Below are 137,597 nucleotides of genomic sequence, written 5' to 3'. Positions count from 1 at the left end.
CACGAAGAACGCCAGTTTCTCTAATTTTCCCACGAAGTAACGAACGAAAACGGCCTTCCGTTTTGTCCTACATAGTGAGATACATCGATTCGCGAAAGTAACAGAGGGAACGTATTATAATATATTAACGCCAGTTGTAAAGATTCCTAACGTGTCCGTAATTTGTCAGGTGTATAAATAATACACACGTTGCGGATCTGTATATTTGTAGCGAAACTGTACAATGGATCACGACCTTACGATTTTGCGATTATTATTGCTATTTTTTATTATTATAATTATTTTATTATTATTATCAACGTGTACATAGGATGAATTGTCAATATCAATGATGTCACGCGAACGACTGTGAACGATTAATAATGATACAATTAAAAGAATCAATCTGTGTCTTGCATTTCGTCACCCCAATACGAGGATCGATTTTCGAGAGGCATCTGAGAAAAAGAAAAAAATGATTTGGAAGCTGGGGACTCTCTTTGCCCTCTCAAAAGGACCCCAAATGAACAACACGAAATAAGTGATAATTTTAATTTTTTTAAACTTCATACTTAGACTACTTTCCAGCAAGCTTAGGTCTCTAAATAAACTCCACTTAATTTGCTACATTGCTTTAACCCCTTAAGGTGTCCGCCTGTGATATCATAGACACTTTTTATAATTGTTTGTCGACGACCACGCGCCAGTGTGTGGTGAAGACTGTCTGTAAGCTGCCAGCCACGCGTCATCGCGTGAAGCTTCTGTGTTCAGTTTAGAAAGCAGTTTAGAAAAATCTATCGTTTCTGATTAGCAGCGAGCGTGAATTGCTACAAAAAAAATTGGGCGTTAAGTGGTTAAATATCGTTACTATACTATAGTATTCTTAAAGCCACCCCTTAAATTTTCTCCCTCTCGAGGCCAAGCACCCTGTGAAACTCAGCCGTGTTCCAAGAGTTACGCAATGCACAGAGAATCCTTAAAGGACGATCGCGAGCTGTTTCCGCGGGGGAGCCTGGTTACGAACGCAGGACACGGATGCATCGCGACAAAGTAGCCGCGAACGTGGACGTTTGCTTAAGGAGAGAGATCTGCGGGGCAAAGAGTCCAGCTCCCGATCGAGGAAGTCGCATCTTCTCGGAACGACATCAGATAGCGCTGATAACGGGGCCCGACGACGATTTTATATAATCGCGATCGGCGTGCGTTTGCATTAGAATTCAGGGAATCGTCGTGCTCCGTGCTCCCCAGAATAAAATGGATTCGACGACGGCTGCGTCAACCTTGTTGCGCGTATTCTATGGGAAAGTGATAACCACGGGCGTGATACGAATCTCTGATAGCGGATTAGCCTCACGATCCATTGGAACGTTTATTGACACTGTTCTGTCCTCGGCGAGGCAACTTGGATCGGAGGGGACAGCTATTAGGGACTTTCATAGGGAATTTTTTGGAAAACGATCGAGCATGCAAATGGGAGAATTGTAATCCGAATATAAAATAGTGAAATTCCTGATCGGTTTGATAATGGATCAAGTTTCATTGAGTTTAATAAGGATTTTCTCATATCGTAATTATCCACACGGATTTATATTATATTTTAATATTCAGTGATATCATTAAGTATTGATTACGCTTCGTTATTGATTCCCTCTTGGCGCCTATGATGAGATTGAAAATGCGTTCATATTCATCAAACGCTAATCAATATTTATGATTACGTTATTAGATTTTACCTTCCAGCTATTATTATCGCTCATTAAATATTGATTCAACAGAGGGGGGTAACCCAGTAGATGTATTGCAATTTGCAACAACCGTTATTATCGCATTGGAACATAGAACAATTTCAAAGGTGATTAAAATTCCTGTCATTCCGTTTATTGTTTCCAAAAAAAAACGTTTCTTCTTATTAGAAATTCTCACTGTTCATCTCCCATAAATATAAAAGTCAAGCCTTTCTAGGCCTCAAGCTCTCATTCCTCAAAAAGGATTTTCATTTATTATATAAACTAATTTACGACCCCAAATATTTCCCACTTCCTTCCCCTGGAAAGTCAAATTTAGGACCACTGAGGGTTTCGACCCCAGAAATGATTCCACCACATTCAGTCCCTCGCGACGTGTCGTCGAGAACAGAGGCTAGGCTCGCGGTGCACGGTTCCAGAAAATATTATACACGTATAACAGATATATAAGCAGAAGCACAGGAACCTCGTGAAAGTCGAAGGTAACATCGGCCGAGCAACCCACGACTCATCGTGTCGTTATATACGCGCCGGTTATTACCTGCTTCTTCGCTGCAAACCCATTAGGATTGCCGTGTGGCATTCTTCGTGTCTATCCGCGTCCCTCCCCCTGCCCCATCAGCCAGCCCCATCTCATTCTTCTCCACCTTCCCCCTCTAGTTAATTAACATTTTTGCTCGACCATTTTTCGCGGTTTCTCTCGACAGACTTTTTGCTCAAGTATTTTCCTTCTCTATTAATTATCGTTTAATGCAGGCTGGGTATAAAAATATCTCGTATTCTAATATAAATACGCGGAAGGGGGCTTATCACTTCCAAGGCTCTAGTGGGGGATCGAAACTGTGACGTAAAACGGAGGAGAACGTGAAGATAGTGTTTATTTGGTATGCAAATAAGATTCCGTCATTTTTACCGAAATTCAAGTTCTATTTGGGGAGTATTTTTGGGTTGGTTCGTGAGCAGAGTTTCCTAAATACATTTAAAAATTCTTGAAGAGTCGAATATTTCCAATTTTTACATACAAAGTAATCACATTCTCAAATTTTCAAATATACAAGTTTCTAAATACTAGAATACTGTAATTTTAAAGTTTTCAAGTATTCTAATCTTAAAATACCTAAATATTCAATATCACGAAATATCCAAAGCTTCCCAGAAAAAAACCTGCAAAAGAAATTCAAATTCCCTCAGAATCGTCCCGCGTAGACACCTGACCGCACTGCGCGTGCGTTGAGTTGCGCCGCGCGCCAATGAGCATCCGCAGTGTAGCCTCGCGTTTCTGGACCGCGGGTCGCTTTATTGTCGCGTCACGTTTTCGAGGTTAAGTCCCGGCTGATCGATCGCGGCGTTTCGTCGAATCGACCGAGATTTATGGATGATCCTGTGTTCGCGATATTCTCTGTAAAGTGTTCTATAAATCAGTCCTTAGAGAAAATGTATCGACGCGCGGCCACTTCCTGCGATTCTAACCTGTTTCGATTCAATTCAAATCGGTGTATTATCGCGACCAGCGGCGATGCTTCGCGAACGTGCGTCGCCAGCGAATTTGTTGCGACCAATTATCGGTCAGATTCGGTGCCACGGAAGAAATCTAGTCGCGAAACGATACGCGTGCAGGTTGGGAAGCTTCCACGGTTTACGCGGGAATATCTGTTTGGATCTAGGAAGACGGCGGGGCGAGTGTTGAGCGATCGGAAGGGGATCGCGGGCAGACGAAATCTGTCGCAATCGATCGGAGATAGGCTCGTCGCACTCCAACGATCCTGAAGTTCCCTCGTCGACGACGGAGTTTCACTCGAGGAAATTTCGACGCTCACGTTACGGTGACGATGATCGAAGGCGACGAGATGAGAAATTGGTGGAGGGAAGATGGCGTCCCCCTCGCGAAAACGTCGAGTCGAATGAGAACAGGTATGTTGCATGAAATATCTTTTGGTGTTATGAAAGTGCTGGAAGTGATTTATTTTTTGTTTGTACCTGGGTATATTAAATAGTATTTTTCCATAGTAAATTAAGATATTTCTAAAAATATACGTATAGTCCTCTAATATGAAAGCTTGCTTCGTATTTTATAAATGCATGAATGATTGCTTTGAAGCAAAAAATATATCACAACACATGATTTTGAAATCTCTTTTTCTGTTACGAGAAAGGGTACTTGTAGTATTTGTCAGTTTCTCTGGTTGATCGTTTCTAAATATGCAGAGGGCGATACATAAAAGTGGCCCAGTTAATAGCTCGAAAATTGAGCGTCATTGCCATGAGGCCACCTTTCGTAAATTGTATTCCATATTCACGATATTCCTCGAACTTTCTCATTTCGCAAGACAACACATCGATCGGACGAATAATAATAATAAAGGCACTATTAGAGCGTTGAAATTTGTCGATACTCCAAGCGATCGTGTACCTAGAATTTCCGCGAAGAGACGCGTGAAGGTGCATCCATCTGAAAGGATCACGGTTACGTGCACACCTACGTGCACGTGAACACACGCGTATGCTGTGACGTAGATCGTTTCGAAGAGACTTTCACTTGCCCTCCGGTTCGGTATATCGGCGGGCAGAGTTTACCAGCCACGTGAGACGGTGTTAAGGATCTTCTTCCTCCTCCTCCTCCATTTTCTGAGCTTGATCCGATCCTTCCTCTCGGTCGTGTTGCTCCGACGGGTCGAACTCGTAACGCTAACCATGCTGCACGCAGAGAAACTTTTCGTAATGGGCACAATGTTTCGTGATGGGACAGAAGTTCTTGCACGATCTTATGCATTCGAAACTTTTAGGTACTCAAGACTTTCGCTGTTCGAAATTCAAAGTTTTGGATATTTCAGTTTTCTGGTGCTGGAATTTTGCGGTCAGCTGAATTCATTCAGTTATTCGATTTTTCAGGTACTTGTTCCTTTCAGGTACCTGTCAGAATTTTCGGGTACCTACTTGGATTTTGTCAGGCACTTGTTTGAACTTTATCAGGTACCTACTTGACCACGATCAGGTACCTGTTTGAAATTTGTCAGGTACCCACGCGAACTTAATCGGGTACCTGTTTGAACTTTGCCAGGTATTCACTATAACTTATTCGGGTACCTCTTTGAACTTTCCCAGGTACCCACTCAAACTTTATTAGGTATCAACTCGAATTTTGCCTGATATTCCATATTTTAGGTATTCAAATTCCTTCAGGTACTTCCCAGAATTCTTTCATGTACATTGCTAGAATTTGATCAGGTACCACCTCGATCTTTATCAGTAACCCAAATTGTCCAGTTATCTACTTGAATATTTCTGTTACTCGAATACCTCAGATATCAACATACCTAAATATTTAAATACTCAAACTTCCAAAACCTCGACCTACACTGAAAACCCTAGACCCGTACAGACAATGCAATGTGCCCGCGCTCCATGAAACCCCACATTCGCCCACAAACAGTCAATCAAACCACTGTCGAGCAAACACGCCGAATAACCGTGCCTGCCCAGACCATTCTCGAATTTCCCCAAGAGCACGTATCTCAAACAAACAAACGCATCATAAATTCCCCTTAATTTAGCCCCTAATTACCGGTGCCAAATCCGGCTTCAATTAAACCCGCCATAAAGTGCCGTTAACTCCATCTTATCGCTCGCGAGGAAAAAGCGGTGGATGTAGGGCTCGCAGGGGCTGGGGGGTCCAGGTAAATCGAGTAGCGCCGCGAGTGAATCGCGATTAAACGCGCCAAAAACATCGACGACCGCTTCCGGTGGACTCTCTGCCCCCCTCACCTCTTTCCAGGTGCATCGCCGCGACGTTGCACCTCGATGCGCGCCGGGTCAAAGCAGAGCGCGTTCGGCGGGAGCGAAAGAGGACAGCTCTCCCGCGGGAGGGGGACGCGCGGCGAGGCGGTTCCGGCGAAAAAAAATTAATTGGGCGGATGTAATCCGATCGATTCCCACGAATCGACTATGCACACCGCGCCGCGTATAAAAGCTCGGCGTGCACGCCGCGTACGTAGCCCACGAATCGATCCGGTCCATTATCGTCGATAACCGTTGCGGACTGTGTACACGGGCCACGTCGGCTCCTCTTTTCAGAAACGACCGACGATCCGATCCTTTCTCGTCGGACATCCGCGACAGAGAGCTCTGGTGCCCGTGCTGCAATCAGGGAGCGGTCTGTCGCATTTTTTCTACGTTTTGTATCGGTCCTTTTGGACCTCGCAGATTAACCGCTTTATTGTTGCAGCGTGTGCGTACACTCGGGTCAACGAGACGTGTCGGCAGAGAGAAGCAAGATTTTTGCGTGGGTTTTAAGCGATATTCTAGTCTATCTAGGTGTCTGAACACCCCTCATCCTTGAGGATGAACTTGGAAAAATAGTGAAACGAATAGACTGATTTTCGTGAGCCAACGAGGTCCACGTTCGTTTCTTTGCGTTCACTGCAACTTCCTCAGGTTCTGATTGTGAAGGGGAAAGTATTAGGACGTTGTTTTTTTATCTCTTTGGAGTTAGGAGTTAGCCACATATGGGTTTAATGGCAACTAATATATTAAAAGACGCATTAAATATTCATTTCCTGATACTCATGCAGGGATCTGGAAAGTGTAAATTTAATTATAAATTGCGTATGGAATTTGAATATTTTATGAAATAGGTATAGGAAAATAGGAAGTATATACTATCACTATAAACTTAGAAATTCTTTTGAGATTCTATATTCTATGTACATATACCTATTTGGTTCATGGTACCATATTAATATAAATGCTAGAGGTGAAGGGTTAACTGCAAAATCTTCTCGTTCGATTTTCGGTAAATTCCAGTCCACAGACAAGCAGGAAATCCGCTCGAGTTACCCAATAGGAGCTTAATGTCCCACGATATTACAAGCAACACGCCTATCCACCTAAATCGTCGATCACTTTCCCATTTCTAGACCGGCGATGCGCAGCGAGCATCGATTCGACCCTAATAGCCGGAATAATTCCAGCCACCTCGTGAAAGCGATCGCCTAATGCTCCTATTTATCGGTTCAATTCCTTTTATTCCCTTCCCCTGGTACAGGACCCCTTTTACCAGAAAATATCGAGAGCCTAAAGATGATCATGGAACATGTGCGTCCTACATCGATGTAAAGCAATACAGACGTAATTTTTGTAGGTATACACAGGGTGTCTCAGAAATGAGGGGTCAGACGTTCGATACTACAATTGTGAAAGACATTCGGTAATAATAAAAATGACCCAAGGTAGACCTTATATCTGGAGGCATATTTTTATGGTTTTGTGTATATGTACAGGGTGCTCCTAAAATGAGAACTACAATTGTTTGTGACCTCGTAAACGTGTCCCTCGATATAATCTCGCCTGTACTAAAAGCTGCAAGTGCATAATGTTAAAACACTGTACCTAATAAAACTTGCTTCCTGAACAGAACGAGTTTTGAACGTACGACCCCTCATTTACAGGACGTTCCACATTACTATGCATAAGGGACAGAGAGGCGCACGTTTTGCGTATTTCTCGTCGTTCACGCGGGTAAATACTGATCCCATGGCGGCACGTCCCGCCGCGGATCCTCACGTGGCGCCGATACGAGGTTCGCGGGCTTAATTATACTCGGTCGATTAGAATGCGCTGGCAGGAGAACTGCCGCGGTCGCTCGAGGTACAAGTGCAACGGTGCACCTTTCCTTTTGCGTTCTCCTGCCCTTCGCCCCTCTACTCTTCTGATGCAGCCACTCTTGCCTTTTGCAAGCGACGTCTCTCTCCCCCCTCCTATCGAGTTCGAATGTAGATCATCGTGGCATCGGAGATTTTTTATCAAACGGGGTCCGTTCGTTTGAAGCATTGGGATCAGATAGCCTGGGGGACAGTTGGAGTAGCGGCTTGACCTCTTCGTCGCTCAATTAGAAATCGAGCAGTGTGTATTTAAATGTGGCGAAGAGGAGTCGAGGACTGCAGTAGGTTAGCGTTTACTGTGGAGAATTAACTTATAAGATTTAGGATCAGAAAATTGAAGTTCATTAGTATTTGAAAATCGATGTATTTTAATATCTAGGGATTTGAAAATTTCAGTATTTCAGTATTCGAAAATTTGAGTAGCTTCGAATTGAAAGAGTTTTAATATTTTAACATTTAGAATGTACAATATTTTTACATGTGGAAATTTAAAAGTATGTAAAAGTATTTAAAAGTTTGAAAACTATTCATCAGAAACAAGCCCAAGCGCAGAGTGCAATAGCCTCGGCAGGACCGAAAGGAGATATCAGTGTATACATAAAGAGGAAGGCAACATAGAAACAAAATAACAGTACTTTCAAGAAATGGTGGAAACAGTGACGAGCTCATAACGAGTAACAACCATAATTCACGCGGCTTGGTAAAGAATACAAATCACACTCACCATGTCTACAATCAAGAGGATGTTACCCTCACGATCAGTTACGCTGTTATTATCATAACACAATCCGAAGAGGTCACTATGACTCTGGTACGAAAACTCATCGCTAGCAATGCACACAGCATTCACAATTTTTCAATTTAGGTATTACTTTTCAACAAATTATGGGTTTACATAGCGGGTGTCTTACGAAAAACCAAACACTAATTTTTACAGTATATTTAAATATCATTCTGTGCAGAAAATGTTATATATGCAGTCAGACAATATAGCCAGGAAAAAATGTCAGGCATACATGATCCACCATACAAATCAGGCACACATAGTCAAAAAAAAATAGCCAGACATACATGGTCAGGCAATGTAGTTCCCCAACTCGACAATCGGATGCTCCAGTAATAGACTTCATATTGCAATAACGAAGCAGAATATTGACCCCTTATTCACACAATACTTTTTACTCGACGTGACCTCCGAACTATGCCAGCAGCGTTTATCGATTTCCCCATAAAACACCCTGTAGATTCCTATGGAATCATAAAAACCTGAGTTAACGTGTATCCCCTGACCCCCAGCGCGCAAGCTATCGACTAACATCGATGGAACAAGTGTCTGGCGGGGGGGGGATCGTCGATTAATATCGAGCATGTGGCTCAGGCCTAGCAGGCCCAATTCTTCGGCGATTCCATTTCGATCGGGACGATCGTATCCTCTCTCCGCTCACTCGCTCCGTACCGCTCGATTCTTTCTGACATTTGGAGGTATCCGCTTTATACACACCTTCGCACGCAGGTATGCAACGGAGCCCCCTCAGCCTCCTACACCTTCTCCGCGAGCTCATGCCCTCCCCTTTCGTGTCGTACGTTTAAGTGATCGAACCTTAACGGTCTACCGGCGCCGCAGTCAGCTTTACCTAGATTCTAAGCGTACGTACGAGTACGCTTCCACCGTGCTGGCCAGGGGAGAGCAGCGGGGTGAAGGGGGAAGGGTAGAGGATACTACCGGCAAGGGTCAACTCACCGAGATCCCTCGTCGAGCGTTCTTTTCGTCGACAGGATGTGCGCGCACGCGGTTGATATCCTTTGACCCTACCGGTACCTGGAAACGAGGATTTCGTGGCGATTTTCGTTCCACGCGCTACGCGACTACGAACGCCATTTTCTGATGTTCGGTGTTTAAGCTGAACCTGGTTTTACTTTGTACGCGTTCAGGACCATTTATGCGAGGAGAGGAGAATGAGTCGAGCAGATATATGTGCTAGAGAAAAATCAGAAATACGCGATTACAAGTTAGTCAGTTGCATAAGTGGATTTTACGGGTACGTTTAAGGTCCATTTGTGTACCTTTGTGATGTACCTTTAAGGTCTTTAATGTGTTTTATCACTTGTAATCCTGTATTCGGCTCAGTAGTATAAATTGGGCATTGGAGTCCAAAACTCAGAACCTCGATTATGAATATTATGAACTTGTATTTTGCCATACAGATTCTCATTTTCCAAAGAACAGTCTCTTCAGTCCATTCTCTTTTTACTAAAAAAAAAAGAGCGCATAGAAATAAAAATTCCATTGAAGAAACTCAACCCTTTCGAAAGTCTGACTCATACCGTTTCCCCAGCAGTCATAACCAATATTGCATGGGAATATCAATCACCGCAGAATCCTCCGATAATCCGATCCTAATCTCGTTGGAAATTGTTTACGTGCGAGTGAGCGAAATTTATAGCCGACGGGTCTCTGCGTTTGCGTGCAACGGCTGTAATGTATCTCGGTGTATAATTTAAATTGTCTTTAGCATTCCGTTTTTGTGTGCCGCGGAACACTGTCACGGGGATTACTGTAAGAGGTCAAGTATAGCGGATGCTCGAGGATTTTTCGCGGAGGGGATGCGTGTACGCGGGGCATGCAGGTGATATCCTTTGACCTTACCGGTACCAAGCAGGTTCTAATGCGGGCTCGAGTTTCGGTTCGAACTTGTAACGTCGAGGAGGCTCGGTGCACTCTGCCTACACGCTTCAAACTGTTGTTTTTAAACGTGAATCACATTCGCTGGCTCTTCTTTTTGGATGAGATTGGTTTGATTATTTTGCTGTAAAGCAAAATCAACTGAGTCGTATGTTCCTGTTTTCGAGATAGTGGCGTTTAGAGTTTTCAATTTCTGTACTGTTTTATGGACCTGTGGACTTTATTATAAAGTGTGAGAATTCTTTTAATGACCTCCCCTTTTTCTGAAAATATAAATTGTATATTCTGGATATCAGGTAAGGCTTTAACTTGAGCTTTTCGAAAATGTGACATAGATTGTTTTGCCTTATAGCCACAGATTTGTACACATGTAGTGAACAAAAGTGGTCCACGTGGTAAAAGAGTCAAAAAAGAGAAAATTGAAATTATAAAATAGAGTCGAGTTGAATTATTTTGTTTATCAAATTGCTTCACAAAATACGAATTCTTTAGCCTGACTGACACAACTATCATAAGCAAGTAAACTGATAAAACATCAAATTACTCATAAGAATCACAGAAAAGCTGCGATTATCGAAACCTTCTCCATTTTATTCTCAGCAGCCTGATGGCATAAAAAGCAGCCTCGAATTCTCAGAGAAGATCTCGTGGCGTCTAAAGGCCCAAGTTCTCAAGTAGCTCCCGCAGGACGCCAGAACCGTGAGTCCTCTTTAACCAATTCGAAGTTAGACGTTCACCCCGATCAAGCTTTCCAATGTCAACGACGATTTATCGAGCAGGCAGCGTGCTCGTTGGAATAGAGGATCGAAGAAGAGAGGAGAGGATCGTCGTCGACTAGATGCAACGATGCAAAGGGATACGATGCAACAAGGTACGGCACGGTACGGCACGGTACGTTCACCAATGACCGAGTGGCACGGATCTTCTTCCATCCTTTCCTCTCTTCTCTCATCTCCGCGTCGTGCAAACACTCTGTGTGCACACGCGAGCGTACGCGAGAACGTGTGCGCGACCATGTGTACTTAGAACCACCGCGAGCCCATCTCCCTTCGAATGCGAGGCTTGAATATTTCCAGCGGGGCTCTCTTTACTGGTATTAATAGTCCTCACTTTGAGGATGATATCAGACTGCTTACCGGTGAATGATTTTCACAGGCGAGCCAGGAGTCATCGACGTTTTTAATTCCGCTCCGTTGACTGACCTATCGATTGGGGCTAAAAATAGTATGGTTTTGTCTCGTTTTGTCGAGTCTTCTATTATTAACCCTTTAACAGTATGATAGAATTTTGGTAAAAAAATATGTATTTATTTTTTGTTCTTTAAAATACTTTTATGCATTGTAATAAAATAGACAAATATGGTCTAGTTTTTATTTTCTATTTATCGATATCATGACATGCACAAGTCTCACTCGGGATAAACTGTTAAAGGGTTAATCACTGTGTTAGCAGATTATCGTAATTTTCTGTTATTTCTAGTGGCTTTCTGTTTTGACTTAGGAAGGGCTGATATTTATTGTGGAAATAGGTGAATTTTTAGCTAGCTTTAGTTGTGCCTGTGGCCCTTAGAAATTCTGTTTTGAAGACTGTCTTTACGACATTTTAGTGGGTTATGATAAAAGTTAGAAAATTTTAATTTCATCGTTACCATGTTCCATTTCATTTGCCTAATTATTAATCACAGTTGTATTCTCAGTTTTCACCTCAAACTTGTGTGCCTCTACCTTCGACTAGTCCCAGTACTGTCACTTCTATAAATTTCCAAGCGAGACCTTCAGAGCCTCTAATCCTCAGTAGGCGAACTTTCTCAAACAACTCATAAACAGTTCTCAAGTGCTCATAATAATTATTCCATCAGAGGTCGCACAGATCCTGGAAGTATCCTGACTCACAATCAATCAAGCCGCTGCTAATGCATCACCAGTTAATGCGACTGATTCGGTGATTCATGATTCTCGGTAACAGAGCCAGATCATGGGAGCGAAAATGCACGAGGAGAAATTCCCTCCTGCCCGAAACGATCTTTTGTTACGAAAAAATCATCGAGCCGTGTTATCGCGGCCGTTACGAGGCACCATCGCGACGAATGGAAAAGCAACGCGTAATTAGAAAGTACAAGGAGCCTCCGATCACCGAGAATGCAGCGTAACGCAATGCAAGTGGAATTCCGTTTGATTTCCGCGGCTAGGCTCCCGCAAAGCCAACGCCACTCGACTTTGTCCCTTTCCTCGGTATTCATTTTTTATTCACTTCTTCCTCGCAATCTCTGCTTCAGTTTGACACTTTTTCCTCCCTATTTAGTCGCGCCGAGCGTCGTGCTAATCCCTCCTTGGCGAATCTCGAGACATGTGGATGGGATTCTTTTTGGATTCCGAAGTAAAATCGTTAGGGCACCTTATGGGACGACTGTGCTCACTTTGAACATGCGTTTAGAGCGCCTGTGGATGTTAGTATATACAGGATGTACATATTGAAGCAAGCCATCTATGTATTTCCTCTGCTTTCAAAGAAGGAATATCATGGAAGAACAATCTTTTGTGTAAGTTCATTTTTTTAGTTTTTTAGAGCTTTGTCTTGTTTTATATTTATAGAAATAGAGGTGATGTTTAGATGGCCAGCTTCAACTTGGACACCCTGTATAGTCAGTGATAGGGATATAACATTTCCGCATACCTATAACGTATGCAAAATGATCATTTTGTTGAGTGTTGCTTTGACTTTCTATTATAGTGGGTGTTGAACTAAAGGTTCAAATAGGAAATGAATATATTGGAACTAGATGGGAAATATTGGGTACAGGTAGTAGATAGAGTCCCAATTGACAGTAATTAGCTGTTGAAAAATGGGACTAGAAAGTTAATAGACAGACTATAGAAACTACTCTGGAAACTACAGATATTTACTCTTTATTCTCTATAATCTCAACCATATCTTCATCTCCATTCTCTTTCTACAATTATCATTTTCATCAGTTTCACTTCTCATCCATATGGATGATATGATACTCAAAGTGTTAAATATGATACAGATTACAACCACATCTGTAACACAAATTGCCCCATATAAACAATATTTACAAATAACAGTCCAAAGATTCTAGAACTTGAAGAAATTAGAAAAAATTAGATTTGGAATTCGAAGGAAATTGTCTGCAAAAATTGCATACATAATACGCAAAAATTCCCCAATTCTACCACCGTTGAAGCACCATTTTGGGACGCCATGCCTCTTCATCATCGATTGTTGTAAGCCATGGGCAACAGGCGTGCAGGGAAATTGCGGAGGACAAGAGGAGCCGTGTGCCTCGGCATATAAAATTGCAGCCGATGGAGCGGAATTACGACTCCGTTGTGTTGCTGCATACGTTCGCCCACCTTGAAAACGAGAAGAAAGACACACCGACGCAGCGTGCAAGCATTCATCGGCTCCTACGAATTAATCCTATTATAGCGGAAAGCCTCACCTTCTTCGTCCGGCCACATCATCATCGGCGTCATCTGACGTTCGTCATTCGCCGCGTTCACCCGTCGTCGATCCCACACCGCGAGGCTGCGAAGGCGATCCTTTACGTAATGGGCCTGGCGGTTCCGTTTGTTTATGTAATCAGATCCCCCAGAAACTCGCGGCGAGCTGTCCGACAATTTGCAGCGAGTGGATCGTGCATCGCGGTTCCTGTGTCCCTCGATGCACAGGGTGCAATGGGAGAACGAGAATTGTGGAGAAATTGGAAGGGTTTTTATATCGTTTCGAGAGCAAATTCTTTTTTTGAATATTGAGAAGGAAAAATAGTAGTGATTTTTTAGGATTTGTCTGTGTTAAGTTGGATATATGGAGTCTATGAATTCTTTTTTTTTTTCTTTTTGGTAAATTTTGGAGTAGGAAATCTGGCATCTGTTTCACTTGAAATTCGACTGCAACGTTGACTCTAATTTATTGCCTTTAATTTTCTCAGTGAGATCTGTTTTATAGGGGAAAAGGTCGATAATAATAAAGTAATATTTTATTCTGATGGTACTTACGACCTCGTAGCTAGCAGTCGAGGATCGCGAGACTATTAAACACGCGGACCATAAAGAGAACGCATCCAGTCGATCGTTGAACGAGTGTACAATCACCGTGCGACATAAAAATCCTCGGTGCGCATGTAACTGCGTGCGATTACGCTCCATGGGATTTCTTCGAGATTCGATCTTCTCGGCTGATCATTCAGGGACAATCGATAGGTTTTCTTAACGCGTCGCATGTCGAATCTATTCTATCGCCGACCCTCCTTGTTAGAGTGGCCGTCGATGCGTAAAGACATGTCCTTCGACGTTAATAACGACCATTATTGGAATCGATTAGGGAAAATAGCGAGAGATCAACGTGGCCATGTTTTCTGCAATTCTGTTATTAGTGGGTAAGCATTTTTCGCGGTGATTTCATAGTAAGTTCAAACTATCGCTTTATGGTAACGAGGTTTGCTCGTGGCTTTTGAGGTGTGTTGTTAAGGTCTTTACATTTATGGTTGTGGCGACAAACTAAGGTAAATGTTTCAGTAGTTAATCATGTCCTGATACCTGGACACTAATGCCAATTTTAAGCTCGAATTCTGATAAAAAGCCAGCTCTTCTGATAGTGTTCACTTACTGAGACTCGGTTCGAGTGCAGGGATACATATGTATTTTCAGTTGCACACTTACTGGGACATTTAACGTCATAAGCTTTCAGATATTGGGACATTTAGGTTAATAGTGTTATTTGGTGAGTGTTGATTGCTACTAGACTCTCCATATCTTAAGAATATCTGAATATCTTAAGAAATGAGAGACTCAGCATTCGAATATTTCAGTATTTGAAAATTTGAATATTGCCATTTCTACGAATTTGAATTCTGTCCTCCAAAAAGGGCCAGCTACGATGTCCAGTATAAAAGATGTACAGTCTAACATCCTAACATCTCCATCAAAAAGAATAACCGTGCTTCTCTGCCCTGAAACGGTCTGGTGGCGCCGATTCGCTTCGACCGCCTCGACTGCGAAGAAGACCAAAGGTATAATCCGTGGAAAGCGTTCCCTCGACGTGTGTGTTCCACGGCCCCGTCCGTTTTGCGTTTCTCGTCACGAGCGGCGGTAGGGGAGACAAAAGGAAAATGAAAATGAGGGAAATAAAGGAAATAAGTGGAACAAGAAGATTCACGACGGACAAAAGAGCTGATATATGTAGGCACGGAGATAAGGCGGAGGAATAATAAAAAGAAAATGAATCGGGGGAGGGTGGATCTAATGCCGCTGGTTGTGCACAGCGGACAGGAAGACAAAGAGGAAAAAGGAAACTGGTGGCGCGGACACAAAGAACGACGGATACAAATTATCCACGGAGAAAAACGACGTCCCCGTTTTTAAGGAAGCGACGTGAAACAACATGGCGCCGGTTTTAATTAAGGAAAATCGATGAACAGGGTTCGAGGCTTCGGGAAAATAAGATCTTGATTATTAACATAGTGTTAATATAGTGTAGTGTTTAAAATCCTCAAATTTTTAATTTTCAAGTATTCCAATTTTTTGTAGTAGAAAGACAGACGTTGACAATCTCGAAAATTAATCTATTTTAATCATTTTCTTTGATAAATGCAGTTGAGACTCATTATTGAATAGCATACGATTGATTTCGTCATACTGTAGAATTTCACTTGAGAATCTCTCACAAAAAGGTACACGATCTCTCGAGAATGTCCCCACTACATATTATAATCAAATAGGAATATTAATTATACCAAAAATCAGTGTATTTTAAATTCCATTCTTACTCAGGTTTCAAATCAGTGACAATTCAAAGAAACAATAATTTCATCAGGTACTCTCTAGCTACTCTCCACTGTCTGTACAATTTCTAATAGGTTAATAATATCTCAGATACAAGCTCTCAGAACAAGACCTACAGTTCTATAATATCTCAAAGAAGTCCTGAAGATAATGACGAACCTACATCGTGTACTGTACCACTTCTCAAATTTGTCGTCCCTCTCTCATACTCCCCAAGCTCGTCTCCAATAACGAGTCGCGAAATCACGTCGAGCAAAGACTGTGCCGTGACCAGAGGCAGAACTCCCCTGAAACCTGTTCGCAACGCAAGAGTCGCAGGGATCAGCTTTCCACGATCAAGATCCAAGCTGCTCCGAGAGATTAATGCCAGTATCAGCGGGTTAATGTATCCCGAGCGTCACAATGGCACATAAACGTCACATCGAACGGCTGGCGGAGGCTGGAGCTGAGTCGCCTGGAACAAAGTAATCCGGAGGTTGTCCGCCAGCGAAACAGAAGAATTCACCTGACTGACTTCGTGACCCTAGGTCCATGGAGAGAGCAGACCCGGATTTCCCATTAACCTAATCATTGGGCCGCGGGCACACGATCCTGGAAGCATATACCTAATACCTAATCTTCGTGAATGCACCGATTAAGGCGAAATTGTGAGCCCTTCTTTTCCTGAAACTGGCTCGCTGCTGTTTTGCATCCGATCATTGCTCGGGCTCCTAGACTCACAGATCTCTTGTTCTTCGAACTTCCCTGTGATTTGTCACGATGTAAGTGAAGACTGTTTATTAGAGGAGATACGCTTATTGTTTACTGATTCAATATTCCTCTATAGGGCCCTGTGGATTCTTTTCTATTTAATTTAATTTGAATTTTGAGACCTGCAAGGCATTTCTCTGCTGAGGATTCTAGATTTTCAATCTTCTTAAACTTCTTGTCAGCCGAGACACTGTCTCTACTAGGAGCCCTACCAGTCTTGAACTTTCATAAATATTCCAAGTTTCATCGATTCAACGCTCCTCTATAAAGCCCTCCAGGTACCCATTACCCTAATTCCACTTAAATGAATCAGTAATTCGATGTGTCGACTTCAACTCACCAAAATGGATCAATTTCCTCATACAACATGCAAATACCCCGTGAATCCTCGAAGGCCAAGGTCCCGACGCGTTCGATATTCTCAGGATCAGTCCTATCGTGATGCAAAACTGTCGAACAGCAATTGGATCAGGAACAGAGACCGCCAGCCGCTTCTAATATAATAATCGCCGATGCGTGCGTCGACCAGCGACTGTTTTTTACCTTTTGCAACACGTTCGGTCCATCCTCGGACTGAATTTAAACGCCGGAAGCGGGAGCAACGCGCTGGAACCGTAATAGCTCGTCGGAAGGGCCGCCCAAGGCTTCGTCGGATCCTACACGTCCTAGGTCAAGGTCCTAATAAATCGTCGGACGTTTCTTCAATGGTTCCTTCACTGCTCTGCCAACGACTTTGGGACTACAGTCGCTACCAGGTTAGTCCTGTTAGTGGTAGCGAGTCTATAGAGTGGAGGACTTATATTTTGAAGATCAGGTGATATAAATGTGGAGACGTGAGTAGAAGTAGAGACTCAGAGTTTCCAATTTTGTGCTGTGAAGACTTTAATGCTTTGGAGATCCTTGACATGGATTGCTTTGGTACATGTACCTACTGATCAATTGTAGTGAGCTTCTTATATATGAGTATAAGACACGTGGGATTAGTGACAAAGAATTTTCTATTGTCTCTGACACCAACTTCAAAGCTTCGAAAGACTACTGATTACTTTACTATCTGACGTGGCTGTACTACTTGTTATTCCTAGGGAGCTTGTACAGGGTGATCAGTTTAACTGGAAACCCTCCGCGTGTTGGCAGCATTTATTGCAAGTACTGTTAGTATTGTAAGTACTGCTGGCACTCACTAGAGGGCTTCCAGTTAAACTGATTACCCTCTGTAGCATAGAAAACAAGTGGAGACAATAACTGAAAGTTTCCAATTGCCTCTTAGGTACACCAACTCCAAACCTTCGAAAAGCTCTTAACCCAGGTGACTACTTATTTTACTATTCAACATAGCTTCACTACTCATCTTCTATGTCCTAGGACACAAGTAGAGATAACAACCGAGAATTTCCAACTGCCTCTTACACCAATTCCAAAGCTTCGAAAGACCCCTGACCCAGCTGACTACCTATCTCCACTACTCGCTATCCCTAACAAGCTTATATAGCATAGCACACAGTCCTCCTCATCAATTAATACGTTCCAAATACATAATTCTGTGACACCAGTATAGATAGCGCCTAAAAAATCGCCAATTCTCTCTTACATCTCCCAACGTATAGATAAGCTCGCGACACAGCTGCATGGCTAGGTTTAATACCGAGTATCGCAAAAACGCCGCATAGCTCAGAATCCCGGCGCGTTTCCGCGTGTCTCGGCCGCCATGGGATAAGGTACAGCTCACGTGACTGGGTTAGGACAAGGATGACGTGGTCACGGGTTAGCCAGAGGTCAGCCGAAGCTCTTGGCCGAGTCGGGTCCCTGGTAGTCGGCTGACTATTGGCGAATCGCGACTCCTCGGAGCCAGCGGTGCTTTCATCCGTTCGGTCCGCTGAAAAGAAAGGGTAGACGTGTCGGGATCTGGAGGAAGGAGGAGAGGTGAACAACTTTCACGCGACGCCGAGCCTCTTCCTATCGGAATGCATCGAATGGCGGACCCCTTCCTTCCTCCTCCTCGTCGAAAGTGGGGAGAACGAGTCCCCCTCGGTTGTTTTAATTGCAAATTTCTCCTACCCCCGTCGTCCCGAGCCCTTTTGCAAATTGTTCAACGGAACTAGCCGAACGTTACCATTAGCTCCCGTGATCCGGCGTGACTTCCAGGAAACTTCAGTCCACGGACCTTCGGGATCGTTCACGTGTCGCTGATTTACCGCGAAACGCTTTTACGACGGAGGTTCCACGATTCTAGAGGAGCACGGTATTTAAATACTGCGGAAACTACCGTGCCCGAATTAATAAGAAAGCATAAATATTCGGATCAGAGGTAATGGATAATTATACAGGGTGGGCCAGAACCGCTGGTACCAGCGCAAAGCTGCTGATCCTGTGTGAAAAAAAATAAGTCGGAAATATGGGATACAATCTTTTAATACCTTCTTCGCGTAGAATCACCCTCTCCTCGGTTATCCCACAAGTTATCAAATACTCTGTATATGTGTAGGTTCGAATATTCATGGGAATACGTAAAAAGGGGTGTTTTTCATGATAAGGCGAACGTTTAATGAAGATCAAAGTTTTTTACTTTCAAGGCATATAGTTTCCTGAGGTATAATAAGGTAAATGTCCCAGTAGTTCACTAAGCACTAACGTTTATTTTATTGATTTTTAGGCATGTATTCTAATGTATTAGGTAATCTAGTTAGAAATAAAAACTAGTGTCATAAAACAGTATCAGTTTTGGGTTGCTTAAAAAGGTTGCTGGTAAAATTATATACTATAGTTTTGGCTACGAGCCTCATCTCAGTCGATTATATAATATTTCCAAATATAGTTGAGAATAACACTTGGTAGCAGTTAATGTAACCAAAAAAGTGTAGATATTTCTTGAATTTTCATTAATGTGAAAGTATCCAAATACTTATGCACGGTAGTGTAGGTGTGCAGAATGTCAGACCTCCTTTACCCTTTTCTCTCAAACACCCTCTGAACCAATCCTTTCCCCCAAAAGGCTCTAGTCTTTTCTCTTTATTTCCCCAACTCCTCCGCGGAAAGCATCAAAGTCCAGCTATCCCATCGACGTTTCCGCGATCCTAGTAACAGGCAATGAAAGTACACCGCGTGATTCAGTCACCGAAGGACTGCACACCGTGACGCGAGTCGAATGGTACGCCTGGAATTTTACAGCGTTCAGTAGCAATAGGGAATTTTCGAAGGGTACACCTATAACGAGCCCGTGAATGGACAAACGCTGAAGAGTCCCTCGATCGGCTTCGGTTACGCGGCAAAGCGGATCCACACCTCGCGTTCGTCGAGTAATCCAATTAGCCGCGGGCCACAAAAACAGGGAGGGGAATAATCGGGAGCTAAATACCGATGGATCGTTCATTTCGAGTGGACAAGTTCACGGTCACGGAGGTTCAGGAGCGCCACGAGCCCCAGAAAGGAGAGGGACAGGTACCGAAAACGGTACCAGACGCACCGTGCGCGCGGCAGGTGGATGACGCAAACGGGATGACTCTACTCGTGGTTATCCCCTCCCGAAACCGTGGCTTCTTTCTCCCCTGAGGGAGCTTACAGCTGACACCTCGCAGTCTTCGTAGCCTCCTGAACCCTTAGACCATGTATACTACTAGACACGGCGTGTATATGATAGGTAGGAACCTATTGTTTTAAAGACTGCAAGGAGGAGCAAAAGAGTGGTGCAAATATATGCATATTTTATATTTAATTAATTCAATATGTCTTCTGAAAGTTAAACATTTTCATATTCTTATTAATGTCGAACAGTAAAGCAGTTTAACACGTATGGAACATCGATGTGTCACTCTTTTAAAATTGCAGATATGTCATACTAGCATAGCTTAAGGTGGATCTACGCTACGTGTTATATAACAGAGTTATATAACTTTTGAGAAAACAGAAATAAGACGTATGTATCACATCTCTCTTTAGTATCCTTCTCTGTGAACTCGTCACTACCTCCACTGTTCTTTCGAATCAATTTTCTGCCTTTTCTCACTGTGACCAGTCACGAGACCGCATCGCGAAGATGATCGAAGTGTTCCACAGAGCATAAAGACGATTCTTGGAAACGTGGGGCCAATAAATTGCCATTAAAATACGCCAGGTCCTCTTAAGTATTCCGTACCGATCGCGCGTCAGGTCCCCTAGAATTTATTGTTTCTTTATCGAGCCGGTCGCGATCTACTCTGATAATTGCGTACGGTGTAAAACGATATTAAAGGGATAGCGTTTCACGAGCGTAGCAGGTGATAAGTAGGTTGCTACCCTGTGAATTTATGTGAACCTCGTGAGGCACGTTCTTCCTCGTCATTAACCGGCGCATACGCGACCGAGTGCGCGCCGTGAATGATCGATCTATCGATCCGGTCCGAGGATTCGCTGGCTCGTTCGAAATCGGGTCTCGCTCCCGTTTCTTTCGACCGACGCTTCTTATCGACTCCCTTCGTCCAATTATATCGATACGGTTTCTCGATAAGCGAAACACGTGGGATTTTTTATGGGACTCCTTGTCTCATACCGACTGGAGAGTTTCCCTTCTTTGCATTAGAAGACGTGAGATTCTGGTACCAGGAGGAAGGACTCGTGATGGTGTTTTATAGTTCGATATATTTATAGAGTATAGGCATCTAATGTTATAGTCAGCTCATAGTCAGCTGATGACCAACTGATAGTCAGCTTATGGTCAGTTTTTAACCACTTCATAGTTAGGTTATAGTCACGTTATAGTCATCTTGTAGTCACTTAATAGTCATTTTATAGTCACGTTATAGTCATCTTGTAGTCACTTAATAGTCACGTTATAGTCATCTTGTAGTCATTTTATAGTCACGTTATAGTCATCTTGTAATCACTTAATAGTCACTTTATAGTCACGTTATAGTCATCTTGTAGTCACTTAATAGTCACGTTATAGTCATCTTGTAGTCGCTTAATAGTTATCTTGTAGTTACTTGATAGTCACATTATAGTCAGAGTATAGTCACCTAATAGTCACTTTATAGTCGCGGTATAGTCACGTAGTAATTATGTTACAGTCATCTTATAGTCACCCCAGAGTCAGTACTACTGTGTACAGAAGTACTCTGTCCATTTTATACCTCATCATGATCCTATATTCACTTCATGACCATGCAATAAGAATAGCTTTAGTCACCTTACGATTATCTGAGTTTGTGGGAACTAAAACGTTTAGCATCACATAAAAGATCTATGTTTGTATCGTTTCTGATACAAACACCAATCTCCAAGGGAAATTATTCTCGAAACCAGCCAATCATCATAATGTGAACATCAAATTTCAGTCGTCCCTCAGTCACGCTCTCTATAAAATTATTCAATCTCTTACTGTACTTATAGTCGACTATATAGTTACTCCCCCCACTACTATAAAACGAATTCCCCTCTCCATTTAAGCATTGGTCTTAAGCTCCCAATAGTTCAATGCATTTAGAAATATCCTGTCCCTGTTTTCGTCGCCTCGTTCGCATTTTCGAGGCCACACGTTAGTCGCGTACGACGAGACCTTCTCCGCAGCAGTGGCCGGCACAGGCAGCGTGTTCGATCAATGGTGCCACCGAGTGCAGCACACGAATCGCACGGAACGGACATGGAAAAATCACGTCGATTATTCCGAGGATTACGGCGGTCGTTGACTCCGAAGTCTTCCGGTAAATATCCTTCGGCTCGGAGCGCGGTTCATCCAATAAAATAATTCGACTGCGAGCCTGGCGCACCAGCGAGACATTCGTTACGCTGCAGGGGCAATAAAATGCACGCGCCATAATCACGAATACTAATTTAGGAGACACGTTTTATTAAAGGGCCGCCGACAAGGACTGGTTCCGCGCGAACGTGGCATCGTTCGAGGTAGCTGGGGAATCCTAGGGACTTTTCGTGGCTCCATAATCGAGCTGGCCACCCGATCGTCCCGCGGCGACCGATCTCAAGCGAACACGGTGAAGGATCCCAGCCGTCGTTAATCGTATTTTATCCCCAACGCTCTGACGCGCACCTCGACGGAAGCGGAAATGTGAAACGGATTTACGACGCGACGGGGGGAAAGGTTTTCCGTATTTAATGCCACTGTTTGCCGATCTAGATTAATACAATGCCGCGGGCGGATCGAAACAGCCGAGTTTACGATTGTTCCTACCGTAGTTCATTATTTGCCTGTGTAATCGCTGTTAAAGTAGATTACATGGGTGCTTCTTTTATTTAGACTTCGAGTTACTGTTGCTTCAATGTTTTAATAACCGGAATATACCTGACGTATGATTTTGATTGCTCTGCAAATATTATCTTAGATGCAATTCTATTGAAAACTGATAGATGTACCGAGGTAAAAAGACCTGGTAAATGGTACAATTTATACGGATTTCATTGTTTAGCTGCCTGAAACACTCTTTGTGTTACGTTCTTCTATTACTACGAAAAAATTCAAATTCGGGTAGTTTTCAGTAGCTTTCGATTACTCTAGTCTTCAGATACAGTTGTCCTGAGATAAAATAGACACTCAGGTTCCCTTGGAACTATTCTCCTAATTTACTGTATTAAGTAAATTAAATTTCGTTGAACTGTCCCTGAGCAGGGTTACTGAAACCTAACAACTTTATTGAAAGTTGACTATGCAGTCTCTACTGTACCAGATAAGAGAGGCGTCTCCAGCCTGGACCACCCTGTATAAACCTTTGCCGTGTACCGCCGTTAAACGCACAATGGAATCGTTATCCACGAGCCTATCGCTGGCTAAAACAAGATAAATCGTACAATTTATTTACTCCGCGAGCGAGCGTTGCAGTCGAAACCCGTGGCCCCGCGTAGGTGCACCAGGCGAAGCGCCTGTAAACGCGGATATTTCAATAGCCGCGGCCAACACACGACGACTACACGCGGGGTCGTGTTGCCCACAGGCTCCGTTTGCCCCGGCACAGAAACCTTTCTCTCTCTCATCATCCGCGCGCATCTACCCGTCGCTAGACCCTGCCGTGCATTATATGCAACCCGCTGCAGTTAATTGATGCACCGCCGCGTAATGGCGCGGCTAAATGATCGACGAGGTGCACGGTCCCCTGCGATAACAACGCTGACGCCGTGTATTCGAATGAATTATCCCTCTGCCTGGCTTGCTCTCTTTAGAGTTCACCATTCCCCGCTGGGATGTTCACACATTCTGCGCTGGTCTCGTACAGCTGCGTACTTTCCACCTTATGAATACGATGAGCAGGTACTGTTCGAGTTTCGTGAGAAGTCCTCTGGGAAGTATTGCTCTTAATGCTTTGCAGGGGACTTCTCACGGGACGTAATTAGTACTCATACAGATACTTCTGAGAAATACGCTTATCTGGCAACCGTCTAATGAGTATTGCCAACACTCGGAGGGTTTTCAAATAAACTGATCACCCTGTACATAAACTTATGAAAAATTCTTAAAATATTTTATATAAATATAAAAAGTTCTCTTAGTATAAGTGCCTATCTATAATATATTCTGCTGAAACAATTTATTGTTTGCTCACATGTTTTCCACTAAGCAAATTTATATAATCAGTTATCTAAAACTGCACATGTCTCTCGTTCTGAACACTAGAGACCATAACGAGCCCAAGTACCCAACAATCCAGCTCTTCCTCAGATCAAACTAGAAAGCGATCAGCATTCGCCGTCCCGCCCACGCAATTATCTTATCAACCACCTTCTTCCTTGAGAAGAGTCTCCTCCTCTTTAAGGAATAAAAACGTCACGCGGTTTCAGCAAGACGAAATTTCTCCCGGAGGTGTAACGCCTAATTTACGAATAATAGCCTGGCAGATGGGGATCGGACGAAGCCACTGTCTTTTGCCGCCACGTCGCCCCTCAGAAAAGAAAAACTTTCACCCGCGAACGTTCCTCGTTTCCTGCGTGTCGCGTGTCCCTCGCTGACACTTCTGCAGGATGATTATCATCCAGCGACGTAGGAAACTGATGGATGAGCGAAACTGAAAGTGCAGAGCGGTCTGCTGCTACGTTGGTCACTGAATCAATTTTTGATGCATCGATAACTGTGTCACTTGTTATCAGAGACGAGAAGGAAATAGAAACTAAAAGAGTAGTTTCGACAGAGTAAATTATAGCAACGAGTTTACGTCAAAGAAACACTATATCAGCGACTACCGGCTCCCACGGCTGAATAAAAACTCAGGTTAGCCGATAATACGATGAATAATTGATTTCCAGTCTCGCTTTTTCGCCCATTGCGTAACCAACAGGGGAGCATAATTTAATTGCTTATGGATAATCGACGTGTAGCATGATCCGCGATGCAGGACCTCTCCAGAGACTCACTTTCACCAGTCGGGCTTTTATTCGAACCAGTGGCTTCCTTTCATTTCGATTTTTAATGGATTACGTGCGCCCCCTTCCTTCGATGCAACCGAGCTCTCCTCTTCAGTTGAAGTCGAGAAGAATCGTGAAAACCTACTGTGTTTGTTCATCAGATGGAATTTTTATTCCTGATAGAATCTTTGTATATTGTTGGGATTGATTAGACGAACGAGTCATCTAACGATTTCTTTTCTGTTCGAAGTACTTGACACAGTAACGTGACGGAAATCGCAGCACGGTAGTAAAACATGTCGCGCTCCACGCCCGTTAAATCGGCCCACGGTCTCGCTGTTTTTTGCCGCTCACTTTCCAGAAAAACGCGGGAAAACGTGCCACCGCGAGACACTGTTGGTTTTATCGTTCAGGAAATCCACTGGCCATGAAGGAAACATCGATATCTCGCGACCGAATGGAGATATCGATAAGTGGCCTTGGGAATATCTTAAGATCTTACTTCCTTCAGGGTTTTGACATTTTTAACAACTCGCAATCTTTGTCAAGACTAGTCCTTCAGCAAGTGAAACAATGTACTGTGCATTAATTAGTGAAAAAAGCGTAGCTCTGAATGTGAAACTGGAACTGAATGCAGTTTAAGGTAAAAAATTCAACTGTGCCACGTGCTGCTTTGAGATTCGAAGAATTTGGGGTAAAATAGTCGGTGTGTCTATGGGAAATAATGACACAAATTAATGCGCGCTTCTAATATCTGTCGTGCACGTGATGGAGGAAAAGAAAGACAGCAAGAAGGAGAAGGAATACGCGTTTAATAACCGTGACGAGTACTATAACCGTATACGACTTTTCCGCACGAAAGCGAGCCCGTGGAAACCACCTCCACCAGCGGAAATATATTTTCTACGCTTACGCAATCCTGGCCGTGGAAATTTCGACGTTTCCACTACGAGGACGCTGAAAATATACATTGTACGGTATTTGTTCGATTAAGCACGCACTCGGCGCGGACGAATTTAGAGACTACCTATTCGATAGTTTTATAACTTGTTACCACTGCAGCTAATATGAAGTCGACACTTTGGGATAAATAAAAACTTCATTTAATAATCATGTATTTGTGAATGACTAGTAAATAGTAATTATTAGTAAGTAGTGACCATTAGTATCTTGTAACTACTAATAATTTGTGATTAGGAATAAATAATGGCTACTAGTAACCTGTAGTCACTAGTAGGTGTTTGGTAGTTACTAGTAGGTACCTAGTTGCTACTAGTAGGCACCTAGTAGTCACTAGTATGCGCCTAGTACTCACTAGCACCTAGTAGTAGGTACCTAGTAGCCTTTAGTACGTGACCACTAGTATCTAGGACCTTCTAGTGCCTACTAACCGCTAGTATTTAAGATCCTCTAGCACCTAGTAACTACTAGTAAACATTGCACGTCAAATACTCACACTAAATACAAACAAAAATGACTCTTCCCTTTTCCCAACGAACTCGTTATGCAACGCTAAACACGCGACCCCCTCGAGCCCGATATCTAGGGTCAAATCTGGGGTCGAATTTTCAGGGGCCCTCTCGGAGATTTTGTATTCACGCGAAGAAAGACTTGCAGAATTTTTTTCGAACGTCCTGTCCGCGAGGTGCATTAATGGAATTACAGGACAACACGCGCGCATAGCACACACGCTTACGTGTACGCACACGGGTGCACACGCAGCCAGGAGTAACGTTATCCCCGAGATACCTGGCTGACTTTATCGCCGCGATGCGTGACGAACGTTCGTTTACGTACGTTCCGTAAGGAGCCTTCTCCAAGTCCTCTTCCTCTCCCTGTGCTCTCCGTGTCGTGTCATCCATCGGCCAGGGAACCGAACGAAACGTAAAAATATCGGTGTTACGTATCGCGTACAAGCCCCTCTCGCTGGCCATGAACTCGGTGAAACTGTAGAAGTCGCGCAAATTGAGGGGCTCGTAGCAGGAACGACCCTTGCAATTTTTGGTGGCTAATAAAATTGAGAATATCCACCTTCAGACAGAGATGCAAAATATGTGCTTAATATTTCTGATGCGGTATTGGTGGAAAATATTGAAGAATGATATATCGCTTTCGTTGTTCGTGAAATAGTAGTTGTAGAAAAGGGGAGACGAATTCTGCGTGTAATATATTGACCAGAATCCGCAAGAAGTTAACAACTCGCACAAGGAGCCAACTCAAGCGTGCACCAGTACACGCTTCGTTTCGCTGAAATAATAACGAAGATCTTCGAGTACCGCCGTCACGGCTTAACCAGGAATTCCGTGATCCCTTTTTCCTCGTATCTGTACCGAAAATTATGAAAATCCTGCGCTGAGTGCGTGCAATTGTTTTCTTTCCGATATGTTCATCTAATCACTTGCTAATTGTGAGTAGTCAGTCATGTACATATAATCGCTGCTGTAAAAACATGGATAAATAGAAATAATATTATTATCTGGATGTCATTTTGTTAATACAATTTTTGACATCTTTCCTCGAACGAGAGAGTGAATACTTATAGACCTTTATATTATTATATTCATCCCCCTTTTTTTGACACTTGATTTTGATCATATGAGTTTCTACCAGAGACTGTTCTCATTATGGACAGTCGATAAGAGAGAGAGAAATGTTATTTAGAGTACTGACTTACCAACTGTCGTCTGTGCCTCTTGTACCTTCACATGATATCTAGTTTTCCATTTTACCTACAGACTTATCTTCCGCGAATAAGTGTCACATCCTACAATACCGACATTATGAAGAAAAGGAAGGAATTGATACTGGTGGTAGTATTTCCATAAAACATAGTAACACAGAAATAAGAGAACTCGCTTATTTGCTTCCTTACTTCCTCGAATAAAGACACTTTATATCTCTCAAGTGGAAGGAAATTTCCAATCCACAGATTTATTAATCTTCACTGGTAGAAAATACAAGAAACGATTCTTGGTATAAAACTGAAATACTTTTAATGCCATTACCTGCAGTAACGCATTCGAATAACTTAATAAATATTAATAATAACGACAAGTTTGTACATAGATACCATTCACTCTTCGACATATAAAACCTCTTCATATTGTCCATGTTACTTACAATCTAGGGAATCATAGGAACAAGCGTTTGTGCTATTACTTTCCGCGGATTGATATTAAGGCACGATCCTGTTTCTTTATACATATACTACTCATTCGCTGCAACAATGACATAATTAAAAAGTGTTCTCTTTTTGCGTTACTGACACAGAAATAACGATTTCTGTATTAAATAGCAATATCATTATCATTCTCCAAACTCATGGTTCTTGAGTCACTTCATTATTGCAGCAAATACGTAATATGCCCATCGTAAACAGTGTCCAGCACATCGATACAATAAAAGCGCCACGTTCATACATACACTTAATTCAGTCAACGATAAACTGCCGAAACGTCGCATAACGATACTTAAAATACAATCTGTACAGCAGCCAAAAACGCTCGAGAGCGAGTGTTTTTTCTTCGCGACTTGACACTGTCCTCGTAGGAACAGTTCAACAGAAGACATAAATAATTACGAAGGTTTGTCGCAAAATATCCTCCGTACTCTCTTTCCACGCACTATATACAACCTTTGTTTCTTTTATAACTCTCACTCGGTTCATCTGTATCACATTTTAAAATAGTGAGCGCAACACTGAGATTCTAAACGTCGGCTAGATTTTCAGGCAACGCTGTCCCTTATTAGGTATTTCTAAAATAAACTGAAACACGTTCTCCCTGAGATTGTTGTTAGCAACGTCATCGTCAGCCAACTCATCCTCCTCGTCGTTGAGGTCGATCGCGAAATCTCGGTCGCCCATCAGCGTCCTCAAACACATGTTCATCTCTTTGATCCTCGAACGCACCAGCAGCTCCAGAGTGAACAAATGCTCGTCGGGGGCCTCTGGCAGGTAGCGACGCATGAAATCTGCTAATCTGTGGTCCAAACACAATTTATTAATTATTGATACTATGACGGGGACTGATTAGAATTATAATCAAATAGCACAGAAAAATGACTAAAAATTAAATCACTTCACGAATTAAGAGTAGAGATAATTAAGAAATAAATAAAAAAAAGTTTCATCCGTACCTGAAGAGGTACTCGACATTGTGTCCACTGGGTCCTGAACATTCAGAAATTTGCCTAGCTATGTTGTGCAGCGACGCCTCCCCCAACCAATGCTCGTTTTTGTTCGTCGCGATGTAAATGATCACAGGGATGCTTTTCTGCCCTTCCCTACTGTAAAACGTCGATATAGTCGTCGTGTATCCTCCCAGAGTACATTCACGTTTCTCCAGATACGGCAACGCTACTCTGTCATGGACGTGGAATGCTCGCCCATAAACAATACCCTATTAACAAAGGATATTGTTATCATTAATGGGACCAAGCCCAGTATTCACAAAAAAAAATTACAATAATATATTGCCAAAGGTCGAGATTTATCACACAAAAGTTTGGAGTATGTTATGACTTTAAAGAAACATGGTTCTGTCTTGAGTGATTAACAATATTATCTCATTGTCGTAGGAAAATCCAAATAAAAATAAAAGCTACAGTATTCTCCAAATATTAATAAAAATCACTCTAATTCTATTTAATTATAAGTAGAATAGCCCTATAATTATAAGGCATTCAACAATTATAACACGGTAAAGGTTTTCAATTTATTTACAGTAAACACAAGAAACTTGTGCTGCCTTTTTTTTAAATAAAAATTTCTATACTTTCCATATTGATCTGGCTCATATTTAATATATATTAAAGACATGAATGTAGCATTAGCAATCGACGAAATTCGTGTTCTTCGACCCCTCTGTATTAATCCAAAGAGATTAAAAGAAAAAAAGAATAATTGCCTAGTAAAGATAGAGGAGGTCGAGACATTCGAGAGTGATGAACCGCGGTACCAAATGGCGCCATATTTGAAATTTCAGGTTACAAGTTCAACGGTCGATAATTACCTCTTTCTCTTCGATCAACGTGGCCACACGTCCTGGCTGTAACAAAACAGAGAGAAGGATTACTGTACAAACGAGTCACTGTCGGTTTCCAGGGGGAACAAGGGGAACAATGAATAAGTCTGCACCGTGCAGGGATGACGTAAACACGCAGATGCCGAGGACAAAATCGTATCTTGTGGGATATCGGTTTCCACGGGTCGTAACTGGTTTCGCGTCGATCGAGGAGTAACTGTAACGCGAAACTAGGAGAAATCATATTCATTTAATAAAACTCGTGTGCCTGAAACAGTAATGCACATGCCGCAATGAACCGCAAGTGGAGAGATCTTTTTGCTCGACGTCGATGATGCATAGGCGTAGCGCTGGGGAGTATCGAATTAAATGGAGAAGAGAGGCTTAGGTAAAGTCTCTGTGCAACATTGGGAATTTATAGATATATATCAAGAAAAATTTAATCTCATCGACTGATCATATCTTTTTTGTACCATAAAATTTCTGTTCTGTTTGATCAACTTTCTGTCTATGCAATTTTAAAAATGCTTGCAAAGGGGAGCTATAATGGAAGACTGTAAATTGCAGAAAAATGGCTACATATTGTAATTTAGATTTGTGGACGTTTGTCAGAGTTTGTGGTACCTTTTTATGTCAGTAAATTCGAATAAATATTGTAGATGGATCTAAATACTGTAATGCAAAAGGGTTCGATTTTTCTATGGCGTTATAATGGATAGAGAAATCGGAACAGCAAAGTAATGAAGTGAAACTGTACTCAGGTTTTATCACTCTTAATAGGGGCATCCGTAAGTGCTTAGTGGGTCGTAGACGCGTTCAGATTGTCTCTAGACGTTATTTGCTTCCAAGTACTAAACTGAAAATCTTTTGTTCTGACTTTTCTTATCACGCATGAGTTTCTCAGAGATCTTTTCACCCTTTAAATAAATATAATTTTTATTCTGAAATATTTTATTCACGCTAATTAAAAAAACGCATTTTTCAGAGTCTCAGAGTGCAAAGAAGAAACAAAAGAAGCAAGGTGCAACGTTACTACGTCTGAAGACGAGTCACCTGCTACCGAACAAAGAAATTAAGAAATTCAGAGCAGTTCCACGAAGAAAATTGCGTCTGTTTAAATGGAAATAATTCGCAGACTAATCCAAGTGTGTATGCAGTCTTTCACAATCGTGTACGTCGCTTTGTATTCCGTAATAACAGTTTCAAAATAGTCGTATGTGGTACACGTGTCATTAGAGTGCGCAAAATTATTATTATTTGATACTATAGAATTTAGTAAGAAAAGTGTAACCAAACAAAGATGAAAAATGACTTTGTAAAATAATTTTACAAAAATAGTTCATTATATTAGTTCAATTCCTTTATAAAAGGATTAATTTATTAATTTAAGGATTTGTACGTATAAAGGATTAATCCATAAATACCTCTACTTATGGATTTTACTACTACACTTGTTTATTTTCTAAAACAACTATTTATAAATTATTATTTCCTGTTAAAAGCACCTGTAGGAACACCACACAATTGAAGCTGAATTTGAGAGATAAGCAAGAGGTCGCTGGAACTTACCTTTTCAACAGTCCCGCGGTGCGTGGTGTTGCCCTGCCAAAATCTTCTAGCGAATCCCCTAACATACCCCACCAAGCTCCTCTTATACTCAAAGCCTGGGTGCCAGCACAGAGATCCGTATCCAAACACCCAGAATCCACCATCCTCATTATTCTGACCTCCCATTTCCACTTGCGTCAGAAAGGGACGAGAAACTAACAGGTGAGCTCTCCTCTTGAACGTGATTCAAATCTTCCACCAAGCTCAATATATTACAACTAACGTCTTATTTTTATTTCAGTCTTCCTAAATGCCTCAGTTTTGCGAAGGAAGATGCAAATTTCTTCGTTTCTTACACCGACGTTATTTACTAAAGAACATCTAACAAGTATGATTCACGTCTCCAGAGACGGTCATCTGATTAATACATATTCTAATAATCTAACAGTGGTGGTAACGAGATTATATTCCTCTTCACTCCGTTATCTAGAGATGCTCCAACGCGGTGTGGTCATCGATTTGACAGGCGCGAGGCACGTGGCTCGCTGATTGTACCCTAACGTCGGCTCCGCTCTGAAGATCAAGTATCAAAGAATTCTCACTCTCTCCGCATCTTGAGGTTCTCTCACACTCATTCAACTTCTCATTCCACTACTAAAGCCTCCTACAATTCAACTATATTTGTACTGATCGAAGAATGCACGTTCTTCCTCGCTAAATGTCTATTCTCTTTCCGTTTCATTTTGCAGCAAGTGTCTGCTTTTCGAGGAATCTTTTCTGTTGCTACCCAGCCAGTCGATCTCGCAGACGTTCGCGAAAATTCAGCACGGCAGGTGTTTCCCAAGGATTGCCCTCTGGGTGAGTCGACCGAGTTCTATGCTTCCCGCTGGCGCCGTGGTCTCCGTGGATTTCGACTCGAATTGGTACTGTTTTGTCGTTAAAGGTGTCTCGCGTTGCCGCGAATTTTGGCGAAACTGGGAAATTTGGAGAGGCCTGATGAAACACGCGCACAGCACAGAAGCTTGGCTGAGACTGCCTGTCGTCGAAGCGTGTGCCTGGCGGAGAGACGGGGAAGTCGATCGACGAGGACACTCGTAGGGGAAGCCAGCTAAGGAGAGAGAGACGGAGAGTGGGCTGTGGGAGAGGTGGGAGAAGAGATGAGTCGGCTGATGAAACACGAGGTTGCGGTTGACGCATGACAGCCGAACTTCGAGGTGCATTGACAGTGTTTGCTTGTTATTCAATTTGCAAGCAATAAACGTAATTACATCGCGATTATGTAACGAGTGGTATCGAAATGCTTCGCTTGGAGGGGAGAGTGGCGGGAATCGGGCGACTGCTTTGGAGTTAGATAATATGTTATCGATAGGTGAATGAAATTTGAGGCACTTGGAGCAGAAGGGATGCAAGTGACAGTTTTCTGAGAAAAATAGATATTCAGGAAATCGAGTTTGAAATTCAAATGTATCAAAACAGATCCAAGTAAAGTCTATCTGAAAATTGAGTCACATCTCATGCTTGACATATATGTAATAAGGAGCGCACTCAAACGAAATTCTCACGAATTTGATTTTCTACTCTATGAGTTACTAAATATACGAGAAATAATGTCATTAGTATTAGCGTATGATAATTATTATTGTATCATTGTGGATGCACGAAAACCATTTAGCGAAGGTGCCCTCTTCTGAGAAGATTAATGACATCGATCGTTCGTCGAAGTGATGAAATATATTATCAGTAATTCAATTGTTGCATTAAGGTTTTAATTTACGGTTTGCTCATTAGTTCCGCGGGGAAATCCGTTTAATAGTAGGTTTTCTAAGAACGATTAGCTATCGTAAGAATACATTATTGCATCATAGAAGTCCACGAGGCGTTCTTCCATAATATATTAGCTAGAAAAACAGTATCTGGCGGTGATACGACCTGGAAGCTCTTCTTTAAATATGCAGAGACACAACAATTTGTTTCTTCATGAATTTAGATACAGTTTGGTAATTTGTATGATACATATTATGCAATGCTACTGTTAATTTTGGAAACTGCAGCCTTCATTCATTAATCTATAAATCGCGATGAGAGAAACCATCTGGACAGTCTTAATTTGTTATAGTTTTGCGATTTGTTAACAGCAATGAGCTGATCAAGTTTAAAAGATAAATTCCTAAGGTTAATTTGTAGTATCAATAATTCGTATCTGTTTTGGTTAAATTAAGACTAAAGATAAATGAGAATAATCGCAAGAAAAAGAGTAGAGATAACGACGAGTTTGTATTGAGTATGTAAATTCCCAGGCCGATCTTATTTATTATTTGTACTTATTAGAATGGTATTCAGTTTAATGTTATGCAATGGAGTGTTTTACCGATGAGCACTCGATCTCGGAGTCACTTTGAACACTTCTCGTTATCTATCTTTAGTTAGAAATACATGAAAAGATGTCAAATAAATGAATAACAGCTGATTGATGAATGAATGCGCCTAAAAAATGATAGGACGTCGCGATAAGATATGATCGGTGATTTTAACGTGATCTCTTAAAATAATCACTGTGATATCAATGTTTTACTGTTTTTTAATGTGATCTCTTGAATTTATCAACAGAAGTATTTATGTACTTGTAATTATGCATTATTTATTTATGTAAATTATGGAAATTACAATATGTAGAACAATTGCAGAGTCTCTTCACGTCATGTAACAACAATGCCCATAGATAAAATTGTTTATGAAATGCTACACAAACATTTTAGACATTTGTACTATTTGGATCATTTTTTTGTATTATTTTTACATTTATTTCTAATCTATACACCTAAAATTATTGTACACTATCTGTAGTCACTTGTGCAACTACTCAAAACCCATTATTTGTTGCTATAAAAGAATTTTAATGACTTCTCCAATCGGTCCATACAGAGAACCTGAAAAAATTAATAAATTTATAAGGTTATTTAAAATTTCTGAATGTAAAACTACTGCACAATGTATTAAATGGTCTAATGAAACAAAATAATAAAAAGAAACCGTTTATTTATTGCAAAACAGTTTTATAAATTTACTTACCCCATAACCTACACTTTCGCGAAGTTACACTCATCGGTTTATTAATTTATTTACAGTTCAAGACTACATAATTAAAGTAGAGTTTCCGTACAGTATTACGCATTAAAAATATACAATAAAATTAGTCTACTTATTGCAACAGAAGAAATGCAAATAGTTCAGCCGAAGACAAATTCCGTGCAGCGAAATGCCTATCCATCTAGCGGCACTCCCAGAACTAACATTTTTATAAAATGTATATAAAAAGGCGACGCCTTTGCATTTGGAAATTTTCAGCGGCGACGCCTATGGCCCTCTCGCGTGATAGAACTAGGGCGAGGGGCGCGCGGGGCGAAACTCAAAAAGAGACGGCGATCCAGATGGCGCCACTAGATACCTTCAGATTTTCCATTTTTACAAGGCCTGAACTGCCGCTAGATGGCGCCATTTGTTGCTGTTGCTAAACTTTAATTGTTACAGATTACTCGTAGATGGCGCAGTGATATCTTTCATGTCCCCTTTAACATCTGCAACCATGGTCCTACGATAGCCTACGTAGAATTTAGAATCTCTTAACTTTGACTACTCTTCTAGCTTTCCAATTTTCTGCACTGAATCTCTTAACACTTCCTGCTCTTTTCGTTTCTCTTTACAACCTCTTACTCAATTCTTTTTACTTATAAAATGTTATGTAATAAAAATAAGAAAATAATATAAAGTGCGTCCTGTTTGCTCGATGCGCTTCGTCAAAGGCGCCAACAATAAATGTTTTGGCGTTTTAAACAGTGTTTTGGTCACAGAATTAGTTCGAAAAGTATCAAGAGAATATAATGCTAAAAGGGGTATCTTAAAAACTAAGAGTATTAAAAATGAACTGGTTGAAAAAGTGAAATACAATTTATTATTCATGCGCAGCCACGTTGACATTCGGTGCACCGTTGCGAAAATAATTCGAAGTACAATTATCACGTTACTACTCCATTGGAAGTAACATTCCCTCCATTCTTTTCATCTCTATAAATACATTGTAATTAAAATATAGATATATGTATATGTACATACTTGTTCATACAATTGTATAATCTGTACAATTTGGACACATGCGCTCTACAAAATAATCTCCATCTAAACGCTAATTTTGTCGAGCCTGTCGGTCCATTAACCCGTCGTGGTCCTTCATTTTTCTCTCTCGTATTTTTACAAATACTTCCATCACTGAGATATAGAACTAATAGCAAAGAATCTCATTATTATATTAACAGTACCGCTTCGTAATTACTCTGATTAAAAAGACATGATTCTGTAACTGACTACCTGGTACTCCAAATACTTTGCTCAGAAATCGAGAGAAAGTAAAATGTTCTTAGCTCAAATTCTTGTACTATTAAAATGATTTTAAGCAGGAACTTATCTTCAAGTATAAACTTACATGTACATATATTAAAAAATAATCTTAATAAATACCTGTTATCTACATAATTTGAGTTGTTAATTGGAAGTAAAGTATGTCGGACCTCAAACGATTAAACAAGTAAAAAATATATTGTCACACTACTCATCGCCCAGTTACAAAAAAACCACAAGAAATGCTGTTGGACGAAATTCAGGAAATACATATCCATATATATAATTTCGACAAGCTATCATTTTTCTTCCTTATTATGTCAACTATAGAACAGGTTGACGTACCAAATAAATAAACGAAAAAGATATTCGTTCTCTCTAATATACACGGAGCTTTGAGGGAACTGAAACCAAGGACGGAAATAGTTCGAAGCTTCTCTTGACGCGAACGCAACAGACTAGACATAAAAACCTGAACATTTCTTATGCACCATTCGCGTCTTCTGTCTCTGACAAAGCTGCTCTCTTAGAAAGACCAAAACAATTGCAGAGTGTTCGATTTCAGACAGGATCCAAACGCACAGTGTCCGAAATCATTGTTTCTCGCAGACTATAACTTCTAAGAAACATAAGTAAACGTTTCGAAATACTTTTAGTATATCAAATGTCACTCGATTCACCCTTCGCCCTTAAAATACTCTGTTTAATCTTAAGTTAAGCTCTAATGGTCATACTCTTCCTTGCATGCTTAAATTCGAGTTCATTTCGTGAAAATACTTGTTTCTTTTCATGCACAATTGGCTCGCCTTAGGCATCGTGAAGAAAATATCGCTACTCTAGCGTCTATCGATAACGAAACACTTCGATATCTTCGATGTCCCAGAGACAATTTCCAGCAATGCTGTGTAATTCTTACAACATTGTTCTCTTTGATCACAAATTCTGAAGCTAAGAGCCAGGCTCACCCAAGTCTCCTATTTTCAAAATTCTATTTTATGTACCCATCCTACTTTTTCTCTCAATTTTACTAGAATATTTAAGTAAACTACTTCAAATACTATGTTAAGAAATGGTTGATCACATTTCTTTCTCTGTTGTCTTTAGAAATAATAAAAAGAACATAGGTCAGGTTGGCTCTCAGGTACAGAATAAAGTATTATTCAAGTCATGCTTTTCCTTTGCCAATCATCTCCTCAAATGATCTCATAAAAAGCATGAGGAATAAAATCGAATTTCCTGAAGGACGATATTCAATCGCTCTGTACACTTTATCGAATGGAACTTAAGTATCCTCTAACAGTGATATACTCTAAAGTATCGTACAAGAAAAAGTCTATCTGTGCACCGAATCTACAGCAATCGTGCGTTTCACTTATTAAGTACGAAATTGCGTAATCAATGCAGCAAACACTGGAAATAGGACCGCGAAAAAAGCGGGTCGACTTTATACAAAATTACATAAGTACGTTCTATAAACTGAGCCGCGAGTTTGAACCATTCGCGATGGAATGTTTGACGATTCGAGGGTGCAAGTCGAAAAAAGAGAATAATATTCGCCGAGTGTCGTGCAAACGCGAAAAAAGTGCCTGCATCCTGAGATCTTTTCGAAATATCGTTACTAAAGACGATACAGAATCACCAGGCGCAGCTTCAATTGCTTCATGCAAAATATTCAGTTTGACGGAAGTCCTGAAATCTGTTTCAGTGAAATATGTAGTTGATGGTCAGACACTTGTGACTTCGAAAGACAGCGGTACTTTGGGATTCGTGTTGGGAACTCGCTAAAGTCTTTCAATTCTCAAATAAAGGAGCTTTTTTCTGTGCTACTGAACCATGGAGAAAAACAGTATCTACTAAAAATATTCTACTGTTATTTTGTTTTTGCTAAAAAAGGCATAGAATATTTAAAGTTATCCAGAGATGCAAGAAACTCAATTTCTCATTTTTCTGTAGCTACTGCATTTCCCTATAGTTAGACAGTGTAGCTCTCCACTGATTTTGCAGTATACAACATTGCAAATGAACCTTGAAAAGATACACGATTTGGAAATCCCAAAATATCATCGCCCGAACAGTTTGTGTTCGCAGTGATATGATAACGAATGTATTGGGGCAAGTCGGAGGAACTCTGCGATTATCAATGCCATCATGTTGCTATGGAAACGCTTGACGTGTGTGTTCTTTGTCTTGAAATGGCTGGATGCGACGTTAGAAGTCAGAACCATCGGCTATTTCGCCATTAACAGAAGCAAGTCTGCTCGTGGACTGGTTCTTGAGCTCGCCTTGTGAATACATTCACTAGTTGGCAGTGTACCCTGAAAGAGGCACCGTTAGGTGAACTCTGTGACCCACCAAAATGTTTCTTTGGAACGAAATTATGTAACACGAGGAGACTGTACCTGATTTTTACGTTGGAGTTATCAATCACTTCACCATCGCAGTTCCACACGCTCAAATTAGAGTTGTTGCGACTGCTGATGTTGATTTCGTTCTCTGACTGCATGTGCAAGGTCGATAGGGCTCGGAATGTGAACTCTCTTGCTCTGTACACCTCGACGAATGGTAGATCATACTTAACAAGAAAAAGAAAATATTAATTTTGTATTCTTCTATGTTGATAAGCAATTGGAGAGTCAACTCTTTCAGTAGAAATTCAGTAGAAATTTAATTTATAGTAGATACAATTGGACCAATAAATTCTGAAAAAATACAAAATTAGGAGAAACTATCTTTATTTATAAACCTGTAATGGTAACACTAGGTTTCCTGGTTTCAGGTAATAAGTTAAATTACTGACCATATTATCTATAAAGATAAGCAAACATAAGTGTGCACTTAAGAGTGTAGGTACCTACTATTTATTTTAATATTTATTTATTTCTGAATATAGAAAGATTCTAAAATAACATATTTATACATACCACGTTCTTTTCTTTGCTAGATAGCCTCAGCAATATCCTAATATTGTTCAGAAGCGAGGTATGTCGAACTAGAATAATGTCAACGCAGCCATCCCCCACATGACAATGGGGACTGAAGCCCATGGGACTCCTAGCACAAGCACAGGCAAGATTAGCACCGCTCACCATGAAAAATTTCCCCCTCACGGTCACCCATCCTAAGAATCAGAGAGGATTTTAAGAAAACTTCAAGAAACTAGAGAAACTAGTTTACAAGAAGCAAGATCTGAGACTCACTGGAGATTTCTTTATCAGGGATACTGTTGTGCATGTGTTGCAAGCACCTCGAGCAATTTTTTATGCATCTTGTGCTCGTCGCAGGATGACAGGGGTCGGAAAGAAGCGTGATTTCACCTTCGTAACCTTTATTCGCGATGATTTTCTTGAATCCTGCGATGGAACCATTATGACACTTATTATGCACGCTGAATGAGTAGGCACTTTAGTAAATGAAAAACAACGTACTCATAAGGAATATGACTCAATTAAAGTCCTCAGATTTCAATGAAACTTGGCACTACATGTTCTTTGTAGAAAAATAAACAGAATCTACATTTACTAACATTCTGTTCCTCCAGAAAATTTTATAATAGGTTTTTCATCCTTGAATTTGGAGGCTGTACACCACTCTCTACTTCAAGATCTGTTTTCACCCTCTAAATACAAAACAGCTATAAAAAGAAATACTCAACTATCCGCTATTTTTTATACTCTACATATTTGTCAAGTTTCATCTCTCTCAAAATCTGAGAATCCAAATTAAATAATGCTCCTTGACAATCTGCTCACCAGAGTACTCGTATCTCTGGGGTCCCATCCACCTGAACTTCTCACTGTCCCTTATCACATCCCCCAAGTACCCATAGCTCAAAGCGCTGGCGTATAGCCTGAGCAGTCTCTGGTCGCTGTGCACAGAGGAAATATCGAGGCCAGTACTATCGCCAAAGATGATATGTATCGCCGCAGTTTGCACATCCGTCGTTCCATGAAGACTGTACGCTACAGTGTCTGTGCTCCCACTGGGTATCACGCCGATGGGTAACGATGGCGTGGGTAAAACGACATCAGGGTCATTTGGATCGATCTGCTGATCTTTAGAGGCCCTCAAGACGAGACCATTGATGACTTCCGCCAGCGTGCCGTCTCCGCCGATGCAGACTATCGCCTGGAGAAAATAGAGAAAGATTTGATGAGAGAAGACTATGAGAGAGAAAGATGTGCAGCTTCTTTTATTTGAGTATCAGAGATTCTATAATTGTGTATAAAAATGGTGGCCAAAATTACTGTCTCTTAGGTTTCACAAATCCTTCTAGGAACATTTTCAAAGGAAGAAACCGCCTTCATTTTCACGCCTTGTACCCGAGTAGAAAAATGTCTTCGAGAAAATTTGGTACAGGGTTAAAAAAAATAGAGGCTTCAACCTTTAAAATGAGCCTAGGCTCACTGCTGTACGATATTTTTTTACAAAGTTACAGCAGCTTAAAGATCGACAATTTTTTCGACCTCTGGATCACTGCGTTATTTTGATGTAGATAACACTCTGCATTAAAAGTGCGATAAATCAGCGAAAAAAAATCATAGACCAATTTTTAAAGGCTTGTTGGATAGAGGAGGCTTACAGCTTGAAATACAGTGCAGAAACGGACGTGCAAAAAATTTGTCAAACTCCTGACAAGCGTCTGAACTTGCCGTATTTTTCTAGGAAAACAACCTTCTCTTTCTGGGCGCGCAGCCAAGAAGAAAAATATTTTCAAGAAAATTCAATGCAGGGGTAAAAAAGTAGAGACTTTGCTCTTTAGAATGAGCCTAGGCTCATTGCTGTACGATTTTTTTTCGAGAAGTTACAGCAACTCAAAGATCGACAATTTTTTTACCCAAACTTAGCGATTCTTTAACCTTGCTACAAAATGTATAATAATTAATATTCATATTTGTATATAAAATCTACTTTTATAGTATTTCTGACAAGCAAAATGAGGCCCCTGTCGCAATAGAGTTCAGCCAGCAGGTTTTCCATAACTCTCTTACATGAAAATCACTCAAATCGGCGGTCAATAGCATGTCACGAGCATGTCCCATCCTCTCCGTGATCAACATCTTCGTTTCAATACCAGCGATGGTCATCAAGGGCTGCACGTCCTTCTCCCATATCTTCAACCCCTTCTTCTTCCCCCCAAAGGGGTTGACGAATAGGAGTATCTTCCTGGGTCGATGAGATAAGCCTGAAAAATAAGGCGCTCAGTATCAGTTGCTATCTTGCAAGTGGCGAATGCTGCTCTCACGGAAACAACGCAGAGAGAGTGAACCCAGATCAATACTACAGTTACTCGCTTGCCCAACAGGGTTGCTCAGGAGGAGACCGTGTTACATCTACGACTAAGAACCACCCGTTGTTTTTCCATCCGACAGTGTTTCCCCTGAAGCAAGGATGATTAAGCGACAGCAATATCACTCGGGCTGAACATTTGCGCTGATAACCACTTAGGGATATTACTTGGAAATCGATTAACCAGTGTCGGGGGACTGGATTCTTGGGATATCTTTGCTCTTCAGTGTTTTGCATTTTTCATGCTATTCAGACTTTTAGGATATTCGGAATTTCTTATAGTATTAGGATTTTAGATATCTTAAGGAGGATCAAATTTAGGATATCTGGTACTTCAGCCACAAAAATAGGACTCTGGAAGGTCAGAATATTTTGGACACTGTGGACCTCAAAATCCTACACCCTTTTTAACTCTTTTAAATTCTTCTTTTTTCGTTGATGCATCAGAATAAATCAGAGTATCGCTCTAAACTAAAGAAGTATTCCCAGTTTTTATTATTTTTTAGAATGTTAAAAAATTCTAAAAAAAAACTGTCTTAAATATTCTGGAGGTCTTTTTAGAGTCTTGATTAGACCCCAAGGTCTTAAAAATGGTAGATCTCCAAGTCCCACGCCCACTCTGCTCAACTCTTCTCGCTTTTTCAATATATTAGAATAAAACAACCCAGCGATATCAACGAAGAAAGTTTCCCCAATTTGCCCCAGTTTCTCCCAAAGCCCAAAGTTGTCTCCCAAGCTTCCCCTGGATAGAAAATGGTACCTTTCTACTCGATTCGCGTGACATAACATCGCTGATCCGTGGCAAAAGTGACTCTACTGGTAATTCCTGCTCGATCTGCGCGCGATATCTGCACCAGACAGTAAAAGAAAAGATCGCAAGAAAAGCATTTTCTCGTATCGAGAGTGAATTTAATTCCACTCGTTATTTCTGAGGATACGTAAGCCTTGCAGCTAGAAGTCTTATCGAGCAGCATCGAAGCGTGACACGAAACTTCCTTTTCCTCTCTATCCACGACACTTTGACACATTTGGAGCGCGCAGAGCGAGCACAGCTGCTGAATGAACAGCGTCGGTAGATAGGCCTTTAACACGTCTCTGGTCTGACAATAAGGCGGAAAGTTTCCAGTATCGACCGTGACCTTGTCTCCTAGCTCTCGTGTCACGAACTCTCATCGAGGAACCGGTTTGACTGACAATGATTTTCGTATTCGAGGAATTGTTTTCTGAAAAAAATTACTGGCATTATCCCATCGACGACGCAAACAACAGGCTGTTATTCTGGGCCTCTTGGGACAGGATAGTTAATTGGCTCTTTTCTGAACTATCGTGTTTCATTTTTTATCACGAAGAATTTTTATTAAAAAGGAGACTATAAGAATCTGTTGGGCATCTCTTTGTTGTTGGTGTTCTATCGAGTTTCATCGTGAAGAATTTTTGTAAAATACTATATTTGTATTTAATTCATATTAGAGTGTGAGTAATAACGAATTAGATCTACATTTACATTAGGCCTGATTTGAGTCTACGTAGTTTAGAGTAAAAGTGATTGTGAGTAGAACGTACCAAGAGCAGACCTTTGAAGTAGACAATATAAATATATGATTAGCATCTACTAAATTATCATAAATAGAGTCAGAGAGGAACAGGAAATATCAGAATTCCAATCACTCGCGAATTGATCGTTCAAGTGATTAGCAAACTACCGAAGAATATTTCTCATTCCTTCTCGGAATCCTGCAGTCAAAAGGCTATAAAACCAAAAGCTATGTATCTTCATGAATATATTACACAATCTTTATTTAAACTGTACAAACAATTTCCTTCTCACGCTAAAGAATCCACCGATCCTCAAAACACACTTCCAATCCTATTTATAAATCGCCACTACACTCTCTGAATACAACCTAACAAGTGTCGATTTCCCGCGTTTAGAAACTACAAAGTGTGAAAATAGAACCTGCAGGTAGAAACTCAAGTAAAACTTGCAACTACTCAAGCAAAACTTGCCCTAGACCCTAGAACTCAAGAGACCAGCTATGTCCAACTGAACTCGTGTTTCAACTCCAATCTATTTCCATCGCCTGAGCCTGAAATAGCCGAGGATCATTACAGCCTACCATCCGAGGGTGTCATTTAATGCTTCCCGTGCCTCTACTCTCGCGAATTTTCCTCACATTCACTGTGCATACGAGTGCAGCTCGGGTGCCAGACAGAAATAACGCCTTGTTTGGGCAGAGGTTGCACGTGTGCATGCGCCCAACTGCCTTCGAGGGCCTTTCTTCAGCGCTGAATGACGATGACGCAAAGCCCTGTTCGCCTCAGGTGCACGCTGAAAAAGTGTACAGCTGCAGCGAATAAGAAATTCCACAAGGTAAACTGGTGCCCCCGCTGCGGAGAGCTGATCGATACAGCGTGTAAATTCGTGTCTCGGGTTCCTAATCGCAGCCGCGGTTTCCTGCTCTCTCGACGATACGATTACATGCGCGGGCAGGTCGCCTTTCGCGATTATTAAGCGGTTTGAATTGCAGATTCGATGCCAGCACGCGAGCTTCTGATAAGCGATAAGCGCTGTTTTCGGTGACGAGCTTCGGTATTGGAGAGTTTCGAATTGGGTGGGCGATATTGGGTCGAAATGATTTGCGTCACGTACAGTGGAATATCCAGTATGTGGACAGACAGTGTTCAGATATTCTACTGTGGGAATATTCATTATTTCTCTTGTTTCAATGCTCGATTATTTTCGAGCTTGACACTGTGGCTTGAATTTAATCAAAATTGTGATATAATAATTGAGTAGATTCATTCGACGAAGTTATTTGTCAGAATAGCTTAAGTAACAAGCAAGTGGAGGACTGATAATAATGTCGAAGATGTGTAATATGTGTACATATGTAATTCATTTTACTCGAGATGATTATGGAATATAGGTACTAACAAAACTGGTATTCGTAGTTACAAATTTGATTTTCTTTTATTTTATCTTATTATCCTCGAGATAGAACAATGTGAAACGACCGTCGTAGCGAGATTTTTTATTCGCTTGCTACTTTTTACGGGGGCATTAAAAACGTATCTCAGTCGGGCAGCCTTGATCCGAAACCGACGACCTAGTTCCACCGTGCACAGTGATTAGTCCTTTCTACTTGTTCGCGAGAGGAGACGGGTTGTTGATAAGACGAGTATCAAGTAACGAAATCGACGAAGGCCCTAAAGATAATGGCTCCTCGAGATCGAAGATTCTAAGCTCCCTTCGAACCTAGCTCCCTCGAGGTCTAATAGAGGTGAAGAACGATCGATACACGGTCGATCGATTAACCGAGGCATAGAACGTCTTTGCAACTGGAGACTTTAACGATCGGCGCGTGATCAATTATTCAAACGACGACCATTCTTCCGTCATAAATAGAAAGGAAATAATAGCGTGTGTACTCTAGATTCGAGTTTCACCTAGTTTCCCTTATCTTGTGCAGTTACGCGCGATATTTTTAGACACTAGTTCTGCCTTGTGCTTTCGCCATTGATTTGACTCGGTTCCAGTGTAAATCGAGGGGAAATGAAGGAACCGTGGATGCTAATGTTCTGTGTAAATACAATTTCGTTCTGCTAAGAGTGACACGTGATGAAGAAGGAATATAAAAAGGAAGCAAATATCAGCGATGATGGAGGAAGTCACGAGTTTGTCACGATTATTTTTTTTTTATTATGTCAGGTGAAAATATTGACGAGAAAAAAGAAATCATATTGATGAACTTTTAATAGTTATTTGATTTACTGTAACATGAGATTTTTGAGAAATTTGTTTCAGTGACAACTAAACAATTATCTTCTATTTCCTAAATCTTCTATTTTCTAAATTTTTTACTGTATTTTTTCTTCCCTTTTCTGCAATTTATCTAATTAAAATATGCACAGTAGTAACAGTCAACGTAGGGCCAGCATTAAGCCACGTTCCTCTGTGACACAAAAACAACGTTCCCTCCATCTAACAAAGACTCTGACTAACTATCATCAAAGTCGCTAGAAGAACCACAGGTTCTTTGTTTCAGATACCATCAGGCGAGCGGTGACTTTACATAAAAGGAGTCGACGTCAACTTGCCAATAATAAACAAGTGACACAACAATATTAATAACATATAATAGACAGATCGACACACTTGCTGCTGTGTTCTCTACCACCCAGCTCTAATTTATTTCCTACGACACATTCCGTGACTTAAGTTAATAAACTTCAGTTACTTCTGCGCCGCTTGTTTCGTCTCTGATGAAAGTGAAAATGAAAAATCGATAGACATGTGAAGAGAAAAAATCTGCTCACCCATGAGGTAATTTCGGATGGTCTTCACCCAGGAGGCCACCTGCCTCGGGTCCGTGTGGCTCATCGTCACACTGTGATGGCTCCATTTGTTCTTCGTTCCACGAACAGCGTAGTGTAAAATGAAATTCGTCGGGCAAACGGTGGGCGATGTCGGCGATGTGGGGGGTTGTTTCTCCTTAAAATTCACCCCTGGGATCCAATCGTCCCCGTAGCGAACAGCGAGGACGTCCGTCATGGGCAGCGTCCATCTTGCTGGAAATGGATATCTTTTAAAGAAATGAATTATGCCAGGGAAGACTATATAAATTCTATATTAATTCTACTATAATATTAATTCTAGTACAATCGTGTACTAACGTGTACTACTAGTGTTAAGTATTTCTCCACCATACAGAGAGTTCCAATGCAAAACCCCAACTCCATTGAATTTTAAGTGTGAAATTTAAGTGTACCTACATGCAATTTTTAAAAATTTCACTTCAAAAGCACATGAGAAACTCTGAGCAGATGAAGTCTCTAAAATTCATGGAGAAAGAGTATAAACTCAGACAGAACGTGGAAATAAAGTACAGAACTCCTCTATCTCTAAATGTAACACGCTCTTATAAACCTTTTAGCGAGGACCTTTATCCTTTACCTATTGATTCATTCCTACAATAGCCACTTATTTATTCTCTTTCATAGTCGCAACTAAAATTACTGTCTTTGTTCAAGGTTCCGTTTCGAAGCTATTGGACGCTCCACACTCTCCAGTGCTCTACAGTACTCTACACCATTTCCATCTCGACGAATGGAGAACGTTTCTATAGCACGAGAGAGGTCTACGAAAGGTGGAGAAACGGCGAGAAAGAAGTGCACAGCAATCGATGCTGGCGGGACGAGGCAAAGAAACAAAGGCTTGGTTTACGATCCTCTAACAGCTGCCGTTTAATATTGCAACGGGGCGAAGAGGACAAAGGGGAGCGGCGCGAGCTACTTGCGAGCCATGCAATCCTTTTAAATAATTAAACATGGCTCTCGGGGCCATTTGTCGAGGCTTAAAGTGCTATCGAGATCCAACGATCGATGTCTATCGAGGATGCTCGATCCCAAGAAAACAGCGCAAATAATATATAAATATTGAAGACTCGAGTTTCAAGTAGCTCGAATTGAACTCGATGATGGATTAGATATGAATTTGTTAATATTCATTGATTTGTTTTCGAGGGAGCTGTTCTGCATGATAACACTCGATTTATTAAATATCCTTAAACAGATAGTGTCAGAGTGGTTCGGTAAACAACCTAGAGATATTGGCACACCTTTTCACGAGGAGGAACCGCGAGATTATCGACACTGATAACTCCATGTACAAACATGTTGCTAAATAAATAGAAGACTAGTGGGATAATCCACGACTATGATAATTTGTCAATCACTGATAAAGGCTAATCTCTATGCAATCTGTATTACCACGCCTCTAGAAATATTAAAGGCTCTAAACAAAAGGAAGAGAATCTGGAGAATAAAAAGACGGCGATCTGGAATGAACTTGAAATAGCCAGATAAGGGAATTATGTAATTTGATAACGAGCCAGTGCATGCACACTCGCCAGCGAGTATTAATATCTGACTTTCGGGGTCGATAAATTTGTGAACGAAATAAATAAACGAATTATTGTAAATTGACTTGCAAAAATTATTTAAGCTGTGTTGTCTCACGCGATGCCTGAGTCAATTGCGAAAACTGGCCACGCGGTCCCCCAAGAGGATGCTCGCGATCGCGTGTCACGAACTTGTAGCTACAATTCACGCACTCGATACACGTGACCGAAATAGTGAACGATTGGGCCTCGAAGGCAAACACATGTGACAGTTAAATTGGCCTCTCCCTTTTTAGGCGTCCCACAGTGCATTGAGAAAAGGAAGTTAAGGAAGAAAAACCGAATTTCAAATTTTTATTTTGAAAAAAATAAGACAGCTCATAATAAAAACAGCCCTTCTTAGATTTTGCCATTTTTTCACGAGATAATGAAGCTTATTCTATCGAAAACATCATTTATATCTTATAGTAAGTGCTCTATTTAATAAAATATTAATTAACTGAACAAAGATCAAAAATGCTAAAGTATTTTTCGCTTTCCCAGAAAAAGACGAAAATGGCTAAAACACATTTTTGTTATAAGCTCTTCAATTTGTGTGTTCGCGTACCTATACTAAAAAATAAACCTTCTCAAAATTTTATAACAGAAGCATACATCATTTATTTCCCTTAGTACCAATAAAAAAACTTGATTGTTTTATTTTCGCCGCTGTGAGTCCACTCGATTCGGTTGGCTAGCCTTCTTTTCGAACACCGAAGATCGACTATCGCTCGCAAGGCAGCTCCGATCAAGGCAAATCGCACTGTCAACAGCGACATTAAACTTGCTAGCGATAATGAAGATCGAGAAATGCGCGTTTATTGCTCGCCACCTCGACGCATAACGGAATGAAATTCGATTTATCTCTTTATTTGAGTACGTGCTTTCTGATTACAAGTACGACGCTGGGCTATTAGTCATTCGTGGCACATGGTTTGCTAAAAATATTGCGTGCACATGGCTTCCTCGCGGATCCCCCTATTCCCGCGAGTGCAGTCGCCTGCATCCGTTTTGCTTTCGCGATTAGACCTAATTTTCTACCTGTGAGGGAAATGGGACGATGCAGTGGGAGTGAACTACTGAGGGCTTGGTACTGTTTGAGGGATCAGAAATGTAGAAGATACGTAGTCACTATTAAATAAAACTAATGTGTGATAAAAATATTTTTAAGCATTTCAGAATCCTTCCTTAACTTTATCAAGCACTTTGTTTATCTGTAAATAATTTTTGTTAATTAAATTCAGAGTCTTTTATAAATTATAATTCATAAGTATCCTCCAGTGTGGATAAAGTTCCTTGAAAAATTTAATCACTAAAAAGGGGATTCAACTCACTTTACATTCACATCAGAAGAGATTATCTTCATTTCTAAGTACATATTCAATCTTCCATTGCTCTTCTTCCCCATATAGCTATATCCAATTCCGAGTGAAAGATACTATTAAAGAGTTTCCAGTTCCCTTGAAGAGGAACACTGTCACTGACAGTGGGAGAAAGTTCTTTACCTCACGAGCGATTCGATTATCCTTATCTCCCCATTTTCCCACGAATATCCCGCAAATTTTCCTACTCGCTATCTTTTTCTGCTGTCGCTGCTCCCATATCACCGAAGATTAACATTGTCAAAGGGGACTGCTGCAATCTTTGCAACTGACGAAGGGATTACTACCAACGATAGGAAAATTCTAATACTTGTAAGCTTCCAATCCTACGGGGATTATGCCTAAAGCCGCGTTCTCACATGAGAAGTGCAGAGAGAAAGCAAAGCAGAGAGAAGCACAATTCAAACAGTGTCCACATAATAATAATAAATTTAATTCTAAAATCTAAGTACGCAGCATTGGAGCAGATGACGCTTAAGCCACATTCCCACTTGTGAAAATATATCATGTAGAAACTCTTCCTCCCTCCCTCCAGAACCACTTACTTTGAGATTCTCCAAGCCTCGAACAACACCACGTCTTTCAGGCATGAGGAAGAGACTTAAATCAAGCCCAAGAAAAATGAACAAGAACCAGTACAAACTACAAACGCAATAATTTCAACACCGCGACGTAATTTCGTAATCCCAAGCGGAAAAGTAGAAACAGACAATCGATCGTGCGCACTGAAACTCTGAATCGCAAGAAAATTTATATTATCTCCGCTGTTATTGACGTAGTAATATGTCAAGGAGAATTTCGTAACACCGATCGAACGCTATCAGAGCGCGTTTCCACCTGCGTCATCGCGTGCACGCGAGTCTCGCGTTTTTCTTGTGCTCGTGCACAGAGCGCCAGAGAGTCTCGTGTCTCGCGATTTTGGGGTCACGTTTCGCAACGATAACGCGTCGAATCCCCCCACCCCCTCGCCTCATTGTCTTCGTATCGTTGAAATTTCTCCAGAAACGAGGGGCAGAACGTATATGTGGGTCACAGTTGCATTCGCGTATCCGATATCCCGTGGAAGGCTGATCGTTTCGCGAAGCGTGGGAGGAGATGCAAATTCGGAGGAAGACACGGGGGCGACGGGCCGTGCGTTTTCGTTTCGTAACTTTATGGGGCTTCGAAAGAAGGCTGACATCTCGAATGGCCTCGATTCGCCACGAGAAGGCAGGACGGTTTTTAAATCGACGAGAAATGTATTCGACAGAGGCTGGGGAGCCATTCGACGAACCTTGAGAACTGTTTTTCGGTTTATTTATTCCTTCGACGAGTCGGTGTTGAGACTTTAAATGGGAATATCTGTTCAAGAAGCTGCCTTGTGGAGGTAGCGAACATTTACAAGACACTTGCGAATGCTTACGAAAATAAATGTGGCGATCGAAGGCCAGCGCCTTTAGCGAGTGGCTACCTTTGCAGGAGGGGCGTTAATGACCGAACTGGCCTGTTCATTTGCATTTCATTCCTTGTATGCAGTTCGCCTGCGAACGGTGAGATCGTTACGTCAGCCTTGCCTTTTTGTCGATTGGGCGGGTTGAAGTCCAGCGCGTGGAGAACTGCGCCATGAAAGGAACTCGAACCTTTTCTTGTAATTATGAGAACGATAGCTTGAAAGACTTTTTAATTAAACAGTTGTGAATAAACTTTGTCTAAGGTAGATGACCACAAATTAGCCAGTGCTCTCATATTCGCCACTTGCTAGTCCTAGTTAGTCCCAAAAGAGACCAAAAATGAGTCCTAAAAGGAGTTCAAAAATGAATCCAGTAGAAATCTCAAAATGAGTACCAAAAAAAATCCCAAAAGAAGGTCCCAAAAAAACCCCAAATAAGTTCCAATAAAAACCAAAGAAGGCCCCAAAGAAGCCTCAAAACAAGTCCCAAAAGCAGTCCCAAAATAAGTCCCAAAAGAAACCCAAAGAAGTCCCAAACTTAGTCCAAAGCCAAGACCAAAACGAGTCACAAAAAAATCTCAAAAACTCGTTCGAAAACACTTCCCAAAGCGATCTCAAAAACTCGTCCCAAAGAAACCCTAAATCGCGTCCCTTTAGTACCCAAATTCCGTCTTAAAAACGCTACTACACTCGAAAAAATTGAAATATACGAACACTAAACCTGAGCCCAACAGAATTCTCCATCTATCTCCGCCAGAAACTCGAGCAAGTACAGAAACCAGTTTATCCCGCAATTTTTCCTTCCAGGCAACCACCACTGGAAGCCGCTCCGTTGACATTGAAATGGTCAAAGTCCCGAGGAAAAGAAAGAGCAGGGAGAATCGAAGGTGAACTCGTTCGTGAAATCTCAGTGACCTTCTGCAGCCTCTGGTTCGCCCGTGGACCGACTACAGCGAAGGCCCGCTGGAAATAGCGCGATGTGAATGACCCGCTGACTAAAACCTGGACAAATTCAGGCTGCAGTCAACGAAGGAACCGAAGAGGAAGAATTACGGATTCCTCGTACGACTGCAATCAAGGCTCCGCCGTGAGTAAGCGGCTACACAATCGTTTCGTGCGGATAATACGAATGCTGGCCCCTTGCCTTGGCCCACGCTGTGTAATTTCCTTTCGATTTTCCGCGATGGCACGCGTTTCCGGGTCACCTGGCCATTGCTTTGTCACATTGCAAGACAGAGGAGAGTGAAAAGAGTACACAGAGAGAGTCTAACACATTTGATTAATTTTTAGAGCAGATCTGAGACCTCCAGGTGATTTCTATTTTTCAGGATCCATGGTCAAAGACTTCTTGCTTGGTTCTCAGTTTTCTTAGCTTTTGCTCCAGCCACAGGGAAATAGAAAGCGCGTGGTTTCCGGTGCAACGATGAATGCTGCAATGCCTGCAACGCGACATGCGCAGCAGCTGTCAATATAATTAGGACATGTGCCAGGGCAAAGGACACCGAAACAACGGGTCTACGAGGCGTAGAAGTTCGGAATGGACGAGGTCGAGTTGATCGATAATTTTTCCTCGCTTGGAGGCTGCCTGGAAAAGCAGCTTGCCAACAGAAATTACGTAAAAGGTGCATTGCATGAATTGGTACGTTAAAGCACGTGGCAAGCTGCAAGTTTCACCTGCATGTTCTCTTGCTGCGTGATCGAGCAATTACATTTTTAGCTCTGAGTTTTATCATTTTTGGAAAACCCTCATTTACCATTATAAAGAAACAGAAGCAAGGTGAAAACAGTTTTGTGTTATCGGTGTTCGATTTTTCGTTATGCAATAGCAGGTTGAAGCGAAACGGGGATTGAGGTGCAGGATTTACAACCGAAGTTAATTAAGATCCAATTAGCGACAGTCGACCCCGTGCTTCCGAATGGCTCTTTGACACGTGAGAGATCACGTGAGTTCGACGATGGAGCAATGAACACTGTAATCGATCCTACAGTGTTTCGAGCAAGAGACAGAAAGCAAAACTCTGAAATCTTTGATTCACAAATTCTTGTAGCTTAAAATGTTAATAAAGGGACGTCGGTTTCAATGTAATTCATAATTTTATACACTGTTATATTTTTTTCTTTTTAACCCTTTGCATTACTATGTCCAGCGTGACTCAACATTAGTCCTTTTTTTTGGCAGGTACTCTTATGTTGAGTCACACACCACATTCTTAAATTGACTTAAAATAATGGAATGTTATTGAAAAAAAATGGACATGCAAAGGATTAAAAAAATAGTGAACTTTTAGAAAAAAATTTGGAAATATTGAGAGTACAAAGGGTTAAACTAGAGAAGGGTTACTGGGTCGCTCAGGTCGAAAACTGATAAATAATTCATAAGTTTCGTCCCTAACACCCATACAAATGCGCGAAACACTGCATCAGTCGCGTTTGCTCGCGAGAAGTAGGTGAAAAAGCGAAAGGCTGCAGTGGAAGTAGACTGCGTTGCCTGCGCGTTCGATCAACTCTCGCCTACTGAGATCTAGTGGAATGCGGACGGTGCTTAGTCAGACCTGAACTAATGCAACGACATGAATGGATTCAGAACGGGTTTAAATCGCATATGGGGTGAAACGATTAGGGTTGAGAGCTGAATGGAAGTCGAATTAGAACCTGGTTGAATCAGAAATACAATCTGGGGAATCTAGGGCGACCGAGGGAAACTTGAGGAAATTGGGGTGGTTGAATTGGAGGAGAAACGAAATGGGAAAACGTGGCGGAAGAAAACCAGAGTGCATTTCGGAGAATCGAAAGAAAACCGAAATTGAGAAGAAAAAAAATAGGTATCGAAGAGAAGATTGAATCAACGTGACTCTCAGCTGATACAATGTTAGCATCAACATACAATATAATAATCTAGAAGCACTGATATTTTATTGAAGAAAACATTGTTACATGTAAAATAAAAAGAGTTCAATTTATGAATAACTGTAAATTATTCATAGGTTTTCTTACCAAATGTAAAAGTTGAATTAGAATAAACTCTGTGATCCCAGTAATCAACTTTGACAACATGAATCGAAATTCAGGAGACCCAAAGCACTCCTAGCAGACTCCAAAGAAAACCGAATCGAAATGGATTGCATTGTGAATGCAAAATAAGTCAGACAGTAATAGGAAAGAACAAGTATCGGCAGAGCAAAGGCAAAGAAGAAAAAAGGGGAGTTAATAATCGTATGCAAATGGGAAGCGTTCCAAGCCAGCAGCACTCGACGCATCTAGAATACGTGTGTAAAAAAACCGCCGTAGGGGGCAATGCAAATGTGTTCCTTCCTAGTTTCATTCTTCTAAGCTGAGCTCAGTTTTTATCACAAAAAATCTCAAAAGAACACAAGTTTTCATTAATACATTCCTTACTCAAGTTTAAGCATAGCGAAAAGCTGAATGTCAAACAAGTTTTAATTGTTTTTTTTTTTTTTTTTACTTTTTATCCCTAAAATCCATATGCCCTCGACAACTATTTTGAATTTTTATACGTTCTCGATAAACTACTAAAAAAATTTGTCAAATAAAATTTAGCCAGTAATCAAGTTACAATAAACTGTAATCGAAAAAATCGGTAAACAATTTTTTAATTAATAAAAAATCCAGGTCATCTTAATTTCTTTTCAGTAAAATTATTTTTTTTTGTCAATCGATGCATTTCGGTCCTAGGTCGAAAATATATTAGTTTAGAAGTTATCAATTTTGTTTCGAACGTCCATACACTCGTCACACTGTCTGTCGTCTCGTTAACATTGTACTGCTCAGATAGATTTGGTAAATATTGCTTGCATAACTCGATGCAATCATTCATTTACCTCGACGTGATAAAGAGCACGCTAATGACATTAAAATCACTGAAGTGATCGAGGCTTCATCGACGGGTCTAAATGTATTACAGACAAATGAGCCGAGCGAGTTTTAGGTGCTTTAATATTCAGCGTTCATGGGGATACGAGGAAACGGAACGTTATGCTAATGAAGCTCAAGGACGAGACTGGCTACATGTGTTCCTGCTTTTACGTGAACCGTTCGCCGAAAACTCATCGGTATGCCGAAGAAGGCAACGAGCATCGACACACATAATCGACTCTACCGCGGGTTTCTCCAGTCTTTTGTCTGTCCTAGACGTGGCGCTTCTACTTGCACTCCGTTTCCTTCTGTGCAGCGCGACCAGCGACACCAATCTCCCAGTTTAATCAAATTTTAGCGTTCAATTTATGAGAGGAATAGAATTTGTAAATGTTTAGTGCTTCTTGAATGGGGAATTCTTTAAAATAACATGTAAAAAAAGCTATTTGTTCAGCACGTGTTATAATTTCGTTTTTAATATTAACTAAAACTAGAAATTACTGTGATCTGGTGCAAACTAATAAAAATACTACAATTTTAATACTAGATTTGTGAATGAAATCAATATTTTCAACATTTTTCATAGTCTGGTATGTAATACAACTAACATTAAAAATTAGTGTGAGCCCTAGAGGAACAGAGAGACTTCTAAAAACTGCAAAGGATGCATGACAATTTATCTATTACAAAATCAATTTCCTAGTATTTCTTTTTCAAGAAAAATTCACTGTCTTGACTGAAATGTAAAAGAACATTAAACAAGAATCCTACGACTTAATGACACTCATTCCACAGTGAAACTAAAATCTAAAAATCTAGATTTAGAAACCGAAATTAGCTCCAAAGGAATTCACCGTGGCTTGCACACGCGACTAATCTTCCCTCGAAATAGTTGGAACGCAATCCCTTCAGGCGAGGAGCCTATCAAAGACCACCGGAAGACAGTGTCGAAAGGACAGGAAACAAGAGCATTAAGCATGATATTTATTCCCTTTCGCAAACAATCTCGTAGATCGACAACATGCATAAAGGTATCTGTTCAATCTGCAGACACTTTGAACCCCTTATTCCGATAACAATACTAACACTGACGTTTTATCTCGATAATGATAAAGAGTATTTATCGATAATTAATGCATTCACGATTGATAGTACTAGGGCGAGGAAGATGGAAGACAGCTTCGTGAAGTTTAATCAGCAAGATATCTACGTTGAAGAATTATTAACAATAAAGTGCAGATAATTCTGATAATTGAGATGGAAGAGAAATGATAATCCTTTATGTTTTAAGGATACTTTAAAGTGTCATTTACACGATTGCTGATACAAAGATGACAAGGCACAAAGTTTTACGTAAAAAGAAAAGAGTCACGAAAAAACAGCAGAAGTTCTTCGTTCGTGTTACTCGTCCTGATAACAGGGAACATGAGAATTCGTTTCGATAACGATAACATTGAAACGCCCCTGGAAAAATGAACATTAGGATGTACTGATATCGATGCACTTGCCAGTTGATCAAAAATAATTCGACCGAGATCCTCCTCTTGCACCCTGAGGTCCCATTAAAGCGCATCCCACCTAAAAATAAATTCTGTGACCGCAATTTTGGAGCATCGTTTCGATCACCTCGATTCTACGATTCTCAAAATGTTGTGCTCATTGAAAATTAACAGATTCGCAGGAATAAGAATACAAGAACCGCGAAACGAACTTTACACCTAATAATGCTTCGCGTTTTATCGCATAAATCTGTTCAAGGATCGTCCATGAATATGTATCTCTTATTTTCCATTTAAAAAGCAGATAAAAAGCGTCTCTTCAGCTGTCACACGTAGCCGTCTTTTTTGTATATCCCAAGACGCATCTGGAACGAGACAGTTCCATCAGCAGGAAAGTCCTTGGAGGAAACAAGCAATATTTCCAAAGCGAATGGCAAACTGAAGCCACGTTCCTATGCGCGTAATAATTTAACATTGAAAAGTTTCCTCAGTATGCATCGACCTTGAGAAGCAACTGTTCATTAACCATCTTAGTCGATGATTAAACATTCGTCGTGGAACATGTAACGCGGGGACGTGGCTTAAAAGGAGGAAAAGTGTTTTCACAGCGATCCATGATAAGTTTCGCAAAAAAGTGACTTCATTGTTACGATGTAGTCGAATCGAACCGCTGTGTTTTCAGAGTGTTTTCTATAATAACTTTCGCGAAAATCCTCGTGCTCAAGAGGCGAGCTTCTTCGTTACGAAGCGCAATTTCCTGCATACTCAACAGAAACCGCGGGAGATAGAACCGTGAAGCATCCCGTTACATCGGCGATAATCGAGGTTTGCGGAAGTAATATGCTGTTTAGATAAATAATTTCTGTGTGTTAATTAGAGAGATTTGTTTCTGTGGAAATTCGGATGTGAAGAAAAATCCTAATTTAATTCTTAAGGCAAATAACGAGGGAACATCGAGTCACACGAGTCGACGAATCGAGAAAATAAGGAGATCGGTGCGCAAGATAATTCTAATTAAATTTATATTTCATGTTTATTAGAATTCATTAAAGACAAGAAGTTCTTAATGAATAGTAGTGATACGGCACAATTCTGGGCGACAGAGTACCATAGAAACCACTTGAGACTCACAGATTAAACAGATTTAATTAGCAACAACTAATTAGTAGGTATTTGTTCAAGTTCAACTTCTCAGTATGCCCTGTTCTCTTCTTCGCTAATTACACAACCTCTTCAGCAGAGTCTAAGACTTAGCAACAATAATTATAACAGCATTTCCCCGATATAAGTTCATTACTATATTCGCTATATCTCGAAATTACTCGGACCAAATCTGCTTATTGCACTTTGCCATTCACATATTTGAGAAGACCGAACTGGTCTCACATGAATTACCTCAAAAACGTATTCATCACTATAAACTCAGTGGTCCGTGATCCTATAGCGAGGAAACACAGAACACAAACACTGCTGCTTAATAGTTTGGAGCATCTTTCGACACTCAAACAACACAAACTTTTTCCTAGTTATGAAATTAATTTTTCAGAAAGATGCACTTGTTTCGAATACAAAAAAAATTGATTTCAAAATTATATCACATAATTATAAAACAAGGATTCCTCTGTAAAGAGATAGTTTCATAAATCTGTATTACTTTCCTAAAATATCTAAAGCATACGTATACCAAATAATAATAATAACAATACTTCATTAATATCCACAGGATATACTCTTTAGTAACATACAATAGTGAAAAAAAAAACACAGAAAATAGATGATAAATTAGAATAAAGAAAAATAAATTGAGACACAGTACTACATAATGGCATAATTCCATCTCATAAAATCATAACACGCTCCAAACATCTAAGCAACAGTCTACATCAATCCTCAGCAGCCCCGACTCACGCGTCGAGCTTCTTTGTTTCGAATCCGCCAGAAACACAGCACGCGATTGATCCTCGCGTCCTGACGCACCCCCGCCTGATCCTTCCTCGCCGCTGTTAACACTGATAACAGTGTGTACTTACTATACGGCGGTTTCTCCGTTTCCCAGATCAGCGTGCCGCGATGAAAGTAAACCCTGCAGCGTTTCTTCTTCACCACGAACGTGTTCAGGAGCACCGTCCTGGAGGACTGGTCCGTGATCTCCTGCATCATCCTGCGGCTTGGTTGCGTTCGAATCGGGCCCGAATCGGTGATCTTTCAGCGAGGGGACCGAAGGGACGTCATCTTTGCGCCGATCGATCGGCGGCGCGCGATAAAATCGCCACGGAAATCGGGAAACGAACGCTCGCGGGATTTGAACACCGTGACCCGGCCACCTTGCCCGCTCGACGGCTCGCGCACGACTGCGGTTCACAATCGACTTGCGAGAAACTCGTGTCGAGCCGTGACCCCTCGGCTCACCGGGGATTAATTTCCATAGGCGACTAAAGAGGCCGCTGAAATCGTTCCACTCTTGGCAAACCACCTTTCAGCATCAGTAACTCTTCTTTTTTAATTATTTTTTTTTATAAAAGTCGAAGTCTCTGTATGAGGTAAGTGTTCCAGTGGCCATTTTAGCATTGTGGCCCTCTACCTGAAATGTGAACACTAACGCTAATTTTGTTTGGTTTTAAGCTTCGATTCTGACGTACCTAAAATAATATACCCAGCTACTGAGACGCATTTCGAGATACAAGAAGTAGTACATTCAGCTACTGGAGCGCAATTTGGATACACATGCATTTTTGTAACATGAAGATGTAACAATAATATTATACTTAGACGTTTGACATTTTAAGCGTTTGGGTATTGCGACGTTTATCCTACTGCATTTCCTCATTACAGCCTCGCTATCATATTCACTATTTGAAATTTTTAGTCAGATATTTTTCGTAATGAGAAGCTAGGACCCAGGGCAAGTTTCTTTTTTTGTAAATAGCATGTTCTAGTTAAATACTATTTAATGAATTTAAAATGAGAAGCAGTTTTCTTACCTTATTTAGTTCTTGCGCAACTTTTATTGCTGTGTAAAAATAATTTCAATTGTTATGTCTTCATGGTGGAAAGTATTCCCAGATCAGATGCTCTGTCAAGCGAGGAACCGAAGCTAGGTCGTTGACTCCTTTCCCTTTCTAAGATGTTGCGAATAGTAAACATACGTTTCACTGTAGCTTTGACGTATTCTTTGGATATTCTTTATTCTATTAATTTCTCAATTTAGTGATAATACATTTGGTGAAAATGGAAATAGAAATTGTTAAGAAAGTTCTAAAGAGTTTATATCAATATATTTTTGTAAAAGCTCTGAAAGCTCGTTACTATTTTCGTGTCGTTCCCTACGTTACCAAGTATGAAGGATCACTATACTTATCCACCATAGGTATACCCAAGGTTCCTACTGATCGGTAATCATTCACGCCCATTGTATTTATTTATAGATGTCGCTGATCAAGGTGTAAATATGTTAACTAAACATTAGGCGACTTGTCATTATTTAAGACACTTCTATTGTATATTTAAAATACTGTTTTTCTGTGATAAATGTAATATATTATGTAGTGTGAGAGAGATTGTCAGTATTCTATAATGATATGAATAAAAGTCATGTTGTATCTTACCTTTAAAATTATTCAAAACCTTATAAAATGTTAGACACGAGACCTTATTCGTATAAAAAGTATATAACTGAAGCTGCTATAGCTTTATTATGTGTATTTATATATTGTGAATATTTACTATATTATTTTGTGCTCATTCAGGTAAATTATATTAAGATTAAAAAATTCTTATGAATGTATACGCTTTATGAAATTTGTATAACTTTTTGCGTAGTGCTCATGGCCTGCTTTGGATCCTAAAAAAGTTGACGTAACAGTTCCTGAACCACAACCAGATGAAACTCCTGTACACGCAATGTTCATAGCGGATACTCATTTATTGGGATCCAGAAATGGACATTGGTTTGACAAACTGAGGAGGTTTATATTATATATTTTAGATTCTAATATAATGTGTGTATAATGAATAATTTTTTCTATTTAAAATAATTCCTCTATTTTGCAGAGAATGGCAAATGTACAGAGCATTCCAAACTATGATCACACTTCACAAACCAGACATAATTTTTATATTAGGTTTGTAGTAATGTTTATTATAAACATTTAAAAATGATTCATTATAATAAGTTACAATTATTATAACAGGTGATTTATTTGATGAAGGACAGTGGAGTAGTTCTACAGAATTTGAGAAATACCTAGAAAGATTTCATTCAATGTTTTCAGTTCCTAAAAATACCCATCTTTATGTTGTCGCTGGAAATCATGATATTGGATTTCACTATGGTACTGTAAAATACTGTATTCCTTTCTAATTAAATTGTATTTCTAATACAAAAAATTTCTTTAGCAATTACACCATTTTTAAATCAACGATTTATAAATGGTCTGAAAGCACCAAGCGTGAAAAGAGTTAGTATAAGAGGAAATCACTTTGTGTTAATCAATAGTATGGCCTTAGAAGGAGATGGATGTTTTCTATGTCGTCCTACTGAAATTGCACTAAATAAAATTGCAAGCAAGTTCAATTTTTCTTTGAAAAATAAAAGGTGATTGAAATTAGAGTCTGAATGTAAGAAAATAAAATTTGTTGTAGGACATTTGAAATGTGCAAAAAACATGGGAAATCAGTGCAGTAAAGATAATATAATTTCAAGATATAGTAAACCTATTGTTTTGCAAGTAAGTAAATAGTTGTGTTTCAATGAAAAAAATTAATTGTATAATGATTTAATTTTAATTGTAGCATTATCCAATGTATCGCGAATCTGATGAAATTTGCAATGAGCTGGATCAAGCGCCAGACGAAATAAAAAATGTAAAATTTAGAGAAAGATGGGAATGTTTATCAAAGGAAGCATCTGAACAAGTATGGACATAAAATAATGAATATACAATGCATTGTCATTAATCATTGAACTTGTAAATGTTCATAATTATCTTACAGCTGTTAGATATATTGAATCCAAGACTGATTATTGATGGTCATACTCATCATGGCTGTAGAAAAATACATAGAGAGAACATACTTGAATTTACAATACCGTCATTCAGTTGGCGGAATAAAAATAATCCTTCACTTTTACTAGTAAGTTAAAAAATCTATTAAAATTGTTTCACAAAATTTTGTATTTTTATTATTAAGTGTATGCTTTAAAATGCTGATGTTTTAGGGTGTTTTTACTCCCAATAATTATTCCGTATCAAAATGTTACATGCCTGTGGAATCTACAGAGATAAAAATTTATATTATTAGTGCAACAATTATCTTTATATACTTCGTTATAAAGTGTAGACCAAGACAATTTCGACATTACTTACTAAAATTTCACTAAAGACGTATTTCCTTTTTCCTATATTCAAGAGGTTCAAGTGAATGCAGTTATAAAAATAAAGTGCCATTTGAGAATACGAGTTTTAAGTTGTTGAAAAATTTATATTATATGTCTTTAAAAGTATAACTTATGTATTATTTACACTATTTATAGTATAAAATACTCGTGTCACTTATTAACAAAGATTAATATAATTATGTAATATAAAATTGTTGACATTTCTGTACTATTCTCGCACGCTGCTGTTTTTCTATCATTCTAGTGATAAAAAATACATACAATAAGAAGACTACAAGATCTTTGAAAATCATAAATGTAAGTGACATAAATTATCATTGTAAGATGTATAAAAATTGTATTATGTATTATTCATTGTAAACACTGTTGATGGATTAATGTGAATGTTCAAAACCCAACAAAATAATACAACATACGTATTCACTAAACATATCTGTGTAATCGAATATGCAGATCTTTATAAATGTGCCAAAAATAATTTAAGCATAAATGATAAGTATTTTATACGATAGAATACTAAGGAATAAACTTTACATTCAGACTCGTACAAATATAAGTAAATACATAAATTTTATATAATTAATCTTACACCGTATAACGCATTTAATGCATGTATATGTATTAACAATCTTTTGCAGATATAACTTGCAAAATGTTGTTTTATCGCAATAAAACAAATGATAATACGAACTAATATTATGAGTTACAGTATTCCACATTGACTACTATTAATAGTACATTTATTAAATTTTAACTTATATTCTTTATGTATTACAAAGTACTATTAACATAGTCAATGAAACTTTCAATAATTTTTTTTCATTTATATATGTATGTACGTTTATGCTTAAATTTATATACATATACATATATATCCTCAATATGTATGTATATATTTTTTATTGAATCATTTGAGTAGCACTCCATTCTATGAATTTATAGATTATAAGTACTTCAATAATAACGAAATATTCTTTCACGATTTAATTGAAGTGTAATGAAAAAATTAAAGAATTTTTTAATGTTTACACGTCCTCCCTTGTGTAAAATAATTTGTAATTTGACAATATTTAGGAATAATATTTGGCAGGTGTACTACTCATTTATAATCAAAGCTAAATCAATTTACAAAGAATGAAAGGAAACTATTGTACTATTTTGGTTTTATACATTTAATTTAAAAATAATTAAATATTCTTTGTAAGTTTAAAAAAGTGTTACTCTTTGTCATTGAACTTAATCAATGATCATTTTGACTAGTCTATTTTTACCGCGGCATATATTTTTCGAATAAACGCATAAGCCGCAAAGAAGCCTATTGTACCTGTTAATAACCAGAACGTGAGCACCATTAATGCTGTGTAGCCAAAATACAAAAGTGTTGGAATTAGTTCTGTTATTTCTAATTTTGTCATAAAATAAAAGACAGAGTAGGCTAAAACATATACAGCTGATCCTCCGCTAACAATAAAACTTCTCCACCACCACCTGTAATCCTAATAGTACACAAAAGATATATTATATATATATGTTTGCTATAGAATAACTGCATAGAATAATAAATTCATAATACTCACTTCTCCACATAACTGGAAGTATACCATAACTATGGATATTTGAGAGCAAGAAATAACGAGAATACAAAAGACGAGAAACAGAAACCCAAACAGGTAGTAAAATTGATTTTCCCATAATGCAGTCAAAATGAAAAATAATTCTATGAATACAGCGCCAAATGGAAGGATTCCAGCCATTAATGTACTGCAAAATTATTGTACTTGTTTAATTTGTTGCCAAAAATTAGTGTTTCAAATTTTCTAAATAACTCAGGCTGCATGAACTTACCACAGTACTGGATTCATGTACCACAACTGATCAGGAACTTGTCTAGGAATTTGATTTGTCCTAACAGGATGTGTAAAAGGTTGCTTGCGATATCCAAAGAAATATCCGAGATACACAAGAGGAAGCGATATGCCAAACCAAAGACATAACAACGCTAACATTGTTGTGAATGGTACTGCGCCAGAACTATGCTTTCCCCATATAAAGAAATTTAGGAAGAAACAAGTGGTAAACACTATACCAGGATAGAGTGTCGCTGTCTGCAATCATATATAAATATGACACAATTTTTACTTTAAACATCTATTTAATTTTGTCTTACCAATAATGCTGTTCTTCTCCATTTTCGACCACGCATTGTTTTATAAAGGCGTGCAGAAAAGTATCCAGCAATTAAACCAGAAAATACGTATAAAAATATCGCGCAAGTACCAAGGGCTCCTCTACTGGCAGGAGAAAGCATACCCAACATGGCAAAGACTAAAAAATGTATGAATGAGTAATATAAGACTACAAACAAAGGCAAGAAGTCTGTGTATAAAAAAAAATAAGACCTTACATATTGTTATTAAAGCCATAAAGAATATTTGTATTCCACTCCCGATTACAGCAGCAAATAATCGGGTATTTGGCGGAGGTCGAAACACATCTCCGTGAACTAATTTCCAACCAGTTTCTTCAATTGTCTCATCTAACCCTGCTAAACTGTCGCTTTCTCCAGCATTATAACGAGCAATATCCCTTCTGAGAGTTCGAACCATAATCATTGTTAGAATTCCTGCATATTTTTATTAAAGATTGTCTATATAATATTGAATACGAAGAAAATGTAAAAGGAAGGAGTATAGTATATTTACCAGAAAGAAAAACGACTACAATAAGAGAATTGATGATTGAAAACCAATGAATTTCAACATCACTCATCCCTAAGTATATGTCCCATCTGCTGGCCCAACTTACATCAGATTGCTTCCAATCCACAGAATATAGGAATAAAAGCTCTGTTCCTTTAGGATTGACAAATTGAGGATTTGTGTGTGTAGGCATTATACAAGTATTTCCATCAAACTTTAGTTGACTTACATCAACTGATCGTGCTTCAACCTCAAACCCAACTACTCTAAATTGATTTCTACAAATAAAAAAATAATTATCGTGTGGTATGCCCTTTGTAGATGTACTAGAACAGTTACTGATTTCTTTTTCGGAGTAACACCAGTGGCGAACAAGATGAAACTTGATCATAAGAGAAATAATAAATATAAAATATGAAATCACAGCAGTATCCCAATAAAATTCATCAAATTTCATCTAGATAGTATAGGCTACTAATGCCACTTGAAAGTAAAATTCAATTAATACTAACTCTCCATATTTATGGTAACTTAATTTTAATTTAAGATAATTATTGATGTAAAATTGATTATTCACAATTCCACCCAAACGATATCCATGATACACAATTACATTATTCGTATCTTTGTGGACCTTTTTTGTAGCAGCTGGTAAATTATCGATTAACCTAGGAGAAACAAATAAAATCATAAAGGCATGTTTAATAAATGTTAAAGTTTCTAATTTTCTTACAGGTGCACAGTATAATCATGTTGAATACGTTCTATAACACGCTGAGATTCTTCCTCATTCCATGTCATACGAGTAGTTGGTCCATGACACAATAGTCTGCACTTAATATCCTCTGCCATTAGTACCTCATATGGAGTATTAACAATTCTGTATAATTACAAATCATGTTACTTTCTTAATAAGAAAATAAATCAAAATGCTTAATAAATCTTACCTATCACCACGTAATACCTCCCCTAAATTTTCAGATTTATAAATAAAGGTTCCATTTTTTGGCCTACAAAATGGAATAGAATAGTATTCGTATGGTAACTGTGTATGAGTGCTGGTCATTTTAACAGCTTTGACATCAATTTTTTGCCCCTTTTTAAACTCCACGGGAGCAACACCAGGCACATAGAAGCCATTTGTTTCGATTAATAAAGATATTATAACCAGTATAGCGCTACTTCTTAATCTTCCCTGTTACAAGAAATAGTAATATACAACATATATCTGGGTACTCTAGCAATTAATACTTTTTATAGCATCTAAGTAATTATAGTAAACATACACTAGTACTTATTTTTCTTTACAAACCGATAAAAATTTGTAAACAATATCCGCTGATTATATAAAACAAAAATGCGGTCCACCTATGTACATATTTTAAACAATTATTAAAGACAAGGACGATACAATTCGAAGTACTTTTATCGTCGCAGTAATAAAGAATATTATGAAGTTCTGTCAAGAACTAATGAAAATGTACTTTATGAATACACCCGTCGTGAACTTAAGAAATTATTATAACGAAAGAGAAACGCCACGTCAGTTCACTATAACTCTTAATACTGCAATTTTTCGTTTCGTATGCTTTTCAGCACCGAATAGCAAGCAATAATACTCACCATTCTACGATATTATCTTTGTCAAAGGCGCGCCACGCCGTACCTCTTATTTTATTCTTGATTACTAGTCGCAAACTTCCCACTCTGTTCCCGTCAAAAATGAAATTTACTTCAACCCGAAGGTCGTAACGAAACATGTGCCAGTGAAGCAACGTTAAACCAATTCTTTATAAAATTCCCTAGGAGATAAATCCTAGGTAAACTTGTGTACGTGTACACACCACAATCAAACACAATATAATCGCATGTGTTTTCCTTTTTTTCAATTCACATTACAGTAGAAACAAGGTAACTACAAAATAAGTGGTCTCACTTTAGTAATGTGTTCTACTTTTCCTAAAAATGAAAGAAAACTCTTTCTTTCCTTTCCCCTCTTTTTCCTATTCATCCTTTTTTAATACGACTTATACACTATAACTTCTTTACAATATTCAAACAGAAACTCATGTTTGAATTGCATTTGACGATTGACTTAATCGCAAAAAAAGTACCTCAAGTTTTTCACACATTGTTCGAGATATTGAATAAGGTATAAAAAGTTTCGGTGATCTCATTTATCCTTAAAATTCCCGCAATTTTTTATCTCTCTAAATGAAAAGGAAGTGTGTCTTTTATAATCGTGAAATGTTATTTAATCCTTAGTTTCTGAATACAATAAATTCGTTAAAAATTCAAGGTGCATTAAAATGACTGTCTCCACAGATTTTGAAGGGTATTTTTTATGAAAAGTCGAAACATTTTTACCGCATAAGAGTAACTGTTTTGATTAGGCTTTTCCGAGCGAAAAAATATACCCCCGAAAAGGAAAATATCGTCCCACGTGGGGACTCGTTTAATTACAAGTTACGTTATTTAGATATGCGTCTATTCGGTTAATTTTTATTTCAGAACAATGGTACAGGTGAGTGGAAACTTTTGAGCATATTATATCGGTGATTTTCCACGGGAATCGCGCGAAATCAGTGCATTTTTCCATCGGGTCTATTGGGAATTTTTGATTGTTTTTTTTCTGCTGTCATCCATTAGTAAATAGGAAAGATGGCAGCAGATTATTGCGCTTTTTTCCCGTACATCCGCGGATCCGACATTTTTCTTGAAATTAAGTCCTTTCACAAATTTTTACGCGAGACTCGTACAAAAACATTGGTTACGGTTCAGTTTTACGAACGGAATTCAACGCGTTTTTCAATTTTTTGAAATGGAACGCGGTTAATATTGAAATAAATAAAATATTGAATAATTTTTATGTGCCGGACTTGTGTCAAATACCGTGTAAGGTGATGTAGGAATATTGAGGGAGGTGAAATATTACTTCGATCAGTGTGAAGCAAAAGTTTTCGCGTTTTATGAATGAAGAAACTATCGCGAATCGTTTTTTCATAAATATTTCGTGTTTCTTAATCAAACTATGACAAAAATGAGGGTATATAATACATTTTTTAGCAATAAATGTGTCTATTATAAATCTTATATAGAATGTTTGTTTGTTTCTAATTATATTGAATTGTATTTTCAGGCAATCGATGAGATGGAACAAAGGGATCTCCCACAAGCATTTCGCCTGCTTGGGGAGATGAATGCCAATGTCCTACAAGTCAATCAACTTGTAGATAACATGCTGGTCCGTGTAAAAAACGGGGAGATTTCTACAGACAAGGGTCTTAGTTTTTTAGAGATGAAATATCATATGTTACTTTCTTATCTGATTAATTTGACTTATGTAGTCCTAAGAAAATGTTCGGGGGAACGTATAGAAGGTGACCCGTCGATTGATCGTTTGATCGAAATCAGGACTGTCCTAGAGAAAATCCGACCAATAGATCACAAACTTAAATATCAAATAGATAAGCTTGTTAAGACTGCTGTAACTGGTACTACTAATACTGATGATCCGACTAATTATAAAGCAAATCCTGATGCACTAATTGCCAAGATTGATAGCAACGATGAAGAATCAGATAATGATTTGGATGGCGAAGGAGAGGGATTAAAATCAACACAATCAAGAAAATCTAATACTTATGTACCTCCAAAACTTGCTGCAGTACATTACGGTCAGTATTTTTCAATAGTATTATAGTAAAATCTAAACTAAAATTTTTATTATGTTTGTAGATGGAGATGAAACAGTTGCAGAGAAAATGCGTAAAGCAGGAGAAAGAGCTCGCAGGCGCGCAGTGTCTGGCGCTGTTTTAAGGGAGTTAAAGGAGGAATATTTAGACGCGCCTGTTGAAGACACACATGGTCTAAGTGAAAAACAGCAAATCTTGGGTCGTGAAAACAAGCGGAAGATTGAATATGAAGAAACTTACATGACACGTTTGCCAGTCACTAAACAAGACAAACACAGACGTCGTCAAATGACAACTCTTGGCACACTTGGAGAAGAAATTACATCTTTCGGGGAATCATCTACTGTGTCTGCTAAGAAAAGAAAAACTCAAAAGAAGGGGAAGGCTAAGAAAAGTAAGCTCGTTGAGTCTCTTAAACGTTTTTTCAACTTTGTTAAAGATTAATATGTATAATACGATTTACCGAATTTTTGTAGGTTTCAAGAAAAAACGGCATCACTAAATCAGCATTATAAAAATTTGAAAGATTGAATACAGCGCATTAACGATTAAGGTAAAATGCAGATAAATTTTACTTCGATTTTTCTTGACAAAAGCAGATGCCATTAATACTCGTTAATAAGTTAAGCTAAATAACTCATAACATCTAGTAATAAAAGGCAATCGACGGTGAAGTAAAATAGCACGATGGTAATTTATTACTACATAAGACATACTAATGGTCGTGTAATTGATAATTATAGTTAATAATGATTTTAATCTTTAATTGTTGTCTGAAATCAATTTTTATCTATGGAGTTGAAATATTCCATAAATTGCAAGAAACAATATTCCAATATGTGAAGAATAATGTCAAGGTACATACGAGCTTAACTTATAAAAAAAATTACGTGTAACCATGACACAGAATTAATCAAATAATGGGTTTCGGCTCCAAGATCTAAAATTGTAAGTTAAACGTAAAAGTTGAAAGCAGGAAATATTTCTGCTTTATTTTGAGATATTCTCCAGCTATAGAAGATAAAACCGGTAACATAGCAGGAGGGATGATATTGAATTAATTGTTACATAAGCGTAAAAATCACAAGACATTCAGTGCAAGCATTAGAAAATTCAGACTTTAATAAGAGAAATGATTCTAGAAATTGCAAACATTCTGCAACTTCTAAGAAATAATGTTCATCGTGCGATATCGCATGTCTTAGGATTTTCTCGCTATTTTAGAGTAGTGAAGTAGTTAATAGTTTTACTATTATATGTATATTTCGTTTGTGTTTTCCCCTGGTGAACTGTTGAGGCTATTATATCTCGATGTGAGTCATATTTTATGTTAAGTTTCTTTTTTTTATGTGTTTAGGCATTGTATTTGTTGTTTTAAATTTGCATTTGGTTAAGTCGTTAAACTTATATTAAAGGTAATATAAGGATAACACGAATGTGTCAAAATTCAAAATTGATGTCAATTTCTCAAGTACGATTTAAGTTTACTGTGCTTAGTTTCTTAGGGAGGGGGTATGTGTGATATTGGAGTAAAAACTTATATACGAAGACTAGAGCGAAAATCACTTCTGCAATAGAATAAACAAGTTTGTACAATCAAATTGCAGGAAATGTCCGTCTCTTGCGCTTAAATAGGTTCCATTTTTTAAATGTGAGATGTAGCTTTGGGTATCTTTTTGAACCCAAATATCATATTTCCTTTTAAGACGAAGGAAGAGCAACGTTGAACGCACTTAATACAGATCATAACGTGGATATTTATATCCATTCTCGGTTCCTGCAGAAGTGATCCGCCATTACCTTCAAAAATACTAATTCGCATGTGCTAACCAAGGGCTCAACCATCCATAGATATTATATTTTTTACAAAAGTGTTCATAGATTGAGCCAACTTGGTAATGCATAATGTTACATGTGCCCCCTCTTTTTCAATCTGTGAAGACGATTAAAATGTGATAAATTATTCATGAAATAATAGTTAAAGAAACTAACGGAATAGCACAATTGCTGGGCATTATTTACAAGTGCTAGCAAGCCTAATGTCAGCAGCCTTGTCGTATTTGGTAATGAAGTTGGAATACTGAATAACGGGAAGATTTTGACACGATTGTAATGTCAAGGCACTTTTACGAAGTTCCATGCTCGTTTAACACACGACATGTATAAAATAATTGACGCAAAATTAGAACAAGATTTCAAAATTTGCCCGACATTTAGTTTTCTCATACTTTATACATAGATGATAATTTTTGAAGCACACTTACAACTGAGGTAACTGTAAGTCCAAAATACTGATTTGCGTGTGAGTGTGTCTGTGTGTATATTTATATATACATATATACATAGTAACATATTTCTTCGTTTATATATATACATATATATATACACATTCTGAACTGTTTATAAATACTCGTAAGAGAGAAATATCATGTTGTTTGCAACAAATAGAATTATCACTGAGAATACGATCTGAAAGATTTTACACGCTTATGATCGCATCTGTTTGTTGAGTACAAAGTTTTCCTAACATATTTTGCATATTTTGGACTTATAGTAAAAGTGTATGGGTGTGAGACATATTCATACGAGACACATATCCGCACACAACATATAGCAGCAAAGTAATAGGATTACATTGAGAATACACTACCTCAAATCAATAGAAATATGGATTTACAATAATGGAACTGCGTCAGTTACGTTTACATTGCTGTGACAATGTTTATTTATACATTTACTATTGATATACTACGACTACTACTATTCTGTTGCAAGATATAATGGAACATATTATGCCTTACGGAGAGATACGTCTAGGATTTGTTATCTTTCAACCTGCTCGGCAGGCGGAAGTCTTATAACAATGTACAAAGAAAGCACAAAATATGTAAACGTCACTGTGGCCAGCGAGTTTAAAGTAGTCCTTTCAAATCCAACAACGCTGCCGAATACCAAATTAAATGGAGTAACAAGATATCTTTGCAGCAAAACAAGATAAGAATGATTTATTGACTACATTCATAGTACGAAGAATGTAATGTTTCCTTTATTGATGAATTTTCTATCATTTATGTACTATGACAATTCAACGCGTACGAAAGAGCGAAAGAGAGAAAGCAAGTGAGGGAGAGAGAGAGAATGAGAGAGAGATTTTACCTGTATATTACGAACGGTTATTATGAACGATTATTAATATTATTACTATTTTTATTATTATTATTATTATTATTATAATGATTATTATGATTATTATTACATTGTCATCGTCATCATCATCATGATCATCATCATCATGTAGAATGCTTCTTACTGACTGAATAAAATGTTTTCAATGTCAATAATCAGCCGATTCTTCATTAATCCCTTATCACTTTAAATATATTTAAAATTCAAAATACACATTATGACTCGAACTTGGATTTAAAGTTCTGCTAGTGACTTTTAAATACTACGTTGGCGCCTCGTTTTAAATTCAAGGCACTCGAGTATACCTTCGCGGCGTATGTCAACGACATATCTTACCGATTTCTCTCGGATGGTCTGCCTGTCGTTGGTCCGTGGCACGGTCGACGTGGTGGTAAGTTACACTCCGACAATAAAAACAGAACTGCGGATAATATCCATCGTGCGCGGTAATATACCTGAAACGCTGGGAGGGATAGGGTTTTCCAAACATGACATCTTATATCGCCTACAATTTTGGACTTCGTGTCAGCGCTATACGTACATATTATTTCTTAGTTTAGCAGACATTGCTCTCCCTTAATTTAATATACACGAGGTATAAGCCTCGTTGCTCGTTCAATCTCCAATGCTTTCCAATCCTACATTCTTTTTTCTTCCCCTTTTGTACCTTCTATTCTTTCACCCTTCCTACTCCCCACTCTTGTTTCCTCCTTTCTTTTGCTTACTATCTGTCTTTGTTCCACGCAAGTTTCCCTTCTTACTCCAACGTTCCGTATAAGATGTCGAAAGTGCCAAAGACGCTCGCATGGATACCGCATAAATTATTTTTATCGCTACGTAGAGTATAGTAAAATAACCTACTAGCGTAAAGACACGTACGCTTCGCTTCTTCCTCGGCGAGCGTAACGAACATTGCGAATATTCACGGTAGCGTATTGCGTCTTCAGCCTTTATTTCCCTCGCGACTACCATCGTTATGTTCCTCGCGAACCACCCTCTTTTCCGTAGTTATTTTTAAATCACCCGCGGCGCAGAACTGCACACCGAGAGTTCGGAGAAGAGTGCTCTCTTCGGAGTGATCAAAGAATTTCGTGCGAAAGAAATTTGTTTGGGTGAAGGGAGAAAATGCACTGTTTGTAAACTTCGTTTAAATGAGATCGAGAGAGTTTCACGTTAGAAAGTCGCATGAGTTTCCTGTGATTATTTCACGCTGTTCTTGGAGAGTTTCAGTTGCTTTAAGTTCAAAGTTTGATAATTGATGTGTCAGAGAATTTGGATTTAAAGTTTTATTGTATGATCATAGATTCTTTTGTATTGTGCCAAAATATTGTAAAACTTTTAGTTCTGTAGGTAATAATCAAGGGTTTAGGTAAGGAGAAATTTAAATCAGTGCAGTCAGTGGTAAACATTGTATGTGTCTGATGAATATAAACAGTCAAGGGAATGAATAGACTGATTATTAACTTGTCCTCTAATTTGAACCAGTTCTTCATAACGAACTGCTTGTATGTTTGAGCTTATCTCTAGTGTTTGCATAAACTTCTCATCATTTACAATCTTCGAAAGAGTAGAGTTAAAGGAAAAGCACTTTTCAAAATATTGATTCAACCATAATTTAGCACATATTTAACAAGAATTAAGTTGTATGAAAATAAACTTTTTGGAATATATATTATTTAAATTATGTCTAATAGTGCTTCTTAAAAAATATATAAAATTAAAGCTTTTATCCTATGATAATTATTAATTGAATTATATTTAATGTTTAATATTGTTTACTAAAATATTCTTCTTTATGTTTCAAGATTATAAAAGATGGCCGCAACGCAACTGAACAGGGCTCGAACAATCAAGAAAGTCGAAAAACCTCGGCCACTTAAACTGAATCAACGCCACTCGACCGTCGATGGGCGGATTACGACTAGTAATTTTTACTTTTCTACTTTGATTCTTATCTCCACAATTTGTTGCTTTATAATATCATGTTTTTAACAGTGGAGGACGTTGTGTCCTTAATCGACAACGTTGCGCTGCAACTAACCAATGGCTTCCATGAACGAACGCTACAAATGAATGTGGTTACTATGTGTAATCACTTGAAACTTTGGGCTCATCAATTAGAAGCTATTTATAAAGGTATTGTATTGAGCAATGAGTATTATTTTAATCTTCATAGCATATTTATGAATAAATTGAAATATTAATGTTTTGAGTTTTTCTTTTAACAATCACGGTACATAGATCAGCTAGATAGAGCTTTTGTGGCGATCAGGAATGGAAGTCAGGACGAAAAATTAGATATGACGACTAGGGTTCACCTGCTGGAACTTATAGAGTTAAGAGCTAAACAATGGCGTCACACAGATTCTATGGATGTGTACTATACACAGAAATTATCGCATTTGGATAATGTACGTTCAGTTAATTCATTTTATAATATAATTCAAATGTTTTATGAAGATTTTTTAATAATATTAACAGGCAGAAGCAATTCCTGACACACCTACCAATGCATTATCATCTCCTTTGGCATCAATGACATCACCCACTACAGCACCAATCTTAGGGCCAGGCGAAGTCATAAAAAATAGCGGCAAATTTGTCAAACCCACACGCATTCCTGGGAAAAATTACTGCAAAGATGAAGTTGTTATACGTAACAGTGATTCTGGCAAAGGTAAGAATAACTTAATGTTCATACTTTCGTTTAAGAATATTTATACAATAGCAGAAAAATATATGTAAAACATTGTAAAATGTAAAAGATGATTTATTTTTTGGCTTTTAATAATTTATTTTGATTTTAAGTTATTATGCACAATATTTTTTGTTACGTTCTTCAATATGCTCTTATCATGTATATTGTGTATGTCGTTTTTCACAACTATTGTAAGTAGTAAGTATTAAGTTTCTACTTCTAAATCATTTGCACAAAAATACAGTGATGGGAATAAAAGGGCGGCGGGTTCATATGATTGAAGAGCTCAGCCAGACAATCATCTCCTTCCAGCGAGGTAAACAAAAAATTTGCAGACGGCTTGATAGCATCATGTTCATGCATTACAAAACACTAATTATATATTTTTTTAAATATCTGTTATATATTCTAATACTCTTGTCACAAAAAGTGTTAATTTTGTGAAGTAATTAAAACTGAAATTTTTTGTTTCTGTTGTAATCTTAACAATGTTTTTTTTATAGAATAAAGCAGAAGAATACACGAATGAAAATATTTTACCAAATTTTATACATATGCGTATATTATTTTCAATTTTTTTACTCATAAAATAAAGATAGAGTGGTTGATTAGGAAGAATCATTTTAAAGACGCTGTTTTTTTTAATCTGCATGAAACTTTTCTTTAATGTTGCTTTGTTCATTGACGAATAAGTTATACTGTATATAAAACTGGAAATATTTTAAGAGAGCTTTGAAAGTTTGATTACTCACACATATTTTTGTTACGGTATTATTTTTATTAATGTTATACTATTATCATTATTACATCATGCATTATGTTTGCAGCTTATTCAATCATATTTATATAAGTATAAAACGTCATAAGCAGCATTTTACATGACTAGTACGATTGTTTTTACTGCTTCTAATTGCTTACAATTATGCATTTAAGGACTATATGACTTTCCTTTCCCAGAAAAACTTGTATATAATTATTATTAAACTTCGTGTCAATGTTTTAATTCACGAATAATTGATTTCTGAGTGTTTGAATAGTCTACTTACTTCATTTTTATTAAGATTTAATTCTGCACCACTATGTCATACATTAACCATAATGTAGACAAATTATGAAATAAATTTTGATCATAACAAGTGTTTGATACTTCAATAATACTGTAAAATATATGAGCTTAAAATAATTCTTTTTCCATAGTAAACCCTGGAGCCAAAGAACGACTTGTCCAAATCACGGGCACTTCCGAGGACAAGATACAGTAAGTTCAATTTCGCTTGTATCTTTTAAGTTGAATAATATGCACAGTATATAATATACTTCTGAAACCTTATTGTAACAGTTACGCGAAGGATTTAATAAAAGATACGATTCAACGAAATGCATCGCCGGTGAGATTGGAGCAAGGTGGAGGAGAGAAAGGAGCTATGGGTGGATCTAGTTCCTCATTAAACAGCAGTGCATCAGACGAAAGTAATCGACTGCAGCATCAACAGCAAAACTCTCGCGCGCGTTCGCTCCTCCACAGCTTCTCCACCAACGACGCCAGTATAGGCGAATATAAATACACGGTTACAGTTGGTAACCAATCCCTAAAGATCACAGGATGCAATTTGGATCTTGTCAGGGTAATAATCCTGATAATTTGAAAAACATCAGCTTTATCATTACCTCAACATATTTTAATGTAACTTGCTATGTACAACAGACTGCCAAGTTGGTCCTAGACGAATATTTTTTGGGTGATTGCGAGAACTTTACAAGTGGTATAGAATATTTCAATTTCGAAGAAGAACCACCTTATTCGGTCTCGACTCCTAACTCGCAGAAAACACCATTAACTCCGAATACCACTAATGAGATAAGCCGAGAACTGAATATGGATAGTACTGCAACTTCAGAAAGCGAAGAAATTTATAAACCCCGTATAATTTCTGAAACAAATCCTTCGGCTCAAGAAGGTGATTGTTTAAGACGATATTTCTTAGAAATTTTGTTAGTACTCCATGTGGTACTTAAATGAACATTTTTCTAGTTCCAGAAATTAGAGAACTCACTTACGAGTTTTTAATGCTGTGTTCAACAGGCCCTTATGCCAAGCGACCGCCCGCGGATTGGGCTCGTATTCAAAAGGAGTGTCCCAACATTGTTCGCAAGGTACATCAATGTGATACCAATGCTAATCACCTGATGTGCAACAGTGTTATCTACTAATCTTTTCCATAAGATTACACATGTTTAATGCTTCGAAAGTAATGATATTCGCATTGAATTTAACTATATTTTGAAGTTGTTCACTTATGCTGGAATGCGCTGACGCTAAAATGACCGTTACATTTTTCTTTGTTATATCTCTATAATATTCGTATTAGAATATTGATCGCAATAATAGCGCAGGAAAGAACGATACTATGATATGATCAAGTAAAAGTTCTTTTTAAATAAGGAATAACTGTGATGAAATGACAGTTATTTAATAATTCTTAGTTTTGATGAAGAAGATTCAATTCGAATTTTGAATTGTTCTTCTTTAAAAATGTTAGAGCATAAACTTGACGTTCTAAGTGGCATGTTCATCAAGGCGCATGTAGTAATCGATTCATATGCGAGACACATGTACTTAAACCAAAGATTTTATGTTACTACCATATATTACGTGATATTACTTACCAAAACTTTTTGCGTTATCAGTATTATATAGAGAATTTGTTATCTAAGACTTTTAGTGATTAATAATTTTATATTTAAGAAACAACTTGTCTCGAGATTGTACTAATACACAGTAACAATGCTTATATTAATATAGTGTATATATCATTCATACATATATTAATACATTAGCAACATACATAGTATTAGTACATCTGTTTCGCTATAATTACGCTAGAGTTTCATATTACATTGTATCACTTAATAAGGTACAAGGAACTGATTTTAAATGTGTTTTTCCAGTTTATGTTATTTAAAAGACTACTATATAGTATATTTCTTTATTAAATAGAGATATAACCGACAATGTAGACTAAAACCAAACGAGAGGATGTATTATGTTTGTTATAAAAAGTATGATTTTCATGTTCCTATAGATATTTCTTGTTTTTTTATATTTAACATATATTTATAACTCCGTTTGAGAATTACATAGTTTATTATTAAATGAAATTGTAGTGGACGTTCGTTCTTGTAATTTTTGTTAATTTTACTTCGTATTATAGGACAGAAAGTATTAACATTTTATACACGGAATAAGAGATTAAAGATAATTTATAGTGTGATGGATATTATTGTACAATACTTTTATGAAATTTCAAAAACAATAAAACATTTTTACTGATTGTATTTTTAAAGATCGTGTAGTATAAGTGTTAGATTGAATCGTGAGGTAATCTTTGTTTCATTTAAAAAAAGAACTAAATCAAATATGTTTGTGTTGCTAAATTAAAAGGGCATGCATTTACCTAAACTATTTAACATTTGCTTTACAAATTTAAAGCATGCTGCTTGTAACAACACACCCAGGTAAAGTAGAAGTCACATTTTCAACTACATGTTAACGTTGTTATCAATTATGACAATTAACAATACTTTTACGTTTAACAGGCACCGATTCGCTGGTTCGAACCGGAGGCATATAAAGCTAAAGTAGCAGCTGCCGATCTTATTACAGTATTGCCTATCGGAGAGGGAGAAACTGATCCAGAATGAAATTGAGAAATGAATGTTTCAGTCGTCGTGAAATCGTATGTATTAATAGCAATATTTACATCGTTTTTTATCTCGATGTATTGTGATAAATTTTCGAAAGAAAAGAAATCAGTATACTATTGTTCATAAATGAACAAAAACGCAATATACATACGCTCACTGATATACAGATGTAACGATCGGTAAGCAAAAGACCGTGTATTGCTCAATTCAATTATAGCAATACAAAGTGGCTAATATACGTGTTGAGATAATATTTATATAAATTTATGCGTGTTTAAATCGAAATTTTTTTTCAAGATAATTGTAATATTTCTTGAGCATTTATGCTGTTTGTAATACCCTTGTATGCAACAAATTCGTCGAGTTTGTCGTACTTTGCTATCTAATTTTATTTAATCAGCTGCTCGAGCTGCAATGAATATTCTGACTATAGACACGATATGTAGCACACCGAAAAAGATACGTATCGTTTCATATTTCGTAAAAAATTACTTTACAATTTTAGAATTACAATTCATTTAAACACTCATGAAAGACAATACGCAATTCTTACAGTATAGTACTACTACTGTCTACTGACCAAATTATAATACTCACTAAAATTTAATTGTGGAAAATTCTACAAGATTAAGATATTTTCAGAAGAAAATATTTTTTTATGGGCGATTTTTAATATAAATTAAACAAATTGTAGATGTATAATTTGAACGAGGGGAAGAAAAAAAAAAGTTCTTATTTGGGAAAAAGTAACAATGCTTATGCTAACAAATGAATGGAAATTTGTTTTATATATAAAGTAAAATTTTGTTCTTTTTAGTGTGTAATGTTTATGAACATTCAAGAAATGCATCTTTTCATGTATAACAATTGTTTTGTTATGCGTAACAGACATAACAGAATAATGAAACGAACAGTGATTTAGAATAGTCTAGTCTACCTATTTAAAGTAGGAAATACCATGTTGGTAATTACTCTGCTGTGACATAATAACCAAAAGAAACAAAATTTCATAAAATCTGAAGATTTTATATTTTATACACTAAAAAAACAATGGTGCTATATGCAGTATATAATATTAATTATACGAAAGGATTAATTTTTTTAATTATTGTGGAGCATTAATTTTTGATGTCACACAAATATTTTAAAAACATCTTTTCTAATAATATGATTAATTCATAGTTGTGGTTTTATCAGTCTTTTTTTAGATACAAAATTCTATTTAAACGAGGTATTTTTTTATTACACTGTTATTTCTCTGTTCTTAATCAAGCTTGTATTATTTATGGAAAATTGTTTCATTAGCCAGAACATAACAACTCGCAAATTGTATTTTTACAATTTCTTATTCATTATTTATCTGCGCTATTATAATCTTTTTATTCTGCGATATAAATTTTTTATTTATTGTTTGAACTCTTTCGAACAGTCTTGTGTTCACATGGTTTTGTTTTCTGGCTTGAAACATCTGTAGAAGAAAAATGTTTAATATATATCTATTTAATTTTGACTAAATTATACTGCACGCATATGGGACGTTATGTTTGTAAGTTTTTACATCGTTTAATATTTATTACAAATTTACACGATTATATTGATTAAATTATTAGTAATTTATTTCTATTATCAACTAACTGCAGTAATATGTTATATTATTGTACTTTGATCTTTAATAATAAACAAATAAAAATAAGAATCTCGTCCGGTTATACTTTTTTTCGTCCTTGGAATTCAAATAAAACTATTTCAAATAAAGTGAGATTCGTGTTTTCATAAATATGCATTGAATTTGGCTTTATCCACCGATAATTGAATTTTTAAAACTGATATATACGTATAAATGACAACCGATCATCCAGAACTATAAGTTTTATTATTCCAGTACTTTATAGAAATGGTAATGTCAGAAATATTACATGCGCCCTCAATTTGTGCAGACTTCATTGTACTAAATATCAATTGCGTTTTTATTCTTCACTTCTTGTAAAAGTTAAAAATGTTATATCATCTGATATTATGTGCATAAAACACTTGATATCAAAGGCCTACTTATTGATTGCATCTTATTACAATCTGTTATGACAATTAATTACTAATACCTATATTGCAAATGATTTCAATACATAAATCGAGAACGATGCGCGACGTACGCATATGCATGATGTATGTAGTTTAAATTCAGTCTACTTTAACATCGTATAAATTAATTTAGTCTAAAAGCAGTACCAGTTTCACCTGCAAAAATGTGTTCATAATTATAAATTGTCTACAAAAGAAATACAATTAAAGTGTATGATTAGAGTGTTATATAAATATCATTATTTGTATAATTAATTAAGTCAGAAGGTTTCAATTGAAAACCTCGTCCACTGCAAATTACCGACGACACCTTTAAAGCGTTACAGAACTTATAGTTAATTAGAGAAACTGGTTCTGTAGTATAACAGACTATTAAGTTATACGATCAATCGTACAATGATTGGCAGTTTCGTAAGAATAGTGGTCTTCAATAATGTTACCTTATTTCTCAAAATGCACATATACGTGCTGTACACTTTTAAATAAAATGAACTAACGTAAAATTAATTCAATAAAATAGGGATTATAAAGAACCACCATTCCAATTATACATTTGTATAATTTTATCATTGTAGTTTCCTTAAATATATATATATATATATGTATATATCTATATATAATTATAGTTGTAAATAATCGTGTATATTTATTCGTACAACATAGAGTCATAGGAATATTTTCTCAGCGACGAGCAATCTATGACAATGAATTCAGAGACACGGACAAATATAATTGTCAGAAATATTAGTCTTTGTCCATTGATGTGTGTGATGTATGACAAGGAATTAGTACTATTTTTCTAAACTTCTCTCATGAAAAAAAAATTACTCGCCTCTGTTACATATTCCACGATAAATAGGCAATAGCACGATTTATTCTAAGTATGATTTACTTATATTCGCAACAAATTAGAATAAGGTATTTAATATTCTGAAATATTAATACGCAACTTGAGTCCCATTAGTCACATAAATAAACGTATTCCCTATGATAGAATATCTTATACAAACGATATTTATAGAGTTCGTAAAGAACTAAGAATTTCGTGTAATATTGCAACAAATTTGTATATCTTGTCATTAAATACACATTAATATCTACGAAAATTGCAATTAACTAACTATGTGAAAGATTTTCGAAAATGTAACGTAACGATCGAGAGTTTAAACAGCAGTAGCTTTCTTTCATGGAGCTTAATATAATAGTGATCACAAGGTCTGAATGTGTACAAATATTAAAAAAATCTTAAGGATACACTGTGTTCACATTTATTATAGTCTAAACATTGTTTTATAAAACATAAATCGCTAAAAGCGATGATCTACTTTTTAAATACATTACTAGTTTGGGACAGAGTATAATCCAATTGAGTTTTGCTAACCACAATTTCATTTCAATAAATTTGGTACTAAAAAATTTGCATAGAGTGCTTGACTCTACTTTAGAATGTCATAATGCACAGTATGACATTCCAACGACGATTCTATACATTTATAAGAAAATGTCAAATTAAACAAATATAAAATCATCTGCTTTGTTTAACAGACGCATCTTTGTAGAACTAATACACATAGTTTCTTTTCAATCGGCTGGCAATGTTTTCTCGAATAATCCTATTTACAATGCAACAGCCTATACCTTATTGTATACTTCTAAATTTAGAGGTCGTGAAATTCTTGTACTATTGAAGTAACTGCGATATGTCCTCTAAATTTAGATCACCTGCACAAATATGGCTGGTCTTTTTTTTCAGAATTCACACGTATTAGAAACTTTTACCTAAATGACTAAAGTTTTTGTCGAGCTCCGCAATTTTCACATTCAATATTTATAAGATCGATGAAACGTCTATATGCAAATGCGACCGCTAAAATTTTTTACGCAATAATTGCTAAGCGATCAGCTCTAAACTACAAATGTGTCAGTTACACACTGATTGCAAGATCTTTACTAAAAATTTAACATAGTGTGATTCTATATAAAATATGTCCCGCATTGTCACGCATCCATCTTTTGTAAATATAGAAAATTATAACATTACTTTTCTCCCAATTACTAAAACGCAAAATTTACTAAATACAATCAGTGGGAGTTATTTTGTTGTAGAATAACCAATCATCCACGGGGTTAAAAGACATAGTCAGGTCCTGCCATATCTATTGCCCATCTGAATTTGTCCCTTTGGGTTTTATTGTAAATTTTTTCAATAGGGACATTATGTTTTTTACACCTAATAAAGTAAAGTAAATGTTATACCACTACACCAGAATTTTTCTGACTAAAAAGAAAAAAAGAATAAAATATTACCATGCAACAGTGATCCTAGGGTCCAGATAGTTCAGCTTGGAAGTACCCAATGCAATTTCTTTGTTTTCTTCCTTATCTGTCGCTTGCACCTCCAGCTTCGTCAATTGTTCCTTTAATCTATCAAGAGTCTTTTTCTTCTTCTCGTACACACTAAAATAATGGAGACGTAATAAAATATTCATTATTCTAAAGTCATAAATGATTTAAAATTGCAAATAATTTACGTACACTTTTTCCTTGACAGACCCGTGTTTCGCATCACGCTTGGCATCTTTCACAGCAAGTTCTGCGTCAGCTATGGCTTCTTTCTTAGCTTCTATCTTTGCTTTAAGATTTTCCATCGATTTTGCATGTGTTTTAGGCACTGAACGTTGGTGATTACAAAGTATTGCAACTGCTCGATTTGCTCTATTATATGACAAAATCTTTTCTGCTTCCGTATCGTCAGGATTTGTTAATTCATTTAATTGTTGCTGCAGCGTCCATGACGCGTTATATGTTCTGAATACTTTAGCAGTAAGACCTTCCATCAGTTCATTCAAATGTTTATTCATGACCGTCGTATTGAGACGATCAAATAGATCATCACCAGGAGATTTATTTTCCATGAACAATTGCAAATTCTTAAATACTCGTTTTTCTACTGGCACTTCATTATAATATCTTATAGAATCTTTACCTGTGTTGAAATGAGAACTACATTAATATTTATCCTCGGTTATTCTAGTAGAACAGAAATACAATAGAAATAAATATATGTACCTAAGAAATCAAATACAACTACATATTCCCTTCCATCTTTTTGTTCGTGCAATGAAATATGTTCCACTCGCAAGGAACAGCAACCTACAGTATCTGCTTGATCCTCGTCTTTTTCGTTACCAGCTCTGAGTGCTAATTTATCTATAAAGTATAAAGCGACAGCTCTCTGTCTAATACGCATTTCTTTACTTTTCCAATCTTCCCTATACTCAGCACGAATTTTATCTATCAATTGTGCTAATTTCCTAGCAGTCTCATATTTTTGCCAATCCTTTTCACCTTTAAGCTTACTCGATGGATTGAGCATAACATATTTTACTTGTCCTTGAATATTCTCTGTCCAAGAAGCAAGCCAAGTAACATTAGGATCATGCCGTACTTGTTTCCATTTGTGACCTGGTGGTGGCTTTGGTATATTGGAGTCTTTGGAACAATTGATAAGAATGTCCTCAGGCATGACTCTCCTCTTCAATTTACCCATTTTAGGATGTTCACCACGACCTCTGAACAAACCAGGAGGTTCAATTTTGAAATTACCTATTCTCTCCTTATGCCCATCAATCACGCAGAAACCATATTCTTTTTGAATCGCTTCGTTAGTTTCTTTTATTTTCTGCTTTTCTTCTTTTGTCATAGCTTTTCGCTCCTCGCTCTTTTGGAGAAAGTAGGCATGCATCTCTTTGAAATTGCACTTTGATAAATCAACTATTTTAGCTCTCTCTGATTCAGTCATTACTTCTCTCCAGTCATGGAAGAAATTTGAATTAAATGCAGGTTTTGTAGTATAATCGTGATCTAACATGCGTGCATAAAAGGTTGCAACTTCCTCTGCATCTTGACTTAATTTCATTTCTTTGCCATTGTAATAAAACTTTACGTCAGGGGGAAGTGGTTCATATGGGGCTGCAAATACTGGTCCTTTATGCTCCAAGAATGTCCACTTTGTTCCATCATTCTTCTTTTCTTCTTCCCACCTAAAATAATTTTTTACCTATTTTTATTCAACTTCATTTGTGCCAACATTTATTGTTATTAGTCTTATAAAAACATGTATCTTATATAAAATACTTAACCTTAAAAGAGCAAGTTGTTTTAAAAGTTTTGATTTAGAAGAATATCTACGATTAAAATAATAACTTACATGTTTAAAACAAACTATTTTAAAATTAATATTTACACATTTTTTAATCATGCTGTACATAATATAATATATAAATAACTAAAATTCATTAACTTGAGCTATATGAATACTGTTTCACTAGAACGAGGTTAAGTAACACAACCTGTACGATTCGTTTTGCGCGGGATTTTTAAAAGCTGAGAAAACCTTACCACTTCCAGACTTCCTGTTCTTCTTCTTGCTTTTTCTTCCTCGGACTTGAGTTTTCTCCCTTCGATGCTCTTGCACCTTTCTTCTTTGGCTTCTACAAATAAAAAAGATATAAATTGAAATTGTTTTAATTAAAATTCATAATAATAAATAAATGCATTACTTGTTCCATTTCTTCATCGTCGTCGTCTTCATGCTTTCGCTTTTTCTTCTTCGTTTTAGTTTCGCTTTTCTTAGGTTTCTTGCGTGCAGAAAGTGGAACGTCGTCTTCTTCTTCTGACTCTATACTTCTCTTAACACTTGTGGGGCCCATAGATCTTGAACTCTGTATAATTTTTAGAACACATGAATATTTTACAAAGTAACAATAAAGTAAATATAAAAATTAGTTTTGATACAGATTCTATTTACAAGGGGCACATCTTCATCTGATTCGTCCTCAGTTTTAAGAGTTGTGTTATGAAGATCTGAAAGTCTTGTGTCATTTCCATCAGTTGAATCCATGCTAGCATCTTCTTCATTTGCAGGCTCTTCTTCGTCTTCTTCTTCTTTAATATATAATGGCTGCTCTCCACCACTGTCGTCGTCATCTTCTGGCTCTATTTGCGAAACAGGTTCCTACAACATTTGTTTAAATTTACTTGATGATCTACTAAATATTATATCGTAATAATATCGAAGATATGTAAAGACGTGCGAACCTCTTTTATTTCATGCTTCACCATCTGATCAGCATTGCAATGAAACTCTTCTTTTTCTATGTGATTTGGTTTCTCAGCCATCATCTCTTCCTTTACCTTTACCTCTTCTTTCTCTTTGTCCTTCTTATCTTTATCTTCCTTATGTTTTGCTGTGAATTAAACAAAGTAAGAATACATATTTTTATCGTAATTATATTTTAACGTTTTTAATGCCATCACTCACATTTTTCTTTGTCGTGACGATGACGATCTTTATCATGACGATGTTTATCTTTGCTCGATAAACTGTGCTTGTCCTTGTCTTTTTCGGAAGAGCGGTGCTTTTCTTTGTCATTTGTATGGGAGGTGGAATGTCTCTCCTTATCCCTATCAGATGAATGTTTCTTCTCTTTTTCTTTATCTTTTGATATACTTTTATCTTTATCTTTGTCCCGAGAACTTGAACTCAAACTGTGTTTGTGTTTATCCTTATCCCTATCCTTGTTTTTATCTCTGTCTTTCTCTTTACTTGAGCTTTCTTTATCCTTGGAACTACTGTGGTGCCTGTAGCAATAAAACATTATGTCATCTACTGAAGGAAAAGGTAAGCAAAATTATAAAAATTTCTCCCCTACCTGTCCTTATCTTTCGAACTGGAGCTTGAACTAGACTTGTGATGATGGTCTCTGTCCTTGCTTTTATCCTTCTCTTTATCCTTACTCGAGGAACTACTTTTATGTTCTTTATCCTTACTCGATGAGGAGCTGCTTTTTTTATCTTTTTCCTTGTCTTTGTTGCTGCTACTGCTGTCATGTTTATCCTTCTCTTTGACAGAGCTGGAGCTATGTTTATGTCTATCTTTCTCTTTATCTCTGTGCTCACTCTTATGATTCCTATCCTTCTCCTTGCTTCTCTCTTTGTCCTTATGATCTGACTTATGAGATCGGTCTTTCTCTTTATCCCTGTGCTCAGATTTGTGTTCCCTTTTTTTGTCATACCCATTGGACATACCATTTATGTGAGTATCTAAAAATACATCCCATAGCTTACACAATATTCATCTTGCATTAGCAAATTTTCGAGATAAATCATCATAAAAATCACTTCAAAACAGTATACATTGTTTCCTTAAATTTTTAATTCAATAAAATATTCAAATATACAATATGGAAAGTCGCGTTTAAAAGCGATCTTTCTAGAAAAATGTTTAATCAGTTAATAAAAAAACACGTTTAACATATAAACAGATTAATCCGAGATCCGTACGCGGAAAAACAGTTAAAAAGTCGCTCAACGTATACGCAACGCGAACAAGTGGCAATTCAAAAATGGAAAATGAAAAAAAAAATTTCTATCACAGGAAGTTGTAAGTAACTCGGACGCCTAGTCGGGGTCGAAACACGTGTCAGACCGGTCGGGTCGTTGGCAGCTTCAACTCTCTTGGCCGTCGCGTTGGACTTAGCATTCGTTACTACAAAGTTCCGATTTCGTCTATGTCAGAGTCGTACGTATGTTAAACTCCATGAATAAACTGCTCACCGCTATGATTCCCAGTCGCATTGCTATTTTCCTTCGGCTTCCTCTCCTAAAAGCAAAAAAAATCCGCGTCAAAATGCCATCACGATAAGATAGACGCGTCGCATATAAGTATCCGCTCCTCTATCGGACTTAACGTCTGGCGGTGCGAAGCGAGCCAGGTAGGACTTAGCCGCAGACGCCATTTTGGGACTTAGAAAAATTTCGCGTCTCTGGCCGTGCTGTGCGTTCAAGAGGAAAGCGGCGATACGGTGCGGAATATCGAAAAATCATGCACGTGGGTGAACGCAGCGGCTCGAATAGATACGGAATAGTCACTTACGGTCTCGGAATTCGGTTGCGTTGCTGGCTGCTCGATATCCATTTCTCGTCCGAACACGACTGATAGACTCTGGCAACGCGAGGTCTAACAGAAGCGAGAGAAGCAAAGAGGACCGGGGACACGCACACCAGTCAGCTACTCGACCACACACTCCGTGCGAGACTGCAGCTGAAGCCTACGCTTAGACCGTATAGGAAACCCCAGTCTAAGTATCGAAAATATCTAACTGCGCATGCGTCCCTTAGCTCCGCCTCTTCGATCCTCGGCATAACCCTTTGCCCCGCGAGCCTTTGTAACTGTTTATTCGGTTCTGTTCCGTTTCGCCAACGTGGGTCTGCAAACGTTACACTTGTAATTTTACGAGTTCAACCATAAAAGATCATTCGTTGAGATAGCAGTTCGACGTGGGCCTCCTTTTTTTTTTTTAGTTTGGAGCCGCTGTAATTTTGAAGACGCTGCTCTTCGAGCTTTTGTTTATGCGCCACGGACTTTAATTGCGAACTGTCTGTGTCCATAACAAAATCGAACAATGGTATCGAAGCTTGTCGCATGTGCATGAAGGTGTGCAATACGGCTTTTCACGAATTAAATATTAATTCCGTGGTAACGTAAGGAAGGCTTTAACGATCGCTTGTAGAATATTTCTGCGTTCTTATGCGATGTACCACAGAGTGATTTAATAAAGTATTATAGATCAGTAATATGTGCTAATGGTTATTTTCCTTGTAAACATGAAACTTAACCCTGATTTTGTATAATGGGTGCCTCTGTATTTTTTTTGATTGTGTAATATACTTTTTTAGTGTTTTTAAGTAGAGGTCAATGGATCTACAATTTATACATCTTTATTATAACTCTCGGAAGGAGTTTATAAACTTATATTTATATGCATTTTTTACTTGAAAAATTTTAGAGCAGCCTATACAAGTTTTATTTAATAAATGACTCAATTCAGATCTTAACCCAGTATATTTGAAATTATCGAATAGACAGCAATATCTTTTACATATTTTAAATAATTATCTTGTCACCATGTCATTTATATAAAGCATATTTTTACAGATGGTAATATAGATGAAAATTTATAATACATATGGCTATCTATGCGTGATGTATTGTTGGAATTCATTTAAAAAAAGTTATATAAAATATATAGGTGACTGTATACTATAGTTACATATACATACATGTATGTATTTCTACAGTAACAGACTAGTTTGTACAATATAAAATCAATGATCATAATTGTTGAAACTCATTTTTAAACTATTAAATTAATGCTATCAAGTTTTTCGTCCTTATGATTTTACATTTTCTGGCTTCCCTTCACTACTTCTGGCAACTTTTGACTTTTGAAAGGCAAATACTGCATACAATGCTGCAAACAAATACAATAATTAGTGCTCCAGTGATGATATTGATAATAAAATGTTAATAGTATTTTTTATACTAGAGAAAAATGATTTTTTCTACTAACAGATAACTTCCCATTCTGGTCGAGACAAAGTACCGACTTTACGATGACCTGGTAAATTTTGCATGTATTGCACAGCATGTTGATAGTCTTGCGAAGGATTACCAAGAAGGGGTGTGTCATGATATGGTGGATAAGTCTCTAAAGCCTGCATTTTACCGAGCAATACTCTACCTTCGTTTTTCATACGTTCATAATAATCGTCAAATCTGTAATAACATAAAATTTTAGTCCTGCATACTTTCAAGCAAATTATCCCTGTACTATTTTTTTTACCTTTCAAATACTACAAGCTCCAAACCATATTTCGAACCTAATTTACGGAGAATGGGTAAGTGAACAAGAAATTCTGGGCAGTCGACAACCTCTTCTAAATGAAAGTTATACTTAGCGCCGAAAAGTGGCGGTTGTTTTTTGTCACAAAAAAATTCTATACTGTAAACGTCATTTCCAAATTTATTACCATCACATTTTTGCCACCTAGAACTATTTAAAAAAAAGAGTTGTTTAAAATAATTTTCATATTTTGAGTAGATACAATAAAATATGAACGTACACAAGATCATTTGCATCTGGAATAGTTCCAATAAAGTATCCTCCTGGCCTAAGGCATTCGCTAGCATTCCTCATCATACATTCTGCTTGCTGTAGTGATTCAAAACTGTAGTGGAATGCAAATTGGCAGTTGACAAAGTCAAATTGGATACTGGGATCTTTGTACTTTTCCCTTAAGCGCACCTGAAACTTTCCTTTATAACCAATTTCCATTGACAAACTACATACTACGTAATAATATAACATCTAACATTTCGTTAGATTAATTGCATGCTTTAATTTTCTATTTCCTATGCTATTTTACATACCCTTGTGCAATCAGCAGTTATAAATTCAGCAGTAAAAATGGGTGCAAACCCTCTATCATTGGAACTTCTATTCAACATGTCATTATATCGTTGTTGACATTGCTCAACAGATACTTCTGCTAAATCCGCACAAACAACGTGTGTTACATTTTTTCTTTTCCATTTAAGGAGATCTCCTCCTTTTCCACAACACATATCTAATACCCTTAAAGAAGATCCATGCACTTTACCATGTTTTACTTTATCTATATATTCACCTGTAAATAACATTTTTTTTAGTTATTCAAAGATAAAATGTAATTTTTTACTTACATACAGGCTGTTCCAAAACATGTGGGTATAACTTCCTAATTGAATTTACCTTCCAAGTTATGCTCACATGTTTTGGAACACCTTATATGTATATATGAATCACAATCTTACATATAAGCATGCTTTTAATCCAGTTATTGAAGTTCCTCATATATAAGATACGACTTTGATTTCTGGCTGAAAGATCTTTCTCTGGTATTAAGTTGTAATGCTCAGCGACTAATACTGTGTTATTACTGCTTTCTTCTATTTTACTAGGTTCTTTCTCTCTACTGCTACCAGTAGATAGGTCAGAAGGAGTATTATTGAGCTGTAACATACAAATTACATTGGAGCAAAGAAAATATAACTAATACAGGATTAAAAACAGGTAGTAAATATATTTCTAAATACATTTTGTTCAGGATCAGATTTTGGTGTCTTATGCAACTCTGGCCCTGGAGAATGCTTTCTTCTTTTTTTAGCTTGTGTATAGTTTTTATCATTTGTTTCATGATCGTGTTCTCTTTTTGAACTCGACGACTGTGAACTCAAATCGGACGATTTTTTTGCGGTATCTTGTTCTGATACTGTTGGTGTACCTTGTTCTTCCTTGGCCTCCTTTGTTTCTTCGAGACTAGGCGCAGACATCTCGGCGTAAGAAACAATCTAGCAAAATATGAGGAACCTACTTATGTTTTGTCTCAACAAACATGTGCTTGTATACGCCGATGGATGTGCTGCAACACTTCTACACGGATCATTCCATTGATCGAAGCTCAAATAAAAACAAACCTTTTGCGACCAGTCACACACGTCGTACTATACACACATAGTAACTGCAGCGCCTATAGTTCCTCATTATTGCTTTATATCCAATGCAATGAACCGGTATTATCAATGCTGGCAACATGAATTATATTTCATAAAAATACCCTGCAATCTATAGAGGTTAAGCGATACTTTTTTTATTAACATTACGTGGACATAATCCTATCAATTTACATAATTTATTACTAATAATCATAAAAGGATATATAAAATTTCCTTATATTTTTTTTTTTTTTTTAAGAAACTATTCTTGAAGTTCATAATTAATTGAGAAATATTCACAATATTTACACATTTTATGCGATAAATATATTTTGTATGAGTACGATAACTAACGTATTTCGAGAGAATAATTATCAGAGAAGTAAGAATTGAAATTGTATTGTTCATGTGTTACAAATTTATTTAAAATGAAATGAATTTTCATCGATATGTTTATTTACTACAGTGCTGCCAAACGTACGTTTTCACGCATTCCGTATCTTACGATAGCCTTCAAGTCGGCACACTTAATTAGGCTTAAATAAATATACAGCCGCAATACCCGAGGAAATGAGTTGAAGGTTTTATCTTAGCGAGGGTATTTTTTATTACACAATGGAAAATTTTCGCATGATATAATTGTAGCTTTATTTTTCGAAGTTGGTAAGTTATACAGTGGAATTTCTTTAACTTGTAGCACTTGGTCTCATCTATTATCTGATCTAGATTTGTTATACGTATGACATCCTTATCTAACAGCTTATCTAAAATTCAATAAGAAATCAAGATAAATAATAGTATTTTATTCTACTGTCAGTGAAAATCATGATTTTTTATTTTATTACAGGTATCTGAGATCATTGTTTACGTAGAATCTATTTAAGTTGTCAGCCTCTTCATTTAATGTATTTATTTGTTAGAGTGAATTTTGTATGTATCGCAAGATCATGGATACATTCCCTACGCAGAAGTATGAAACAAAGATTGAAAGTTTCGATGAATGCATAATTGATGGTGCACATCAGCAGCGTGAGATATCCCAAGCAGTAAGCGGGCAAACTTCTATGCAGTCTGTTGAAGTAGAAAATCAACAGAACCATGGAACACCAACTTTACATCAGCAACAACAAGAACAGCAACAGCAGCAACATCAACAAGAGTCACACTGTCAGATCTCATCAATACAGTCAAATGCTCATCAGAGCGTGACTCTTACTCCAATTCGATTACCAGCCATTCTTGATGGAGAATTCTTCAGTGTGATTAGAGTAGAGGATAGTAATGTAACAGTTCGATGTTTACAGTGCCATAAGCACTTGAATGGAAATCTGAAGTCTACAGGAAATTTTTTAAGTCATATTAAAGTAAAATATTTTAATTTATATACTATTAAAATTATAATCCAGTCATTCCATGTTTATTAAATTTAAATATTTTACAGAGGGTACATCCACTCATGATGGATAAAATCAAATCTAAATCAAATCAGAGAAAGCCTGCCATGGTGTACATTGACTTATCAAATGACAAGTGTCCAGAATTTGTCAAAACAAAACGAGGATACAGGAAATGTTACAAAGCAGTAAGCATCTTGTTTGTGATTCTAATAAGGATAATCATATTTTGCTAAGAAAGGATAATATATTTATTGTTTCATCTAGGAGGAACAAGAATCAAGAAATGAAGAAACTTATGAACCATCCAATGAATGGACAGAATCTCCAGTAATTCGTAGACTTAAATCAGAAGAAACTGAGTCTACAGACCTCCTAAAAATACCACAAAATAATTCCTTTGTAGTAGAAGATGAATTTGATGCAATTGGACGAAATGTGGCAGCAAAACTTAGAAATATGAGACTAGACCAAAGAATAATAGCTGAGAAATTATTGAATGACATTTTGTTTGAAGCACAACTGGGAAACCTTCACAGAGATTCTAATATACATGTATGAGAAATCATGTATTTTTTATCAAGGAAGGATTATTAATATTCCTTTATTAATAGTTTCTTATTGAACTACTACGATAATAGTAATCAGAAAGTGGTTTTCTGCCAAGTTTAAAGTCAGATATAAATAATGTGATGTATTTTATGAATATATTTTTTAGTTTATTCCTCGATACCGTGAACTTGAATGATTTCTAATAAATCTCTACTCAAATATTGTTACAAGATAAGTAATTGACTTAAATGTGTAAAAATGTCTTTAATGATAGAAACACAGATTGAATGATATATATATATAATTATATATACATATATTTTTTAATATTTAGAAGTATTCATATAGGTATCTAGAATTATCTCTGTATATATACGCATACGACTGTAAATATTACTGTACAAGTATAAAATTTGCAGAAAAAAATGCTGCCGAATATAGTAACCGTTTATAAAAGTTTTCTAGGCGAATCATTTTTGTATAAATATTACATAAATACAGCTACCTGTAATTTATAGTGATATATGATAAATACAGTTTTAATGTACTAAATCTAACAATCATTATCAGTCCTCAGTACGTCATTTTACATTAAAAATATTATAATGTAAAATACAATTATAGATTTATTTTTCTGTTACTAAATAATTATTTTTTAATATTACCTACTTTATATGATGAATGAAAATATGAATGAAATCTATATAAATATAAAAAGAACGATTATGTTAATGTTTAGAAATAGATTAAAGCATACATCAAATCACATTTCAATGAATTTTTTACCAGGAAATAATCGTAATTGTTTGTCAACTGGTATATATTCTACGTTTCTTTGGTTTAAGTAAAGTGCAATAAATTGTTGTTGATAAAATACAAAGTGTCATACTTGTGAAAATAACATAAAACACATAACTATACCAGAATCCATCCCAGTCCGCATAAAAATACCAAGCTAGTGTTAAAAACGTATTTTGTAGTAATACAAAGACATGGTATGGCAATACCCATTTGTCTGCGTACTTGAATTTGATTCTATACTCAATTAAACTAAATATATAAACTAATCCCAACCATAAATTAACAAAAAATGTGATGATATCATAATATTTTGCATAATAAAAAAGATATACTAACATAACAACATAATGTATACTAAGTACAATAAATAAATAAACAGGATAAAATTCATAGAATACAGCAATAGTCAATACACGCGCCAAAATGAAAAAAAACCACCAAAGAAACCCTAGAAACTTGCCTACAGGATCATCTTCTTCTAAACCTTTTTTTGAATACCTGCGTTGCGGAATTTTTAAACTTCGAGTCTTATCGAATTCTGCAGCAGATACTGGTTTAGTAAGTACGTTTTTGAATTCTGAATTTTCCGTGTTTGTACAAATAGAATCTGGTCTTGGTGGAGCTGGCACATCTGGAATGGGCAAAGGAGCCACGGTGGTAATTCCCCTTATAGGGGTTGGAGGTGGTGTAACATGTGCATTCTTTGGTGGTAATGGAGGAGTTATAGATATCTGACGATTTAGAGAAACGCGAGAATCGTTCTTATTGTCATTTTCATTTTCTTCTGCAGAGCTCTTCTGTTCATCAGAGTCTTTTGTTGCATCATTTGCACGTACAGTATTTTCTTCCTTTACATCAGGTAATTTTAAAAGTGTTCTTTCCTCGAGATCAGAAAGTTCCTAATGATTAGACAAGTTAAATGAGTATTCAGTAAAGACTAAACAAATTGAAATGATAGTGTATATAATTAATTATTATAAAATACCTGCACACAATATTTTTTTAGCCACATTGCCCATGGTAATTTCCTCCCATTAACACGTTGGCTCTCAAATCTTTGAAAAGAGGTAGTCTGAACAGCCACTATCACAACAGACATCAGAATGGAAAGCACCTTTATGACCACTATAAAAAAAGATAAACTGTTAGTGAAATTAGTATCTTCATATTTATAAAAGTAATTTAAATTATATTTCATAGAAATAGAAAAAATTACATTACCTGATTGATGTGTCTGATGAAATGATGCTTCACGAAAAAGTAAATGTGTTTGGAAAATAGCTTGAGGAACTGCCTGAAACCAAGCTTGCAGAAAAAAGTATAATTCTATAGCTGCAGGAGTGGCTGCTATATTTAAAGTCTTTGTTCTCTCATTCCCAGATAAAATTATAGCATCCACAGATAACACTATGAGACCAGCATATCTGGAAAAAAAAATTATTTTTATAACATAAAAGTACAAATTGTCACTAGAATTATTAGCTTTAAAGGTAAAATAACTATACCTATAAAGAGCAAAAAAGATAAAGCCAACCAGCTGACAAAGTTGTATACAAAACCAACCGAATACACCTTTAGTCAGTTTATCATCATCTGTCATCCACCAATCTGGCCTTGAAACAGTCAATATAAAATATGCAATTGCTGGTGCATACATAAACCCAATGGTACAGCATCCCCATATTGGATTACTTTCTCTGAAATGTTGGAAAGCAACAACCAGGTCGGCAGAAAAGTGAATTTCATATATAATACAAGAGATCAATGTTGGAATTAAGAAGACCAAATAAACTTGTTCAGTCGATTTTAAAGGAACTTGCAGAAACTGAGTTGACTTTCTCCGACACAGTGTATCTGAATTACTTTCCATTGTATACAATTTTTCTATCATTCCATGTCTTTCAGTTATATGCACTTTTCTAATAGCAGTGTTTTTTAGATATCTTCATGTAGTTACATATTTAGCTGAAATAAGAATTATGAAATGAGATACATAATTTTGTATGCTCCATGTATAATGTAACAACAATAACATAATTTAGAAACTTGTTGATTTTACGTTATTAATATAAAACAAAAAAAAACAATTTTTGCACTAAATATTGATATTTTCTTTTTCCAAAAATCGTCACTTTTGAATTATATCATTGTTGCAGAAAATAAACAATATGTATTTTAATAAAAAACTAAAAAACAAAAACTACTTTTTATGGGAAACAAAATAATAATTATTAAAATTTCGAATACGTTACCTAAATAATATGTAGTTGAAAATTAAATCCCACTTTCATACAACTTTTGTCGTAAATATAATTTTACTCCTATTTTACTATAGGAACACATTGTTTCAAGTTTACTATATGAAGATTTATTCGTTTATTTCGAAATCTACATGCGGAATATAGGAATGACAATGCTTTCGCGGAAAATATTACGAATTAAAGCTGTCGTAATTGCACTATAGCACGCGAAATACGAACATGGATTTGCCTTGACTTAAGTAGAGATGAGGGCGTGTAAGTGCGTGAGTATCGGATTGATTAATCAGTGTGTCGAATGAGTGTAGATAATTTGATAAGATTTCATTCCATCAGCTCGTGATAAAGCTTCTTCAAATATGGACGCCTAGTGAATTACTCAGAAAGGATAATTGTTAATGATGAAGGTGTGAAACAGAAGCGGGGGCGGGGGAAATACGTCCTTTGTGTAAAAGAAAGATGTTAGTCATACGTACGTGAATGCAATCGTGCATATCGCATAAAAAACGTATTTAAAGTTGTAATTTTTTGTTAATTGTTTTCTTCTGATAAAAGAATTTAAAAAAAAAAAAAATAGTATTTTAGTATTTTTAAAAAAAATCAATTTTTCGTTTGAAATATGTGTAGTATTCTTTTACTAATTACTATACTTTACAATAGAATACATATAGAAGTGGTATGTGATCATAGGTATCAGTTTATATTATCTCGAATATTTATTTAAAATGACAATACAGTAAATGTTAGTTATTATGACTTTTTATAATCTCATTGTTAGTTTTATCACTGTCTTCCATTGGTTGAAAGTCAGATAAAAATTCATTGTACTGTTTCATGATATCTATATCGGTAGTAATTCTACTATTGTCATCAAAATCAGGACCAATTGACCATAATGTTTCTAAATCATACACTGATCTGGCAGACTTTGAGAAAATATGTAGTGCAATATTTCCTAGAAAGATAAAACAGAAGAATGTTAATATCTATTGTACAAATATGTTAATAGCATAGAATAAAAATGTAGAATATATATACCTAAATCTAAAGCTATCCAATCCTTTGATGCTTCTCCTTCAATCTTAACTGATGGATCTGCAGTATGTTTTTTCAGTTTATATACTTTACGGACAAATGCAGCTAGAGCTTTCATATGCTTCTGTGATTTACCTGTGACTACAACTATGTAATCAACATATGCTCTGTCAGAGGGCAGTGAAACCACAAAGATGTTTATAGCATTGTCTTTTCGTAATAATTGCACAAGGTCTTCTATTTCGAATACACCAGTCTCACCCCCTGTAAAACAATTACGCTTAATAATAAATAATTACAGTTTTTAAGTAGAGTAGAACCCCAAACCGAATTACCACGAAACTCACATAAAGACCACTTTCACGATAATTATTTTATTTACGAGAAACTACTATTAAATTCTGGTTCAAATTTCGATACTTGAAAATTGATGTTCTACTCAATCCTAAAATATTAATTAAGTACGTGAAAATATAAACCTGTCCTGTGTCAACTTACGTTCTAAATTTAGTCCTTCATAAGGATCATGATGTACCTCCTCAATTTGTAAATCCTCTATATTAATCGTTTGTTGTCTCTCGCTAGTGTCGAGAATAATTTCTGCATCTTTGTCGTCAAACGCTTTATGCGTAATGTTGATAGAACCGGCTAGGTTATATTTACTTTCTTGCGCATTTTCATCATTACTGTCTTCTGTTTTATTATATTTCGAAAATTTCTTAACTTGTATTAATCGTGAATTAATTATGGCATTGTTCGGGCAAAGTTTGAAAGATTCATGAAATAATTTTGTTGTTCGTAATAAATTCTGTAGCAAGCAACTTCGCATATTGAACACGCGTAAAAGTAAGGTTATGTTTACGTACGTTCACCAAAATGCGTTATCGATATCAATGAAATCTGAGGCCCATGCTGCATATTTTACGATTATATGCGATAAAATTTAGGATACTTTTTAAAAAATATTTTCTATGAAGGTTTTAGGTGAACTAAAGGAAAAGAATTTGTATATGTTTGGAATAATAAATGTATTTAATTCTCCAAGATGCGTACATCGATAAAATGCATGTAACTCTCTGCGTAGAAACGGTGGTAGCAAATGTCAAACTGTTTAAGAGTCATTCGGGCTGGATTTTCGTTCTGATGGAATTGATGTTGTTATTCCTACAGCTGAAACAAATAAAATGAGATCTAAGTACAATAAAACCAATTACAATGGATTCACTTTTGCGTAGTTTCGTTTATTCACGATTAAGGTTATTCTGTGTAACAATTATAGGAATACAACAGAATCAAATCAAGAGTGTATTTAAGTTTGAGTCTCATTTTAAGGTGGTTAGCATAATCGCTGACGAACAGACAACATCGCGGGAAAAAACTTTTAGGATCCCCTCCGACCTAATAGAAACCCATAATTTCGAGTGCCCACACAATTCTAATCGTAATATGTTCGAAAATAAAGATTTTACGTATGTGAATCACTATGTCTTAAAGATACTCATATTTCGGCATATACGTTGAATAGTTTTCAGTATTCCGAATTAAATAGAATTTTCCATAAAAAGCACACTTACAGAGACGAACATAAAATTTACTTGGACCTCGCACGCATCTTCCTCCTTTTGCGCTTTAGCCTGCGCATCCTCTTCTTACGCCACTACAACACAAAAGTAAACTCTGCTTAACCTCTCTTCGTACACATTGTCAAATATGCATTACAATACAATACACTAAATTCTAAATAAACGTTAAGCGCTAAATAGAAGGTTTTAATAAAATTACAAAAAACGAATATTCTTTGCAGGAAAAACCGCGTGTCTACTATTATGTCAAGAAATCACACATATCGTCGATACAATAAACGTTTCCTTAAACGATCAAGAAAAATGCTATAACAAACTCTTCCACGAAAAATATTACAATTAACAGCAAAGCAGTAATAAACGCTTACCTTCGCTCTCATTTTCTGAGTACGAGATTTCTAGATTATTCTAGAATATCTCGATTAATGCGGACTCGTATGCCGCTGTCTCCTTCGACTTCAAAAGCCAATATGGAAGAGAGCAGAAGAGAAGTACACGCTCCTTCCGTACCCCGGAAACGTTGTAGCTTAGTACTCAAATTCTCCTCCAGAGGTCCTAGAAACGATAGAACAGAAACAGAATGTAAACATGTCAAATCGTGCTAAATTAAACAGTATTAAACCTGGACAATGATCTAAGCGACTTATTTAATCATATTGTCCCAAAAAATAATTAATATTTGTATAGTATTATATTATTGCGTATTGCTTGGTCCTAATGCTCGTGTTTTTTCATATAGAATCATTTTCGCGCGAAAATAGAAACGTCCGTTGTTCCTATTTCACGCAACTACGATTTCCCGCGTTTGAAGCACCTTCCCGCGAAAAATTGCGACGTGCGGCACTTGTTGCGTGATGTGAATATTTCTTTGATTTTGAACGATAAGTTAATCGTGGAAAATACAGATTCAGATAAATGGCGTAATATTGTGCAATACGTTTTTTGAATAGCAACAGCAAACTGGTTTTAAACTGTTGTTCGTACCGCTAGCGAAGTTGTGTGTTCAGGTTAAAGGGTAACGAGACGATGTCAAGGGTTTCGTGTTAGAGGCTTGAAGCTTGTAGAAAGTTCTCCTGCCAGAGAAGTAAACTTTTCGCGTGTCTTCTAAAATCTTAAGGGTTGTGGGAAATGAGTGTTCAAACGAAACTTGCATTCAATATACGGAAAAAGAGTTCGTTTTATGGAGCCAAAAGCAACGTCCCGAAAGAAGATTTTACTAACGCGACTGCTAGAGAATCTACTTATAAATATGTTCCGACTGTGAAGAAAGTTATTACCTTAAGCAGCAGCGAGTCAGAGACGGACTCAGATGTAGAAAATTCGTTGGTGGAAAATAATGTGAAAATATGCAAAGGGAAATCTGTTAGTACTCCAAGACGCGTACGGAAATCTAGCGAATCCGATGGTATATCTTTTTCTGTTACATTTTACTAAATTTTTTTATGTACCAATGATGAGAGAGAAAATTGTGTGTCTTTTTCAGAGGACCATGGTTCCACACCACCAAAACAAAAGAAGAAAGAAAAAGCAGGGCCAGTGATGTCTCCTTCCACTCCTTCCAGTCTGCTAAATAAATTGAATTTACTATCGTCTCCAGAGAAGGAGGAGAAATTAGTTCCAAAGAAATTGTTTAGCTCAGAAAAATATCGGAATGCTCGTAAAGCTTTGCATAGCTCTGTACCTGAAAGTTTGCCTGGTAGAGAAAAAGAACTAGCTGAGTTGCAGGAATTCATGGAGCAGCATTTGAACAATGAAACATCGGGTTCTCTGTATGTTTCGGGGCCTCCAGGGACTGGGAAAACAGCATGCCTCTCTAAGCTCATGCTGAAACCTAAATTCAAGTCCAGCTTTAAAGTAGTTTATGTGAATTGTACGACTATGAAATCTGCGGCCACAATTTATGCAAAAATTATACAAGAGCTGGGATTAACAACAGCCTTAAAGACTGCAAAACATAGTAAAATGATCATTGAGAAATACTTAGCATCCAAGCATAAAATGTTGATGCTGGTTTTAGATGAGATTGACCAATTGGAAAGCAAAAAGCAATCTGTTTTGTACTCTATTTTTGAGTGGCCATCGATCAAAGATTCTAGGCTCATTTTAGTTGGTATTGCCAATGCTTTGGATCTCACAGATAGAATGTTGCCTAGATTACAGGCTAGATGTGACCTGAAACCGAGATTAATGCACTTTGCACCATATACAAAGCAACAAATATGTAGTATAATATCTGAGAGATTAAATGAAGCTCAGGTATCTCATCTGTTTACTGGAACTGCAATGCAGATGTTGGCTGGGAAAGTTGCTGCTGTTTCAGGGGATATTAGGAGAGCTTTAGATATTAGTAGAAGAGTAGTAGAGCTTGCAGAGTTTCATAAGTTGGAGCATGTTTTACAACCCACAAATAATAATGGTACATATTACCTTTAAGAATGAAGTTATATTCATTAGTTATTAGTTTTTAAAAATATTAACATTCTTTTACAGAGACAAACACTGGCAGTCCTAAGAAGCAACAGCCTGCAACAGAGAAGCCAGTAGATCTGAAAGAAGTTATTACTGTCTTAAATGGTGTTTATGGGGGATCTCAAAATATTGGGAAAGAAGAAAGCACGTTTCCTTTGCAGCAGAAGTTGCTGTTATGTTCTCTTCTGCTTATTTTAAATAAAGGACGGAACAAAGATGTGACAATAGGACGAGTAAGTATGCCAAAAAATATTTAAATTTATAATCAAAAGCATTACAGTTTATTTAATGTTATATTTCTATTTCAGTTGCATGAAGTGTACAAAAAAGTTTGTAAAAAACGTAATATTCACGCTGTTGATGCTTCTGAATTTGTTAGTTTATGTTCGCTAATAGAAACGAGGGGTATTTTAAAATTGACGACTAAAAAGGAACCCCGTTTGTCAAAAGTTAACTTAGAATGGGATCAAGAAGAATTGGATGCAGCCTTGCAAGACAAAAATATGATGGCAGAAATTATTAATGACGTATCGTGTTTAGGCAGATGTTGATTTAAATATTTATACTTTGTTAGACTGATTATTATATTTTTAAGTGACAGAAGGAATCGTATACGTTTATAATAACGCGTGACCATAGTTTTAAAATTGTAAATCGTAACTTTGAATGTTTTATTTTGTTTTCTTTTTATCGTTGTATGATCATAACTGGTGTACTTGTGTAGCAGTTAACGTAACAGTGCATACAGCATGAAAGTACTATCCAAAGTTTATGATACAGCACGTTATTATACTTTTTCTAAAATACCTTTTGTAATAATTAAAATATGTTTTTGTTTAGTATTTTATTTCGTGAGTATTTGTTATATTACTCTGTTTAATAAATGCACTATTTTTTAAAATACTCTATTCATGTACTATTCCTATTCATTCAAATAAATAATGTTGAAATTGAAAATTTTTAAATTTCATAGTTTAGTTCGTAAACTCGTCACTACGTGGCTATTGCGTTTCAAGGCGCCTCCAAATGAGAACTTGATGAAAACGCAGTCCTTCAACGTGCATTAGCCTTTACAAACCGCTTCGGATGAGTCTTGTATTGTGTTCAATTGTGTTCTTTTCGTGGCAGTACCTGTATGAAAACTTCTAATCATGTCTTCGGTACTTGTGCCTGAAATTCCTCCACCAGGATTTTCATTTGATCTTTGTCAGAGGTAATTGAATATTAAAAAGTTTCACCATGCAAAAAACTCATATTAATAAAATTTCCAATCGTAAAATCGGAAAACAGCACTGTACAGTATGTAACCTCTTCTTGCTTGATATTGCTGTGTCATTTTTTGAAAGTATCTGTTGTTTTGAATGATTTACATTTAGAAATTTCCTGGAGGAGTCAAAAAACTATGTAGAATTAAAGAATCTATCAATTTCATTTAATTATATTTTTCTTTTAGAAACAACTTTTTAGTAAAGAAAGGATTTCAGTCACCTAAAGCAGTTAAAACAGGAACAACAATTGCTGGTGTTGTTTATAAAGATGGGGTGGTTCTTGGTGGTGATACAAGGTCTACGGAAGGCACTATAGTTGCTGATAAAAATTGTAGCAAAATTCATTATCTTGCTCAAAATATGTAGTAAGTATTTTATTGAAATAGGATGTAATGAAATTTTTTGGCTTAAGTTTACTACTTTGTTTAGTTGAGCATTAATTAATTTTTAATTCCATAGTTGTTGTGGTGCTGGTACGGCTGCAGACACTGAAATGACAACACAGATGATATCAAGTCGATTGGAGTTACATCGTTTAAATACTGGCCGTTTGGTGCCAGTTTGTACTGCTAATGCAATGATCAAACAATTGCTATTTCGTTATCAAGGCAATATTGGAGCAGCTTTGATATTAGGAGGTGTTGATTTTGATGGGCCACACTTGTATTGCATTTATCCTCATGGGTCAGCAGACAAGCACATGTATACCACCATGGGTTCAGGATCTTTGGCTGCAATGGCTGTGTTTGAAAGTAAATGGAAACCTAACATGACAGTAAGTGCAACTAAAATTTTTCTATGTTTCTATAGTATTTCTTTCATGTATCTAAGAATCTTTTTAGGAGGAAGAAGCTAAAGAACTTGTAGCAGATGCCATACGTGCTGGTGTATTCAATGACTTGGCTTCTGGTTCCAACGTGGATTTGTGTGTCATCCGTAAAGGTTCTGTTGATTATTTACGGCCATATGATGTTGCAAATGTAAAAGGGCAGCGTCATATGTCTTATCAATATAAACGTGGTACCACTGCTGTACTTAACAAATCAGTTTACCCTATAATTGTTGAAAAGGAAAGTGTTCGTAGAATTGAATCAGAACCGATGGATACGTCATCTTGAAATGCAACTAGTTTATTAATTTTGATTTAAATAATCTGTGAATTTTTAATGAATAAAACTTCAGCTATCATAATTGAAATTATATTTTATTTTTATGTTTCTCCATTTAATAAATTCAATTCCAAATGATAAAGTATGAAAAAATTTGTTGCGTTTTGATTATATTATAATAACTATCATACAAGCTTTATAATAAAAGGACGAAGATTTATACTTTAGAAGAGACCAGCCGATTGCTTCAGCCTTTGCCTCTTCCAAGCAGGAAGTTTCACAAACTCGTCAGGTTCCATTTTAAAAACTGCAATGAAGTTATCAAAAGTAAGATGCATCTCTTTCCGCGCAACATCGACACCGGATGGTAAATTTTCCGGTTCGTTTTTCAACATAGAAAGAGGATATTTCACGTAATTATCAAAGTCACTAAATGACTTCGACGATGTCTGTATTTTTGGCAGCGATTCTTTATCATGTAAGAGTGTGCAAAATGTTTCAAAAGATTTATAGTCCCTCAGTAGATTATAATTCCAGTTATCGAAGAGTCCTATAAATGTTGATGGTTCCATTCCTAGAACAGAAGATAAAACGAATTTGCTGTCTCTAAAAATCATAAAAATTGGATTGTTTCATAAAAAAAAATGATCTGTTGTACCTTGTTTAATCACAGAAATTGTCGTATTCCGATCTCGACCAGCTGGATGAGTATACAGAAATATCATCGCGTCATGTACACATTCCCTTAATGACTTAGGCATCGAAGATTTTCCGACCCATACCCATATCACGTTTCCAGCATCTAGTAACCAAATTGCTTCTGGAAGAAGGCAATTCTGACCAAATCCAAGAACTTCTTCACCAACAAACGTTTCGCCTTCTGTTAAACATTGGTACAAATGCTTTTCGAGCTCTTCTCCGATGTCGATGGTCTCTGTGCCATAAGAGCCTTTACCTTAAAGATAGAGCCAATTATTGAATACATTATGAGGTTTCAACCCACGGAAAAATTGATTATGTAAGCTTGAAGTAAGCTTCTACCTCCAAGTTCTGTCCAAAACTCATCATCTTCTTTATTCTCTATCATTAGAGACGCGTTTCTTGGCGCGAGTCGACGAGATGCTTGCCTAGCATCTCCAGTGCTTCTGCCTCCGCACCATACAACAGGCATGTCAGAAAAGAGGATAAAGACTCCACTAGAATCGAGGCTACTCGATCTTAATGGACGTTCAACAGCTTTCGACATGTATGGGGTAGAGCCAAAGACCCTAACGAGATATTTTTGTGGCGCTGCAATGTAATCTTCCCGATGATGTACTCCAACTTAGACAGTTAATTATATTACAGATTTATTGTATTACTCACGTGAATCACGATGCCTTCCAGCAAGTATCTTCAATTTCCCATCGTAAATCTGAAGCAGATGAGGTGGCTCCCTACCCTGGCATGCCTTCACCAGCTGAGCAGAAGTGTCTTCGGATAAACGACAAGCTGCTTCCAAAGAAGCTTCCCGATCCACCTTTATAGAATGGACCCCTTCCCAACAATAAACCTACAAAATTATCATTTCTTCGAATCACTTCAATATCTTCAGATATTGAAAAGTGAGCCCTCTAAATACATTCAATAAGTGCTGTGTTTTAACAATGAAAGCTACATTACTCTACATAAAACGTACAATGGTTCTACTCCTGCGACCTTGTCCATACTTGTAACACATTATGTAACAAGCCTCCGCGTAGTATATCCCTTTGTCTTCTATCTGGACCATTCCTTCCTTTTTGTTCACCCTCCAAAGAGTCCTCTCGCCGGACCCATCGTCCACTAGTTGACACTCAGCCGCCATCCTCGGTCTCTCGTTCATATAATCAGGTTCAAAACTGGGTGGTAGAGTCAGTGGTCTCGTTTTCGAAATCTCCCAGCCTCTAACAAGAGCCTTCATCTCTGTAGGCTCGTATGCTTCGAGGGCTCTCCCAACAGACACGCCATTGCTGTAGTTCTTCTTCTTCACGAATCCACGAGCGTTGCGGACCGCCTCCAACTTTTCTCTAGCATTCACGTTGCATCCAACCCAGGCCCAAACGCCAGTCTCACCGCGATCGATTAGGTAAACGGCTTCAGATGTGAGATCTGATCGGAGAATCGGTCCAGACTTCAGTTCTGCGACCTTGTATTTACCAGACTGCTCGCTGCATTTGTATAATTTGACAGGGTTAGGCGTGTTAATTCTGTGAGGTCGGTCTGGTTGAACCACTCTAGTAGAAGGTTCTAAAATACTGGCAAAGAGTTGTCTCTCTCCTTCTGGTAGAGTTTGTTCGTAGCCATCCTCGACGACGATGATGCGACCATTATTGTTCTCTTTTCTTGTTTCCAGGATGCTCACTGCATGTCGTTTGTGCAGTGGATCGGCTGACGATCCTAGCCACAGGAACACGATGCCCCTATTTTAATCAGACATTCTTGTTTCATTAAGCCTTTTTTTACCTAGTATTAGAGTAAATCGTTTAATAACTTCTTTGACGATGTTAAAGTAAATGTCTCAATACTTGGACGCTTAAAATGCTTAAAATTAAATAAAATTAGCAATAGTGTCCAGATATCGAGACATAGTCGGCTATTGGGACATTCATCTTAGACGCTTGGTACCTACTTGGAAAGAACCTCTACGAGGATGACGTCCCGTGAACAGAACTGGTCCCAGTGCAGTCTCTCGAGTTCTGTTAGTATGGGAATCGCGATACCAGTGACTCTGTGTAACGTGCAGCTCGGTGTCTCAAAATGGAAGTTTTCGATAACCAGAGGTTGTCGAAAATACGCAAGGAATCTTGAACTTTCTCGGCCCTGTGCCTCTCTTAGTAAGATTGTAGCAGATATTTGAGAATCCAGTTCAGCTGCTCGGAGTGCAGCAGCACCGGAAATCGTGGAGTTACACATGGAACCGATCCAGAAGTGAATGACACGGACCACTGGAGCTGACTTTAAATCCTTTACCTGATTTGAAACAAATATCATACAGGACTTAAAATTTTTGACACCTGTTGTCGAACATCCTGTAGACACATACTTAAGGATTTGAATGTGGTTGGAACAAGAATTGAACATAATTACCGGCATCCCGGGATAAGGAAGTGGACCGTCTTTCGCTGACACAGCGTATATAATATATGCCAGCTCCGAGAGGAAATATCCCATATTACTTCCGGTGACGGCTGTGACTCGTAAACCCTATTGCACAGACATTAAAAGGTGATTTCGCACTTCATGCTTTCACTCTTTCTGTTTCTTAATTTCTAAAAAAGACCACCTCGCGAATTACACTTTTTACTTAACAATGACACGGTACCTCGATCTTCCAAATGCGAAACGTGCTACTATTCTTTGGAACATTCTTGAAGATCTCGCCGTTAGAGTCATCGGAACGGCTGCTCCTGTCGTCCTGCAGCACACCGATACAATATTAAATAACATAACTTTTTAATATATTTTTTAATACAGTAGAATTGAATCGTGTAAAATGCTCGTTCATTCTAAGTTTCACGCGATTTTTCACAATCATTTCGCCATAAAAGTACAATCATATCGTTATCATCGCGAAACCCTAATACCAGAGCTTTGTATCGAGAACAGCCTGGTCGTTAGGGACGTAAAACGTCTATTAAAACGCTCTGCGCCGAAGAAAAACCCGAAACAACCGTAATAAGAATCGGCGAACAAAATGACAACAATCTTAACTACTCTCGTAGCTGAACAGTATCACACGAGTTTTATTCCATGCAATAAAACACCGTTAGCGACGGTTTCTCCTTTGTGAAGGATTTATCAAAATCCCGTTACAGATCGTTCACGGACATTCCATTCTTCTCACACTTTCCCTCGCGAAACCATGTCTTCTATTGTATCATTAATTACACACCAGGCAATCGGTCCTTCCAAATACTTCTGTCATTTGCCAGCTCGCGAACTGTCGGTCCCTCGGTTCACGAAGCTACTGGGCGCTCTTTCCGCGGCACGAAAACCGATTCCGCGGATCCTCGAGCGATTTTACGTTTGAAATTCAACAGGGCACCGGCTCGATCCTTTCTGATCGCGCTCGGTCTCGCGGGCACGAATTTCGCAACGGAGAAACGCGATCGGTGCTCGCGCACGACTGTTGCCGGCAGAAAACTAGGGTATGGGAACTCGCGAGAGCGAGGTCCTCGGGAGGACTATAATCACAGGTGATCCGCGAGATCCTCCTCCGTGTGTGTGGACGCACTCACATCGTTCTTTTTATCTTTACACGTATTTACAATTGGACGTGCGAAAACACAATTTGCGGAATAATCATTCTGGTTTATCAGAAATTAATTGCCGTGTTATTTTCACGGCCGACGATGCTTCAGCCGGATGTCGGGATAAGTGTTACAGAGAAACGGGCGTATATACAGGGTGCTCGATAACAGGTGTCAGAGATTTTGAGGGATGATTCTGGATGATAAAATAAGATGAAAGTGAAGGTAGATAAAATTCTGTTTGGGGCTTCGTTTGCGAGCTGTTGAGTATTAAAAGTACACCTATAATACGCGTGAAATGAGTTTGATTAGGAACTTATTCTACTGGACACGTGCATTAGTCAGGTCAGGCACAGTGAAATTAGTAAAATATGTTTTGAGTCAGACATAGGAAAGCTAGTAGATTAAGTCTGAAGTCAGATATAGGGAAGCCAGTAAAATCAGTAGAATATATTTCTAGTCAGACACATTACACAAGTATTTTCACGTCATCTCAATAATTAATAATTTTGCAACAAAATTTCAACTACAAATTTAATTTCGAATCATCCCTTAACATTTCTGACACCTGTTATCGAACACCCTGTACATCGTTCGGTAAAAAATAAGTAGTGTAGCGCAATGGTACCGTTCAAAAAATTCATTTAAGGTTTGAGTGAGTAATTGGGACCAAACGACGATCTTCGGTATGCATTAATTGTTGAAACTGACCTAGAAAATCGAGGAATTAGCATTTGACACAATTATGTATACACTCAGATTCATTTCTTTTCTACGTTTTTCCTCGCGTGACCGTTTCGTTCCGATCCGACGTTTTCATCCCGACAAGTGACTCGTTAATTGCTCCACGCTTTCTCAAACGTCGACCGCCGTTGTCTTGGACATAATAAATATTCTAGTACCAGTGACGTAACTTGGTATTACCTAGGGCTCTTTCTCGCCAATCGCCGTTAGCATGCACGCGAGTCTAGACGAGGCGAAGTGCAACGATTGCGTCCACGCACACATTTACGTGCACGTTATTGTCTTCGCGGATACGTCCCCGCGTTCATTCATGCCCACGCCCGCTGCTTCGGTACATGCACGTCGTGAACGGTACGCGTCCACATGCATACGCTGTCCGCGATGATCGTTCCTGGCAGGAAGCGGTGACTGCACTTGCTGCACGCCCACTTGACCAGGGAGTTTCATGACGAGGTGAAAATTCGCTGCTCGACCTCGGAGAGCTACGAAGCATTTCGCGCCAAACGTTTTTCCTTTGTTTTTTACTATTTTTTTTAAATTAGTGGCATCAGAAATTTAGAACTCGTGTGTTCTTTTATACCTGCAGCTTAGAGCCAGCCTAATCCAAGCCCATTTTTTTTTAAATTAAAAAATGAAGATAATATTCTGAATGAATAGTTCTCAGTATCCACCAATTCCCTTGCAATTGATTCAACGAATACACCTAATCCCACAGAAAACAACCAATGAACAAAATTAACTTGAACTCATTTGAGAGTAAACAAAAGGAGCTTAATAAATAAGCCGATAACTCTAAAGCACATATCAAGCAGAGGGATTTCACTCTCTATAATCTACCTCTAGGAATAAGTCCATTTCAATGAAGCAATTGATACCATCAGCGCTCCACTTATTATTTCCTCGCTCTAAGATCACCAGTATTTCCACAATTCCTCCCTCGCCTTTAACGGAACAAACATAAATAATGAACGCAAGAATAGACTTCAGAAACGTCTCTCTCACGCTTCACAAGTTCTTTATCAATCGCGAGTGAGAAAATAATGATTGTGCCTCGCGCGTTATTCATATTCCTCGTAAGGGGCCCGCGTAGCGGCGCAGATCTACGCGTACTCACCCGTCTAGAGAAATCCATGGTGCTCCACGTAACTCGTTCTTCCCCTCACGTCATTTAAAAAGAAACGTGCGAGCGATTCCGCAGTGATACGCGCGGAGAAGCGGCAGAAGGCGTCTTGCACGATGTAACACCGTCTAACTGTACGCGAGCACAACTGATACCACACGTTTCTGACTAAAAAGAAACCGTAGCGGTGCGGACTCGTCCGGAAGTGGGCCCCGGAACCCCGGGCGGCCACCCGTGACCGTGTATCTCGTGAATACACGCGTTGAGCCATGCGGGCATCGGTTTCCATGGTATACGCATCTCGCTCGAGCGCACCTGTTCTCTGTACCTTTCTAACGCTATCCTGCGTCACGAGGGGCTTCCTAGCCAATCTCGTTCCTTTTTTTCCCTTCGTCGTTCCTCTCTGCTCGAGCAACGAACGGTGATCTAACGATCGCGATTACGGCCGCTGGTCCCGCTGAAGATTTATACATAAGAGTTATTTATCGGTTGAGAGGCGATAGTTGCGTATCTTACATGTAACATTCGGTTTTATGGAGAGAACCGAGAGGAATACTTCGATGATTTGGCGCGCTGTTAGAGAGTTACAGGGGGCATCGTTGAGCCGATTGCGTCGAATTTGTGGAACCGATTTTTTAGAGTTCCTGCGGGACTGGTGTGCAAAGTAGTCTTGTGTAGATGGTTGATGGGAGAAAGGGGTAATGGGGTCATTAGTAGACCGTGATTCTGTTTGGTTTCTTTTGTTTCTTTGGATCTATGAAGAGCCTAGAACTGTATTTTTGTAGAGGCAATTTTTGAGCTGAAATTGTAGAATACAAAATATGACATCAATAAGTTTTGTTCTATATTTTGGACTTTTAGTTTTATATGGAATTATTACCTATGAACTATGAGTTTCTATCGTAGATTTTGGGGTTCTCTGTATATGTATGTATACTGCATGAAGAGCAGGATAATTTCTATGTTCTGCAAATCCTGGAGAGTGTAGAATCACAGAGTAGATATTAGAAAAGCTTATTAGACCTATTATGCAATATATTTTTATGTCACAATCTCGGGGGCTTGTGAGTTCTCTTACCATTTTCATGTCACACCCGACATTATCAATTCGGTTTAAAATAAGATTACAGCGCCACATGGCTCTGGCGATTCTGGGAAAGGACTTCCTGAACTGACCCTGATCTCCCTCTCTTGGACGAGCATTTAAACTACTCTTGAAGAGTGAAGAGCTTGACTAGTGGTAAGTAGAAAATAGTTCAATAAAAAATTGAGAAAATATAAATGTATTTTTTAGCGTCATCTAATGTATCGATAGAGATGCGGTAACAGACAAACGAAAGTTGTTCATTTATTCAAACATCGCTCGAAAATGTTTGAAATGGAATCAGTATCTGTCAGCTGGCTTTGACAGATGCAAGAATTTTTTACGTTAATTTTCTATGAAGTAGGGAAAGGCTGATGGACTGGAGAAATGATGAGTCTGATCACTCGAGCGGTTTGTAATAATTTTCCAAGTATTATAGTATCCAATCTTCTGATTCGATATTAAATATTACCTGTTTGTTTCTTAGTTGAAAATTTTGCATGGGATGAGAAAAATGTTTTGACAAAAGCTAAGAGCATCGCGAGCTTATCTGGTGCACTTGGATGTAATGTTTGCTCCCAAGGAGTGCAGGTTTAAATGATTGCCACCTATAGAATTATAAACATTATTAGTTCTCACGGAGAAATAAAAATGTTGGAAACAGGCAAATTTCGGAAACTGCAAGGAATCGAGGAGTTTTACGTCGCCGCTCGAACGTTTAGAACTGGAAGCGGAAATCGAATCTCAAAATGATACGATACCGCTTCGACGAACAAGCGACGCGCAAACGGAACCAGCCGATGACATCGAACAGGAATTACTCACTTTGAATGCTAAAGAAATTCTACCTTGCCGACAAGTACTTCAACATTCCGATATCTTGAATTTTCAAGTACAGTTTCTGTCTTCTAGAACTCCTTATCTCTTAAAATGCCACTGTTAAAGATTCTAAATATCTTAGGGTGTCAGATACCCGCCCGAAGATATAGCTCGTTACTGGAAGAAAGACTCGCGAATGTGGCTGTGGAAATCTGTAAGACTTATGCGGAGACGAAGAAAATCTAAAACTAACAATGCGTGCACGGTAAACGATGAAAATAAAGAAACGCAATAATTCGAATATCACTTAAAATTCTAAATACCTTGACATTCTTTGCGTTTATTGTTCATATCGCTAATTTTAAACTGATCCTATTTTTGATACATCTATATCGCATCACACGACAAGTAAAGTTTAATAAGATATTTTAGCTTTCGTGTAACACTTTATGTAATAAAGAAGTGAATACATTGTTCATATAAAAGTAACGGTAGTTCTGCGTGAACGATATTGTTGCACAATGAAATTTATGTACACTTTGTGTAAAAGATAAAAATTCTTTGTCTTAACCACAAGTTTCTACGGAATCCATTGTTTGGTCTCTTTCAAGTGTTTCGCCGATCTCAAAGCGTACAAAATCAATAATTTCAATCCCTTCATTTTGTAATAACTGCTGCACAGACATGCTAGGATCAAGCAAGAATTCCTGATACAACATAACAGGTTCATCCTCTGCATCACTATGGGGTTCGTCAACTTCTGAATTTCCAATTTTTACTGGATTCATACCTGATATCAAATCATATATTGTCATTTAAAAATCGGATATTTACAAGGTCTAGTATAATAAGAAGTAAAACTGTAATTACCAATAATGTGTTGGCAAAGTTGCATTCCCATAGTCGCGTTGTTTTCTTTAGATTTTAAAGCTACAAGTGCTCCATATCTTCCAACCGATGATGGTACGGGATTCACAGGTGCAGGATGAGTGCAGCCATATAAAAATACACCAGGCTGTACACTCATGCACAAAGCACGTCTTATATTAATATTTTCTCCTACACTTCCGATGGTCAAGGCAGAATGGTCACCCAAACTTTTACCATCACTGGCAGATAACGAGTTTATAGATTCTGTATATAACATAGTTTTATTGACAGGCGCATTCTGTTGCATCGTCATTCCATGATTTAACACAGTAGATAGTATAGTTTCTGCCAGCTCATGGAACTTTTTGTTCCTTGCAACAAAGTCAGTCTCACAATTTATCTCCACTAGTGCTCCATGATTATTATTTGTGATAACCGCTATTAATCCCTGTGCAGTCACTCTGGACTGCAGCTTCGCTGCCTGACTCCAACTTTGACTCTGAGCCTGTTCCTTCAGCCATATTTCAGCCTAAAGCAATGACAAATTAATAAAGCTTGTGTATAGATTATAAGCTGAGACGGATCTTACTTTCTCCAAATCATTGTCATGCAGCTCTAGCGCCTTCTTACAATTTACAAACGTGTATCCTGTTTTCTTGCGCAGTTTGGCCATCAAGGTTTTCTTTGATGTATTACAAAGGAAATAATTTGTGTGTATAGAACGAAGTAGCTGACGTGGAATCATCTGAAATATACCGCTCATTGAGTCACTCTTAAATAAAACAGAGCCACATGAGTTACCTTATGAACACACAGACTTAACCTAAAAATGTCTACATGCCGCATAGAGTAGAATGTTATTTTATTGCGACGACATTACGACAACAGTATTCTAACAGGAGCCTTTCATTAAAAAATCACAGAAAATCTTATAGAAATCGATCAATTTCGTTGCCTAGAAACTGTAGTCAATTGTAGCTACTAGTGTCATTCTATTCGCAATTTAATGGTGGCGTACAGAGATTGTCCGTCGTTAAGTCATTTTTCGAGAGTACTTTACAATGTTTCTCTAATTACAATTTTCAACAGTTCGAACAAGAAGTACTTTTACAATACACTCACCTTGTATTCGGTTTAAAACAAGGAGATTCGCAACAATTGATAAACCCAGACCTACTCCGAAAGTGGCGCCTTCTGTGCCGAATACGAAATTTGGATAGGAGATGGTACAACATACATCAATGTCTTTCGATCGAATATTCGTAAGTTGTACTCTATTAATTCCCAAATTTTAATCAATTTCCAATACACCATTATTTAATCTTTACATAGATACATTAATTGCACACTTATATTTCTCCTAGGCTTTATTTTAAACCCAAAAAGTCTCACACTTGCCGAGAACCTATTACAATCCGCGGTTCCAACATGGAGTGCGACTGTCCGGAAGTGACGTCGTGCGAGGGTCTTCAACTTCCGGGATTTCAAAAGCGGCCCGCGAGAAGTATCTCAGAGATTTCGAAAGAGATCGATTTAAAACAGATCTTCTGTGCTAGATGTAACAGAAAAGAGGATGAACGCAAAAAACGATCACTCGAGGAAACTTATACAGGAAAACGCTTAAAAACGGAGAATTTTCGCAGGTCTGTGAGAGACACATTATTGATTTTTTTTATTTTCTAAAGTTACTTAACAAGTATACTGTTCAAAAAAATAGTCATTTTTAGGGAAGAGAGGAAACTTTCTTTTTTCAATTTACAGAGACAGTTCCCTAGAATCCGAAAAAGATTTAAAATTATTATAAGGATAAAATCGATCTCTCCAAATTTAGTGTTGTCTCTACAGGTTTATGGTCAGCTTAGTCGTGAAACCAGAGCTACCAGACGCGACTATAGATTTAAATAACGATCAGGACGTGAATCGATATTACAATTACATTTCCACGGGAGTTGACACGACCCACACAGTGGAGATTCAAGCTGACGTCCTGGAGAAGATATTGAACCTAGTTCCATACAGTTTGCGCGATCGATTCGACTACCATACAGAGGATTTACTGATCGAGATCAAGGAGGGCTTCAGGAGGAACATTAAGAAAGCAATATTGGAATTCGCGCTTCTGGGTCCCTTGGAGGAATTTGTGTTTGAGGTCGTCGGAAAATCAATCTTCTTCGTCACGCTGGAATTTCTCTTGTATTAAACTTCATTCAATTCGAATAGGAAGAGAAGCTTCAATTGACTCTCAGCTTGATCGGGCATGTTCGGGAGCATCGTGAATATCTGCAGAGCAATTTGTATCTGGTGAATCCATGCATGACGATGACGTTGGATCTATGGATCTCCAAGTTTCGGTACGATATCGCTTCACTAGTGACGTTCATCGATCAGCGAGTCCTTTTTCCAGGAATTTTCGTCTTATCGACGTGAAGGCGCTCGCGGAGTACCAGGGGAGCTGGGATCTCTGGGATTTTCAAGCTGCGATTAATCGTGAAATCCGTCACGGGAGAAAAGTTCTGAAGAACTCTTGGTACATTGGAATACAGGACATATTTCTTGTGGTAAGATCTCTGGAATCCATCGATCCTAACACCTGTGCTTACCGAGGCAATCGCTCGTAGAACAATAGGAAACAGCTCGTCCCAAGTCCAATGCAACGCACACGATTCCGGAAGTTCTTCGGATGCATCGCTAAACTCATGGAACAGCAGCTTCTGTCAGTTTGCAAGCGTAGCCTGAGGGATTTCATGAATTTCATCGTTCGTGGAAAGGTGAACCATGACATTTATAGGAAGTTTAGAAACTTGCACTGGTTCCCACTGAAGTAAAAGCTTGTTGAATAAATATATAATTGTGCATTGCAGCCTCGTCCTTGCGTGTTTAACGTCAACGTGGTCGTCGCGTCTGATCACCTTGAATTCAGCCCGACTTTCGATCAATTCAAGTCTACAATTTGTAATATTTTAGAGGATATCTGCGAGGCTGTTAGAAAACTGAGCAAACTGGAGGCGCAGTTGTACTTGGATTGGGCTGGACCTTTCGATATACTTAAAGTATTATGCAATGCAGTATCTTCAGGTTTTAGACTCGTTCTGATATTGTCTCACGAATTTCTTGCTCGCAGCCGAGAATAGACCAATCCATAGTGGATGGGCTTAAAGAGGACATCATCAATCTTATCGATCGAGAGAAGCTTCCTCCACAGAAGATATTGTCTAAGTTACAGATGTAAGTAGGAATCAATTTTGATCAGATAATTAAAAATTTTTACCATAGATAAGAAAAGAAAATTTGGGTCATAAAACTATATCTAGATATAGAGACATATCTTAATCACTATATCTAAATCTAATAAAACTAGTTACCATTTCCAGTGATAATCGAATGTCCTTCTCTTCCGTCCCCGCAGATACGAGCATTTATTCAGCTACGAGGACTATCGCGAAGTGTACCGATTCACAGAGAACGAGGAGAAGACTCTGGAGGAGTACGGAGCAATAATAAAACGTTATCACGATATGATGGTGAACATCCCGCTGAAGATTCAGAGGACAGTTTACACGGGTCTCTTCAAGGTGTCTCGGCAGATTTTCATTGAGACGATTGTCGACTGCGTGGCTCACATAAAGCGTCTCCTCACGGACACCCTGGTCCGCAGATACCAGACCACCGCGATTAAGTGAGTCCCTTCTTGCTGTAACAAGCACTGATAAAGCCCAGACGGTGAGAAACAATCGAACAGAATGAGGGTGGCTATTGGTAACCGCTGGGGTGGTTTAGGGTGGCGGAGGACTACAAGATCATAGCTGACCGCGTGCTGAGCATACCCGCGGACACGGCGGAACTGATGGACCTCATAAGTTTCGTCAGAACCACAGCGGACGAATCCCTGAAGGACATGGAGGGCCGTCTTCACGTGATACTCGAGCATATACACTTCCTGTCTGATTATACCCTGCTCTCGGACACCGAGATCAATACCAACAACGCTGCGTTCCAGTGGTACCACAAGATGCCTCAAATTTTGGAGGAGAACGAGGTCATCGTCGCTAACAAGACTATAGAGTTCCAGGAGGCTTTGAGAGGTGTTCTTCTTGATAATTTGAATGTCCTTGGGACATACTTATTCCTCATACTTAAAACTCTCAAATTAGAGTAACTTAGCTTAGAGTGATCGTAACTATTATTAATTTCTATATACACATGTGGTTTCAAATAGGTTTAATACATGGATAAGTTAAAATCTTAGTGTCAGAGAAGCTCTCGCCTAAGTAGCCAATGTGCAAGCTTGTGGCTTCCTTGTGACCACAATTTCTATTGCTATTTCTATATAGCAAGGGATCTTTAAACTGGTTTAAACAAATGAATGATTCTCTTTTTTGTCAATAGTCAGATACGTGAAGTTCGAGGAGGAGCTGGAGTCTTACGCAAAGCAGATCGATGAGATTCCAACCTGGGGAGATATTGCTGAAGTGCATAAGTATCAGAAGCGGACACAGAACTTGGAGAACAGACTGATCGCTGCCATGGAAAAGATCGATAAGTTCAACGAAGAAGAGGCCTCGTTCGGCTGGGAGTTGACAGAATATCCGCGACGCAAGCAGATCGCGGATCAGCTGAGGCCTTTCAAGCAACTCTTCGATGCGATCTGCGATTTCTTGGACAAACATGATAAATGGATGAACTCGATGATCGGCAGCTATAGTCCTGAGGAGATCGATAATGACGTGGGATACGCGTACAGGTTGATATTCAATCACTTGTTGAGATTAGCATCTGTCTTATCTTGAGTGATATTTCACTAATTTTTCATAAGTAGACTGTGGAGTTTTATGAAACCTCATATTTTCATAAACACTAACCCAAATAAAAATTTGCTTCCTCTTTCGAGTACTATATTTTGCACTCTATTCTTGAAAATCCTCAGTTTACTGATGAATACCTCAAAGCTCTGCACACACTCAAAACTGCAATTGATAAAGTTTATTTTTATGATCAGGACAATCTACAAATTGGAGAAGTCCTTCCAAGAGCCAGACCTGAAGAACCTAGCAGCGAGTGTGCGCGAGAAGATAGAGGACTTCAGAGAACGCATGCCAATCATATCCACTTTGGGCAACCCAGGGCTGAAGACTCGTCATTGGGACCAAATTTCAGAGATCATTGGCGTCCCAATAAAAGTTGACCCTGATCTGACGCTGTCGAGGGTCCTAGAGATGGGTCTGGACTCGTTCGTCGACAGATTTGAGAGTATCTCAGACAACGCCTCGAAGGAGAGTACTCTGGAAAAGGCTATTACTAAGATGCAGAAGGACTGGGCTGATCTGTCCTTCACGGTGAACCCTTTCAAGGACACTGGCACCTACGTCATCGCTGGCGTTGATGACATACAGCTCCTGTTAGACGATCATATTATTAAGACTGTCACTATAAAGAATTCACCGAATATAAAGCCCTTTGAGGTAACAATACTGTAAGTAGGAGGATATGATATGAAGTAACTCCTGCAAATATTTTTATAATCTAAGAGATTTTAATAAATAGGAATTGGGAGTACAAGCTGCACCTGTTGCAAGACATTCTGGACCAGTGGCTGCGGGTCCAGGCTATCTGGATGTACCTGGAACCAATCTTTACCTCCCCAGATATTCAACAGCAAATGCCAGAGGAAGGTAGAAAGTTCTCTGCAGTGGACAAGACCTGGCGTGACATCATGAAGACAGTCCACGCGGAGCCTCGAGTCCTGGCTGTAGTCGAGATCGACAAGATGCTGGACAGGCTGAAAAAGAGTTTCGGTCTGCTAGAGGACATCCAGAAGGGTCTGAACGACTACCTGGAGAAGAAACGACTGTTCTTCCCGAGGTTCTTCTTCCTCTCCAACGACGAGCTTTTAGAGATCCTCTCAGAGACCAAGGACCCCACTCGGTAACAGAAAATTCGGAATTCTCCAGTTTCTCAGCTTCAGTTTCAAAGAAGGAACGCATCAAAAGGGGGAAATACGATATTCCAGTGTCCAGCCGCATCTGAAGAAGTGTTTCGAGGGCATAGACAGGCTGAAGTTCAACGAGGACCTGGAGGTACTCGCGATGAGGTCGACCGAGGGGGAGGAGGTTCCCTTGGTGGACATAATATCCACTTCAGCCGCCAGAGGACAAGTGGAGAAGTGGCTCGTCGAACTGGAAGCAATTATGCGCAAAAGTGTGCGGCATGTGGTGGAGCAGGCGATACGGGCGTATCCTACCAAGCCCAGGATAGTTTGGGTGCTCGAGTGGCCTGGCCAAACAATACTCTGCGTTGGCAAAACCTATTGGACGCAATGCATAGAGGAGTCCATGTTGTCGGGCGTTGAAGGCCTGAAGAGGTACTTGGATCAGTGTCAGACGGAGCTGAACGAGATTATATTGCTCATTAGAGGCAAACTGTCCAAGCAGAACCGTATCACCTTAGGTAACTGGTCTAATATGTTACAATATATTATGAAAAATGATTGCACGTTTATTCTAAACCACAGAGGCCCTAGTCACTCTGGATGTCCATGGGAAAGACACTCTGGAGGGACTCTACAGAGAAGAAGTGATCAAGAATACTGACTTCAAATGGCTCTGCCACCTACGCTACTACTGGCTGGTTAGAAAGTTTCCCTAGAGTCCCTAGTAAGATTCCTCATAAGATAATCACTAGTACCTTTGTTCCAGGAAGATAATATGTGGGCTTACATGATAAACTCTTACCAACGCTATGGCTACGAGTATCTAGGCAACTCTTCCAGGTTGGTCATCACTCCTCTCACAGATAGGTGCTATCGAACCCTCTTCGGGGCTCTGAGTCTTCATCTAGGCGGTGCACCAGAGGGTCCAGCAGGAACTGGAAAAACAGAGACTACCAAGGACCTGGCGAAGGCAGTGGCCAAGCAATGTGTAGTCTTCAATTGTTCTGAAGGTCTAGATTACATCGCTCTGGGGAAATTCTTCAAGGGATTAGCATCCTGTGGAGCCTGGTCCTGCTTCGACGAGTTCAATCGTATCGATCTAGAGGTCCTGTCAGTGGTGGCTCAGCAGATCCTAACAATCCAGCGCGCGATCAACAGTGGAGCAGAGAAAATGGTGTTCGAGGGAACAGAGATCTTCCTGGACCCAACCTGCGCCATCTTCATCACGATGAACCCTGGTTACGCTGGCAGATCCGAGCTGCCTGACAATCTGAAGGCTCTGTTCAGGCCTGTCGCTATGATGGTGCCTGATTACGCGCTTATAGCGGAGAACACGCTCTATTCCTATGGTTTCTATAATGGCAGGCCCCTGGCTGTGAAGATCGTCACAGCTTATAAGCTCTGCTCGGAGCAGCTGAGCAGTCAGCCTCACTATGATTATGGTATGAGAGCTGTGAAGTCTGTTTTGATCGCTGCTGGGAACCTGAAGCTGAGGTATCCAGAGGAGTCTGAGGATATCCTGATGCTGAGAAGTATCTTGGACGTCAATTTACCTAAGTTCCTCGTCCACGACCTGCCCCTCTTCGAAGGCATCGCCTCTGACCTTTTCCCTGGAGTGGTTCTTCCAACGCCTGATTACACACATCTAAACGCCTGCACCTTGGAGGCCTGCACCACAGCGAACATTCAGTGCACTGACTTCTTCCTGGAGAAGATACAACAGATCTACGAGATGATGATCGTCAGACATGGGTTCATGATAGTTGGGTTGCCATTTGGAGGGAAGACCTCTGCGTATAGGATGCTAGCCGACTGTCTCGGTTTGTTGGAGGACAGAGGGTTGATGGAGGAACATAGAGTGGAGATTACGGTGATTAATCCCAAGGCGATCACCATGGGACAATTATACGGGCAGTTCGACCCAGCCTCGCATGAATGGAGCGACGGCGTGCTGGCTGTCAGCTATAGAGCCTTTGCTACCTCTACGAACATGAACAGGAAGTGGTTGGTCTTTGATGGACCTGTGGACGCTATCTGGATTGAAAATATGAACACTGTTCTGGATGATAATAAGAAGCTGTGTCTGACCTCAGGGGAGATCATCCAGCTGGCACCCACGACGAATTTGATCTTTGAGCCAATGGATTTGGAGGTAGAGATGGCTGGGTCCTAGCAGGAATCGTGAAAGGGGACTACTAGTCCTCTACTATATTCTCTGTTTTAGTATCTAGTTTAATATTTTGGAACATTCTGTCTAAGGGCCTGTCACATTAATGATCTTTAGATCGCACCTGAAGGGTACCAAAGGAGTTAACTTCATAATTCATGTAAAATTAGGTCGCATCGCCAGCCACAGTGTCGAGATGCGGCATGATCTACATGGAGCCAGTCAGCTTGGGCTGGTTACCACTTTTGATCTCTTGGTTGAATACTTTGCCGTCTTCTTTCACGGAGCACATTAGATATCATTTACGAGAGATGTACACAAGGTTCTGTCCACCCCTTTTGTATTTGCTACGGAGAGGGGGGATGCAGGTTGAAGATAACTTTGATAAATCAATTTAGATACAGTTAACGAAACTGTGGGTGTCTAATAAAGTTTCTATCGTAGGAATTAATAACGATGCCTGATGCTAATCTAGTGAGGTCTGTCACGTACCTGTTTGACTGCTTCCTGGACGATTTCCACGACGAAAAGTACGTGCAACATATGTCTGATCTAGACATCAGAGCTCAAGTAGAGGTAATTTTCTTCTTCTCCTTTGTCATTCTAATTGCAACAGTAGATTGTTAAATATGATTGATGTTTTAGGGGTGTTTCTTCTTTTCCTGTATCTGGGCCATGGGAAGCACTTTGAGAGTAGACTCTCGACACGCCTTCAGTGATCTTTTCAGAGCCCTGACAGAAAGGGAGTTTCCTGAGGATGTCAGAGAACGTTACAACATCTCTGAGGAAACAACAGATCCAGCAAAACCATACGTAGTGAATTTACCATTGACAGGCTCTGTCTTCGACTTCAAGTACATCAAAGAAGGCAGAGGAAGATGGAGGCCCTGGATGGATGACCTGCAGGACGTACCAGCGATCCCGAAGGACCTGCCAGTCAATCAAATAATCGTCCCAACGATAGAAACAGTTCGCTACTTGCATCTCTTCAAGCTGCTCATTTGCCACCACAAACCTCTTCTAGTGGTGGGCCCAACAGGGACAGGAAAGTCTGTGTACATCATGGACTTCCTGCTGAAGAGGAACGACCCAGAAATCTTCAAGCCGATGTTCGTGATATTCTCAGCACAAACCACTGCTAATCAGACACAAGATATCATCATGAACAAGCTGGATAGAAGGAAGAAGGGACTTTATGGTGCTCCTCCTGGTAAACACTGGGTGATCTTCGTTGATGATCTCTCCATGCCTCAGAAAGAAGAATATGGTGCCCAGCCGCCTATAGAATTACTGAGACAGTGGTTGGACCACTGGACCTGGTACGACTTGAAAGAAGTGGCTCCTATACACTTGGTGGATGTGCAATTAGTCTGTGCCATGGGCCCACCAGCAAGTGGTCTGGACGTCACTCCAAGATTCAAAAGGCATTTCGTCACGTTGTCTATTTCTGAGTTCTCTGACGAAGTTCTGACCACTATCTTCACTACTATCGTCACCTGGCACCTTGATAATAAAGAGTTCCCAGACTTCTTCCTGCCCTGTATTGCCTATATCGTTGACGGTACTCTGGATATTTATAAGGAAACTAGGAAGCACCTACTACCGACGCCAGCAAAGTGCCATTACTTATTCAACTTGAGGGACTTCTCGAGGGTCATCCAGGGACTGTTGCTGTCCACGCCTGAGACTGTCACTAATCCAGTGGGTGTCGAGGCGATTTGAAATACAGAATGTATGCTTTAAATAATGCTGGAATTTTTGATTCAAGGTGGGCATGAAGCGTCTGTGGGTGCACGAGGTCCTCAGGGTCTATGGGGATCGCTTAGTCGATGACAGTGACAGTAAATGGCTGGTTGAGCAGATACGGAAGACAGTAGCGACGCACATGGAAGACGACTTGAATGTCATGTTCCAAGACCTGATACCGGAGACTAGTAACACAGTAAGTTCTCGCTTTAAAATCCTGAGTTCAGAGTCTTCAAATTGCTACATAATAGGTGACAGAGTTTGAGCTGAGGAACCTGGTTTACTGCGACTTCCAAGACCCCATGGCTGATAAGAAGTTGTACGAAGAAGTACAGGACTTAGATTACCTTGCAGTAGTAGTCGAAGAATACCTAGCAGAGTATAACTCCATTTCGAGGACTCCTATGAACCTCGTTCTCTTCAGGTTTGTCCTTCCACTCCTTTAATTAGACACTGAGAAGATCTATTTACAGCTATAATAGAAAATTATTTGAATTCTCGATTTCATCAGATTCGCTGTGGAACACGTCTCCAAGGTCTGTCGAGTGTTAATGCAGCCCCGAAGTCACGCCCTTCTGATTGGCGTGGGTGGTTCAGGCCGACAGTCCATAACAAAACTAGCTGCCCACATCGCTGACTACGAACTCTTCCAAGTAGAAATGTCCCAGCAATACGGCCAGTACGAGTGGCACGAAGACCTGAAGAACATCCTCAGGAAGAGCGCCTCCAGCGAGCTGCACACGGTCTTCCTCTTCATGGACACCCAGATCAAAGAGGAGACTTTTCTCGAGGACATCAGCAACCTGCTGAACTCTGGCGAGGTCCCTAACATATTCGCGCAGGACGAGATGTCTGACATCTGTGAGAAGATGCGCGTGATCGACAGACAAAGAGACAGATCGATGCAGACTGACGGAAGCCCTGTGGCGCTCTTCAACTTCTTCGTGCAAACTGTTCGCGAACACTTGCACATTGTAGTCACGATGTCTCCAATTGGTGATAATTTTCGAGTCAGGATCAGGAAGTTCCCTGCTCTGGTTAATTGCTGTACCATAGATTGGCTGCAGCCTTGGCCTGAGGATGCTCTGCTAGCTGTCGCTACCAAGTTTCTTGGGGAGATCGAACTGACTGCTAATGAACGCGAGGCTTGTATTGAAATGTGTCAGTACTTCCATACATCCACGCAGGACCTGACCCAGGAGTTCCTGAGACGAACCAAGAGACACAACTACGTCACTCCCACATCTTACCTCGAGCTTATCAACACCTTCAAGGATCTGCTCGATAAAAAGAGACAGGAGGCCCTCGATGGTAAGAGGAGGTACGAGGCTGGCTTGGAGCGCCTGGACAGCACTCACAAACAGGTGGAGAAGATGCAGCAGATCTTGGTCGCCCTTCAACCGAAGCTCCTCATCGCTGCCAAGGACGTGGAAGCCATGTTCCTCGACGTGCAGAAAGAGAGTGATGAAGTCAGTGCCATGGAGCAGATGGTGAAGAAGGACGAGGAAGCTGCCATGGTAAGAGGTCACTGGTTGGAAGATCAAAGTCTCATACTTCGGTCAGAGAGTTTCAGTTTCGTGAAGGACACTCGACGTTCCTTCTCTCGACTTCGCTCGCTTTGGGTCTTGTTAACTTGGAGGTGGAATGTTCTTAGATCGTTGCCAACGAGGCGGATGCGATTCGCGCGGAGTGTGATGCAGATCTGCAAGAAGTCATGCCCATACTGAACGCGGCGAATGATGCCTTGAACACTTTGACTCCTCAGGATATACAAGTGGTGAGGTCTATGAAGAGACCACCTGCAGGTGTTCGACTTGTTATGGAGGCTGTCTGTATATTGAAGGTAATTTCTGGACTAGAAGATCCAATTTTTCTTAGATCCACTTTTCCTTGTACTGGAACTCCAATTTTCAGTAAATAAATAAATAAACAGTTATGTGTCTCAATTTTTAGCAATAAAATATTCCAATTTTTTTATCTGTGGATACTGGACTCTGCTCCACTAATAACATTTAACCAAAACAGGACGTGAAACCAGAGAAGGTGCAAACTCCCGAGGGCATAGTGGAGGATTACTGGAAAGCTTCCTTGCGCATCTTGAGCGACATGAAGTTCCTCGAGTCTCTGCTGTTATTCGACAAAGACAACATACCCGAAAGAATCATGACAAAAATTCGCACGACAATCTTAACGAACCCGAACTTCGACCCAGAGCGAATTAGATACGTTTCCACTGCATGTGAGGGTCTCTGTCGATGGGTGTTCGCCCTGTCAGAGTATGACAAGGTGGCGAAGATCGTGGCACCGAAGAAGCAGGCCCTGGCACTGGCAGAGGCTGATTACGCTGCTGCAATGGAGCAACTGAGCCTGAAGAGGAGCCAGTTGCAAGAAGTGCGAGAGAGGTTGCAAAAGCTCGAAGAACTGTTGAGTCAACGAAGGGCTGAGTATCAGGCGATGACTGACGAAGTGAACGAGTGCGAGGCGAAGCTGAGGAGAGCCAAGGAGCTGATTGGTGGCTTGGGAGGGGAGTACACCAGGTGGTCAGAGACAGCTAAGGCGCTGGGTGAACGATATTACACGTTGACAGGGGACATTTTGATAGGCTCTGGCATCGTGGCCTACCTGGGAGTGTTCACAACACAGTATAGGCAGCGACAGATAGAGAACTGGGTCCAGATCTGCACTGACTTGGACGTGATTTGCACTAAGGACTATCAACTGACTCAGATCCTTGGTGATCCTGTCTTGATAAGATCCTGGAACATCTTTGGTCTCCCCAGTGATCTTTTCTCCATTGACAATGGCATAATCGTCACGAATGCTCGACGATGGCCTCTGATGATCGACCCCCAGGGCCAGGCTAACAAATGGGTGAAAAATATGGAGAAAGATTCCAATATCAATGTGATCAGGCTGGCACAGAGTGATTATATGAGGGTGTTGGAGAACGCTGTTCAGTTTGGGCAGCCTGTTCTATTGGAAAACGTTGGTGAAGAATTGGACGCTGCTTTAGAGCCACTTTTGATGAAACAGACATTTAGATCTGGTGGCACTGTGTGTATTAAAATTGGAGACTCAATTATTGAGTATTCTGAGAACTTTAGGTTTGTGGATGATTAAATATTTTTACTTCTCAGTTAATATAGTTATGGCTCATCTGCTTTCTCTGATTTCTTTTCTTCAAGGTTCTACATCACGACAAAACTCCGCAATCCTCACTACCTACCAGAGGTGGCAGTGAAGGTGACTCTTCTGAACTTCATGATCACTCCCATTGGTCTCGAGGACCAGCTTCTGGGCATCGTGGTGGCTAAAGAAAGGCCAGATTTGGAGGCTGAGAAGAATCAACTGATTGTTCAAGGAGCTGCCAATAAGAAGTACGTAGCCAGCGTTTCACAAGGTATCCTTAAGGTATCCTAAGGTTTTTCAGGATTTCTCTGTCGTAGGATGCTGAAGGAGATCGAGGACCAAATTCTGGAGGTCCTCTCTACCTCCCAGGAAAATATTCTGGAGGATGAAAAAGCAATTGCTGTACTGAGCTCCTCAAAGAGTCTCTCTAACGAGATCGAGGCTAAGCAGATGGCGGCTGAGATCACTGAGAAGTCCATCGACGCTGCCAGGTTACAGTACACGCCCATTGCTGTCTATAGCACTGTCCTCTTCTTCACAATCGGTATATCTTTATTTCACATAAATCTATAGTAGTAAAATAAAGTGTTTTTTACTTTAAAATGAATTTTCAATAGCTGTCTTGGCGAACATCGATCCCATGTATCAGTACTCCCTAGTCTGGTTCGTCAATCTCTTCAAGAACACTATAGATAACACAGAGCGCGTGGAGGAGATACAGCAGCGACTGCAGGACCTCACGAAACACTTCACTTATTCGCTTTATGTGAACATATGTCGCTCCCTGTTCGAGAAGGACAAGCTTCTCTTCTCTCTGCTGCTCTCAGTGAACCTGCTGAATAAACAGGGACTAATCTCCATGCCCCAGTGGATGTTCCTGCTGACCGGCGGCGTTGGCCTTGAGAATCCTTTCCCGAACCCCACGCAGTGGCTCCCCTCGAAGTCGTGGGACGAGCTGTGTCGTTTGGACAGTGTCCCTGGGTTCGAGGTACGAAGAAACAGTGCTTCTCCATTATGCATATTTTTATTCATACTTTATTCATTTTGCATATACTCTGCAGGGGTTCAAAGATTCCTTTTCGGGGAACGTGGATGGCTGGAAGGTCATCTTTGATCACATGGAGCCTCACACTTTGACCTTCCCAGTACCTTATGAGAGTCTGTCTCCTTTTGAGAGGATGATTGTATTGCGGTGCATTCGACCTGATAAAGTGGTGCCTGCTGTACAGCATTTTGTGGAAGGTAATTAACAGCGACTTCACCTTTCTTGTATCTTCATTTCCAATCATTTTGTGAAGCTTATATTGATTTCTTGAATATAGGGTTGAATTAGTATTCTTTCAGTGGATTGTGAACGTGTAGAGATTAATGGGTACACTTGGTAAGTTCCACAAGTGCTAATTATATCTGTTTAACGCAGAACAATTGGGACGTCAGTACATCGAGCCTCCGCCCTTCGACCTGATTTCGTCCTTCGCTGACTCGTACTCCTGCATCCCACTGATATTCGTCCTGACTCCTGGCGCCGATCCCATGGCAATTCTCCTGAAATTCGCCGACGACCAAGGCTTCGGCACTAACAGACTCTTCTCCCTGTCTCTGGGTCAAGGACAGGGAGTGATCGCCGCGGAGCTTATCGACGAGGGGGTGAAGAATGGCACCTGGGTGGTGTTGCAGAATTGTCACCTTGCCAAAAGCTTTATGCCACACTTGGAAAGGGTAGGAAGACGAATTTCTCACTGGCTAGCAGTCATGTGTTATTGACGATAAAAGAGGGGATCTCCAGAAGAGATAAAAGGGAGAAAGAAATTGCAATAGGAAAAAGAAGATTATAAGATATTTCCAAGTGGCAATTCCTCTGGATATCCTTTCAGATTTGCGAGAGCTTCACCCCAGAAACTGTGCACCCAGATTTTCGGCTCTGGCTGACCAGCTATCCAGTCGACCACTTTCCTGTCAGCGTTCTCCAAAATGGCGTGAAGATGACCAACGAACCACCCAAAGGACTGCGCGCAAATATTATCAGGTCCTTTTTACAGGTAATCAGAATTAAACATAGTTTATTTAGAGGCGTTGAAATTCTTTGGATTGTCCTAAAGATATTATAATTAATGATTCGTCGAAATTGAAATAACTTTCAGGATCCAATATGCGACGAGGAATTCTTCGAAACCTCAAAGCAAAAGGATGCTTTTAAGAAGCTGTTATTCGCTCTGTGCTTCTTCCACGCGATCGTCCAGGAGCGCAGGAAATTCGGCCCCATTGGCTGGAACAATCAATACGAGTTCAACGAGACCGATCTTCGTATCAGCGCGCTGCAGCTGAAGATCTTCCTGGACCAGTACGACGATGTGCAGTTCACTGCCTTGAAATATCTAACGGGTACTTTCTCCTCGTGATCCTAGGCATTCTTCAAAAATTGCTGGCTAATGGGCCATGTGATCAGACGATAGCACTTTAAAAAATTGGACCACGTAATCGATTTTCCTCTCAGGCGAGTGCAATTACGGTGGTCGCGTGACGGATGAATGGGACAGGAGGACCCTGAACACCATCCTCGCGAGATTCTATTGCAAGGGGGTGGTCACGAAAGAGAAATACTTGTTCGATCCCAGTGGCATATATTACGTGCCCCCGGTCAGCAGTCACAGCGAGTTTCTCGCTTACATTCAGTCCTTCCCGATGGCCACTGCCCCCAGTGTCTTTGGGATGAACGAGAACGCTGATATTATCAAGGATCAGCAGGAGACCAGTTTAATGTTGGCGTCGATTCTATCCACCCAGGTGGGTACGCGTCTGAAACAGTAATTAAGAGTCTATAGAGAAGATGTTAACTAATTTGTTACTCTTGGACAGACTGTCGAGGACATCAGAGTAAGTTCGTGATGTAATTTTTATATAGTATGTAGTTTAGAAGAAATTTTTATTACTAATTAGGAGCATTTTGTGTGAATGTCTAGCTGAGGAGATTTGGAAAGAAGGTAATTTAATTCTATTTTAAATTACAGTATTGTTTTGTCATAAGATTGCTACAAACTTAAAATTATTCAGAGCAAGAGAGCATTATTCAATTGCATCTTTGATGGGACCATAGTGAGCTCCATATAAGCTCGTCTTTGATCTCTAAGAGACCCTAAACTCTACTTTCATCTTTAAAAATCTTTTTTATTGAATAGTTTAGTACCTCAACAAGTCTTAATTATAGAAATTTGTTCTCTACTAAATATAGTTTTCTGAAATAACAGTAAGTATTTATGGAATGACCTACTGTTATGAATTCTCGCCGACCTGGCGAGTGTCCCATTATCGTTATCTCCGTTCATTAATTTTAAGACACTTAAGATGCACACGCTACGAGACGTAATAACATTCCTTGAATGTGTACTGCGTGCCGAGTCGCGACGATCTCGTTAACGAGGCACTGTGTCCTCCAATTAGGACACGGGAGAAACGGAAACAGACACGGGAAAATCACCAGACGAGACCGTTTATGGCGTGGCCTCTGACATCTTGTCGAAGCTGCCGGAAGACTTCAACCTGGTCGAGGCTCTGGAGAAGTATCCGACCCTGTACAATCAAAGCATGAACACGGTGCTGGTCCAGGAGATGGGAAGGTTCAACAGGCTTCTACGAACGATCAGAAATAGCCTGGTGAACGTTCAGAAGGCGATCAAAGGTAAACGGTTGAGCTGCTCGGAGGCCGACGGTTCTACTGGATTTTTCACGGGCTCGTGAACTTGGTCCAAGGTCTGGTGATCATGAACACGGACCTGGAGGAAGTCTATGTGTCGGTGATCACTGGGAAGATACCGAAGATGTGGATGAGGAACTCCTATCCGTCTTTGAAGCCATTGGGGAGCTACATTCAGGACTTCTTGAGGAGGCTGGCGTTTCTTCAGGTATATATGAATTGAAGAAGATAGAGAAACGTGTAGAGTGTATGTAAATATTTCAAAACTTGAAAATCGCTCAGATTTTAAATCAGAAAATTTGTCAAGAGAATAAGAAGCGCAGGGTAAAAATAATAAAGATTTATTAAAGAGGGAGTGCAACCCCTGTGAATTTCTTGGAAGAGAGGAAAGGACTACTGCTTGCTAAAAACTGTTCAGAGATCTTAATTTCGAATTACCTTAACTCTTTCATTATTAACTCTTAGTTATGGTACGACGAAGGACCCCCCACAACTTTCTGGATTTCTGGCTTCTACTTCACCCAGGCTTTCCTCACAGGAGCACGCCAAAACTACGCCAGGAAATATAAGATACCCATAGATCTCTTGATCTACGATTTCATTCCTATGAAAGAGTCTGTCTTTGCAGAACCACCAGAAGACGGAGTCTACGTTTATGGTTTATTCCTTGATGGAGCCCGCTTCGATATGGAGAAGATGAAGCTGGGCGAGTCTCTGCCAAAGATTTTATACGACAATGTTCCTTTGGTGAGTGCTTGAAATTTGAAGTATTTTATTTTCACTTTTTTTTAAATCGATATTTCTTTCAGATCTGGATGAAACCAGCGAAGAAGGACGAAGTAAAAATGGGTAAAACGTACACCTGTCCCGTGTACAAGACCGCCGAGAGGAGGGGTGTCCTATCGACAACAGGACACTCGACGAACTTCGTAATCGCAATATGGCTCCCGACGGAGCATCCAGAGGAGCACTGGATCCTGCGGGGCGTAGCTATGCTCTGCCAATTGTCCGATTAAAATGTTTATCGTCCACAGGGCTATCAATGATTATTTCAACTTCATTTATCTATATATTTGGGGCTATTAGTGACACTATCTTTACTTGGAAGCACTGAAGCTACTTCAGAAAATTACTCTGAGACTTCTGCTAAGACTCAGGGTACAACAAGTATCCTACTGTCTATAAATATTTGGACATTTTCACGGTGTTGGGAGTTCATGAAATACCTACAGTTTTTAATTTATACTAATTGCTATCAAACTCTCATTAGCATTTGTACTTTTCTAAACCTTATGTAATTGTCTGAGATGAAGTTCGTAGCCAAAATTATCATAGAATTTTACTTGTATCTAAAGCTGAGTATACACCAGGAACAGTTTGCGAACTCTGGCATATTCGTACCTTTACATACTGCAGTACGCGTCCAAACATTTATGCACGGTAGTGTAAGGCAAATGTCCCAGTACTTGAACGCTAATGCTAATTTTATTTACTTTTAACTCGAATTCTATGGAATCTAATAAAATACCAGAAAACAGTATTCTAAAATAATATATTCAGTTAGTAGCACGCAATTCAAGTATCCAAACACGCATAAAACACTTAAAAAGATTGTCCACTTACTGAGACATTTGACATTTTAACCATCCAAGTATCGAGACACCTACCTCACATATCCACCCCACACGAATCACTTTACCACAAGCACACAACTCTCACCTAAACCTGCCTCTGCTCTCAAAAACTCCACCACCCGATTTCCCACCCCCTCGAAAATTCCCAAAGCAACACGTGAGCCACCTCCCATAGAACCACCTCCCATCTCCTCGAAAGCGTCGACCCAGCTCCAAAGAGCGTCGCCCATAAAGCCAGGAAAGGATCCATCCTACCTCTAGGTTCAGCCTGTGAGGCACGTAGACGACACTACAACAGGTGGCGGTGCATCCGGGTCAGACGGTGGTCTCAGCCGAAAATCAATCGACCGTTCATCTTCTTTGCGAGACGTTCGAAGGGCTGGGGGGCACGGGGATCGATCCATCTTGTCTGGGGTGCACGTAGACCGTGGTTTCGCGGTGCTGACACCGCGAAGGATCGTGGGCCTGGGGGCTGGCCAGAGCTGATTTCCGGCCAGACGGTGGGGCTGTGCCTCGTCGACGGGGCTCGCGTATCCGCCGCGGGATCGGGTTCCCTATGCAAACGGTTATCGTAAATATTGCAAACGGTATCAAGAGCTCGCAGCCAGGTGCAGGAGAGATTTCGAAGGCAGCGTACGTCCGCAGGAGACGGGGGTAGAGGGGCGACAGAGGGATGAAAAACAGTGGGATGAGGAGAGAGGTATATTCAGAGGGGGATGGAGGCTGGTGGGTGGCTTCAGGGGTCGGTGGCGGCACCCTGTCTACCCGGACCGAGATCGCCGGAGGCTCGTTGCCTAGCAGCCACCGTATTGATCTCACCCCGTATCTCGGCTTTTCCCACGTGATTCCCTCTCCCCCCTCGACGTCCCTCGCCATTGCCTCCCACCCCAGAGCCCCCTCGTCCTTCTTTTCCTATCTCGCTTCTTTTCTGTCTTCCCTGCGTCTTCTCTCTCCTGCGTCCTCTGCACTCGTTCATCCCTTAGCTTCTAATTCTTCTTCTTCTTGAGTTCCATTAGGCTTTCTTCTGCTTGCGCGTTTCGAGTGTTCTCTGGCGGAAAAATGGTGTCGAAAGGGGATCGAAGAATTTCTTCGCGGAGATGCTTCTGCGTGGTTACTTGCTGCTGAGTTTACAGGGACAGAGTTTGGAGGCGTTCGAAGGGGTTTTTAGTGGTTTTAGTGTTATTTTCGTTTCCTTTTTGGGAGGCTGCTGACTCGGGGAGTAGCTTCCTGAATTATGGAGTCGGTTTGCGAATCTCCGTGCCTCTCGGCTGCAGGAAGTGACTGGAATAGGCGACCACGAGGCCGGAACGGGAGAGGAAACGCGGTTAGGCTGATAATTTGCGTGATTCGCGGAGGCTCGTGTAAGGACGCGATGGAAGGAAGTTGAAGGAGCCGAAGAAGGAGTCGGTAAACATCGTAGTCGCGTTATCAGTCGACTGGGAACTAGGCACTGAGGGTGTTTAGAGTGGGGAAGGACTGATAAATATTCATTTATCTCGATGGCGGCTGATGTAACGCTCCAAAGGGTGTAATTAAAGCCTGGGATGCTGCTCTCTGCTGAAATCGCTGCTATGTAATTAGTCGAGCATCGACGTTTTTGGACATTCGAGGCTTCGACTTTAACCTTTTTAGAAGCTACAGTGAATAACTGCAATCTGTTTCTTGGTGTGTAAAGTTCCTTTGAATCGAAATTACTATTATTTCATTTATAGAAATTAACATTCTTTGTGGCATAGTAGAATTATAGGTTTTTCTCTTTTTAATGTCAAATTGCATTGTACCTAACTATGTTTATCTAGTTGATAAAAAATCTGCGATTCCTCTGTGCCTTGTTATAGTGCATAATGTTTCACAATTCATTGTAATAACTCCTTCACAGTAAATTATGGGTACTAAAACACTACCACCTCGGAGTTAAGGGAGGGATTCATAACAATATTTAAACAAATTTCGTGTAAGAGAAACTTCGTGGTTGCTAATTATTAAATTATAAGGAAAATAGTATTTTCTTTCTATAAACTCGTTGTTTCCGAAGAATTCCAAGTATAATACTTAAATATTTTTCTATCAAGAATTCGCATAGGGGTTGAAAACCAACATCGACAATTTTAAATATTATTTCAATGGAATATTAGAGAAAATATTGTACATAAACACAGAAACGAATATATTGGAGAATATTAGTCACAGCGACACTTTTGTTAAAGCTATATCGGAAAACAGATTTGTGACATTTAGTAGACTAATGTTACATCCATTTCAGACGCAATTTCGCAGCATTCCACGCGCGACTGTAGCCGATCTCCGTGAAATTGAGAAGCATTATTTGCGAACAGAAAACGAGATAGTATCCATATCTCTTCCACTACGTTACCCTGATAGGGCATCTTCACGCTCTGAACACATAATCGATGCTTATCCCACGATCTTCTTCTCGTTATCTATATTTCACTGTCACTAAAGACTTCTACCAGCCCCAACTTCCCAGCATTACTTTTTTTCCATTCACAACTACCCCTTAATCTAAACTCAACATTTTTTCCATTCTGCCCTCTTTAACTTAAGAACCCAAGCGACATCCAACAGCCTCCCTTATTTCTTTATCTATATTTCACTGTCACTAAAGATTCTTGTATATAAAATCCCTATTTCTGAGTATTGCTTCGTCTCCATTTAAAACTACCTTTTAAACTCAATATTTCCTCAATAGCAATTACCCTCTTAAACTCAAAAGCTCAGGTGCACCCCCAATAGCATCCCTGTTCCATAAAATAACGACTAATTCACGTTGAAACTCGTGTCCCAGCGCAGCTACCTCACCTGAATGAAATTTATTCCTGAACGGGGGTGGGTGAAAGACTCACCTGCCCTCTTCTCGCCTCTCGTTTCACGGCACCTCCTCTGCCTCCCTCTGCCCGCGACTCGACCTCTTCATATCGGTAAAGTGACCTTCATCTGAATTTCTTTGTCGTGCCTACGGCCGCCGAGCAGATGGAGCGAGAGGATTTCGTCGGCTAAGGGCTGGCCAAAATGGCATGGCTTCTACTTTTACCTTCGAACAGCCTTTGCGACGACGGCGTTTGTTCCCAGTACGTGGGTACCAGCGTGCAGGGTGATCTCGCGCTTGACTTGACGCGGTAATGGTGCTGGCCTCCTCGCGAGATAATGACCACGATCTCACCTCGCGCGAGAGAAATTAGAGGAGGGTTGATCGATCGCGGCGCTGAGCTTACGATGGAATTCCAATGGGGAGAGGCCGCGTTAATGGTACCTGTTTTACTGGAATTCGGTTCCATGATGGAACTTCCATCGCGAGGGGTGGCTTGCGTAGATTGTTTAACAAGTTCTTGTTTCGGTTTTTAGAAATTAAAAATGTAATGGTAAACTTGGTTTTTCATGAGGTAGAAAATTGTTATCATTGAAAATATAATAGAGAGAAGAATTTCTTAGCTAGAAATGTTTACTTAAAAATATCTACTATAGTTTAACATTGCTCTGAAGAAGATCAGTTTTTTCGTAAAAATTGAAATTTTTAAAAAAAGATGAACAGTAGGTATGAAAAACCTAGATGTTTTAATTTGTTGTATTATAAATAAGGTACGTGACCTTTTAGACAGAAAAGTAAAGGTGAAATAAAAAGCAATATTCCTCCGTTTACCATATGCAAATTCTTGCAGTCAAGAGTTCGTTTGAATCGAGAAGATCGTTCTTTATTGCCTGATCGATTAGTCATCCGTTTCAATCTCGATTACTTGTTTTATCTGGGAGGATTTGAGGGAGATCTAAAGGGAATCGGTAGAGCAATAAAGTGGGTAGAAGGTTCTAAACGAGTTTTGCAATTCGCTCAAAGACAGTGATAGGATGTTACGTATGGTTTTTATTCGAGTAACGTTACATCATGCAAGTAAGATATACTCCACACCTTTGTACAGTTTCTTTTGCAAATCACACACACTCTGTCCTCCCACACGAATAGATTATATTATACAGCTACTTTGAAATTTTAACTACAAGTGCGTCGTGTAATGTGAAATGACTTTTATAGACTCTTTTATTGAAATTGCATTGGTAGAAGGTAATACAAAATTTAAAAAACGTAATCTTTTTTTCACTTTGTAAAATCTGATATTAGATTTCATATTACACGATCTGATGATAATTAAAAGGATTGTAGTGCTAAGGTATATAATCTACTTGTATCTACAATCTAAAGTAGGTAACCTCTTGATTATGAAAAATTGTGAAAAATTGACTTTAATGGAAAATCATACTGCTTTTATCTGGGTGCTATTACTGCAGTTTTTACTTTATGAATTTTCTATTCTACTGTCATAAGAGTAGTCTTCGCAAAACTTGTGGAACTACATGCACTACTCATAAGACAATCTCATATAAGAATTAATAAAAGAAGAAGCAAGGAAAATACTCAAAATTAGTATCTAATGATAGTCATAAATAGACTGTAGATCTTTATGCATTTAGAAGTGACTTAAATATACCAAAAAGTATACAATGTATACTTAGGTTCCATTTCCTCCATCGTGATCACTAAAATATATATTTGTCTAAACATTCTATTCTAAATTCTCTATATTTTCCTTTTCAAAGAAGAAAAACCTTCAATCCAACCTTTCACAAAACTCCGACAACTAGTTTCCCCAGATATTTCAAGATACATACCTCTCTCAATCTCTCAAATTTCACAATTTCTCACAAAACCCACCTCCACCTCCCGAAAAATCCCACCCCACAGCCTGTAATTCACGCACATAATCCTAAATCCAATTCTTGCCAAGCCGCCCACGTTCCCTCGCGCCAGGAAAAGAGCGAAAAAGGGGGGGATTCTCGCCCCTCATCCTCCGCTAATTCCTTCCTGCGCGACGATCGTCAATAACCTACGGTCTGCCGCGAGAGCGGGGGCGGCTAATTCTCAGACTTCCATTATCCCGGGGTAGAGGAGATCTCCGCAGCCCACGGTGCTGGTGAAAGCTGCAAGAGAAGAAAAACGCGGCCCCCGTGCCTCCGGCATGAGGAGGGGCTAGGGAGGGTGGGTAGGGGGTGAGGGACGGCGAAAAGGGACAGTGGTTGAGCATCGGAGGCCCTGAATAATGGAGGAAGCTGCGTGGAGTGTCGGACGCTCTGGAAAGCTGTAGATGACGCGAGGGTGTGGGGGGGTGGACGAGAGAGGGTGGGCTAGGGGGGTGGAAACGAGGGGGTCGTGGAGGGTATCGAGGGGGGGTAGTGTTGGTAACGCGGCGTCGAGGCGGTCCTGACGGGGGATGCTGCGCGAAGGGATGGGTTGCCAGGCAACGTACGTCCACCCTTCAGCCACCCTCCACCCCTGCTCTCGCCTCCCCCTCGCCCAGCGTGTTTGCCCGCGCCGCGAAGACGAGGACTCGGTCGATACAACTAGCCGTTTTCGTCGCACGCCCGGGAATTCCCCAATTTCCATTACGAGGGGTCCTCCTCGACTTCGAGCCCCTGAACGACGCCACCCCCCTCGTGACCACGCTGGGACACTTAAAACGATTGCCACGATTTTTCCTCTTGGGCCTCGATACGCGACGTTTGCGTACGAGAGGCAGTCGATGATGGGACGGAGTGACGCTGCTGAAGAGGATCGTCCTCCGTGTCCTTGAAAATATGTGGGAGGGGTTCTTGCGTCGTGACGCAGGAAATGGATCGACGAAAGCGTTCGAGGGTGGAGATGGGGAACCTTGGAGGAAGTTGATGGAGCAAGCTGGGGTACGGAGGGTGGCTTCTCGTAGTAGGTTTGAACGAAGAGTCGAAGGTATCCTTGATGACCGGAAGTGGATGACAAGGGGGGTCGAGATTCCTCCTTTGATGGAATGGGTGGAAGGAATATACGATGATTGAGTATATTCTGTGGTCGGGAGGGCTAGACGAGGGTGAACAGTTGTTTTTATTAAAACAGATTTTATGTATGTACAGAGTTCGAGGGAAATTACGTAGACAGAAGGGTAGGGGGCTAAGCTACTGTTTCAAGCAGAACTATTATGCTATTATTATAGATATTACTGTACTACGATTGTCTCGCCGCTTGCATGGCAGTTCACAGAAACCACAACACCAAAGAGGGGAACTGTAACAACGGAGAATCTCAACGTCTACTGACCTGCCAAAGGCAACCCACGGTCACCGAAGCTGCACCCTGGCGCACCCCGTAAGCGCCCCGACTCTCGTGCAGATTCAGAAAACAGTACGTTGAATTTGGTCCGCTCTTGGCATTCACCGCGTGCCTTATGAATTTTGAAAAGTTGGCACATGGAAGCCCGCAGTGAACGCAAGGAGCACAGACTCACGAATCTTCTTTCTTCGACACCACTTCCGGTCCACCTTCCAGGACAATCCACAATTTAGGAAGAATCTATCCCTGAAAGCCGCACTAATGTTCCCAGCGTCCTCTTCCTCCACGAACCCAACAGTCAGTTCACAACAATTACAAAAAAGAAAAAAAAAAAGAAAAAGAAAAAAGCAAAAAAGAAGAGGACTAAAAGAAAAAGTCGAAATGATCCAAAAGTCGCGTCACAGTGTCACCGTAAGAACCCCTAAGTTCGAGAGGGTCGAATCGGTCGTAGACCCGCCGAGGATCCCGCAACAATGTTCCACCATGTCGTTCACCGCTCGATTCGATTTCGTGTTCCGCGTCCGCGTTCGGTTGAACGTTCGATAATCGCGGGCGAAAGGGAGAGAGGGATGTCGAGGCGCGAGGAGAGAGCGACGGGGGATGAAAAAAGGGGGGACGGGGAGAACACGGGGAGCGTTGCACGTCGCAATGCGAACTGAGCTTGATGAGCGTCGAAACTGTACTATGGAACGATACCACTCGTCCCATGGACCCATGATCAAGGTCTTGCCAGCGGGGAGAGAGGATACGGGGGGCGTCGGGGGTAGGCTGGGGGGATTCGTCAGTCCCACCATAACTTATTGCTTATTTCGCGGGAGGGTGTACGACCCCGTGATATCCAGGGCCGGGGAGCAGCTGACGTTGGGGTTCTATTGTCTGTAGATATTCGCATAATCAAGAAAGCCACCCCATTCCATACTTTCTCGTCGCGCCGAAAGGGACATATGGGATGCCCTAACTAATATATATCGACGCCGATCTTGATGGATGCTCTGCCCGAGGACGAGACCCTGACTCGGCCGTTTCAACCCCCGTCTCGAATCATGGAATTTCGGGCCCTAGACGTTTTGCGGTTCGGGGACCCATTTGGTGGATAAATGGGTCTAGAAAAATTGGGGAAAGAAGCTTAGGTCGGGGGAATTATTGGGGATTTTTGTGACTTTTAAGGTGAAACGTGGAGACATTTTTTGGGGGGAAATATTGACACGTTAAAAAAGGTGGTCTGGAGTTTTTAGCGTTATGGGGATGAGTTTATAAGGAAATAAGAGTAATTTGAATAGTTTGAGAAATTCTGTCTTCAAAGAATTTAAAATAAGGGTTTTAAGAAGAATTTTTAGAAGAATTCTTAGTAGAATTCTAAGTAGAATTTTAAGTAGAAGTTTTAGAAGAATGTTTAGAATTATATTCAGAAGAATATTTAAAAGAATATTTAAAAGAATATTTAGAAGAACCTTAGATAGAATGTTTAGAAGAATTTTAAGGGTTAGTTTAGAGGAATTCTAAGAGGATATTGAAGTAGAGTTTTAAGTAGAATTCTAAGTAGAATTCTAAGAAGAATTGTAACACTATGACAACTGCTAGTTACGAAAATCACTTAAAAAGACACCACTGTGGGGTCAAGCGGTCATCAAAGTGTTAAGAAGAATCTTAACTTTTCACAGACCCCTAACTTTCTCTCCAGACAAAATATTGTCTATCTGAATACACACGAATGTTTCATACGATACAGAGACAATGGACAATGGAACAACGAACCGGAAGCAGAGAATTTTCGCTGGTCGAAGAGGTGATTGGCCGAGTGTCCTAGAAAAGGGCAGGGGTCCAAAGATCGACGACTCGTCCAGGAGCCACGAAAGGGGTGTTGCTCGTTTTAAAGGGCGCGTGTCCCGGTGCGAAGGGGTTCAGGCGCGTGCTCGAAAGCTACAATCGCCCTAAAGGCCAATTCACAACCGAGGAAGAAGCGGGGGTTCCCTGTGGCACAATGGGGCATTCCCTAGGAAGGGCTGGGACCTCGTCTGCCAGAACTGTGGGTCAGGGTTATACTAGAAAGGAAGAGGGGGGTTTCATCCATCGATTTAAACCCTTCTCAGGCTGCACCCTACCCCCCCTCTGCCACCTCACCCCCTGTCCCGATATCTCAGCCTATTAAACCCCCTCCCCTTCTCTGATGACAGACACCCTCGGAGACGAGGAATTTAATACCGAGTTATTTAAATGTTGGTGACGTTGATGCCTGGCAATGGGACGTCGAAGAGCCATTAATTTTTTGGAAAGTCGGTTCGTGAGCAGGGGAGGCTTTCAGAGGTTCGAAGTGGGGTAAGAGGGTGATTGGGTTTTTGAGAACTTGAGCATTTTACTGGCGTCTTGAGGAAGAGTGATAGGGACGTTTTAAGAAGGTCATGGGAGTAGGGGAGTGTAATCGGGCGTGGCGATACGAGAGCAATTAGAGGAGCGATAAGATCTCAAGGACGTCAGTGACACAAAGCTTTGGTATGGGACTTGGGGTGGTATCGACCAGTTTTGGGAATTTTCTAAGAAACGACAGGAACTAAATTACTATAATTTATGACGATCGTTAGTAGTAACCTTGAAAGGACTTTTTGAGGATTTGAGAAAAAAGTTCAAATAGATT

General features: G+C 39.0%; 20 protein-coding genes across 28 annotated transcripts; 10 read left to right on the top strand and 10 right to left on the bottom strand.

Annotated features, from left to right (window-relative positions):
- Positions 1-28,648: 28,648 nt before the first annotated feature.
- Positions 28,649-32,287, bottom strand: LOC143184777 (putative glutathione-specific gamma-glutamylcyclotransferase 2). The gene is made up of 4 exons (XM_076387238.1): positions 31,531-32,287; positions 29,950-29,985; positions 29,075-29,337; positions 28,649-28,917 (listed from the first exon to the last, which is right to left on the bottom strand). The coding sequence occupies exons 1-4, from the start codon at positions 31,693-31,695 to the stop codon at positions 28,656-28,658; spliced, it is 726 nt and encodes a 241-aa protein (XP_076243353.1). The 5' UTR covers positions 31,696-32,287; the 3' UTR covers positions 28,649-28,655.
- Positions 31,843-32,684, top strand: LOC143185114 (uncharacterized). Its single transcript, XM_076387849.1, has 4 exons — positions 31,843-32,042; positions 32,089-32,128; positions 32,259-32,367; positions 32,453-32,684. Exons 1-4 carry the CDS (start codon positions 31,843-31,845, stop codon positions 32,605-32,607), a joined length of 504 nt encoding a protein of 167 aa, XP_076243964.1. The 3' UTR covers positions 32,608-32,684.
- A 2,751-nt stretch (positions 32,685-35,435) lies between these two features.
- On the bottom strand, positions 35,436-57,638 carry Cerk (Ceramide kinase). Its single transcript, XM_076387215.1, has 8 exons — positions 57,340-57,638; positions 45,505-45,756; positions 40,890-41,083; positions 39,651-40,026; positions 39,099-39,251; positions 38,823-39,019; positions 38,301-38,473; positions 35,436-38,216 (listed from the first exon to the last, which is right to left on the bottom strand). The coding sequence occupies exons 1-8, from the start codon at positions 57,467-57,469 to the stop codon at positions 38,141-38,143; spliced, it is 1,551 nt and encodes a 516-aa protein (XP_076243330.1). The 5' UTR covers positions 57,470-57,638; the 3' UTR covers positions 35,436-38,140.
- An 848-nt stretch (positions 57,639-58,486) lies between these two features.
- Positions 58,487-60,763, top strand: Pgap5 (Per1-like protein PGAP5). Its single transcript, XM_076387351.1, has 9 exons — positions 58,487-59,055; positions 59,129-59,274; positions 59,360-59,430; positions 59,500-59,640; positions 59,705-59,872; positions 59,951-60,036; positions 60,101-60,223; positions 60,302-60,442; positions 60,528-60,763. The coding sequence occupies exons 1-9, from the start codon at positions 58,942-58,944 to the stop codon at positions 60,687-60,689; spliced, it is 1,152 nt and encodes a 383-aa protein (XP_076243466.1). The 5' UTR covers positions 58,487-58,941; the 3' UTR covers positions 60,690-60,763.
- Positions 60,764-60,776: 13 nt separating this feature from the next.
- On the bottom strand, positions 60,777-70,689 carry Tm9sf4 (transmembrane 9 superfamily protein member 4). Its single transcript, XM_076387344.1, has 11 exons — positions 70,624-70,689; positions 65,030-65,208; positions 64,354-64,601; positions 64,140-64,286; positions 63,919-64,074; positions 63,410-63,684; positions 63,112-63,330; positions 62,875-63,032; positions 62,553-62,812; positions 62,285-62,468; positions 60,777-62,203 (listed from the first exon to the last, which is right to left on the bottom strand). The coding sequence occupies exons 2-11, from the start codon at positions 65,030-65,032 to the stop codon at positions 61,964-61,966; spliced, it is 1,890 nt and encodes a 629-aa protein (XP_076243459.1). The 5' UTR covers positions 65,033-65,208; positions 70,624-70,689; the 3' UTR covers positions 60,777-61,963.
- On the top strand, positions 65,442-69,955 carry LOC143184817 (neuroguidin). 2 transcript variants are annotated; one of them, XM_076387301.1, is made up of 4 exons: positions 65,442-65,930; positions 66,546-67,083; positions 67,145-67,495; positions 67,578-69,955. In XM_076387301.1, exons 1-4 carry the CDS (start codon positions 65,922-65,924, stop codon positions 67,601-67,603), a joined length of 924 nt encoding a protein of 307 aa, XP_076243416.1. In that variant the 5' UTR covers positions 65,442-65,921; the 3' UTR covers positions 67,604-69,955. The 2 variants fall into 2 exon arrangements, with proteins under 2 accessions (XP_076243416.1, XP_076243415.1); XM_076387300.1 differs by lacking the exon at positions 65,442-65,930 and adding an exon at positions 65,944-66,452.
- Positions 70,591-77,839, top strand: Mxt (Eukaryotic translation initiation factor mextil). 4 transcript variants are annotated; one of them, XM_076387347.1, is made up of 11 exons: positions 70,591-70,678; positions 72,093-72,211; positions 72,283-72,423; positions 72,529-72,698; positions 72,769-72,964; positions 73,230-73,301; positions 74,183-74,243; positions 74,325-74,610; positions 74,691-74,943; positions 75,018-75,139; positions 76,583-77,833. In XM_076387347.1, the coding sequence occupies exons 2-11, from the start codon at positions 72,103-72,105 to the stop codon at positions 76,685-76,687; spliced, it is 1,515 nt and encodes a 504-aa protein (XP_076243462.1). In that variant the 5' UTR covers positions 70,591-70,678; positions 72,093-72,102; the 3' UTR covers positions 76,688-77,833. The 4 variants fall into 4 exon arrangements, with proteins under 4 accessions (XP_076243462.1, XP_076243465.1, XP_076243464.1 ...); XM_076387349.1 differs by lacking the exon at positions 70,591-70,678 and adding an exon at positions 71,078-71,214; XM_076387348.1 differs by lacking the exon at positions 70,591-70,678 and adding an exon at positions 71,327-71,656.
- Positions 77,840-80,021: 2,182 nt separating this feature from the next.
- Positions 80,022-85,874, bottom strand: Top1 (DNA topoisomerase 1). Its single transcript, XM_076387343.1, has 12 exons — positions 85,707-85,874; positions 85,388-85,433; positions 84,484-84,874; positions 84,093-84,412; positions 83,870-84,018; positions 83,580-83,786; positions 83,332-83,493; positions 83,171-83,262; positions 81,839-82,812; positions 81,305-81,755; positions 81,077-81,226; positions 80,022-80,999 (listed from the first exon to the last, which is right to left on the bottom strand). The coding sequence occupies exons 1-12, from the start codon at positions 85,746-85,748 to the stop codon at positions 80,897-80,899; spliced, it is 3,087 nt and encodes a 1,028-aa protein (XP_076243458.1). The 5' UTR covers positions 85,749-85,874; the 3' UTR covers positions 80,022-80,896.
- A 789-nt stretch (positions 85,875-86,663) lies between these two features.
- On the bottom strand, positions 86,664-88,985 carry Rnmt (RNA guanine-7 methyltransferase). Its single transcript, XM_076387507.1, has 7 exons — positions 88,749-88,985; positions 88,467-88,665; positions 88,044-88,300; positions 87,737-87,918; positions 87,457-87,666; positions 87,184-87,389; positions 86,664-87,084 (listed from the first exon to the last, which is right to left on the bottom strand). Exons 1-7 carry the CDS (start codon positions 88,983-88,985, stop codon positions 87,005-87,007), a joined length of 1,371 nt encoding a protein of 456 aa, XP_076243622.1. The 3' UTR covers positions 86,664-87,004.
- On the top strand, positions 88,605-91,280 carry LOC143184914 (uncharacterized). 3 transcript variants are annotated; one of them, XM_076387509.1, is made up of 5 exons: positions 88,605-88,725; positions 89,614-89,806; positions 90,068-90,511; positions 90,589-90,729; positions 90,809-91,280. In XM_076387509.1, exons 3-5 carry the CDS (start codon positions 90,080-90,082, stop codon positions 91,100-91,102), a joined length of 867 nt encoding a protein of 288 aa, XP_076243624.1. In that variant the 5' UTR covers positions 88,605-88,725; positions 89,614-89,806; positions 90,068-90,079; the 3' UTR covers positions 91,103-91,280. The 3 variants fall into 3 exon arrangements, with proteins under 3 accessions (XP_076243624.1, XP_076243623.1, XP_076243625.1); XM_076387508.1 differs by having other exon boundaries at positions 89,614-89,810; positions 89,995-90,511; XM_076387510.1 differs by lacking the exons at positions 88,605-88,725; positions 89,614-89,806 and adding an exon at positions 89,902-89,994.
- A 356-nt stretch (positions 91,281-91,636) lies between these two features.
- Positions 91,637-94,618, bottom strand: LOC143184835 (uncharacterized). Its single transcript, XM_076387345.1, has 5 exons — positions 94,147-94,618; positions 93,400-93,859; positions 93,116-93,318; positions 92,880-93,019; positions 91,637-92,793 (listed from the first exon to the last, which is right to left on the bottom strand). The coding sequence occupies exons 2-5, from the start codon at positions 93,783-93,785 to the stop codon at positions 91,903-91,905; spliced, it is 1,620 nt and encodes a 539-aa protein (XP_076243460.1). The 5' UTR covers positions 93,786-93,859; positions 94,147-94,618; the 3' UTR covers positions 91,637-91,902.
- Positions 94,619-94,696: 78 nt separating this feature from the next.
- Positions 94,697-97,299, bottom strand: Rsfs312 (ribosomal silencing factor RsfS-like protein, 312). Of its 2 annotated transcripts, XM_076387353.1 has the most exons (6): positions 97,139-97,299; positions 96,762-96,844; positions 95,686-96,357; positions 95,323-95,451; positions 95,191-95,247; positions 94,697-95,107 (listed from the first exon to the last, which is right to left on the bottom strand). In XM_076387353.1, exons 3-6 carry the CDS (start codon positions 96,014-96,016, stop codon positions 94,896-94,898), a joined length of 729 nt encoding a protein of 242 aa, XP_076243468.1. In that variant the 5' UTR covers positions 96,017-96,357; positions 96,762-96,844; positions 97,139-97,299; the 3' UTR covers positions 94,697-94,895. The 2 variants fall into 2 exon arrangements, with proteins under 2 accessions (XP_076243468.1, XP_076243467.1); XM_076387352.1 differs by having other exon boundaries at positions 94,705-95,107; positions 95,191-95,451.
- Positions 97,300-97,898: 599 nt separating this feature from the next.
- On the top strand, positions 97,899-100,113 carry Cdc6 (Cell division cycle 6). The gene is made up of 4 exons (XM_076387109.1): positions 97,899-98,175; positions 98,254-99,186; positions 99,261-99,472; positions 99,548-100,113. Exons 1-4 carry the CDS (start codon positions 97,899-97,901, stop codon positions 99,788-99,790), a joined length of 1,665 nt encoding a protein of 554 aa, XP_076243224.1. The 3' UTR covers positions 99,791-100,113.
- Positions 100,114-100,305: 192 nt separating this feature from the next.
- Positions 100,306-101,698, top strand: Prosbeta2 (Proteasome beta2 subunit). The gene is made up of 4 exons (XM_076387295.1): positions 100,306-100,452; positions 100,693-100,872; positions 100,967-101,282; positions 101,350-101,698. The coding sequence occupies exons 1-4, from the start codon at positions 100,391-100,393 to the stop codon at positions 101,623-101,625; spliced, it is 834 nt and encodes a 277-aa protein (XP_076243410.1). The 5' UTR covers positions 100,306-100,390; the 3' UTR covers positions 101,626-101,698.
- Qua (villin like protein quail) lies at positions 101,691-107,912 on the bottom strand. The gene is made up of 9 exons (XM_076387294.1): positions 107,746-107,912; positions 104,960-105,052; positions 104,725-104,841; positions 104,267-104,607; positions 103,295-104,057; positions 102,982-103,168; positions 102,658-102,906; positions 102,275-102,571; positions 101,691-102,190 (listed from the first exon to the last, which is right to left on the bottom strand). The coding sequence occupies exons 1-9, from the start codon at positions 107,761-107,763 to the stop codon at positions 101,841-101,843; spliced, it is 2,415 nt and encodes an 804-aa protein (XP_076243409.1). The 5' UTR covers positions 107,764-107,912; the 3' UTR covers positions 101,691-101,840.
- Positions 107,913-109,974: 2,062 nt separating this feature from the next.
- Mefts (elongation factor Ts, mitochondrial) lies at positions 109,975-112,893 on the bottom strand. 2 transcript variants are annotated; one of them, XM_076386850.1, is made up of 4 exons: positions 111,647-112,893; positions 111,114-111,269; positions 110,525-111,053; positions 109,975-110,444 (listed from the first exon to the last, which is right to left on the bottom strand). In XM_076386850.1, the coding sequence occupies exons 2-4, from the start codon at positions 111,267-111,269 to the stop codon at positions 110,221-110,223; spliced, it is 909 nt and encodes a 302-aa protein (XP_076242965.1). In that variant the 5' UTR covers positions 111,647-112,893; the 3' UTR covers positions 109,975-110,220. The 2 variants fall into 2 exon arrangements, with proteins under 2 accessions (XP_076242965.1, XP_076242964.1); XM_076386849.1 differs by lacking the exon at positions 111,647-112,893 and adding an exon at positions 111,326-111,385.
- Positions 111,953-114,792, top strand: LOC143185113 (dynein axonemal heavy chain 7-like). The gene is made up of 13 exons (XM_076387848.1): positions 111,953-112,167; positions 112,210-112,376; positions 112,420-112,664; positions 112,745-112,875; positions 112,929-113,082; positions 113,143-113,292; positions 113,386-113,589; positions 113,646-113,749; positions 113,808-113,816; positions 113,931-114,200; positions 114,242-114,244; positions 114,302-114,676; positions 114,771-114,792. The coding sequence occupies exons 1-13, from the start codon at positions 111,953-111,955 to the stop codon at positions 114,790-114,792; spliced, it is 2,049 nt and encodes a 682-aa protein (XP_076243963.1).
- A 7-nt stretch (positions 114,793-114,799) lies between these two features.
- Positions 114,800-115,315, top strand: LOC143185112 (dynein axonemal heavy chain 7-like). The gene is made up of 2 exons (XM_076387847.1): positions 114,800-114,822; positions 114,915-115,315. Exons 1-2 carry the CDS (start codon positions 114,800-114,802, stop codon positions 115,309-115,311), a joined length of 420 nt encoding a protein of 139 aa, XP_076243962.1. The 3' UTR covers positions 115,312-115,315.
- A 272-nt stretch (positions 115,316-115,587) lies between these two features.
- Dhc36c (Dynein heavy chain at 36C) lies at positions 115,588-128,331 on the top strand. The gene is given in 24 exon segments (XM_076386847.1): positions 115,588-115,994; positions 116,066-116,446; positions 116,532-116,968; positions 117,033-117,148; positions 117,217-118,602; positions 118,788-118,985; positions 119,062-119,193; positions 119,263-120,318; positions 120,386-120,559; positions 120,615-121,880; positions 122,018-122,206; positions 122,389-123,467; positions 123,549-123,740; positions 123,810-124,036; positions 124,110-124,480; positions 124,554-124,734; positions 124,913-125,211; positions 125,367-125,531; positions 125,634-125,874; positions 125,987-126,306; positions 126,931-127,168; positions 127,240-127,391; positions 127,649-127,930; positions 127,993-128,331. Coding segments are annotated over 24 exon segments (9,669 nt in total). The 5' UTR covers positions 115,588-115,614; the 3' UTR covers positions 128,200-128,331.
- A 749-nt stretch (positions 128,332-129,080) lies between these two features.
- LOC143185111 (uncharacterized) lies at positions 129,081-135,239 on the bottom strand. The gene is made up of 3 exons (XM_076387845.1): positions 134,954-135,239; positions 129,182-129,371; positions 129,081-129,144 (listed from the first exon to the last, which is right to left on the bottom strand). Exons 1-3 carry the CDS (start codon positions 135,102-135,104, stop codon positions 129,081-129,083), a joined length of 405 nt encoding a protein of 134 aa, XP_076243960.1. The 5' UTR covers positions 135,105-135,239.
- Between the last annotated feature and the right edge of the window lie 2,358 nt (positions 135,240-137,597).

This window comes from Calliopsis andreniformis, chromosome 10, assembly GCF_051401765.1.
Source record: "Calliopsis andreniformis isolate RMS-2024a chromosome 10, iyCalAndr_principal, whole genome shotgun sequence".
Classification (NCBI taxonomy): domain Eukaryota; kingdom Metazoa; phylum Arthropoda; class Insecta; order Hymenoptera; family Andrenidae; genus Calliopsis; species Calliopsis andreniformis.
Note: the sequence above shows the minus strand (reverse complement) of the source record. Positions and strands in the feature narration are given on the sequence as shown.

Coding starts and splice junctions, on each gene's coding strand:
- LOC143184777 (XM_076387238.1), bottom strand. CDS start 31,695: ATGGGAGGTCAGAATAATGAGGATGGTGGATTCTGGGTGTTTGGATAC. Junction 29,986..31,530: donor ACCGCGGGACTGTTGAAAAG/GTAAGTTCCAGC, acceptor GTTTTGTTACAG/CCAGGACGTGTGGCCACGTT. Junction 29,338..29,949: donor CGTTGATCGAAGAGAAAGAG/GTAATTATCGAC, acceptor CTTTGTTAATAG/GGTATTGTTTATGGGCGAGC.
- LOC143185114 (XM_076387849.1), top strand. CDS start 31,843: ATGCAAATTTCTTCGTTTCTTACACCGACGTTATTTACTAAAGAACAT. Junction 32,043..32,088: donor ATCGATTTGACAGGCGCGAG/GCACGTGGCTCG, acceptor TCCGCTCTGAAG/ATCAAGTATCAAAGAATTCT. Junction 32,368..32,452: donor TCCCAAGGATTGCCCTCTGG/GTGAGTCGACCG, acceptor TTGTCGTTAAAG/GTGTCTCGCGTTGCCGCGAA.
- Cerk (XM_076387215.1), bottom strand. CDS start 57,469: ATGATGCAGGAGATCACGGACCAGTCCTCCAGGACGGTGCTCCTGAAC. Junction 45,757..57,339: donor AACGGAGAAACCGCCGTATA/GTAAGTACACAC, acceptor ATCCATTTCCAG/CAAGATGGACGCTGCCCATG. Junction 40,027..40,889: donor CCGATTTGAGTGATTTTCAT/GTAAGAGAGTTA, acceptor TATTTTCTCCAG/GCGATAGTCTGCATCGGCGG.
- Pgap5 (XM_076387351.1), top strand. CDS start 58,942: ATGTTAGACACGAGACCTTATTCGTATAAAAAGTATATAACTGAAGCT. Junction 59,275..59,359: donor TGGTTTGACAAACTGAGGAG/GTTTATATTATA, acceptor TCTATTTTGCAG/AGAATGGCAAATGTACAGAG. Junction 59,431..59,499: donor AGACATAATTTTTATATTAG/GTTTGTAGTAAT, acceptor TTATTATAACAG/GTGATTTATTTGATGAAGGA.
- Tm9sf4 (XM_076387344.1), bottom strand. Junction 62,469..62,552: donor TACATGAATCCAGTACTGTG/GTAAGTTCATGC, acceptor ATAATTTTGCAG/TACATTAATGGCTGGAATCC. Junction 62,204..62,284: donor ACTTCCAGTTATGTGGAGAA/GTGAGTATTATG, acceptor GTGTACTATTAG/GATTACAGGTGGTGGTGGAG.
- LOC143184817 (XM_076387300.1), top strand. Junction 67,084..67,144: donor ACTTGCTGCAGTACATTACG/GTCAGTATTTTT, acceptor TTATGTTTGTAG/ATGGAGATGAAACAGTTGCA. Junction 67,496..67,577: donor GAAGGGGAAGGCTAAGAAAA/GTAAGCTCGTTG, acceptor GAATTTTTGTAG/GTTTCAAGAAAAAACGGCAT.
- Mxt (XM_076387347.1), top strand. CDS start 72,103: ATGGCCGCAACGCAACTGAACAGGGCTCGAACAATCAAGAAAGTCGAA. Junction 74,944..75,017: donor AAATCCTTCGGCTCAAGAAG/GTGATTGTTTAA, acceptor ACATTTTTCTAG/TTCCAGAAATTAGAGAACTC. Junction 75,140..76,582: donor GTCCCAACATTGTTCGCAAG/GTACATCAATGT, acceptor TACGTTTAACAG/GCACCGATTCGCTGGTTCGA.
- Top1 (XM_076387343.1), bottom strand. CDS start 85,748: ATGGATATCGAGCAGCCAGCAACGCAACCGAATTCCGAGACC. Junction 83,494..83,579: donor CAGATGAAGATGTGCCCCTT/GTAAATAGAATC, acceptor AAAATTATACAG/AGTTCAAGATCTATGGGCCC. Junction 81,756..81,838: donor AGTTGTATTTGATTTCTTAG/GTACATATATTT, acceptor ATTTCAACACAG/GTAAAGATTCTATAAGATAT.
- Rnmt (XM_076387507.1), bottom strand. CDS start 88,985: ATGTCTGCGCCTAGTCTCGAAGAAACAAAGGAGGCCAAGGAAGAACAA. Junction 87,667..87,736: donor CCAGATGCAAATGATCTTGT/GTACGTTCATAT, acceptor TTTTTTAAATAG/TTCTAGGTGGCAAAAATGTG. Junction 87,085..87,183: donor ACCAGAATGGGAAGTTATCT/GTTAGTAGAAAA, acceptor ATTTGTTTGCAG/CATTGTATGCAGTATTTGCC.
- LOC143184914 (XM_076387509.1), top strand. CDS start 90,080: ATGTATCGCAAGATCATGGATACATTCCCTACGCAGAAGTATGAAACA. Junction 90,512..90,588: donor ATTTTTTAAGTCATATTAAA/GTAAAATATTTT, acceptor AATATTTTACAG/AGGGTACATCCACTCATGAT. Junction 90,730..90,808: donor ACAGGAAATGTTACAAAGCA/GTAAGCATCTTG, acceptor TGTTTCATCTAG/GAGGAACAAGAATCAAGAAA.
- LOC143184835 (XM_076387345.1), bottom strand. CDS start 93,785: ATGATAGAAAAATTGTATACAATGGAAAGTAATTCAGATACACTGTGT. Junction 93,319..93,399: donor ATCTTTTTTGCTCTTTATAG/GTATAGTTATTT, acceptor TTTTTTTTCCAG/ATATGCTGGTCTCATAGTGT. Junction 92,794..92,879: donor TAAAAAAATATTGTGTGCAG/GTATTTTATAAT, acceptor TCTAATCATTAG/GAACTTTCTGATCTCGAGGA.
- Rsfs312 (XM_076387352.1), bottom strand. CDS start 96,016: ATGCGAAGTTGCTTGCTACAGAATTTATTACGAACAACAAAATTATTT. Junction 95,452..95,685: donor TGAAGGACTAAATTTAGAAC/GTAAGTTGACAC, acceptor ATTGTTTTACAG/GGGGTGAGACTGGTGTATTC. Junction 95,108..95,190: donor TTGGATAGCTTTAGATTTAG/GTATATATATTC, acceptor TTATCTTTCTAG/GAAATATTGCACTACATATT.
- Cdc6 (XM_076387109.1), top strand. CDS start 97,899: ATGAGTGTTCAAACGAAACTTGCATTCAATATACGGAAAAAGAGTTCG. Junction 98,176..98,253: donor GAAATCTAGCGAATCCGATG/GTATATCTTTTT, acceptor TGTCTTTTTCAG/AGGACCATGGTTCCACACCA. Junction 99,187..99,260: donor ACAACCCACAAATAATAATG/GTACATATTACC, acceptor ATTCTTTTACAG/AGACAAACACTGGCAGTCCT.
- Prosbeta2 (XM_076387295.1), top strand. CDS start 100,391: ATGTCTTCGGTACTTGTGCCTGAAATTCCTCCACCAGGATTTTCATTT. Junction 100,873..100,966: donor TATCTTGCTCAAAATATGTA/GTAAGTATTTTA, acceptor TTAATTCCATAG/TTGTTGTGGTGCTGGTACGG. Junction 101,283..101,349: donor AATGGAAACCTAACATGACA/GTAAGTGCAACT, acceptor GAATCTTTTTAG/GAGGAAGAAGCTAAAGAACT.
- Qua (XM_076387294.1), bottom strand. Junction 104,842..104,959: donor TTCGCATTTGGAAGATCGAG/GTACCGTGTCAT, acceptor TCTGTGCAATAG/GGTTTACGAGTCACAGCCGT. Junction 102,191..102,274: donor AATTTCTGTGATTAAACAAG/GTACAACAGATC, acceptor CTTCTGTTCTAG/GAATGGAACCATCAACATTT.
- Mefts (XM_076386849.1), bottom strand. CDS start 111,370: ATGCGGCATGTAGACATTTTTAGGTTAAGTCTGTGTGTTCATAAG. Junction 111,270..111,325: donor TAAGTCTGTGTGTTCATAAG/GTAACTCATGTG, acceptor GGTATATTTCAG/ATGATTCCACGTCAGCTACT. Junction 110,445..110,524: donor ACTTTGCCAACACATTATTG/GTAATTACAGTT, acceptor ATTTGATATCAG/GTATGAATCCAGTAAAAATT.
- LOC143185113 (XM_076387848.1), top strand. CDS start 111,953: ATGGAGTGCGACTGTCCGGAAGTGACGTCGTGCGAGGGTCTTCAACTT. Junction 112,168..112,209: donor AAAACGGAGAATTTTCGCAG/GTCTGTGAGAGA, acceptor TATTTTCTAAAG/TTACTTAACAAGTATACTGT. Junction 112,665..112,744: donor TGGGTCCCTTGGAGGAATTT/GTGTTTGAGGTC, acceptor CAATTCGAATAG/GAAGAGAAGCTTCAATTGAC.
- LOC143185112 (XM_076387847.1), top strand. CDS start 114,800: ATGTGCAAGCTTGTGGCTTCCTT. Junction 114,823..114,914: donor TGCAAGCTTGTGGCTTCCTT/GTGACCACAATT, acceptor GTCAATAGTCAG/ATACGTGAAGTTCGAGGAGG.
- LOC143185111 (XM_076387845.1), bottom strand. CDS start 135,104: ATGTGCCAACTTTTCAAAATTCATAAGGCACGCGGTGAATGCCAAGAG. Junction 129,372..134,953: donor CCGTGGGTTGCCTTTGGCAG/GTCAGTAGACGT, acceptor CCGTTTGCATAG/GGAACCCGATCCCGCGGCGG. Junction 129,145..129,181: donor CCCAGCCCTTCGAACGTCTC/GCAAAGAAGATG, acceptor TTTTCGGCTGAG/ACCACCGTCTGACCCGGATG.